This window comes from Lycium barbarum, chromosome 11 (genome assembly GCF_019175385.1).
Source record: "Lycium barbarum isolate Lr01 chromosome 11, ASM1917538v2, whole genome shotgun sequence".
NCBI classification, from domain to species: domain Eukaryota; kingdom Viridiplantae; phylum Streptophyta; class Magnoliopsida; order Solanales; family Solanaceae; genus Lycium; species Lycium barbarum.
In genome coordinates, this window is record NC_083347.1 from 8,461,363 (window position 1) to 8,605,541 (window position 144,179).

Sequence of the window (144,179 nt, forward strand, 5' to 3'; positions counted from 1 at the left end):
ACCCGACTTGTAGAGAAGCATAGCAAATGGGTCATTCAAGAGTGAATAGTGTCATGTTTGGATTGTAGTTGAATTGAATCATGAATGTTAGGGTGTTGTGAGTATGAATACGTTATAAATGACTTGTAGACCATGAGGTAAGTGTGATACGTGGGAAAATACGATAGCGAACCTATAACCATAAATGTGAAGAAATTGGAGAGAAATGGTGGATTTTGCCTAAAGTATATAAATGATGATTGTTGCTTGCGATATTGTGAGTTGTGTTGTAGATGTTAGGAGTTGATATAAAATACGGGAAAAGTAGTATAAACAACGGAAGTGCTGCCCAATTTTCTCTAGAATAGTAGTGTGTTCTTATTGCTAATTGACTAATGTTAGTATGACTCATCTTTTAAAGGCAGAGACGCGACATTGAAGGAGAATAAGCAAACTCTAGATCGATTAAACGCGAAAGGTATGTGAGGCTTAACTCTTCTTTAAAAAAGGCATGAATCCTTCAAGTTCCACAATCCTCCGATAAGATGAAGCTTATGAGTCCTTCTATGTATGAAATCACATATGAGCATGATAATGGTGTTATTATTGTTAACACTCGCCTTATGGTTTATTTCCTTCAAGGAGAGGCATGATAATCACAAATGTCCATAATACCATCGGGGGTTCACGACCTCATGTCACCCCGACATAGTGTGGTTGCCTTAAAGCTTAACGTATGCTATGATAGTAAAATGATCAATGACACTAACTTGTAATACGACTATGGAATACTAAGAAATGATAATATGATGCTATGGCAAGATATGTATAATGATAATGTGTATGATTGAGGTTGTGATGATTGTCATACCCCTTTTTAACCGGAGTTAGAGTTGAAGCGGAGTACAACATATTGGAGATTCCTAAATATGCTTTGTTTATTTTAAGGAGTCGCCACCTAATTAATTTTAACGGTGAATTAGGACACCTAGATATTAACTAAGGTAAAGTTAAAACTAAACCTCTGTTAATGGTCTGCTTAACCAATGTGATTCTAGGTAAGGGTTCTATATTATCCTAAGGGGAAGGGGTTAGGCAGGCTTTAGAATCCGTTAACTTACGGTTATCCGACCAACTTAGATTAATCAATTAATGTTGGATATAGTATTTAAATTTTAAGAAAATATCTTGTGCAAATAAGACTTATAGAAAGATATAACGATTTGTGCAAAAGAAGATTTTAAATGCCATTTATAGAAGGACTTCAAATAATGAGGCTATTTTTTTAAAGAAAAAAAAGAATGGGACTAGTAATTCGTATAAGAGGAGATTTTAGAATGCTATTTGAAACAAAGGTTTTATAAATGTTGCTAACGCTTTAAATAAGAAGGCTATTGAAATAAGACCAATACTTTTATAAAAGGAAATCTTAGAATGATATTTGAAATAAAATTTATAATAATAATCAATAATTTTAAAAGGAAGTAGCATAATAAAATGAGTCTATACGAAAATAGGATAATCTAACATATAAGTAAAGAAGACGTAAATTTATGCAATCCTTTAATAAATATTTGAACGAACTAAACAATGAGATATTAATTGACTTTGGGTTTTAGGAGTATGAAAAAATACGAAATAGCTGATAGCTTTCTTTTGTCCATTTTCTATTATCTTTATCCATCAGCTTAATCAAGAATATACATGATTGGCTCAAAATCTGTAGAGTTATTTTAAAATACGTTTGCGTGTTGATGACGTTCTGAAATTAAGACACTAAAATATGATTCCTCTAACTCAAAAGAACTTATGCTATCGATTATTCTAGGGGTAAATATTATGTATATTATAAATATAAAAGGAGAAAATGAAACTTATGGGAGATTGCTTGTGAGTTTTTCTCCTAAATTTACTACCCAATATGTTAAAGTTAACTCACTAAATTCGCTAAGTTCATCTAAATCAAGAAGAATAAAAGAAAATAAAATGTTAGTCACATAATACAGATCGAATGAAAATGAAATATATAAAAGTAAATCAAATGGGCCCAGCCCATTTTGGGATTGTTGGGCCTAAGAGCTGTTTGGGCTTCGGCCCAGCAGCTTTTCTTGTATTGCTGTGGATCTGGACTGCTATTGGGGTGGACACGAGGCCGGGCAGAGAGGGATTTCGTTGGGCTTTCGGCCCAACACCGAATGCGGGAGAAGAACGAGTCCCTCGGACTCGTATGCGATGATCCTTCTTCGGGTGCAGCGAAGTGGGTGCGAATCTTCGATCTACACTCGAAATAACACAAACTCCGAAATCTCGGTACTTATACTCGAACGAACAAAATAGAATGGATTTAGTATTTTTTTTTTGAGGTAATATCAAGGAAATTGAAATTGATATCAAAAGAGAATTTGAACGATTAAAGACTGTATTTTCGGGTATTCCAAAGAGATTGAAATAACTCTTATTTTTCACAGATTTCAAAACGGCTATGAGTAATATTTCTTGGGGGGTTTCTGCGGTAAAAAAAAAAAACAAATGGTGTTTTGGGGAAATTTTATGAATCGAAGATCTCGTTCTTGGGGGTCTTTTTGGTACCTTTCTCTTCGTTTTTTTTTTTTCAACTCCGATTCCTCCTCCTTTTATAGGTTTTTGCTTGCTTTTTCTTTGTGCTTGTGCTTGAAGACAGAGTGAAGGAGAAGCGGAGGGAGACAAGGTTAAGTGGGGAACAGGGATGAGTGGAGGAAGCGGAGAAGAAGGAGGAAAAGGGGGGGAAGTGGGAGCGGCGGCGAGGGAGCGGGAAAGGAGAAGAGGCGGCTAGGGTTTTTTGGGGGGTGAAGGGAGGCGGAGATGAAGGAGAAAGGAAAAAGGGGGCGGAAATGAAGATAAGGGAACGTTTCCCTTATTTTGCTGAGAAATGAATTGGACCCGGTCCATTTGTGGACCGAGTCAAATTTTAGACTGGGTATTTAAAAGAACGGACTATTAAATTAAACATGGACTGATCTAAAAATTGAGATAAAAAGTATGGTCTAGTCCAAAAAATATTAGGAATTAATCGGACTTTGATTTGGGGTCCGGTAAGTCAATATACGGACTAAGTGCAAGAAATAGTTTGGCCTCTAAATTTGAATAAAAGACCCATTTTGATTAACGATGTACTAAGGGTGCCAGAATATCACCTAATACGGAAATAAAAGATCCGGATAATAAAATTATATGATGTTGCAATGACCGTGCAATAATATTAAATAACAAACGCTATCATAAAAATGTGCGAAATAAATGCGATGTGTATGCGCCAGTTGGTAGAACGTTGAGAAATGCAAGTTTTAATAATACTAAATAATAGCAGCAAATAAATAGTGGTAGTAATACTGCTAATAATGATAACAATAATGATAATGGTAATAATGATAATGCTGATGATAATGGTGATAAAAAAAAATAATAGTAAATAACAAATATTTGATAATTAATAACAAATAACAGTAAGGATAATGATAATAATTAATAATAATAATAATAAATATGGTAGTGATTAATAATTAAAAAAATGACAATTATTGATAATAACAAAAATGATAATAAATTAATAATAATAACAGTAACAGTGGTAATAATAAAATAATAATGATAATAATAATAAGAAATAATAATGATGATAATAATAATAATAAATAACAGTTATTGATAAAACAATGATAATAATTAATAATGATAAATAACAATTATTGATAAAACAATGATAATAATTAATAATAAAAATAACGATGATAATGATGATCAATAACAACAAAAATAACGCCGATAATAATGATTAGTAACTAATAATAATAATAACAATAATAATAATAATAATGGAAATAACAAGAATAATAATAATTAATGATAATTAGTAATAAATGATAATTTAAGAATAATAATAATAATAATAATAATAATAATAATAATAATAATAATAACTGCAGTGGAATAATAAAACGGGGCGTTAATAAAAGACTAATAATTATAGTAAAATTAAAATGCATATTTTTTAATTTCTCAAAATACCAGAGGTATAAATAGGTATTTCGGGGGAGAGGCGGGACAAAATTGGGTGTCAACAATGATACGATTTTCACCGCGCCTATATGGCCGGGCATGTCACCGCTAATGCGGGCTGCTATGATTTCCACCGCGCCTATATGGCCGAGCATGTCACCGCGAATGCGGGCTGCTATGTTTACACCGAGCCTAGAGGGACAGGCATGATCACCACTAGTGGGCGGCATATGAGGGTTACCCGGACACGGGTGACGATACAGATGATGATGCGATAATGTATATGACGATGTGTGCGATGATGTATGGGATGTACTAACATGTGTGCTATAATTATGTAAAATGTGATATAAGTATTGTAATTGCCTATGACATTTGTGCAGGTTATATCCTTGTCTCTTGACTCATGATCTTTCCATTACGTTGTTCATTTCATTCCTGCCTTACATACTCAGTACAATGTTCGTACTGACGTCCTTTTTTCTTTGGACGCTGTGTTCATGCCCACAGGTCGACAGGGAGGAGATCTCGCTCCGGATTCTTAGAGGCTGCTAGTTGATTGAAAGCCCTCTATTGTCCCGGAGGTGCCTATGATGATCCTTTTGTGTACAATTGTAGATGTCATCTCATAGAGGCTCGTAGATACTCGATGTGGGTCATATGGTTTTATGGCAGGGTCTTTATGCATGTATATGTATATATGAATTGTTTTGCTAGCCTAAGAGCTCATGTGTATAAAAGTATTTTGTTCTAAATGAAACGGTTTCTTTTTATAAATTGAGCATGAATTGGATAATTGATTGTTAATAAGCCCAAGAAGTAATAATACGAGTGGTGCTCGGTGGTTAGCCCCGGGTACCCGTCGCGGCCCCTAGTCGGGTCGTGACAAAGTTACTCCTAATTTATATTACGTCAACAAAACTAAATTTATATAAATATACACAAATTTTGTGTAAGAAGTTCAAACTCTAATAAGAAAACATAAACTCTAGAATATTATTTGAACTTGCTAACTTACGACATCATTAGTGCATCAAATTAGGTGTTCAACATTCTTAGTGGGAAATACATCCTTCCAAATTGCAGAAAAGTAAAAGGAAATAACTATTGTGAATTTCTACACCTTTGAATTTTATTTTTCCTTTCAAACAAATGCCAAAAAACAATTCTTTTTTTCTACTTTTACTAGCATTTTTATGATATGTGTTATCGGCGGATAACTTTCTTCAAATTAAAGTGAAATTGTAGCTTTTAGTACGTAAAAATAATTTAATTCACCATGTTTCTCAGCAAAATATCATATGTTAACATTTAGAAAACTACATTTAAACGACATTTAGTTTGTTACTATTTCATCCCTATATTGTTTTAAGTTTCTATTTTAACCTATTTGAGTACTATTAAGAGTCACACATCTGTCATTTAAGGTATAAGTGGTCTCCCATCATGGTTGCTAGCTTTTGGGGTTGAATTAGGCTCAAGATTCATTTATTTACAAGTATTCTTAATACTATATGTCACGCCCCGAACCATGACCTGGACGTAACACGGCACTCGGTGCCTGACTGCATGTGACCGAGCGAACCACATGACTTGCTGAATCATCATGATGCATAACATAAGCGGAATATAACATGAATGCATGATGAGCCTTTATAAAACATGGTAAGTCATAATACTTAATAAAATACTTGTTTAAACATAAGTGAGCCAAAATGGCTATACGACTCCAAATGTCTGACATGACATAACTGACCTGTCTAGTCTATGAAACCTCTATCATGAGTCTGACTGGAAAACATACTTACTGGGACAAGGCCCCCAGCATACCTTTAGATGCATAATTAATCATAAAATAAAAGTTGACTAAACCCCGAATGAGATGGGGCTCACCAATAAGCTGATACGAATGCTGTCCTACTGAGCAGATGTATCGTCCTGTATATCAGTACCTGCATTGTGAAATGCAGGCCCCCGGGCAATAAAAAGGGGACGTCAGCACATTGAATGTACCGGTATGTAAAGCAACCGAGAGAAACAACATGGGACATGGAATAACATGATGAGAACTGAAACTGAAAACTTGGACATGAACATGAGCATGAGCATGAGTACATATATATATATATATATATATAACATGAGTAAAACATGATAAGTAGGGAGAGCAGTTCATAAACCGACACATGATATCACCACGTGGATACATGGAGTCTGGTACCTCGCCGGACCAGCAGAGCCCCTATACCTTGCCAGGGTATAAGGTAATAATGTACCTGATGGAACTATTCAGTGTGAAATTAAGGTATCGTCCTAACTGGGCGGAGCGATCCTTGTCCTATGGTGGCTACATAGTTTCAGGCTATCTGAGCCTTCTCGGTAATTCGTGCAACTCCCAAAAACATGAACATAATATAGTTGGCTAAAAAGCCCATGATTTTCGTGAATTAACTTGTAATCATGATTTCACGAAATAACTTGTAACATGGTTTCGTGAATTAACTTGTACTTGTCTTGTAATCATGATTTCACGAAATAACTTGTAAACATGGTTTCATGAAATAACTTGTAAACATGGTTTCATGAAATAATCTTGTAAACATGGTTTCATGAAATAACTTGTAAAATAGTTTCATAAGATGACTTGTCATAGTCTTGCAAACATGTTCTTGATTCATGAGTAATAAGAATATTTCGTAATCATATATATAATTGACTTGAAAACATGCTTGTAACTTGCTAGATAAAATCATAAAGTTTCATGTAAACATAATGAGAACACATGAGGAAGAATTCATGATTCATGGATTAAGCTGGGGTTCCTAATAACCGTAATGGAAGATTAGGAATACAATAACGAATAATTACGGGCTACCAATATGTTGGGTTTAATGCCCTAGGATTTGAACTTCATAGATTTTACGAAACGGATCATGGGGAAGAACGTAGAGATTCCCACATGTGGATGGAAGTTCTACATACCTTAACTTCCCGCTTTTGAGCGTATCACAATGTCCTTCAATCCCTTCAACTTCAATCTATAGCAATACAAGACATAGGGATTCTATATTAGCAACAATATCCATGTTTTGTTCATCTAAGCATTTTATCAAACACTTAGTGGGCATGAAGCTCTATAACCCTCATTAATGGTGTTTTCTTCACCCAATCCCCATTCTATTAATTCTAGCTAATTCTACAATCTCAATTTGATATAATTAACATCATTCTTCATCAACCATATGAATACAACAATCCCAAGTCAACAACTCTAGCATAGTTCATATAATTCTCTTCATCAAACCCAATTATTATTCTCCCAAGAATTCATCAATTCACAACCATAAATGATTAGGGAGTAGAAACATTACCTTTCAAGAGTAGTAATCACGAAATCAACACCCCCAAGTTCGATCCTTAGCTTAGAATGACGGCAACAACTTGTACTACACTTTATCCTTCACGAGCTTCGGGATTCGGGGCCTTAAACTTGGTTGATTTTCTACTTTCTCTCTCTACTTTCCCCTCTCTCTCACTTCCTCTCTCTAAAATCTGAAGTTATGGGAAAAAATGGGGCTGCTAGGGTTACATTTCCCTTATATACCAAGGGGAAATGGGTTTGACCCAACTTGAAAACGGGTTGGGACTTTTCTGTCTTAAAACGTCCATATCTCCCTATCCCGATGTCGCCTGTGAACCCACGACCTATGGTTGGAAAGGTATTTCAATTATCTACAACTTTCGTTCTTTGAGTTTTCCCAAATTCCCAATTTATGATAGGGTTATGGCCTCCCGAAGTCAGGTGACCCGAAACGTACATACGGACCAAGATACGCCCTATGTTATGGTCCCGTCCCGTAAGAGTGACCGTAACTCAGGTGAAATTTCCAGCGAACATGCTTAAGTAAAATGTGCATAACTCTTTGCACAGATGTTCGTTTGACCCACATAATATACCGTTCGAAAGCTATTTCAAAGGGCTACAACTTTCTTCAAGGAAGTTTTTCCAAATTACCAACGGATTTTCACTAAAATTGACTGGAAGGCAGACGTATCGAAAACTTAGCCGATTCTATAGGATTTCAAGTGCCTTACTATTAGCCATATTGAGACAATCATATCTCCTTGCTCCGATCTCTGATTGGCTTGGTATTTACATCGTTAGAAAGGTATTTCTACATACTACAACTTCATTGATAGTACCTTCCAAAATTCCAAACCGATCAAGGAGTTATCGCTGCCCGAAATAGGCTTATCAACCATTTTCGTAAAACGTTCAAACCTTCAATGTTTCCACTAGAACTCTAATGATGTGAGATTAAACTCAGTTCCAAGATGCGGGGTGTTACAATATCTCCCCCTTGGGATCATTCGTCCTCGAATGATGGGTCATGGTTAAGAATATGGCTGGACATGGCTTGACTATCTGAACGTGAAGGAAACATGACATGAAACATGGATACGGAACTAACATGACATAATTACATGGAAACGTGAATACTGAGACATGAACATGGGCACTGGATAGCTGACATGAGCGTGGAACATGAGACATAACATGACATGGGGCATGGAAACTGACATGACATAGTTTCATGAAAACATCAGTGCCCAAACGTGAGACATGAATAACGAATACATGAACTCGAACGTGAAACGTGAGGCATGAATACATAAGGGACCTTATAACTCTTCTCCAAAATGTCATTAAGCCATCATTATGTCAATACTTGTAATTCTTGCCCGACACACAACATATACCTTGCTTTCCTTAACAACTTTCATCTCCTACCTCAAATGTCTTTGAAATCTCATTTAGAATCATTAATTATTACTTCTTACTCATCAACATGTCGTATGCGTCATACCTTTCGTGGGACTATTCGCGGTACGCTAACGGGGAAATTTCCAAGGTGTAACATTTCCCCCCTCTATTGGAACATTCGTCCTCAAATGTTAACATTCGGGATTCTACAAAATTTCGCCAGAGTTTCCCCTGTAATATGGCACTACCAACCTGTCACAACAGCCCATAATATCATTGCCTCACAGGGCTACATCACAATAGCACTATAAATTGGCCACACACGACCAAAAGCATGAAAAGAAAGCTTACATACCTCAAAATCTTGGTGTTTCATCATAAATCTCTTCTACGGGCCGAAACAAGTGCGGGTACATAGATTTCATATCCTCCTCGGCTTCCCATGTAGCTTCCTCAACTTTCTGACTCCTCCACAGGACTTTCACTGAGGCTAGTTCCTTAGTCCTCAACTTGCGAACTTGACGGTCAAGAATAGCTACGGGGATCTCCTCATAAGTCAACCCATCCGTTATAGTATCAGCATGAACAACCAACGATGGGTCCCCTACACACTTTATCAACATGGATACATGAAACATCGGATGTACAGCAGCCAAATCTTGTGGCAACTCAAGTTCATAAGTTACTAGTCCGACCTTTCGTAGAATTCGGTAAGGTCCAATATATCTGGGGCTGAGTTTTCCTTTCTTGCCAAATCTCATGACACCCTTCATGGGTGAGACTTTAAGGAACACCCAATCATCTACTGAAAATTTTAAGTCCCTTCGCCTAACATCTGTGTAAGACTTCTGGTGACTCTGAGCCGTTTTCAAACGCTCCTGTATTAACTTAACTTTCTCCATAGCCTGGTAAACCAAATCTGGTCTTAACAATTCTGCTTCACCAAGTTCGAACCAGCCAATTGGTGATCTACACCTTTGCTCAAAAAGGGTTTCAAACAGTGCCATACCAATACTAACATGGTAGTTATTTTTGTAAGTAAACTCAATAAGAGGCAGGTGGTCATCCCAATTACCATTGAAATCAAGGACACATGGTTACTGAACTGAATGAATACATGACTACTAAACTGCTGAGATACTAAATTGAATGTCTATTGAACTGACTGAAGACTGGTTGACTGAATGTTGTGCTAACTGAATACTGGATTAGCTGAATATTGAGCTGGCATGAATACGTGAGTACTGGACTGATACCTGAGTACTAAGCTGACATAAATATCTGAGTATTGAACTAACATGAATATCATAATATGAGATCTGAATAGCGTATCTGTTTGACCATTTGTCTGAGGATGAAAAGTTGTGCTAAGGTTCACCTCCGTACCCAAATCCTTTCTGAAAGGATTTTCAGAAGTTCGCTGTGAACTGAGCACCAAAATCTGAAATAATGGACACTAGGGTCCCATACAATCCAGAAATTTCATTAACATATGACTTGGCATAATCTTCTTGTTCAATCTGTGGTCTTAACTGGCAAGAAGTGCGCTGAATTCGTAAGTCCGTCCACAATCACCCAATTTAAATCATGCCTCCTAGCTGAACGAGGTAGACCTAGAATGGTGAGCTTCTGACATAATTAGCTCTCTAATTTTCATCTACATCTGGAACTCATAATCTGCCTCGGTATCTCGAGGTACCATTATCTCCCCCTTGTTCAAAAGCTAAGGCTTCCTTTTCGTGAATCCCTTCTTTCATCTGCAGCAAGTAGGAGTCACCAAACTGCAGGGATAAACCATGTTCTGGGCAACAACTCCACATACTTCGGAGTCTGAAAGTCGAATTCCTAGCTTGGATAAGCGGTGAACTTCTTTCACCATAGTTCTCTTGTCTTGTCTAAATCATGAGCCATACTTCCCATACTTGTTTTTTTTTTTTTTGAGATACTTCCTAACATACTCATAGTACTGTTGTGTGCTAAGTCTTTTACTAGCACCTTAAAAATTAGAGTCTTGTGCAATGTCACACATAACTGGGCATGATCTTATAGCTTTTCTGTGATCGCCTAATCGATAGTAATTGAACTTGACACGATTCGTTCGACGATCATTCTACTCACTTCGGGTTTCCTCTAAGATGAGGCATATTCCTCATAGAGACTATCTCATTATGCCAACTTAACTGAACTGAGGTTCTTCATGTCTCATACTAACCATTCAGGTCTTCAATTATCTCGCTGGACTTACTAGCGATTTATGCATCTCCCCCTTAGACCAAGGCTAACATCTTATACTTATAAATTCTTCTATTCTGATGGGATTGCAATTAACATTCCTTATCTTCTGTAATTTCTTTGTACTCTACAACACTGACGATTTTTTTTTACTCATATCTGAGCAATTCCTCATGGGGAAAAACTAAATTTACTTACATGAACAGGTTGCTACTGTATTCGTAACTGACATACTCCATCTTAACGACTTAACTCTGCTCACACTGTAAATATTAGGACAGCCCCTTTTTGACAACTCTTAAAGGCTATTCTTCTGTAGTTTGCTCTTTTACGGCTTAGCTGATTTCTTCTTCCACTAATCACTCTACTCTGAACTTAACTTAAGCCCTTTGTTTCTAACACACATTCGGATGTATCCGAACTGTCACCCACTCAAGGTGTTCATTTGAATAGGAAATCAAATTATATTTCTCAAGGTCAGCCGTACTCGTAACTTAGTCAAATCTTATCATTACTGTTGACATGGATTTTCCAGACATATTACGAACTTATATCTTATTCTCCTTCTATTTCTAGGAAAATTTTGGCAGAGTTTCCTCTGTATCTCTTACTATCCCAAAACCTGCACGCAGGAATACCAACAATGCCTCACAAGGCCAGCATATATACATATATATCATATCCTATCATAGCCACACAGGGCTCCCAATTTCAACAACAGTATAAAAATGATGAACTTACCTCGTATGTCCAACTCAAACTGTACCTGTTACACTTTCCTATTTATTTTCCCTTTTAATCTTTAACTGCAGATGGAGTGGGTCCCGATGACCTCTGGTAGAAAACTGTCTGCCACCCCTCCCTTGAGATCTTTCATGATTTACGTTTCCTGAAGACTTAGCTCCTTTTCTAATTTCTCTAATATCCTCTCCCTGTGGTATCCCACTTTCAATAGCACTTGAAGTCTCATTCGTTACCAGTAAGTACTGCACAATTGTACCCCCTATGGGTAAACATCCTTACTTGGACCTTGAATTACCTGTTCATCTCCTGCGCATTCGAAACGTACGTAATTCGAGAGGAAGAGAAGTTACTTATTGCTCTAAGCTTCATGGCACGATCTACAGTAGAAAGAAATGAGACAATCCTGAATGTCTTGGTGGTCACTGTTTATATGTGTGGCGCGCACACACATATAAAAGTGACCCCACTGGACACGGTTTCATAGACTCCCTAAGACACTTGAACCTAGGCTCTGATACCAAGCTTTGTCACGCCCCGAACCATGGCCTGGACGTAACACGGCACTCGGTGCCTGACTGCATGTGACCGAGCGAATCACATGACTTGTTGAATCATCATGATGCATAACATAAGCGGAATATAACGTGAAGGCATGATGAGCCTTTATAAAACATGGTAAGTCATAATACTTAATAAAATACTTGTTTAAACATAAGTGAGCCAAAATGGCTATACGACTCCAAATGTCTGACATGACATAACTGACTTGTCTAGTCTATGAAACCTCTATCATGAGTCTGACTGGAAAACATACTTACTGGGACAAGGCCCCCAGCATACCTTTAGATGCATAATTAATCATAAAATAAAAGTTGACTAAACCCCGAATGAGATGGGGCTCACCAATAAGCTGATACGAATGTTGTCCTACTGAGCAGATGTATCGTCCTGTATATCAGTACCTGCATTGTGAAATGCAGGCCCCCGGGCAATAAAAAGGGGACGTCAGCACATTGAATGTACCGGTATGTAAAGCAACCGAGAGAAACAACATGGGACATGGAATAACATGATGAGAACTGAAACTGAAAACTTGGACATGAACATGAGCATGAGCATGAGTACATATATATATAACATGAGTAAAACATGATAAGTAGGGAGAGCAGTTCATAAACCGACACATGATATCACCACGTGGATACATGGAGTCTGGTACCTCGCCGGACCAGCAGAGCCCCTATACCTTGCCAGGGTATAAGGTAATAATGTACCTGATGGAACTATTCAGTGTGAAATTAAGGTATCGTCCTAACTGGGCGGAGCGATCCTTGTCCTATGGTGGCTACATAGTTTCAGGCTATCTGAGCCTTCTCGGTAATTCGTGCAACTCCCAAAAACATGAACATAATATAGTTGGCTAAAAAGCCCATGATTTTCGTGAATTAACTTGTAATCATGATTTCACGAAATAACTTGTAACATGGTTTCGTGAATTAACTTGTACTTGTCTTGTAATCATGATTTCACGAAATAACTTGTAAACATGGTTTCATGAAATAACTTGTAAACATGGTTTCATGAAATAATCTTGTAAACATGGTTTCATGAAATAATCTTGTAAACATGGTTTCATGAAATAACTTGTAAAATAGTTTCATAAGATGACTTGTCATAGTCTTGCAAACATGTTCTTGATTCATGAGTAATAAGAATATTTCGTAATCATATATATAATTGACTTGAAAACATGCTTGTAACTTGCTAGATAAAATCATAAAGTTTCATGTAAACATAATGAGAACACATGAGGAAGAATTCATGATTCATGGATTAAGCTGGGGTTCCTAATAACCATAATGGAAGATTAGGAATACAATAACGAATAATTACGGGCTACCAATATGTTGGGTTTAATGCCCTAGGATTTGAACTTCATAGATTTTACGAAACGGATCATGGGGAAGAACGTAGAGATTCCCACATGTGGATGGAAGTTCTACATACCTTAACTTCCCGCTTTTGAGCGTATCACAATGTCCTTCAATCCCTTCAACTTCAATCTATAGCAATACAAGACATAGGGATTCTATATTAGCAACAATATCCATGTTTTGTTCATCTAAGCATTTTATCAAACACTTAGTGGGCATGAAGCTCTATAACCCTCATTAATGGTGTTTTCTTCACCCAATCCCCATTCTATTAATTCTAGCTAATTCTACAATCTCAATTTGATATAATTAACATCATTCTTCATCAACCATATGAATACAACAATCCCAAGTCAACAACTCTAGCATAGTTCATATAATTCTCTTCATCAAACCCAATTATTATTCTCCCAAGAATTCATCAATTCACAACCATAAATGATTAGGGAGTAGAAACATTACCTTTCAAGATTAGTAATCACGAAATCAACACCCCCAAGTTCGATCCTTAGCTTAGAATGACGGCAACAACTTGTACTACACTTTATCCTTCACGAGCTTCGGGATTCGGGGCCTTAAACTTGGTTGATTTTCTACTTTCTCTCTCTACTTTCCCCTCTCTCTCACTTCCTCTCTCTAAAATCTGAAGTTATGGGAAAAAATGGGGCTGCTAGGGTTACATTTCCCTTATATACCAAGGGGAAATGGGTTTGACCCAACTTGAAAACGGGTTGGGACGTTTCTATCTTAAAACGTCCATATCTCCCTATCCCGATGTCGCCTGTGAACCCACGACCTTTGGTTGGAAAGGTATTTCAATTATCTACAACGTTCGTTCTTTGAGTTTTCCCAAATTCCCAAGTTATGATAGGGTTATGGCCTCCCGAAGTCAGGTGACCCGAAACGTACATACGGACCAAGATACGCCCCATGTTACGGTCCCGTAACACAAAGGACGGACCGTAACTTGGTACCGTAACTTGGTGAAAATTTCCAGTGAGGTTCTGGAAATTTTCGTTGTGTTACGGCCCACTGTTACGGCCCGTAACACGTGTTACGGTCCGTAACAGTGACCGTAACTCAGGTGAAATTTCCAGCGAACATGCTTAAGTAAAATGGGCATAACTCTTTGCACAGATGTTCGTTTGACCCCCATAATATACCGTTGGAAAGATATTGCAAAGGGATACAATTTTCATCAAGGAAGTATTTCCAAATTACCAACAGAGTTTCACTAAAATTGACTGGAAGGCAGACGTATCGAAAACTTAGCCGATTCTATAGGATTTCAAGTGCCTTACTATTAGCCATATTGAGACAATCATATCTCCTTGCTCCGATCTCTGATTGGCTTGGTCCTTACATCGTTAGAAAGGTATTTCTACATACTACAACTTCATTGATAGTACCTTCCAAAATTTCAAACCGATCAAGGAGTTATCGCTGCCCGAAATAGGCCTATCAACCATTTTCGCAAAACGTTCAAACCTTCAATGTTTCCACTAGAACTCTAATGATATGAGATTAAACTCAGTTCCAAGATGCGGGGTGTTACACTATACTATGTCTATAATCAATCTAACCGGTTCTGGTTTAACCGGTTCCGGTTAACCGGTTTTAAAGTCCAAACCGGAACGCAGCCCATGCTGAAATTTAAAAGGGCGGCGCATGGCCCATGTAATGTATGAAAGACGGTGCTCAGCCTTATGCAGAAATTTAAAAGGGCGGTGCATGGCCTTATGCAGAAATTTAAAAGGGCGGTGCATGGCCCAGGCAATATATATGAAAGTGGTGCGAAGGGCGGTGCGCAGCCCTTGCATCATATGAAAGGCGGTGCATGGCCTTATGCAGAAATTTAAAAGGGCGGTGCATGGCCCAGTAAATATATGAAAGGCGGTGCATGGCCTTATGCAGAAATTTAAAAGGGCGGTGCATGGCCCAGGCAATATATGAAAGCGATGCGAAGGGCGGTGCGCAGCCCATGCATCATATGAAAGGCGGTGCATGGCCTTATGCAGAAATTTAAAAGGGCGGTGCATGGCCCAAGCAATATATGAAAGCGATGCGAAGAGCGGTGCGCGGCTCATGCATCATATGAAAGGCGGTGCATGGCCTTATGCTGAAATTTAAAAGGGCGGTGCATGGCCCAGGCGATATAAAAGCGATGCGAAGAGCGGTGCGCGGCTCATGCATCATATGAAAGGCGGTGCATGGCCTTATGCAGAAATTTAAAAGGGCGGTGCATGGCCCAGTAAATATGAAAGCGATGCAAAGGGCGGTGCGCAGCCCATGCATCCTATGAAAGGCGGTGCATGGCCTTATGCAGAAATTTAAAAGGGCGGTGCATGGCCCAGTAAATATGAAAGCGATGCGAAAAGCGGTGCGCAGCTCATGCATCATATGAAAGGCGGTGCATGGCCTTATGCAGAAATTTAAAAGGGCGGTGCATGGCCCAGTAAATATATGAAAGGCGGTGCATGGCCTTATGCAGAAATTTAAAAGGGCGGTGCATGGCCCAGGCAATATATGAAAGCGATGTGAAGGGCGGTGCGCAGCCCATGCATCATATGAAAGGCGGTGCATGGCCTTATGCAGAAACTTAAAAGGGCGGTGCATGGCCCAAGCAATATATGAAAGCGATGCGAAGAGCGGTGCGCGGCTCATGCATCATATGAAAGGCGGTGCATGGCCTTATGCAGAAATTTAAAAGGGCGGTGCATGGCCCAAGCAATATATGAAAGCGATGCGAAGAGCGGTGCGCGGCTCATGCATCATATGAAAGGCGGTGCATGTCCTTATGCTGAAATTTAAAAGGGCGGTGCATGGCCCAGGCGATATAAAAGCGATGCGAAGAGCGGTGCGCAGCTCATGCATCATATGAAAGGCGGTGATTAATGCAGGTGCAGTGCAATGCGGCTGCAAGCACACGCAGTGGCAAAAAAATAAAAGCAATGTATTCGAAGGCAATACAAAATATTTGTGCGTTGATATATATTTGAAGAAAATAATTTGCAAGATTAGCTTATTGTGATCGCCGAAAGTTATTTATATTTGAAGACATAATTGATAGAAGAATGCTCAAACCGTTTGACGCGCCATCATTTCAAGGTCGTGCCTATTTCGCTCTTGCAACTTGGCAACCTGCATCCAAAGAAAATTTTGTAAGTTTGGGGAGGGGGTTGATTCGCGTTGACTTGGGGATCTGGCTCTTGCGCTTCGTGCCTCCAGCTTCGTGTGAACTTGTAACCTCCGCTCATTTTAAGTCTTGGCCGACTAGTAAACAGTCTGATTAGAATCACATTATTTCGAAAAAATAGACATAGTAAACTATATGTATGGTGATAAATAATTTTGCTGAACTCGGAACTGTGACACATTGTGAAACAAAGCGAATGCCCTTTTTCCGAAGTTTTCTTCTGCCCGACGACTCTGTCGAACAATATTCTCCCGAGTCTGTCGATGTTGTCTTACGGTGATCCCTTTTTAAAAAAAATTGTCCCAGTTTCTGGTGCAAGGGATGTTGATCTTTTCAAAATGGCGAGACCGAGCCTACACAGGCTGCCTATGTATCCCACTAGAGGAATCAGGTCGAGCGTAGTTCAATATTACAAGCGGCAATGCAATTGGGGAGAATAAAATGATGTGACCGAGGCCTATGCGGGCCGCCTACGTATCCCCCATGGGAATCAGGTCAAGCGTAGTTCAAATTACAAAAAGGATATTGAGATTTTGTGAGAATGTGACCGAGGCCTATGCGGGCCGCCTACGTATCCCCCTTGGGAATCAGGTCAGGTGTAGTTCATATTACAAGCGGAAATGAAATTGGAATTTTGAAGTGATGTGACCGAGGCCTATGCGGGCCGCCTACGTATCCCCCATGGGAATCAGGTCAGGCGTAGTTCATAACTTACATGCGGAAAAAATATTTGAGAGAAATTCTATCTTAAAGACCTAACCTGATATAGGTTTGTCATGCGTCCCGCTACGGGAGAGTAGTGCTATTACATGGAAAAGTGTTGAAGAATATTTCATGCAAATAAAAGAAGGTTTCTAAATATAATATCTCTTGACGGCATCTGCGTTGATAGCTTTCGGCCAAATTTCGCCATCCATTTCTGCTAGGATTAATGCTCCTCCAGTCAATACCCGATGAACCATATAAGGTCCCTGCCAGTTAGGTGCAAATTTTCCTTTGGCTTCATCTTGATATGGGAATATGCGTTTCAGTACCAATTGCCCTGTTTTGAATTGCCTCGGTCTTACCTTCTTGTTGAAAGCTTTGGCCATTCTATTCTGATAAAGCTGTCCATGACAAACGGCATTCAATCTCTTTCCGTCAATGAGCATCAATTGTTCGTATCGATTCTGCATCCACTTAGCGTCACTTAATTCAGCTTCTTGGATGATTCTCAAAGATGGTATTTCTACCTCAGCAGGTAACACCGCCTCTGTCCCATAGACCAAAAGATAAGGTGCTGCCCCCGTTGAAGTTCTCACAGTAGTGCGATAACCGAGGAGAGCTAACGGCAGTTTTTCGTGCCAATGCCTGTAATTATCGATCATCTTCCTCAGTATTCTTTTGATGTTTTTGTTGGCTGCTTCGACTGCCCCATTCATCTGAGGGCGATAAGGAGTGGAATTGCGATGAGTAATCTTAAATGTCTCGCAAATCTCCTGCATTAGATCACTGTTAAGATTAGCTCCATTATCTGTTATAATTGACTCTGGGATTCCGAATCGGCAAATAATGTTGCTCCGAACGAAATCTGCTACCACTTTCTTTGTTACCGACTTGTGCGAAGATGCTTCCACCCACTTTGTGAAATAATCAATTGCTACCAAAATGAACCTGTGTCCATTCGACGCGGCTGGCTCGATAGGACCAATGACATCCATACCCCAAGCTGCGAAAGGCCACGGAGAACTTGTCACATTTAATTCATTTGGCGGAACCCGAATCAAATCACCATGAATCTGACATCGATGACATTTCTGCACAAAACGGATACAATCTGATTCCATAGTCATCCAGAAATAGCCTGCGCGAAGGGTTTTCTTGGCCAGATTAAAGCCATTCATATGAGGCCCACATGTACCGCCATGCACTTCTTCAATCAACCGAGCCGCTTCTTTAGCATCAACACATCTTAATAATCCTAAATCCGGAGTCCTCCTATACAGGATTTCTCCACTTAGGAAGAAATGGTTTGCTAATCTCCGAAGCGTTTTCTTCTGAACACTGGTAATGCCTTCCGGATAGTCTCCTGTCTTAAGATATTTGTTAATGTCATAGTACCAAGGTTCTCCATCAGGCTCTTCGTCCACATAGAAGCAATATGCCTGTTGATCGTGCACATTTATCTTGATAGGATCTATGCGATTCTTGTCCGGGTGCTGAATCATAGAGGACAGAGTGGCCAAAGCATCAGCGAACTCGTTCTGTGTCCTTGGAACGTGTTTGAATTCCACCCTGATGAATCTCTTACATAAATCTTTCACGCAATGCAAGTATGGCAGTATTTTCCCGTTCTTAGTGGTCCATTCGCCTCGCACTTGATGAACCAGTAAGTCTGAATCTCCTATAACCAAAAGTTCCTGTATATGCATATCAGCGGCCATTCTGAGGCCAAGAATACAAGCCTCATATTCTGCCATATTATTGGTACACGGGAACTTGATTTTGGCTGAAATGGGATAGTGCTGTCCTGACTCTGAAATCAAAACTGCTCCAATGCCGACCCCTTTAGCATTTGCCGCCCCATCGAAAAACAGTCTCCACCCTGGGTACTCTTCTGCGATATCTTCCCCGATGAACAACACTTCTTCATCCGGGAAATAGGTTTTAAGGGGTATGTATTCCTCGCCCACAGGATTTTCTGCAAGATGATCAGCTATCGCCTGCCCTTTGACAGCCTTTTGAGTAACGTACACAATATCAAACTCGCTCAACAACATTTGCCACTTAGCTAGCTTCCCCGTAGGCATAGGCTTCTGGAAGATGTACTTGAGTGGGTCCATCCTTGAGATGAGGTAAGTAGTATATGCAGACAAATAATGTCTCAACTTCTGTGCAACCCAAGTCAAAGCACAACAGGTGCGTTCCAATAACGTATACCGTGCCTCGTAAGGTGTGAACTTTTTGCTCAAGTAATATATTGCTCGCTCTTTCCTTCCTGTTTTGTCATGTTGACCTAATACACATCCAAACGCGTTCTCCGATACGGACAAATACAATAGCAAAGGTCTTCCAGCTTCTGGAGGCACCAAAACAGGCGGGCTAGATAAATATTCTTTGATTTTGTCAAAGGCTCTTTGGCAATCTTCAGTCCATTTGGTAGGAGCGTCCTTCCTCAATAACTTAATTATTGGTTCGCATATCACCGTTGATTGCGCTATAAATCGATTGATGTAGTTGAGACGCCCGAGGAAACTCATCACATCTTTCCGACTCTTTGGGGCAGGCAACTCCTGAATGGCCTTTATCTTCGAGGGGTCTAACTCTATGCCCCTTCTGCTCACAATAAAACCCAACAACTTCCCTGCAGGAACACCGAATGCACATTTTGCGGGGTTCAACTTCAGATTGTATCGCCTCAACCTGTCGAAGAACTTTCTCAAATCCGTCAGATGGTCTGAGCTCTTTCGCGACTTGATGATGATATCATCCACATAGACTTCAATCTCTTTATGGATCATATCATGGAAGATGGTGGTCATGGCTCTCATGTACGTGGCCCCTGCGTTTTTGAGCCCGAAAGGCATCACCCGATAATAATACACCCCCCAAGGTGTGATGAATGCTGTTTTCTCTGCATCTTCCTCGTCCATCAGGATTTGGTGATATCCCGCGTAGCAGTCAACGAAAGACTGCAACTCATGCTTTGCACAATTATCAATGAGCATATGGATATTTGGAAGGGGAAAGTCATCTTTCGGACTGGCTCTGTTGAGATCCCGATAATCTACGCATACCCTAACCTTGCCATCCTTCTTTGGCACGGGAACGATATTGGCTAGCCAAGTGGGGTACATCGTAGTTCGAATGACCTTGGCATCAAACTGCTTGGAGATCTTTTCCTTGATTTTTAAGCTCAAGTCTGATTTAATGTTTCTTTTCTTTTGCTTTATCGGAGGACAGGATGGATCAAGAGACAACTTATGCGAAACAATGTCAGTGCTCAATCCGGGCATATCATCGTAAGACCAAGCGAACACATCTATATATTCCTTCAGGAGTTTGATCAATTCTTCTCTCTGCGACGGGGTCAAATGGACACTGATTCTCACTTCCATAATGATTTTTGAATTACTCAAATTTATAATTTCCGTTTCATCCAAATTTGGTTTCGGCTTATTTTCAAAATACTCGAAATCCTTAGTTAATCCCTCGGGTTGCATATCCCCTTCATCTTCTTCAGAATCTTGCTCGGCATTTCCTATGGGCTTGCTTGTTTCATTATGTGTCACATTCACAGTATTGGCAGATTTGTTAATTTGATTGCTGAAAAATAAAAGAAAATTAATTAAGCAAAGATGGAAGAAATATAAATAAAAGCATGGCTTGAAAATTGCATTTGAACTTCAAAGTTTAGAGGCAAAAATAACAAAAGCATAGACACGATTCAGGCCTCAATTTCAAATCGTGTCGGTTTCATCAAATGCTGAATACAATTAGTCTACCAAGACTCCCGGAGAAACGGGGGCGGGTTACAAATCCAATTGTTCAAACGACATCCTGGCTCTGCATCCCGGATAGTCGGGTCTTCAGAATACCCATCCGAAACCATACTGCATTCAGTTTCTTCTTCGGTGACGAATAAGTGTTTAAAACTTTCCAGGAGTTTGTCTTCAAGCGTTTCCTCTGGTGCTTGGGCAGCGGAAGCCTTAAGAAATGACTGATTCAGGCAAGGAACAGGCTTTGGCAAGGGAATGTCACTTCTTCTTTTGAGACTAGCCGAAGCAATCTCTTCGGGGGTGGGCTCATATCCGAGACCGAAAGTATGCTTATGACCGGGCAGTTGAATTGGTTCCACAATTCCATTCAAGTTCGGACCAAGGCCTTGACCGGGTCGGAAGCCATTCTTCAGCATCTCCCACGCCACCATCATAAGTACTTGTGGCAATTCCATTCTTTTCGCTTGAGCAGTGCACACATTCTCCTTAATATGAAAAACCGATCCGTCTAGCCTTTCCACACTTTGAATAGGAGGAATTGAACATCCCGGGTATAAAGAATTGTTGCCTTCTCCGTGGATCACTATTTCTTGGTGATTCCACACAAACTTCAGGCTCTGATGCAAAGTGGAAGGAACCGCGCCAGCCACGTGGATCCATGGTCTCCCGATCAGCAGGTTGTAACAAGTAGATATGTCCATCACTTGGAACTTCACAATGAACTCCACAGGCCCAATCTCCAAAAACAAATCGATCTCTCCAACAACATCTCTTTGGGCTCCGTCAAATCCTTTGACACTGACTTGACTGTCACGGAGTTTCCCGACGTCTATCCCTAATGCTCGTAGAGTGGCAACAGGACATATATTCACAGCAGAGCCTCCGTCGACCAATACTTTGGAGATGAACTTATCCCTGCATTTGATGGTGATGTTCAATGCTTTGTTATGCCCCAAACCTTCAGGTGGCAACTCGTCGTTATGAAAAGAGACCCGGTGGGCCTCAAGGATCTCCCCTACCATAGCCGATAATTTCTCACTGGAAGTCTCGGCCGGAACGTAGGCTTCGTTCAGTATTTTCACTAGAGCGCTCCTATGAGCTTCAGAACTCATCAATAATGCGAATAAGGAAATCTGAGCTGGCGTTTTCTTCAATTGTTCTACAACAGAATACTCCTTCGTTGGCATTTTTCTCCAGAATTCTTCGACTTCAGCTTCTGTAACGGCCTTCTTCGGACCATTTTCCTTGCTTGACGCCCCTCGTGCTATCTCTTTGGGGGCATAGCACCGTCCAGACCTAGTCATTCCGGTGGCAACGGCTTCCACGACTACTCTTCCTTTCCCTTTGTCTCTTTCACCAGATTGATAATCCCAGGGGACTGCTTTGGTGTTGCGAGAAGGTGTTGGGGCAACGAAAGTTGTGATCCTGGGCCTTGGGGTGAGCACTTCGAATGGGGACCTCTTTTGAACCGTGATTATTGGAGCAACACAAGCCGACGATTCAACCTCCTCTCTTTCTTTAATTGGCACGATAGTCCCCTCCAGATTGCAATCTTCATCAAGGGTGATCATGTGCACATTTGCATCGCCATGATTCGGCAGCGGATTGTTGTTTATGTTCGGGGGAGCTTCCTTAAGCTGTATGACCCCTTCCTTGATCAACGTCTCAACTCTATCCTTGAGAGCAAATCAGCTTCCGGTATCATGCCCTGCAATTCCTGAATGATATGCACAATGTTTAGTCCCGTCATACCATCCCGGGATGGGATCAGGAGTTCTTCCTTGAATCGGTTGGAGTATCCCTGCCATTTTCAGCCTCTCGTACAGTTGGGCTAAAGGTTCGGCTAATGGTGTATAAGTTTTGGTTGGTCTTCTTTCGACATTTGGGCGTGGTCTAGGGGTGTTTTGTGGGCGGTTTGGTGAATGGTACTGGGGTTGCGTTGCGTAGGTTGGACGGTGTTGTGGTGGGTTTTGGTAGGAAGGTGACCGGGGTGAGTAGTATGTTGGTTGAGTATGATAGACCGGAAGGGGGGTAGGTGGGGGTTGGTAATAAGGCTGAGGTATTTGGGTGTACTGGCTGTAGTGCGAGGGCTGGGGTGAAGAATATTGGCGGGTTGATTTTGGGGTGGGTCTTTGATCTTGGATGGCCATGACCGGGGATACTCCGTCTCTCTTCTTCTTAGCAGGGTCCGCCTGAATGGCCTTACTTGTGGCTTGCAAGGCCGCAAGATTTGTAACTCTTCCTGTTTTTATCCCTTCTTCTATGAAGTCCCCCATCCTGATGACTTCAGCAAACTTCTGCCCAATGACACTTAACATTCTCTCATAATATGTGGGGTCCTTTAGAGATTGTACGAAAAGCATCGTCATTTCACTCTCTGCCATTGGAGGCTGGACTTTTGCTGCTTCTGCTCTCCAGCGCATAGCGTATTCCCGGAAAGTTTCTGTTGATTTTCTCTCCAGCTTCATCAAATAAAACCGGTCCGGGATAGTCTCAGTGTTGAACCTGAATCTGTCCATGAATTCCTGGGCCATATCTCCCCAACTGTGCCACCTCTGCGGGTCTTGGTATGTGTACCAATCGAGTGCCTCTCCAGTTAAGCTCCTTATAAATAGTTTCATTCTGATAGTTTCATATGATGCATGAGCTGCGCACCGCTCTTCGCATCGCTTTCATATTACTGGGCCATGCACCGCCCTTTTAAATTTCTGCATAAGGCCATGCACCGCCTTTCATATGATGCATGAGTTGCGCACCGCTCTTCGCATCGCTTTCATATTGCCTGGGCCATGCACCGCCCTTTTAAATTTCTGCATAAGGCCATGCACCGCCTTTCATATGATGCATGAGCTGCGCACCACTCTTCGCATCGCTTTCATATTGCCTGGGCCATGCACCGCCCTTTTAAATTTCTGCATAAGGCCATGCACCGCCTTTCATATGATGCATGGGTTGCGCACCGCCCTTCGCATCGCTTTCATATTGCCTGGGCCATGCACCGCCCTTTTAAATTTCTGCATAAGGCCATGCACCGCCTTTCATATGATGCATGAGTTGCGCACCGCTCTTCGCATCGCTTTCATATTGCCTGGGCCATGCACCGCCCTTTTAAATTTCTGCATAAGGCCATGCACCGCCTTTCATATGATGCATGAGCTGCGCACCGCTCTTCGCATCGCTTTCATATTGCCTGGGCCATGCACCGCCCTTTTAAATTTCTGCATAAGGCCATGCACCGCCTTTCATATGATGCATGAGTTGCGCACCGCTCTTCGCATCGCTTTCATATTTACTGGGCCATGCACCGCCCTTTTAAATTTCTGCATAAGGCCATGCACCGCTTTTCGTATGATGCATGAGCTGCGCACCGCTCTTCGCATCGCTTTCATATATTGCCTGGGCCATGCACCGCCCTTTTAAATTTCTACATAAGCCCATGCACCGCCTTTCATATATTACATGGGCCATGCACAGCCCTTTGTAAATTTCTGCATAAGGCTGAGCACCGCCTTTCATACATTACATGGGCCATGCACCGCCCTTTTAAATTTCAGCATGGGCTGCGCACCGCCCTTTGCATCGCTTTCATCTATTACATGGGCCATGAACCGCCCTTTGTAAATTTCTGCATGGGCTGCGCACCGCCCTTAGCACCGCCTTTCATACATTATATGGGCCATGCACCGCCCTTTCAAATTAAAGCATAAGGACATTGCACCGCATTTGCGTCGCTATATTTCAATATTTATTCTTACTGACTATTTTCATCTAGTTTTTAGTTTCGCAGGAGCTTTAGCGCAACGTGGAACTATTTCTTCGGCAGCGAACTGGGGCAATACGTCGGGAAGGACAAGCAGACTTCTCGACAAGGGTCAAAGATCTACCTCGAACACTCGGCTCCAAATTCGAATTTCCCGTTCACATTCCAGCACAATCAATTTTTAGGGTTCTATCACAATACCCAGTGTCATCATAATTCGACACTGGGACAATATTTTTTGCGAAGATTCGCATCAAATCATGAGTTGCCAGTCATAGGTGTCGTAGTCTTCCCAGAACTACACACGGCCTGATTCTCGTGCAACCCGAGATATGTAGGCGATTCAGAAACCAGAGTTCGGCCGTAATTTTCTTTACCCTTAGTCCTCCACAATCCTTTAGCCGGGACAAAATAGGCTACTAAGTCAACGTCTTTGCCCGAAAATTCTTTCATCATTACCAGGCAAAGAGGGACAAGTTGTTGACACCCAATTTTGTCCCGCCTCTCCCCCGAAATACCTATTTATACCTCTGGTATTTTGAGAAATTAAAAAATATGCATTTTAATTTTACAATAATTATTAGTCTTTTATTAACGCCCCGTTTTATTATTCCACTGCAGTTATTATTATTATTATTATTATTATTATTATTATTATTATTATTATTATTATTATTATTCTTAAATTATGATTTATTACTAATTATCATTAATTATTATTATTCTTGTTATTTCCATTATTATTATTATTATTATTATTATTATTATTATTATTATTATTAATTACTAATCATTATTATCAGCGTTATTTTTGTTATTAATTATTAATCATCATTATCATCGTTATTTTTATTATTAATTATTATCATTGTTTTATCAATAATTTTTATTTATCATTATTAATTATTATCATTGTTTTATCAATAACTGTTATTTATTATTATTATTATCATCATTATTATTTCTTATTATTATTATCATTATTATTTTATTATTACCACTATTACTGTTATTATTATTAATTTATTATCATTTTTTGTTATTATCAATAATTGTCATTTTTTTTATTATTAATTACTACCATATTTATTATTATTATTATTAATTATTATCATTATTCTTATTGTTATTTGTTATTAATTATCAATATTTGTTATTTACTATTATTATTATTATTTTTATCACCATTATCATCAGCATTATCATTATTACCATTATCATTATTGTTATCATTATTAGCAGTATTACTACCACTATTTATTTGCTGCTATTATTTAGTATTATTGAAACTTGCATTTCTCAACGTTCTACCAACTGGCGCATACACATCGCATTTATTTCGCACATTTTAATGATAGCGTTTGTTATTAAATATTATTGCACGGTCATTGCAACATCATATAATTTTATTATCCGGATCTTTTATTTCCGTATTAGGTGATATTCTGGCACCTTTAGTACATCGTTAATCAAAATGGGTCTTTTATTCAAATTCAGAGGCCAAACTATTTCTTGCACTTAGTCCGTATATTGACTTACCGGACCCCAAATCAAAGTCCGATTAATTCCTAATATTTTTTGGACTAGACCATATTTTTTATCTCAATTTTTAGACCAGTCCATGTTTTTAATTCCCTGGCCCATTCTCTTAATACCCGGTCCAAAAATCAACCCAGTCCATAAATGAACCGGGTCCAACCCGCATCAGCTTCAACATAAGGGAAACCCTAGGGTTTCCCTTCATTCTTTTTACTCCCTCCGCCGCTTCCTCCTTCTCCCTTTCCCGCCTCCCTCGCCGCCGCTCCCACTTCCCCCCTTTTTCTTCCTTCTTCTCCGCTCCCCACCATGCCCTGTTCCCCACTCACCCTTGTCCCCCCGCTCCTCTCTCTCCTCACACCCTTTCTCTTTAGCAAACCCTAGTTGTTTCCTATAAATACTCGTTTCAAGTTTCATTGAAAGAAAAAAGAGAGGAACGAGCAGAAGGAGAACGACGGAGAGAAAAACGAGCACAACACGAAAAGAAACAGATCAAAAAATTCCTCTGAGCAGAACCCAAATTTCCAGTGATTGAAAATCCCCTAAAAAAAAAATCAAAGCTTCCAGTTGCAAAAATCCCTAAAAAGACGTTCTATTGGCAGTTTAATCTCGTTTGTTATCGGTAAAAAATAACGAATCAATTATTCGTTTGCCTTGGTATTTGTTACGAATCCGAGCATCGCAAGTTCGGATTCGACTGTGTTCTAGTAGATCTGAGCCTCCGCACCCCATTTCGCTGCGCTCGCAAAAGGTTAGCAATTTTCCTTTTCTTCGAAACTCATTTTATTTCTTGGGGTAATGTTTGCATGAGTTAACTTCCTATGCTGACATGAATTTGTTTCAGTTCTGGTATTAGTTAAAGAATAAGGGTCGCCAGGTTTTGATTGAGCATGCTGAAATTCGTTAGTCTAATTTTGTTGGTTCGATAGTTTTAAAAATGGGATTGCATGTGTTGAAATTGATTACATTCATTTGTTAGTCAAATATGTTGTTCGCTTGCCCACGAATGTCTTGAAAATATCCTGCCAATACATTTAACCATAATTTATTATACAAGCATGTCTTTATTTGAGATTGGAAAAAATGTCGATTTTCTGTTTAAGTATATAGGAGGTATGCCCAAATATACTGTACGTACATAATTTCAAAGTCTACCTTTTCAATATACTGGTGTTATTGATCCCTTACTGTGATTGAATGGGGGGGTAGTAATGCTATGAATGGCTTAAATGTAAGTGTTTAGCCTATTTTCATGTTGTTCTGCCCCAGTTGAGTTGATCATTGTTTAATTTTCTGTCCCATGTTTTGCAAATTGAACACTTTCAGTTAAATGAGAACTGATGTTGTACCCATATGTTTCAATTCTAGGTATCAAGAATCCTATTTAGTTTTGCCTATTACTTAAAAAATGAGTTTATATGATTCATTATTATGCTATTTGATAAGTGTTGTGCTTAGTTTTTGGTTCAGAAGTTTGTTGGACACGTTGATGCATTTAAACTCCCTGTGTTTGATTATCATGTTGACTGTTGTGTCAATCCTGTATGTATTCTCATGAAATGGTCTGTGTCAAGTTAAGTTTTAAGCCTGATAGTTGCTAATACCCCATGTTCTCTGGTAATCTCACATATGTTTGAATATGTCATCTTTGGCTGAATACCTGTTTGGGTGGTGTTCTTTACACTTGAGCATGTCTTTTTCCCTTTCTATGAACATTAGTGTTTCATCTTGATTGTCCCATGTGGATTGGAGGTGCATTGTTTTTCCCCTTTTGCCATTTTCAATTTGATTACTGTTATAATCTGTATCTAGTTAAGATATTAGCATATAGTTTGGCCTTAAAAGAGTTCAGATCTACTGCTGAGACTCCAAACTGATGACAGTTTTAAAGGGGTAGCTTTGGTTCCAATATTGGTTTGTTTATGTTTCTAGTTTGCATGATCAGGTATCATAATTTTGCTCCTGCTGTTGTATTTTTTTTCTTTTTTTCTTTGAAGTTGGAAGTCATAATTTGTGCCCCTTCCTTGACTTGGTATTTGTAATCAGTTTAAGTCATTGGTTTGTAAGTTTGAAAGTAATGCTCACCATGATATATTAGAAAGTTGGTATGTCTCCCTTTTGTTTGGTTTTCTGGTCTGAGGCTCCATTCAATGCCTTTTCTTTCCTCTTTTGTATGCTGACTAAAGAAGAGCTGTACTAAGAGACCCTTTTTTTCCAAATCTGTCATTGAGAATGTAGTTTTGACAGAGTTTATTTAAGACTGTAAGAAGTATAATCTTATCGGTTTGATCAATGAACGTAGGAGTCAGAGTTATAGAAGTCTATGCTAAAACCATGTTAACCTTATCTGTGGCAGTGAATATGAATTCAAGGGTTTGCGGTTGTGCTGTCTAATGTGTTGGAATATTAGTTGCATGTTAAGAGTGTTACTTAATCTTGTCCATCTTCATACCTGTCAACTCATTTTTTTTTGCTTGCTTGGAAGCTGTTGATATATTAATTAGAAGTAGTCCATAGCGTTTAATTAAAGTCATTAAATTGCTCGTAGACTGTTATATTTAGTAAGTATACTTTGGAATATTAGTTTGATGTTTTCTTGCCCTCAAACTGTCTCGAGAAAGGTTCAAGAGGGTAAGGATCAGATCTGTGTGAAATTTGGGTTTATTTGAATTCATATGTGTTAGTGTATTTAATACATCCCTATCCACATGACTGTGCATGTACGAAATATACCTAAATATACATAGCACATATGTAATCCATGGAATTTGCTTTGAATTTGTATCTTTACATGTTTAAGCCGTATTGATTGTATACTAATCTGTCTTTTCTTTTGTTTATGCATGACCGTCGCATATGAGTCCTAAAGACTCGTTCTTCTCCCGCATTTGGCGTTGGGCTGAAAGCCCAACATGACTCCTCTCGTGTCCACCCCACAGCAGCCATGAAAGTTTGTTATTGGGCCGAAGCCCAACAGCAGCCCTTTGAACGCCACATCAAAAAATGGGCTGAGCCCACTTAATTTTATTTATGCCTTTGTTTTATTTTATGCCTTTAACTTGTATGTATTATTTGACTAACACTTTCGTATTTTCTGCTCTTCCTTAGCTTAGTTGAACTATTGAGGATTAGTAGAGATAGTTTAGTAAAGGGGTAGTTAGATAAAAGACTAACGGTCAATCCCATAAGTCGTGTTCTTCTCTTTTATGTCGAAACTATTTATAAGCATCTAATATTTATCTTATTTAGAATAACTAATTTGCAAATGGCCTAATTTCATATTTTTGAGTCAAAGGATTCACGTTTTATTATCTCGGGAATTTTGAAACGTCATTAATGTTGACACCCAATTTTGTCCCTCCTTTATTTAATTTACTCGGTTTTCTAAATTTACTGACGAGCTAAATACTTTATTTTTACAATATTTTATTGCCACTACTACTAATATCATTACTTTTATTTTTGACATTACAAGTATCACTTTACTACAAATTTTAGATGATTTTGTCATCATTTCATTTTTTTTGAGTTTGGACTCGTTAAATTAATTACAAGACAGTATTTTATAAAATATCTATTTTTTTTTACATATTAATTATTTATTGTCTTTACATAATATATATTATACCAGTTATTAAATTAGAAGCCCGAAAATAATTAAAATAGCGGAGGAAGGACCAATATTTTTTAGCCAAATTAATGGCCCAAAATACAAATACAATATCATTTTCATACCCAAATAATTAGGCCACATCTTTAATACTTAACCCACATTTTCAACCCACATTTAAAATTAATAGGCCAGCCCAAACGGACTAGCCCATTCTTTTGACCCGGGTCCGGCCCAATTCCCTTATTCTTTACCCTAACCCTACCCCTTTCCTTTTCTTTTCTTTCCGCCTCACCTTCTTTCTCTTTCCCTTCACTCCCTCTTTTCCCTTTACCCTAATCTCTCTTTCCCCTTCCTAGCCGCCTCCTTCTTTCCCGCTTCTCGCTCCCATTTCCCACCATTTCCGCTCTCTCCACTCACCTCTGTCCCCCACTTCGTCTCTCTCCCACGCTCCTCTCTTTACCAAAGAAGCCCTATAAATATAAATGCAAGTTGAATCGGAAAAAAAAAAAAAAAACGGAGTCGACTTTAAACAAAAAAAACAAGACCGGAAAATCCCATAATAAGATCTGGACAGATCAGAAAACGCCGAAAAAATTCCCCTACAAAAACACTAGTTTCGGTGGCCTCAAATTTCCCTATAAATTCTTAGATTTCACGACTTTCATTTGCTTGATCATCATTCTAATTTTAAGACTGTTAAACATTCATTTCTGTCTTGGTGGACTTTGGCCACGACAGAGATCTTCAGATTCATTTGCGTGAGTCTCGAATCTATCAATACGAGAGAGGATTCGCGACCATCGACACCCCGTTCACTGCACCCGACAAAGGTGATTTTCCTCCCTTAGTTGTTTTTGATCAGTTTCTGTCGATTTCTTGTTGTTTGGTTCACATTTTAGTTAAAATGTGGTGTTACGATGTTTTGGTGTCGTAGTCAATAGATCAACGTATCTATTCGTGGTTTATTTGTTAATTAGCAAAGTATGCGATAAGATGTTAGTTTATATGATGCGTTGGTTAAATGATCATGTTTAGCTTAAATGTTGTTGTTAAAAGTCAAGTAAGCTAGTTAAGAATCTGTGTCGATAGCATTGTAATAAGGAAATCACATCATCGATAATGCGTAATATAAATATTTCGCTGAATCTGTTTGAATATATATGGCAACTTGTGCTTAACATGCCAGTTTTCTAGGCTAAACTGTTGGAGCTTAGAGTGAAGAACAATAGCTTTTGCTGATGTCTAAGTATCTTCTGATTTGCCTAAGTTTCCCTTGTCTAAGAGTTTGCGTTTTGAAATTTAGAACGGATTCCAATACACTGGATGTTTTTTTGTTTGTTAGGTGTCTAAACAAATTATTTCCTAATCTAAGCTTGAATGATATGTCAGTGTACTGTTCAATGCTCAGCGCCTAATTGCAATGAGCTATTTTTCTACATATGGTTTGAATTCATGTAAAACTTTAAATCCAAAAATGGTAAGGATGGCATGCATTGTTTCTAGTTCCTCCCCTGTCATGTACCGATCAACAAGAAAATAATCTGGTTTATATGGTTAGTTTAAACCTCAATCCACCAGAGGTTTCAAAGTCAATGCCAAGAGGAGTGATATGATTCTTTTGTTTCTATTACTAATATTTTGTGTTGCCTTTGTTGTCTTATATTTCAAGTAAGATGCCTGTTCATATGGTTTTTTTTATTAGAATAATCTACTCATGTCTTTACACTAGTCTAAGGATTCGACAAAAAAAAATATTTTTGTTTGTACTTTGGGAAGACTCAGACCCTCAGAAGTAGGCGTTAACATTAAGTAATTTGTCCTCAACCAAGTGTGCCTTGTTAATATTGTTGTTTTGTGCGTTAGGGATTTCCCTTTGGAATCTAAATTCTATGTGGTTCTTGACGTATGAATTAGTGTTAACTTGGTTTTCTTTGCTGTCAGTGTAACCATTTGAATGTTTCCATAGTGTTTTGAGGATTCCCTTTCTGATATTGTCTCCTACCGAAGTATGTTGAGTTTATCACATGATAATTCTATGCTACTCTTTCTCTTTTTTTTTACATGCACATTTTGGAGCGAAATTGAGTCTTCATAAAGACTCATTACCCGAACAGTCTCATTTTGAGATTATGCGGCATTCGGACCTGGCATGCGCATTCCTATTCAACTCTCGTCCTCTCGACATTCATCCGAACAGAAAACAAAGAGAGTGGTTAGCCAAACGGCGGACCACTGAAAACTTTACTCTGCTATGGTAGCCAAATGTGGCTTTAATTCGTCTCATTTTATTCCGTAATATTGCTTGTTTGCTGGTGTGACTGCAATTTTATTTGTACTGTGGTAATCTAATGATTTTACTTTGCTTGATCGAGTAGAGTCTTTTCTTTTAATTAACATTTATTTTACCAGTTATAAGTTGCCCTTTAGTCAAGAACACGATTTTACTCTAATTCTTAATTGCTTTCTCTTCTCAAAACTTTATCTGTTCCGAATGAATAGAGACAAATGTTTTTTTTCGGGTTTTCGTTCACTCATTTAATTTAAGGAAGGTTAGTGGGTTTATTCTATTAACTTTAGTCCTACATTTGAAAATGACATTTGTTTCAAATAATATAGATAATAGTGGCCTCACCTTCAATCTGAACCACGTTTTGGCTTTGGTCCCTTTTTAAAGGTTTAACTACTTTTCTTATGCAAAAAACGTATTTGGACAGCTGAGGCCTTTCTATTTTATTTTTTAGCTCTTGATCAGGAATCATTTTGTCGAAATATGGTTACAAATTATTTCTTTTCTCCGAAGTGAATTTAGCCTAATTAGTTATAAGTCCGGTCGGTTAACCATTGTTAATGGGTCTTAAAGGGTGCCTAATACCTTCCCTTTAGACTAATTGAACCCTTACCTAGAATCTTAAGTTTCGCAGACCTTAAACAGAGCTAACTTTAGAAAATAACTTTAATAAACTTTAGGTGTCCTAATTCACCATAAATAATTAGGTGGCGACTCCTTAACAACAAACACAACAAAACAGGAATCTCCAATACGTCATACTTCTACTTTAACCTCCCGGGTTAAAATGGGGTGTGACAGCTTGGCGACTCCGCTGGGGAACTTTACCTAGGTTCTAACCATAACGGACTTAGTTTTAAATAGGCTTTGTGTGCTTATTTGAAATCACTTTATTTATTTGTTAACTATTTTTTACATGTTATTAATTGTTTGTTTGATATAAACTGTTTATGTGTTACTGCTTTGATAAACTGTCATTCCGTTCATATTTCCTCCACTTCTGGAAAACTCACACATATTCACACACTTAAAACGGTTTCGCGGTTCGCGCCCGTTCACTACTAAATTACCCCTTTAGTTGGATTGATCTTGTGGATTTAGTCGATCAGCGGTGCAGTCGACGGCCACGGACTTTCCACTCCCAAGTTGTCCACTTGGGGGAACCTTGTGTCATAAGAAGCCAACTCTCAGTCAGCCTAAGATAGAGCTAAACCAACACACTTTATTAAGAGCATACATTTCATGACCTAAGAGGTTTAATACCCTTAGTGTATTAAACCCATTAGTTGACTTTACCCAAATGTCCAAGCGGGTTCACGACCCCGAGTGACACCAATCATACTTTATGTGCATGTTTGAAGGATAATTGTGCCTAAATATTGACTATTTGCTTTAACTAATTAAACTTTAGGAGGGAGGGAATAACTAACATTTCTATGACAGGTATGGACTTCACATTAGAGTACGTCCGTGATCAACAAATGACGAAGACCAATGGCATCACCAAATAGAGCTAGATGTCATATTTACTTTACTTGGATTAGGAAACATTTTATATTGTACTCATTTGACATGTAATAAATATTACATTATTTTTTGTACTTTATTTTGGGGAAATAGAATTTGTTTAATTAATCAAAAGCAATGGGATGACGCATTATGGCACACTTCACCCTTCAAATAAACGATAGGCCTACCTCTGGCACAAAGAGGTCATATGCATACTAGGACGCGTTATTGTTTGATATACCCATTTACATGACAACTTGTTTGACTTTATTTGATGAATTATTTGTTACATGACTTACTTGACTCTATGTGATCATGACTTTACCTAGATATGTTGTGAGACTGACATCATTTGCACTATTGCGTTTCTTTTATTTTTTATTCCCAAAAAGTTGATCCATGTTGACACCGAGACACCGACCATCCGGGATGCCGAACCAGGAGAGACATTGAACAATTGGATTCCTACTCCAGGAGTCTTGATAGTTTGAACATGTAGAAAACTTTAGAAATAGCACGATTTTAAAATTGAGGCTTAAATCGTGCCTCAAAACTTTTGTTTGTTTTGCTTCATCTTTTGGAAGCTTAAATTGCAAAAAACAATGAATGCATTTCTGATTTTCCTTAATCATCCATTATTGTTATTTTCTACTTTATTTATCAAAACTGTCAACTCTATGATTGTGACATAAAATGAACGAATAGACAACATACATCCTGAGAGAGAGTAACAACAAAACTAGGGGACAAGACAAGATTCCACTCGAGAAATTGAAATAGCCGATAGGTGATAACATAAGCCTGAAAGCTAGCAGTCAAGAAGAAATCAAGGACGACATTAGTTTAGACAACCTAGTTTGCAACCTTTCCTTTAACAATCAATACGAACTACGCTGACCTGATTCCCATGGGGGATACGTAGGCAGCCCACATAGGGTTCGGTTGCTTTACAACAAAAAATCCAAAAATTTCTTATGTACCCTACGAACTACGTTCTGACCTGATTCCCGTGGGGGGATACGTAGGCATCCCACATAGGGTTCGGTTGCGCTATAACAGAAAATAAAAAAAAAATCCTTATGTAAGGAGAACTACACGTGACCTGATCCCCTCAGTAAGATTCGTAGACTATCAACATACCGGTCAATCATATTTAGATAGAAATCCTACAAACCTTTAGTCATTTACATAACAGAACTACGCTGACCTGATTCCCATGGCGGGATACGTAGGCAATCCAGATCGGGTTCGGTCCCTTATTAGAAAATTTTAAACCATTCTTATATACTTTACGAACTACGTTCTGACCTGATTCCCTGGAAGGATACGTAGGCAACCTATATAAGGTTCGGTCACACCACGACATAAGTTTAGCATACCCTTTCTGAACCCAAAACTGGGGCATATTTTGAAAATATAGACGGTTGGACATCGACAATATTGAGACTACCAGACAGGAAGTATTATAGACCAATTACTTTAGAAGTGTCACAATTCGAAGTTGGCAGAATATTTTACAACTTACATATATATACATTTACATATATATATCTTTCCTTACATACATTTACATATTTCACAATTTATATACGTATAATTATATTTCCTTATACATATACTTACATACCTACCTTTCAAATGAAATACTTTCTTTCAATTATTTCACTACTGTTCATCTACCGAGGCTTGAACGGAGATCACAAGATCCAAACAAACAAGACAAATGGAGCGCCAACAACGTCAAGCTTCGAGTCAACACGAATCAACTTCCCCCTCCCAAACTAAGAATTTTTCTTTGAGTGCAGGAACTTAAAATCGCGAGATCAACAGTCAAGCCTATCAATCAGGGCCATTGTGGCCTCGCCTCAAAAACCATACGGCTTTACTTCCAACCTTATCTTTTAATTTATTTTTATCAAAATAATTTTATAACTTTATACACCTGTTTTTGTAGGTTGACGAGATTGAAGGCGAATTAAATCAGGATTACGTGTCCTAAATTTGGCCTGTCACGATACCATCAACATCATGAGCCAGACGGCTATTCCACCACTTTACTCCATACTTTATCAATTATTTTATCATATACTTTACCAGCTTTAACCATTTTACTTTGAACTTTGCAGGAATCATTGTTAAGTTTCCAAAGACAGCTGAAGGCATCTCCCAAGACCGCTGGAGGCACCAATATCACACCCCGAGGATAACTATACATTTTAGGCTCGTCCGCCTTTAATAGGACATCATTTTTTCAAAAGCATCGCATTGCATATACACTACTGATTTCAAATGCCCGACAAAGGGACAACATCATTGTTCACAAACGCACAGCATTTAGGCTAGTCCGCCTTTAATAGGACACTCTAGGCTCATCCGCCTTTAATAGGACACTTTAGGATTGTCCGCATTTAATAGGACACTTTAGGATTGTCCGCCTTTAATAGGACACTTTAGGCTCGTCCGCCTTTAATAGGACACTTTAGGCTCGTCCGCCTTTAATAGGACACTTTAGGATTGTCCGCCTTTAATAGGACACTTTGGGTTCGTCCACCCTAAAATAGGATATATTGGGTTCTTCCACCCTAAAATAGGATACTTGGGTCCGTCCACCCTAAAATAGGACATATTGGGTCATTCTAGACTAAAATAAGAATTCACATATTATTTTTTTTTTTTTTTTTTTTTTTTACAAGATTGGCGTCGAGTCTCTGAAGACAACCGGAGGCATCACATGGCTACACAGCCTCATACGCATAAGCCAGACGGCTACACTTTGACTTTACTCTCTACTTTATCATTTACTTTACCAACTTTAACAACTTTACCCTGAACTTTACAGGAATTATCATCAAGTCTCCGAAGACAACCGGAGACATCATCCACTTTACAACTTTATCCCGGACTTTACGGGAGTCATTATCAAATCTCTGAAGACAACCGGAGAGATATCATCAAGTCCCCGAAGACAACCGGAGACATTATTCGGCTATACAGCCTCATATGCATAAGCCAGACGGCTACACTACGACTTTACCCTCTACTTTATCATTTACTTTACCAACTTTAACAACTTTACCCTGAACTTTACAGGAATTATCATTGAGCCTCCGAAGACAACCGGAGACATCATACACTTTACGACTTTACCCCGGACTGTACAAGAGTCTGCATTAAATCTCCGAAAACAACCGGAGACATATCATCAAGTCCCCGAAGACAACCGGAGACATCGCATGGCTACACGGCCTCACCTGCATAAAGCCAAACGGCTATACACTTATTTTACTCCTTACTTCATTCCTTTATTTCATCATCTACTTTACCACTTTAATGAATTTACCTTAAAATTCGCAGATATCAGTTATCATCGAGTCCCGGAAGACAGCCGGAGACCTTATCACTATCATCTTCAAATGCAACTAGAGATATCATCACACCCTCAGCATACACATCACACATTCATTCAAGTCCCTGAAGACAACCAGAGACAACATTGGCCACACGGCTTCATTTTCATTCCCACACTCATATTTACTATCATTTACACTCTTTATAGTTTTACATTTTTTAACTTTATTACTAATTTTGACATGAATTTCAGTTTTGGCAGAAAATACAACCTGCAGGGACACAACACAACGTGGAACTTTATCTTACGCAGTGAACTGGGGTAAACATGCTGAAGAGGAATACCAAACTCACAAGCAAAGGTCACGGATCTACTCTCGAACTCAATTCCGCCTATGTCCACAAACACGTGATACGTAGGTTAATTTCCCTTTCATATTCCCCACTAAAACTCTATTTCAATCAACTCTTTTCACAATCTCATATTCCTTTCTACATCCCCAGCGTCTCCATAACTCAACACTGGGGCATTTTTAGAGAATTTACGTCGTGCCTAGTAGAGTCCTACTTAAAGGTGTGTTGCACGCCACATTTATAATTAGGAGGCTATAAGCATATGTTCCATTCTTGAACGTTCTCGTCACCTGTCTACAACCCCCGCAAGATTATGAATTCACAAAAAACATTCAAACTACACATGGCCCTAGTGCGAGATTATGAATTCATAATATTTTCCATCAATTTTCCTAAACCATACTTTCTTACAAACTCATTCGTCGGTCCGAACAAAATTGGTTACTACGTCAACTTCTTCGCCCGAAGACTCTTACATCATCTCCGTTCGAAGAGGGGCATCTGTTGACACCCAATTTTGTCCCTCCTTTATTTAATTTACTCGGTTTTCTAAATTTACTGACGAGCTAAATACTTTATTTTTACAATATTTTATTGCCACTACTACTAATATCATTACTTTTATTTTTGACATTACAAGTATCACTTTACTACAAATTTTAGATGATTTTGTCATCATTTCATTTTTTTTGAGTTTGGACTCGTTAAATTAATTACAAGACAGTATTTTATAAAATATCTATTTTTTTTTACATATTAATTATTTATTGTCTTTACATAATATATATTATACCAGTTATTAAATTAGAAGCCCGAAAATAATTAAAATAGCGGAGGAAGGACCAATATTTTTTAGCCAAATTAATGGCCCAAAATACAAATACAATATCATTTTCATACCCAAATAATTAGGCCACATCTTTAATACTTAACCCACATTTTCAACCCACATTTAAAATTAATAGGCCAGCCCAAACGGACTAGCCCATTCTTTTGACCCGGGTCCGGCCCAATTCCCTTATTCTTTACCCTAACCCTACCCCTTTCCTTTTCTTTTCTTTCCGCCTCACCTTCTTTCTCTTTCCCTTCACTCCCTCTTTTCCCTTTACCCTAATCTCTCTTTCCCCTTCCTAGCCGCCTCCTTCTTTCCCGCTTCTCGCTCCCATTTCCCACCATTTCCGCTCTCTCCACTCACCTCTGTCCCCCACTTCGTCTCTCTCCCACGCTCCTCTCTTTACCAAAGAAGCCCTATAAATATAAATGCAAGTTGAATCGGAAAAAAAAAAAAAAAACGGAGTCGACTTTAAACAAAAAAAACAAGACCGGAAAATCCCATAATAAGATCTGGACAGATCAGAAAACGCCGAAAAAATTCCCCTACAAAAACACTAGTTTCGGTGGCCTCAAATTTCCCTATAAATTCTTAGATTTCACGACTTTCATTTGCTTGATCATCATTCTAATTTTAAGACTGTTAAACATTCATTTCTGTCTTGGTGGACTTTGGCCACGACAGAGATCTTCAGATTCATTTGCGTGAGTCTCGAATCTATCAATACGAGAGAGGATTCGCGACCATCGACACCCCGTTCACTGCACCCGACAAAGGTGATTTTCCTCCCTTAGTTGTTTTTGATCAGTTTCTGTCGATTTCTTGTTGTTTGGTTCACATTTTAGTTAAAATGTGGTGTTACGATGTTTTGGTGTCGTAGTCAATAGATCAACGTATCTATTCGTGGTTTATTTGTTAATTAGCAAAGTATGCGATAAGATGTTAGTTTATATGATGCGTTGGTTAAATGATCATGTTTAGCTTAAATGTTGTTGTTAAAAGTCAAGTAAGCTAGTTAAGAATCTGTGTCGATAGCATTGTAATAAGGAAATCACATCATCGATAATGCGTAATATAAATATTTCGCTGAATCTGTTTGAATATATATGGCAACTTGTGCTTAACATGCCAGTTTTCTAGGCTAAACTGTTGGAGCTTAGAGTGAAGAACAATAGCTTTTGCTGATGTCTAAGTATCTTCTGATTTGCCTAAGTTTCCCTTGTCTAAGAGTTTGCGTTTTGAAATTTAGAACGGATTCCAATACACTGGATGTTTTTTTGTTTGTTAGGTGTCTAAACAAATTATTTCCTAATCTAAGCTTGAATGATATGTCAGTGTACTGTTCAATGCTCAGCGCCTAATTGCAATGAGCTATTTTTCTACATATGGTTTGAATTCATGTAAAACTTTAAATCCAAAAATGGTAAGGATGGCATGCATTGTTTCTAGTTCCTCCCCTGTCATGTACCGATCAACAAGAAAATAATCTGGTTTATATGGTTAGTTTAAACCTCAATCCACCAGAGGTTTCAAAGTCAATGCCAAGAGGAGTGATATGATTCTTTTGTTTCTATTACTAATATTTTGTGTTGCCTTTGTTGTCTTATATTTCAAGTAAGATGCCTGTTCATATGGTTTTTTTTATTAGAATAATCTACTCATGTCTTTACACTAGTCTAAGGATTCGACAAAAAAAAATATTTTTGTTTGTACTTTGGGAAGACTCAGACCCTCAGAAGTAGGCGTTAACATTAAGTAATTTGTCCTCAACCAAGTGTGCCTTGTTAATATTGTTGTTTTGTGCGTTAGGGATTTCCCTTTGGAATCTAAATTCTATGTGGTTCTTGACGTATGAATTAGTGTTAACTTGGTTTTCTTTGCTGTCAGTGTAACCATTTGAATGTTTCCATAGTGTTTTGAGGATTCCCTTTCTGATATTGTCTCCTACCGAAGTATGTTGAGTTTATCACATGATAATTCTATGCTACTCTTTCTCTTTTTTTTTACATGCACATTTTGGAGCGAAATTGAGTCTTCATAAAGACTCATTACCCGAACAGTCTCATTTTGAGATTATGCGGCATTCGGACCTGGCATGCGCATTCCTATTCAACTCTCGTCCTCTCGACATTCATCCGAACAGAAAACAAAGAGAGTGGTTAGCCAAACGGCGGACCACTGAAAACTTTACTCTGCTATGGTAGCCAAATGTGGCTTTAATTCGTCTCATTTTATTCCGTAATATTGCTTGTTTGCTGGTGTGACTGCAATTTTATTTGTACTGTGGTAATCTAATGATTTTACTTTGCTTGATCGAGTAGAGTCTTTTCTTTTAATTAACATTTATTTTACCAGTTATAAGTTGCCCTTTAGTCAAGAACACGATTTTACTCTAATTCTTAATTGCTTTCTCTTCTCAAAACTTTATCTGTTCCGAATGAATAGAGACAAATGTTTTTTTTCGGGTTTTCGTTCACTCATTTAATTTAAGGAAGGTTAGTGGGTTTATTCTATTAACTTTAGTCCTACATTTGAAAATGACATTTGTTTCAAATAATATAGATAATAGTGGCCTCACCTTCAATCTGAACCACGTTTTGGCTTTGGTCCCTTTTTAAAGGTTTAACTACTTTTCTTATGCAAAAAACGTATTTGGACAGCTGAGGCCTTTCTATTTTATTTTTTAGCTCTTGATCAGGAATCATTTTGTCGAAATATGGTTACAAATTATTTCTTTTCTCCGAAGTGAATTTAGCCTAATTAGTTATAAGTCCGGTCGGTTAACCATTGTTAATGGGTCTTAAAGGGTGCCTAATACCTTCCCTTTAGACTAATTGAACCCTTACCTAGAATCTTAAGTTTCGCAGACCTTAAACAGAGCTAACTTTAGAAAATAACTTTAATAAACTTTAGGTGTCCTAATTCACCATAAATAATTAGGTGGCGACTCCTTAACAACAAACACAACAAAACAGGAATCTCCAATACGTCATACTTCTACTTTAACCTCCCGGGTTAAAATGGGGTGTGACAATTAACACGTAAATAGGAATTGAAGAACATTTTGAACTTCCAAAACGCGAGAGTCAATCAATACATCATCGTTTAGTTTGTTTCAAATATTTGTTAAAGCATTACGCAAACCCGCGTTTTCTTTTTTTGCTTATACATTTCATGCGAGTTCTATTAGCATCATTAATCAAAATCTTTGCAACATTTATAAGCTATTTTCGTATGACATTTGCAATTTCTTTTACGCGAATTAGTACATTTTCTACAAATTTCATTTTAAACAGTATTTTTTCTTATATTTCAACATTAATAATATTTACAAATTATATGGCATTTGAAGCCTCCTTTTATACAAATTATTATATTATTTTTCATAAGTTCATTTAGTATTTTATTTTAAATCTTAACAATATTTATAAACTTCTATTTCAAATAGCATTCTAAAATTCCATCTTATGCGAATTACTAGTCCCATTTTGGCAACCTTATTACTTGAAGTCTTTTTTATAAAATGACAATTAAAATTCTCTTTTGCATAAATTGCTATATTTTACAAGTCTTATCTGCATAAACAATTTTTTTAAAAAATTTGATACTATATCCAACATTGATTAATTAACCTAAGTTTGGTCGGATAACCGTGTTTAATGGATTCTAAAGGATGCCTAACCCCTTCCCTTTAGGATGATATAGAACCCTTACCTAGAATCACACTGGTTAAGCAGACCATTAACAGAGGTTTAGTTTTAACTTTACCTTAGTTAATAATTAGGTGTCCTAATTCACCGTAAAAATCAATTAGGTGGCCACTCCTTAAAATAAACAAAGCATATTTAGGAATCTCCAATATGTCGTACTCCGCTTCAACTCCCGGGTTAAAATGGGGTATAACACTATATATACTTACTTATATACTATATATACTTATATTCCTAACTTAATAAAAGTAAAAATATGAACACAAGTAAATAGAAGAAAGCTCAATGAGCCATATATTTTATTCATTCTTGGATAACATTTATTTGCAAGTTGTATTTTTTTTTAACTTGCAAATAATACATGAGTTATACAAAAATAGTAGAATAATAAAATCACCAATTTTGAACCATTTCGTTAATTTCCCCCACATCATATTCGGTCATGGAAATATCTTCAAAGTCTTCCATTTCGTCCGGTCCACTAGCTATCAAATCTTCAATTTCTTCCTCTTCGCCTTGCTCCGCTTCTGAGTTTTGGTTGCGTCGCTCCGATCTAATCCAATCTCGAATGCACACTAGTACTTGCAAGCTAAAGCCGGATAATGAATGTCTATGGTCTCCAATTTGTTGTCTTCCTTGGCTAAATGCGCTCTCCGAAGCAACGGTTGATACTTGAACCGTAAGGATATCTCGAGCCATTCTTGAAAGTACCGGATAGCTTGCCTTGTACTTCTTCCACCATGCTAAGACGTCCAAGTCATCCTTGATATCCACATTTGGCTGCATCAAATAAAAGTTAAATTCATCAAAGTTTGCAGTAGAAGAAGAAGTTGGCTGTGAATGTAAAACTTTTAAACCCGACAAGCCCTTTTTGCTACTCTGAGAAGTAGTAGGGCGTGGAGCAACGGGTGTAGCACGTTCTTCCAAACTAGAATAATGAGTAAAAACTCTTCTAAACTCATCATCAATAGCGAGATCGGCTTCAGCTAAAGATGGTTGAACTCCCTCTTCAATTTCTAAAAATGTATAAATTTGACTAACCAAATTTTTAGTATAAGACACTTTTAAACAAGGATTTAAAAGGGAACCCAATATAAATAAAGTTGGGATGGGAAAAAAATACTTCTTAAATTTGATTATCATTTCAAAAATAGCCACTTGATAATCGGGTTTATATTTATACTCTTGTAAAACTCTAGCTATTTCCGCTAAGTAGGCTAAAATTCCGGTTACCGTGGGATAGAATTGTCTAGAAAAAGCAAGAGTTGCATTATAAAAAAATTCTAAAAGTTCAATACATTCTTTAACATCTTCCCAATGCCTAAAAGTTAACCAATCCTCACTATCAATATTATACTTGTTGTGAACTTGTTGTATGGGAATCCTATACTCATATGCTTGTTGTAGCATAATGTAAGTGTAGTTCCACCTAGTCTCAATTTCTACTTGAATTTTCCTAGGTCTAAGGTTATTTTCCACACAAGCATTCTTAAAATCTCTAATTATTCCCCTATTAGCATTACAAAAAAGAAACGCAACAGCATTTCTAACTTTTTGAACAGAATCATCAAAATGCATAAGACCATCTTTAACAATTAAATTTAAAATGTGACAACTACATCTTACATGAAAAATATTTCTTAGAGGAGGGTTTATTTCTCTTTTTAAAAGACCATTGCCTTTGTATTATTAGAAGCATTATCCAAAGCAATACAAAGTGTTTTTCTATAAATGTTAAAAAATCTCATTATAGTAGACATTGAATCGGCTAAAAATTTTCCATCGTGACGACCTTTTCCTTCGTCGTATAAAAAAGCTATAATTCTTTTTTGCATAACCCAGTTGTCATCAACCCAATGACATGTAATAGCAAAAAAATCTAAATGGTTAATACTAAGACCCAAATCAGCGGTAAGACAAACATTACAATTTAAAGAATTAAATACATGGCGCAAATAAAATCTATATTTTTTAAACAAATCTATAACATCGGCTCTACAAGTACTTCTAGGAATACCCTCAAATAACGGGTTATAACAACGTTGAATGTAAGTAACAAACCCCAAACCCGAGGGAAAGGAAAATGGTAAACAATCATAAGCTACCATTTTAGCTATTTCTACGCGTTCTTTTTTCTTGTCATACTTAAAATTTCTACCGGTTCGTGGGTCTATCGTCATTTGAATCCCCCCCACATTTGAACTCGTTTGTTCTCCCCAAATATCCATATGTTTGGTTCTCATATGAGCATTTAGTGTACCCGTTCCACCATCCTTACCAGTTCCTTGCTTAAAACTAAATACTTGTGCACATAGGGTACATGTAACTGATTGGTTTTCCCTATCCTTAGTCATAAATTTCCAAACTTTAGCTGTTGGCTTACGAGTTCTAGGCGGTTTGTCTTGTGTATGTGATTGTGCAGGACCTGTATCTCCTATGGGATTTTCGGGGGGTTGTGTTTCATCATCATCATCATCTAAGTCTTCATTAAAAGTGTCGGTAAAATGTTGTTGCATTGCCTCATGACCTAAAAGTGGATTATTTCCACCAACATCAATACTTAAATTAGGTGTTTCTTCCACAAATGTTTCCTCATTAAGCGCACCCCTAACAGTACGACTACTACTACCGGCACCACGTCTTAATCTCTTTGACATTATTAAATAGAAATAATTTAAATCACAATCAAATAAATCACAAGAAAATAAATTACAACAAATTAAATTTGCTAGAATTAAATTGCGTAAATTAAATTTCGAAAAATAAATTGCTAGAATTAAATTGCGAAAATTAAAGATAGAGTTGGAACGAAGGTACCAAATTGCCGAATTAATTTCCAACAAAGCGAAGACGGCTAGAATTGCAAATCCACCAAAGCTACTTCGGATTGTTGGAAAATCACCAACTCCACCAACAATATTATAATTGCAAAATTAATAATTGAAAGTTGAAACTATAATAAGACTTTGTGGCTAATTATTGCAAAGTAACTATAATTGAGAGATTGAGATTTGAGAGAAAGATGAAGAAGAGTGAATTGAAATGAAAATGAAGAAGGGTTTATATAGGGGTGGGGGAGGGGTTAAAGTGTTAAAAAAAAAAAATTAGGGGCCAAAAATTAAGAAAATGACCGTTTGGCAACGGCCATTTTTGCAAATGGACCGTTGCCAACGGTCCATTACCGAGGCCCAACGGCTCTTTCCTTTTTTTTTTTTTTTTTAAAATTTTAACCGGTTTAACCGGTCCGGTTCCGGTTAAAAAAAATTTGGAACCGGACCGGTAAACTAATATCCGGTTAACCGGAACCGGTTAACCGGTTATACCGGTTCCGGTTCCGGTTCCGGTTCCGGTTCCGGTTCCGGTTTAACCGGTCCGGTTACCGGTTAAAACCGGTTACAATGAACCGGTTGACACCTTTACCTTTCATTACCCCACATTATTCAAACATTTTAATCTACAATAAATTTAGGAAAATAGCATTGAGAAGAATTGTAATGGTATACTCGAGTTGTGTTTTATTAATATATTCAAATTGTGTTTTATATATTAAAAATTAGGATTTTATTATAGGGGTTTGTTCATTTTTAACATTTTGTAGATGACCACACTGTTTACGAAAAATTTTATGCACGCCCCTGCTAAGTGTTGTGTGCATATATTTCTCTAGAAGCTATTTAATAACAACCGAAAATTTTCCATCTTTCCTTGACGTAGATTGTAACAAGATAAGAATTTTAATTACTTTTGGGTTCGATGTGTCAAGTGTGCATGTGTAAGTACGCTTCAATAATGTTCGTGGTGTAAAAGCTAGTAGTATCATATATGAATTTGGATGATAGTTTCTGTAATAATCTCCATTATTATTTCTTCAGGTCACTCTTTTTGTCGTTTACTGTGCTGGATGTTTTAATCATCTAATTGCAATTAATTATCCTAATACAACCAAGACGTGGATAGGAGAATCCATGGATGACTTCCTTAATAAGGATATCTGGATTCGTTATCTCACTGCTATAATTATTGGTCTACAACTACTCTCACTAGAGTAGGCTATGATGATTTGCATCGAATGAACACACAAGAGATGATATTTAACATTTTCTACATGCTTTTTAACTTGTGCTTGACCACGTACTTGATAGGAAATATGACCAATTTTGTGATCCATGTAACAAGTAGGACTAATCTAGCTGTGAGTATATTACTTAGTGCTTCAATAGCTTACTCATTCAAAGTTTAAGTTATATACACGATTAGTGTAAAAAATAATTTTTTACACAATCAGGTAATCATATTTGTTTATCTGTTGTTGCAGGTAACTTGTTGGGATCCGCTGTCGGAGACAGAACACATGTTAACCCATGCCAAAATCTTGCTTGCTTGTCTTTATACCAGATCACAAGCATGTCATGTGCTAATTAAAAAAGTCAAACATATATAATGGGGGCAGTGTTTTGAGAGTCATAATAAATATTTCCACATGGCTTGTCAAGGTGTGGGTACTGGGGATCTAAATTTTGTTGAAGTAGTTTAACAATAAAGTTAGATATGTATGAAACCTATACGGAAAAGAATTAAGTTGCAGTTCTGGATATTTTCGCTAGCAGTATTTATAAATCAATTCCCAATTCTCAACCAACTCTAATTATTTTTAAATGAATTGTTTCTTTTGGGAGCTTCCTTATTATTTGGTCAATCCGTTCTGTTCCATCTTACAGTCTCATGAATGTAGTTTTGCATCAGCATCAGTTCCTTGATAATTTTTGAAATATTTGAGAAGGTTACTACACCTTGAGCTCCATGCACATCTACTGGCTTGATAACTTGCTATCAGTTGAACCACATCATTAGCAGATATATTGTAGCTAGTTTGCCATTATTGTATTCAACCGCAATTTTAACAATGTCTCTGACGAAAATTGTAAAACATTTTGTCACTATTATAATTGCAAACAGGTGGATGGGGTGGTTACTTCTCATATGACACAGTTCGGTATGTAGAGAACAAGAAGTAACCATTCGTAAGGGCTCCAGAGGATGACCGTAACCTTGCAGATATTCAGTTAGGTTTTATGATTAATTTGTATCAAGCATCTATAATAAATTAATGATAAGCTAGAATAATCAATATTAAATTCGTTAAATAATATTATTGACGTACTACTTGCAAGGGAAACGCTTTATGGAAAGGGAAAGTCTAAAAAAATATTATAGAAAATTTCGTCACTGAAATCTGCCTTATTAGCAAAAAATTTAAGTTAAGGAAGGTAGGAATAACTTCTCAAATAATAATGGAAATAAGTGTTTAAAAGGGAAAACTCAGAGAGAAGCTTTGGAAAATTACAACACTGCGAATAATTACATGCCATGCATTGCGTATATAATTACAACACTCTGTGCTTCAAAGTTCTCATTTTTGGACTGGGCGTTAAGTTGATCAACATTGGGAAAAAACTTTATAAGTAGCGAGATTAGAGCCTTTTTTTACAAACAGAATAGCCATATGTCTTTTTCTCGGTGTTTTAAAAGGCGAGGGATTAAGGCGGGGCGTTTTACATCTGCCTCAGTGAGGCGTAAGCCTCGAGGCACGGGGCGTAAGCCCCATGTGGTTTTAATTTTTAGTATTTTATAAAATGATATAATTATAATAAATACTCTTAAATAGGTGAAATAGCGTAAAAAATTGAAGAAAACTATAAATAAGTGATATATATATATATATATATCCACCCCCACAAAAAAACTAATTAGAACAATCTATTATACGCTACTTACAAGTGCAAGTGACTGCTCGTTACTTTTTTGAGATAGTAGAAGACAAGATAAATAATTGGAAAAGAACATATATTAGGCATTCCAACAATAAAAAAAGGTCTTCACTTTTAAATTTAATGTTTCAATTTCTTTTTAAAACATTTGAGTAATTCTATGTTGACTTTTGAGAATTTGGGCATTATACTAAGGACTTATTTAACAAATTTCGTTTTAGTTTGAACAAGTTTTCTGGGCTTACGCCCCAACAAAAAAAAACTCGCCCCAAACGCCCAGAATTGCTGGGCGTACGCCTTTTGGGACTTTCCCCCCGACCCATTGCCCCGAGGCATTTTTGGTACGCCCCGCCCCAGGGCTTGCCCCGAAAACGCCTTTTAAAACACTGCTTTTTCTAAATATAGCAATATTTTTATTTTTATTTTGGAAAAAAAAAACGTAGCATTATATACATTATATGAGGGCACATGCAGCATCAATGTATACAATTTATATATACTGATAGCATATACACAGTATGTGCGCACGCACAAGAATTATACCTACAATTTAGAGATATATCTATCAACGTATATCCGCTGTACAATGTAATATGTAGCTATGTTTTGTAATTCTTTAAAAATACCACTATAAAGTGTAACTATGGAGCATAATAAGTTACATTAAGCAATTATTTTTCCATCAACAAATTTCCATTATTATTATTTTACGTTTTTAACTACATCTTTCTTTTATTAGGAGTTTTTCAATTAATTAATAGTACAATATAATCATGGTGGAAAGGGATTAGGGGTGTGTTTGTTATGAAGGAAAACATTTTCCAATTTTTTCCATATTTGGTTGGTCAAAATATTTTGAAAAATATTTTCTCTAAGAAAACAAGTTCCTTAAAAATGAGTAAAATGACTTCCGTAATGGAAGTAGGAAAAACAAGTTTCATAAGTGACAGTCCAAGTTTATTGTCTCCTCCGCACCCATCCAACTTCCCCAACCCCCACCGCTTGACCATCCCACTGCCCGCCACCCCCGAACCCCTACTCCCCACCCGATGCCACCCCCATTCTGTTTTGTTAGATTATAATAATATTTGTTTTTTGCTTGATTACCAAACACTACCAAGAAAACATTTTCTAGGAAATCATTTTTCATGGAAACATTTTCATTCATACCAAACACAGTCTAGATTTCGATATCTTAATAATAAGGAAAGTCATTTTACGAGGATATATTATCTCTAAGTCCGAAATCACCTCCTTAATTGCTTCTTTCTTTCCTTTTGCAAAATAGACAAAGAAAGGTGACTAAGTGGAGTATTATGTGAAACCCTTAAGAACCTGAAGAAAAGATCTCTGAAGAAGAGCCAAATAACAAGAAAAATGCTCCGTAGATTCATTGTTTCCCCTTATGAACGCCTTTATAGGTATTCTATTCTACTCTTCTCGTTTTAAATTTTATTTTTCCAATGTCTGTCGTCCCTCTGAGCTAGTATTTCCAATAACAATTGAGTTTTGAAATATCTTATATTGCCAACAATATTTGTATGCAATTAATTATGAAAATTAATATGGATTAGCTAAAATCAGCTGAGGTTAAATATCCTTTTGCAGGGCATGGGAGATTTTCCTGGTGGTACTAGTGATTTATACAGCTTGGATGTCCCCTTTTGAGTTGGGATTTCTTAAGGAACAAGAAGGACCACTCTCCATAATTGACAATGTTGTCAATGCATTCTTTGCAATTGATATAATACTCACCTTCTTTGTAGCATATCTGGATAAAACCACGTACCTACTTGTTGATGATCACAAGCAGATTGCTTGGAAGTATGCAAGAACTTGGTTTGTAATTGATGCCATATCAACAATTCCTTCTGAACTTGCTCGCAAGATTACCCCAACTCTGGTACGTCAATATGGCTTATTCAATTTGCTACGTGTCTGGCGTTTACGAAGAGTTGTTGTCTTGTTTGCCAGGTAATTAAATTATCTCATCATAGTTGCACTATATGTTGTGTGTAGGTGGAGGCAGAATTTTTTGTAAGCGGTATCACCACAGAGAGATAAGAAATAAGAAGAGAAACACCAAGACAAGTGAGGGATGGCTCAGTGGTTAAGCACCTCCACCTACGACCGGTAGGTCCTGGGTTCGAGTCACACTGGAGGGGAAGTGTGAAAACACTATAAATCCTCCTAAAATGGGAGGGAAAAAAAAAAAAAAGAGAAACACCGACAATTGCAAATTACAGAAAAATAGGAGAATTTTTTCAAATTATGATTCTAAATTAATCAGTTTTCAGATATTGAATTATTTATTATCACTATAATGGTGTTAAGTGATCTTTGATAAATTAGTTTTTTATTATTCAACCTAGAGAAGGGCAGAGTTCGATTCTAGATGCCTCTTGTTTTCACAGTCAAGAGGCTTAAGAAAAAATGTACGTAAAGAGATAGTTCAAGCCAGCATAGCATTTTACCGAAAGCATTGTGTCATTTATTTTATAAATACTACTTTTCTCACATTGTTTTGTGTGCGTAATAAGTAAAACTTTCCAGCAAAGGGTATCAGATGGCACACTAATGTGCGTTCGCCTCATCGTTGTGTCGTGTGTGCACATATATTTCTCTGAAAGTTTATTCAGTAACAACCAAAAAATTTCCACATTTCCTTGACACAGATTGGAACAAGATCGGAATTTCAATTTCTTTCGGGTTCGAAGAGTGAAGTGTGTATGTGTAAGTACGTTTCAATAATGTTCTTAGCTGATACATGAATTTAGGTGATAGTTTCTCTAATCATCTCTATTATTCTTTCTTCAGGTCACTATTTTTTTCGTTCACTGCGCTGGATGTTTTAATCATCTAATTGCAATTAATTATCCTAATCCAACCAAGACATGGATCGGACATTCCATGGATGACTTCCTTAATAAGGATATCTGGATTCGTTATGTCACTGCTATTTATTGGTCTATAGCTACTCTCACTAGAGTAGGCTATGGTGATTTGCATCCAATGAACACACGAGAGATGATATTCAACATTTTCTACATGCTTTTTACCTTTTGCTTGAAAGCGTATTTGATAGGAAATATGACCAATTTTGTGATCCATGGAACAAGTAGGACTAATCAATCTGTGAGTAAATTATCTTAGTCCTTCAATACCTTACTCATTCAGAATTTAAGTTATATACACGGTTAGTTTAAAGATTAATTTTTTACACAATCAGGTGATCATATATATTTATCTATATAATAGCAGGTAACTTGTCGGGATCCACTGCCGGAGACAGAGCACATGTTAACCCATGCTAAAATCTTTCCAACAAGAGTTACAGTAAGTTGCCCTGAAAAGGGGGATATTACAGGGGACCTTATTTTAGTTACACGTAGCTTTCAAGAGCTGCTAGACATTGGTTACAAAATATATGGGATCAAGCAGGCCAAAGTGCTGATCAACGACTGGGCTGAAATTGATGACTTTGAGTTGATTAGAGATGGTGATCATTTAATTTTTGTTAGTGATCAAGTGAATGCTGAACCTAACAACTAAATATTGATAACCTAAACTAAATTAAAGTATCTATATATTAACAAGCAAAATCAAAATCAAGAAAAGAAGGAACAGATCGATGCAGATGCAGACATGAACAAATGAAATTGAAAGAACATCGGTGTTGTCAAAATAAGGATATGGACTAGTTGACTGGCCTTTTGTTATTTTGACTGAGTATAAATGGTCTGGGCTGATCCATGACATTGGGCTTTCATTTGAAAATGAAGAAGATTGGGCTTCTGTCTAAAACGACCAGCCCACTGTCCACAAATCTGATTTTCTTTTACCCTTCAACATTTTCTACATAGTATTCTTTTCTCTTTCTAGAAACAATGAGGTGTACAGATTATTTTTGTTAAAGGTACAATGAGTTGTACAGTTTGTTAGAGGTCACTATCTAGGTTTAGATAATTAATTTTTTAGTCCTAGGACTTTTGATTATTTACACAGTTTAGTAGCTTAGGATTTGAATATTTGCACAACAAGTGGCTTAAACACTTGTATAAATACTTGTGAATACTGTTCATCAGAGACATAGAAAATTTCTCTAAATTCTAAGCTTTCTAAATCCATTTATGGTATCAGAGCATTAAAGCTTTTTCTCTCAAGATTCAGATCTGTTTTCATCTCTCAAAACCTTCATATCATACTCTCTGAGCAATGGCAGGAATAGATCCAGCAACTCAAATCACACCACCTTCACAAATTGATTCTAACGATCCTCTCTACATTCACTCATCAGACTCCCCTGGTATGAGCTTGGTAAATTTCATCTTCGATGGAAGAGGTTTACAAGGTTGGAGAAGGACTATTCTCATTGCTCTTTCGGCCAAGAACAAGCTTGGGTTCATCAATGGGACCTGCAAGATGCCAGACCCAGATTCATCAGGTTTTCATGCATGGAATAGGTGCAATGATATGGTAACTTCTTGGTTGCTTAATTCTCTATCAAAAGACATAGCAGATAGTGTAATTTACTCAAAAACTGCTAAGGACTTATACACAGATTTAGAGCAAAGGTTTGGACAATCAAATGGTGCTAAGTTGTTTTATTTGCAAAAGGAACTAAGTGATATAGTTCAGGGAAACACTGATATAGCAGGGTATTTGTGACGACCCCCTCTGGGGACCCACTACTCAAGGTATTGTCTATGCCAGGGTACAGCCAGTCCGCACAGGGGCTTGCCCCATTATCCCTCTTCACGCTGCAGCGCTACGGGGTATCGAACCCGGAACCTTTGGCTCCTTTACATTCCCCAAAGGGAATCGCCTCTTACCAATTGAGCTGGTGTAATACTGTGACGACCCCCTCTAGGGACCCACTACTCAAGGTATTGTCTATGTCAGGGTACAGCCAGTCCGCGCAAGGGCTTGCCCCATTATCCCTCTTCACGCTGCAGCAGCTCAATTGGTAAGAGGCGATTCCCTTTGGGGAATGTGAAGGAGCCAGAGGTTCCGGGTTCGATACCCCGTAGCGCTGCAGCGTGAAGAGGGATAATGGGGCAAGCCCCTGCGCGGACTGGCTGTACCCTGACATAGACAATACCTTGAGTAGTGGGTCCCCAGAGGGGGTCGTCACAGTATTACACCAAGATTAAGAGGCTTTGGGATGAGCTAGACTCTTTAAATGCAGATAACAACTGCAATTGCACCTGTGGAGGTAAAGATAAGCTAAACAAATGTCTGAAAGATGAAAGGCTAATCAAGTTTCTAATGGGGTTAAATGATACTTATAGCTCAGCTAGAAGCAACATTCTCATGCTTAAACCTTTGCTTAACCTGAACCATGCTTGCTCACTACTCTTGCAAGATGAGAATCAAAGGGAATCCTATGTTAATGCAAATGGATACACTGGATCCTCATCTTTCATGGCAGGAAAACAAGCAAACATGAATGCTCATATAGATAACCAAGCTTATGTTGTTAATCAAGTCTATGCAGGACATAAGAACAGGGGAACAAATCAAGAAGGATGGGAAAACAGGTCACAGCAAAGGCTCCAAGTTAAGCAAAATAACTTGTACTGTACCTATTGCAAAAAGACAAATCAAACTAAAGAAGGTTGCTACAGGCTCATTGGCTTTCCCTCTGATTTCAAATTCACCAAGGGTAAGAAATTTCAACAACCTGCAGCAAAAAGCAATTCTGTGTCAGTTGATGAGACTGAAGGTATGAACAAAATGATGCATGCTAACACAAGCATGGCAAACAATCCTAACCATTACCTGACTGATGAAGAATACAATGAGGTTGTTCTTCACTACAGAGGAAAGAAAATGGCACAAAAGATTGGGGCATTTGCCTTTCCATGCAATGAAATACATTAGTTCTTTTAAATTTCCATCTATGTCTACATGTACTTGTGATGTTTGTCCCATGGCAAGACAATCTAGGATGTCCTTTCCTATAAGTCACATTAAATCCAAGAGAATTTTTGAATTGATTCATATAGACACTTGGGGACCTTATAAAGAACCAACACATGATGGTTTTAAGTATTTCCTTACTATTGTTGATGATTATAGTAGAGGAACTTGGACTCACTTGTTGAAAACTAAGAGTAATGTTTTTCCTGTTTTGAAAAATTTTCTATCTATGGTGGAGAGACAATTAAATGTAAAAGTGAAGATTATAAGGTCTGATAATGCTTTTGAATTAGGAAAAAGTGAAGTAGCTTCAGAATTTCTATCCTCAGAGGGTATAATTCATCAAACCTGCTGTGTTTCTACTCCACAACAAAATAGAGTTGTGGAGAGAAAACACAGGCATTTACTAGAAGTCTCTAGGGCACTGTATTTCCAATCCAAAGTTCCTATAAAATATTGGGGTGAGTGTTTGTTGACAGCCACATATCTCATTAACAGAATACTCTCCAAAGTTTTAAGAGGAAAGACTCCCTATCAGGCACTTTTTCAAAGCAATCCTGCCTATGAGAGACTGAAAGTTTTTTGCTGTCTTGTTTATGTCTCTACTTTGGCCTGTAATAAAGGAAAATTTAAGCCTAGAGCTAAGGCTTGTGTATTCCTTGGATATCCAGAAACTCAAAAGGGGTGCAAATGTTTGGACTTGAACACTAAGAAACTGCTTGTATCAAGAGATGTGCACTTTCATGAGAATATCTTTCCCTTTGCTTCTAATTCTCATTCTCAGCCCACAATCTTTCCAACCTTCCCTCTTTTTACCAAAACACATGATGTTACATCCAGTCCCCTTTACACTACACCTATTCCACCTATCCCAGATCAAGATGATCTTCTTAATAATCATTCTACTCCTAACAGTCCTAACAGTACACCTAGTCCTTCTAATCTCACATCCAGATCCCCACAACAGTTCTCACCTAACAGTTCTAGTTGTAACTCACCACATGTATCACAAAATAACCTCCTCAGTTCTACTTCTCCCAATTTGGCACAGCATAACATAAGTACTAACCCTAACTCCTCCTCTTTACCTTCACCTGTTATACCCCCTAGAAGGACTACTAGAATCACTCAAAGACCGGCTTATCTAAAGGATTATGAATGTGATGATGTTATCCTCACAAATGTAACTAGAGGTTGTTTTACCACTCCAGTACAACCATCCACTCTCTCTTTTTCAGCCTTGTCTTTTCAGAACCAAAACATACTCAACTCTATTTCCCAGATTTCAGAACCTAACAGTTTTTCAGTACAGAACAACAAGACTTGGGATGTAGTTATCCTACCACCTGGCAAGAAATCTTTGCCATGCAAATGGGTCTACAAAGTCAAGCATCTATCAGATGGAACTATCGAGAGACTAAAGGCGAGGCTGGTTGTTAGAGGTGACATTCAACAACAGGGGATTGACTATAATGAGACTTTTTCCCCTGTTGTTAAGATGACTACCATAAGATGTTTACTTGCAGTGGCAGTTAAGAAAAATTGGCCTATTTATCAACTAGATGTGAACAACGCTTTCCTACATGGGGATTTACAAGAGGAAGTTTACATGAAATTCCCCAGAGGTTTGACTGCTCCTAGTCCCCAACATGTTTGCAAACTCAGAAAATCCATTTATGGCTTAAAGCAAGCTTCACGGCAATGGTATGCTCGGCTTGCTGGTGCTTTAAGCTTTAAAGGTTTCTCATCATCGCTAAATGACTACTCTTTATTTTTTAAAGTATCAGATGACTATGTTACTCTAATTGTAGTATATGTAGATGACATTGTAATCACTGGTAATCACTCACAAGAAATTTCAGAGCTCAAGAATTTTCTTAATTCTGAGTTTTGCATCAAGGATCTGGGTATTTTACATTATTTTCTCGGTATTGAAATCATTAGGGAAAGACAGGGTTTGATTATGAGTCAAAGGAAGTTTACCATTGAGCTATTATCAGAGTACGATTGTTCACATTTGGGGAAGATCTCTTCACCTTTGGATCCATCTATCAAATTAAGGACAGATTCCAGTCCACTACTTGATGATCCCACTTTGTATCGACGACTTGTGGGTAAATTGAATTATCTCACCCACACGCGCCCGGATATTTCCTTTGCAGTCTTGATTCTCAGCCAGTATATGCAAAGCCCTCGCCTTTCTCATTATTCAGCTGCCTTTCGAGTTTTGCGATATCTTCAAGAAAATCCAGGTCAATGTCTTCTCATGTCTTCCAACCCATCTTTCACTTTGCTCGCATTTTGTGACGCCGACTGGGCTTCTTGCCCAAACTCCCGACGGTCTGTAAGTGGGTTTTACATCAGTTTAGGGGGTTCACCCATTTCCTGGAAATCGAAAAAACAAGCATCGGTGTCACTTTCATCCGCAGAAGCAGAATATCGTTCTATGAGGAGAGTTACATCAGAAATTACCTGGTTAACCCGCCTTCTAACAGATCTAACAGTCCCACCATCTTTACCGGTTCAAGTTCACTCCGACAGCCAAGCAGCTCACCATATAGCTCGCAATCCGGTGTTCCACGAGCGTACTAAGCACGTGGAACTGGATTGTCACTTTGTACGGCAACAATTTCTCTCCGGGCTCATTTCTCTCAATTTTGTTCCATCGGCGGGACAACTTGCAGATTTCTTCACCAAACCCTTATCAGGGATTTCACATCGCTCAGCCTTAGACAAGTTGGGGGTTGTTTCACTCCCCTCCAACTTGAGGAGGGGTATTAACAAGCAAAATCATAATCAAGAAAAGAAGGAACAGATCGATGCAGATGCAGACATGAACAAATGAAATTGAAAGAACATCGGTGTTGTCAAAATAAGGATATGGACTAGTTGACTGGCCTTTTGTTATTTTGACTGAGTATAAATGGTCTGGGCTGATCCATGACATTGGGCTTTCATTTGAAAATGAAGAAGATTGGGCTTCTGTGTAAAACGACCAGCCCATTGCCCACAAATCTGATTTTCTTTTACCCTTCAACATTTTCTACATAGTATTCTTTTCTCTTTCTAGAAACAATGAGGTGTACAGATTATTTTTGTTAAAGGTACAATGAGTTGTACAGTTTGTTAGAGGTCACTATCTAGGTTTAGATAATTAATTTTTTAGTCCTAGGACTTTTGATTATTTACACAGTTTAGTAGCTTAGGATTTGAATATTTGCACAACAAGTGGCTTAAACACTTGTATAAATACTTGTGAATACTGTTCATCAGAGACATAGAAAATTTCTCTAAATTCTCAGCTTTCTAAATCCCTTTACTATATATCATTTTCTCATTGTTGATATTTTGTTCTTTATCCTACTTAGATTGTTACTTTGGCTAGTTTCCTTGATCATCTTTTTTTTTACTGATGCTGTCAGTATTCCATTTTTATTTGTACACACTTTAATTTTCAAAGCCAAAAAATGGAAAAAACCAATTCGAAAACCGAACCAAATGGAAATTATTGCGTTTGATTTCGATTACCAATGTTGACAAACTGAAAGACAAAAGCCGAGAAACTGAATTGAACCCGTTTTCAATCTCTAGTTATTTTAGAATATGATGATCAGATATGAAACTTGTGACCATGTTATAAGCAAGATCTTTAAAAGTGGTCAATTATATTGTGCAACATACCCCTTGGACTTGGGCTTTTTGGATGGTCCTAAACTTGATCTCCAACGCACCGAGAACACGAAAGCTTACCTGTATCCAAACAAGTGAATAATTCATGGGATGTTGTTGCAAAATGCTATAGATATTAGTTGAATCATTTGGATTACAACATATTATGACATGGACAGTAGAGATGGACGATTTGTTCTTTCTTCTTCTAAATTTTATCTCTTTGTAACAGTATTGATTTGTTTTGATCTTTTTCTTTTAAGTTCTACTTCTATTTGGAAATATAGCTCCTTTAGCCGTCAGAGATTTATTTTCTAGTTCAAGGAGGATAAATATATGTGCTCCAAACAGTAGGTGTTTGTAAGTCACTATGGTTGAAGCATTTTACATGTCCACAATTTTCAATTCTTTGTCGTCCAACATCTTCCACATGTGGTAAAGTCATAAGCAGTTATTTTTAAGCCATAAAATTACAAAATAGCTAATGTTATAAAAATTCTTCACCATGTCCACAATTTTCAATTCTTTGTCGTCCAACAGGTAAAGTCATAAGCAGTTATTTTTAAGCCATAAAATTACAACATAGCTAATGTTATAAAATTTCTTCACCATGTCCACAATTTTCAATTCTTTGTCGTCCAACATCTTCCACATGTGGTAAAGTCATAAGCAGTTATTTTTAAGCCATAAAATTACAAAATAGCTAATGTTATAAAATTTCTTCACCAGTGAAACTTCCACACTCTAATAGAGTTTCGCACGTAAAATTTGAAAATCTGTGACATTAACCATTTTTTTAATAGCGTTAAAATGTGACAATAAGCGCTATTTTTACTCCCCCCAACTCCTAAAAGGGGAAAACAAGAAAGGAGGACAAGGCCATAATTCAAGGCCTAACACTTTTAAGATTAAATGTTATAATAATTTAAAAGGTGAACTCTCTAATTTAGGTTTTGTTACACCTTCAACAGCTTGTATTTACATGCCAAGTGTTGATATGGCTGTGATTAGTGCTTCGCTAAGAGCACTGATGAGACAATAAGAATGATTTGAGGGTTTGTCAGCTCTCTAGTAAGGATTTTAGGCTATGATGATTTGAGAGTAGCTATAAAGTTTTTCTCGCTTTGTAGTGAAGAATCTTTCGGTAAAACATTTTATTCTTTAGTGAATCTATTAATGGTAACTCAAATTAATCGAATGGTTAGTTTGTGATACCAGGCATGCAATTAGACAAAACAAAACCTATAAAGTATCGATTTAAGGGATTTGGTGGCTCTCAACTCTCTTACTTGGACAAAAGCTCATCCCATACTAGATTAAATCCAACAAAATGAAGTGATTCGCGATTCGCAAGTTCTAGACCGTGTGCTCTACCTCTCAAACACACAAAAGAGTTGGATTTCACTTTAAAAAGGGAAAAGAAGTATACATAATTATTAGTTATTGGCTCAATATCACTATCAATCTGCTAAAAAGGGGACAATTGTACGCATCAATTTCGTATGGAAGAGTTATTCTGCAAGACAAACTTGGTAGAGATTGTGACGTTCGACATCATTTAAAAGTAATAAATTAGAGCAAAATTAAAAACCATTTCAAGATAAAAGAGTGGATAGTGTGAAAAGGAAGATAGAAATTAAAGGTGAAGAAAAAGAAAAACAAAGGCCGCAAAAAGGATTCGCACTTTTTAATATTCTGGAAGGATAAGGAAAGGAGGTGTAAATTTAACACCCAATTTTGTGAGTATGGGAATAAAATCCCTTTATCACATTCTCTCACAGGGTACTTTTTCTTCTCCCAGTGGTCACAATTCATTTGTTGATGAATCTGCCAAGGAGTAAAAGACACTGCACCTCCACTGCCAAATACTACTTGCAATTAACACGTCCATTTTCATATTCTGAAAATAGAAATTCGACTAATGAGTTGATCTTCCCATATATGATTTTGATTTTTTTTATTTTATAGTGATGCCAAAACTCAACTTAAATTTGTTGAAACGTGAACCCATGTCTCATATATGCTCCCAAAATAGAGAATCTTGAATACTCGAAGAAAAATGCATACACCCAATAGTGGAATCCATTGAATACGGTAAAGCACCAAATTATTATGATGAAAAAGAGGAGGTTTTTGTTAGGCAAGGTAGCTCATGTGACATCCTAACTCTACTTAGCTGGACTTTTCGAATTGCCATATAACTTGGCGTCTGCCTTAACAAGGCGGTGCTTTGAAAGATTGAACTACAATCATAGAAAAATGAGGTTCAATCTAAAATATATTTAGATTCATGCCAAGTAATTTCGATGTGAAATATAGAGAGAACATGTTAAACTATGTAGTATTATCTAGTGCAGTTTTTTTTTTTTTTTTGAATGGTTTTCTTTGGGTGAATGATTTGGATGTAGTTCGGTGAAGTACCAACTTTCTGCACTGAAGTACCAAGTATAGCCATAAGAAACAAGGAGGTACAAAATTCTGTATTCAACCAAATATGACTATCACTGCTTACCAAACGCCATAATTCAAAAATATACTATTATCGTTGCTTCAATTCATTCAATGTAGGTACCATCTTTAACGCGCACCACCCCGTTCTCTTTCACTTGTTTTCTTTTTTCCCTTTTCACCCCAACCCTTGGATTAATCATTGCAATGATTACTACCCAAATTGTCTTTGTTTTTCTCATGTGACTAACAGTTGGCCCATATGCAGGATATTTCTATTATATATAAGTGTGAATGAAGGACTAACACAGCTTCACCAACTTATACCAAAAATTTTACAACTTGTACACACAATTAATGCTTGTACTATAAGCTATATAACTTGTACACTTTACTCAACTATTTTTTGTATTCTACGTGGACATATGTCATAGTACTTAATATTTATTCTCTTCTCATGTATAGACGTATGCACTTCAATTTTGATTATCCGACACATCTATTTCATCCATGCACTTTTACTTGTTCACTTTTGACTTTTTCCGTTTTTGCTGAATATTTATTCTCTTCTCACGTATATACGTATGCAGTTCAATTTTAATTCTCCTACACAAATTTCTATTCTATTTATTTATTTTTATTTTTATTATATATATATATATATATATATATATATATATATATATATATGTGTGTGAAGAGGGGACTAACATAGCAATAAAATCTGTACCACAAGCTATATAAATTGTACAGTTTAACTAACTAATAGAAAAATGAAGTACTTCCTCCGTCCCATATTACTTGGCCACATTACTAAATAACTTTTTTATCCCACGTGGACATATGTCATAGTACTGAATATTTATTCTCTTATCATCTATACACACATGCACTTCAGTTTCAATTCTCATACACATTTATTTCTTCCGTACACTTTTACTTGTTAACTTTTCACTTTTCAAGTTATTTAAGAATTAATAAATAAAGTACTCCCTCCATCCCATATTACTTGGCCACATTACAAAACTACTTTCTTATCCCACATGGACATATATCAGAGTACTGAATATTTATTCTCTTATCATGTATACACGTATGCACTTCAATTTTAATTCTCCGACATATATTTATTTCCTCCGTGCACTTTTACTTATTTACTTTTGACTTTTCACGTTCTTTAAGAATTAATAAATGAAGTACTCAATATTACGAAAAATATATGTCCAAATTACTTGTTCATTTACAAAACCAAGATAAAATTAATTAAATCTTTCCCATCTTACCCTCTCCGTCTCATATTACTTGGCCACATTACTAAAAACTGGACATATGTCATAATACTGAATATTTATCTCTTCTTATGTATACATGCATGGACTTCAATTTTAATTCTCCGACACATATTTATTCCCTCCGTGCACTTTTACTTGTCCACTTTTGACTTTTCACGTTCTTTAAGAATTAATAAATGAAGTATATATTTTATCATAATATTCGTATTTATTGGTGTATAGTCTCAATAGCCTCAGAAAATAATTTGAAAATGAGTAATTAATGTGAAAGGTAAAATAAGAAGAAATTTCTTTCTCTTGATATGTTAACGTGGACAAGTAAAAGTGAACGGAGGGAGTGACTTTTATCCCCGTTTTCCTTCTTTATCAATACTTTACTTATTTTACTCTCCTTTGCATTTTGTGATTATTGTTTCTTTACATTTATAAAATGTATAATTTATATTTTAATTTTGGAATTAAAATTTTGGTGATTTACGATATAATATATATATATCTTTATAATTTTGATTTTTTTTGTAAAAATTCTTTTTATCTATAATTGTTAATATAAAAAATTATAATATATTTTTTAAGTAATTTAATAAAAACAATTTATTAGTTTTGCTTTTGAAAAACTCAATATATGCATTAATTGACATGGATATCAACATGTAGGTATACATATGAGATATTAACGAATTTAAAAGAAAAAATCTAGAATCAAAATATTAATTTTCCCTCATAGTCTTACTAATTTTCTTTTTCACATCGATGAACAACTTTCATTGTCATGACAATGAGAAAAAAGTTCGATTCTTTCCGTCTCAAAGATTTAATTCCATCATATGTTTTTTATTTTTAAACTCCATTTTTTATTATAACTAAAGTAATGGTACATAAAATACATTTTTTATATATAGCGATATATAATAACAATTAGAATGTTTTTAAAAGTTATTTTCAAAATAGAAACCTTAAAGACTAACTAATTAAAGTGAGTAGACATGTTCTGCCCGTGCATTGCATGGGCATTTATTGCTAGTTTTACTACTACGTGAGAGATTTATTTTTGCACTCTTTTTTTATTATTTTATTATTTTTGGGTCTTTGCATTAAATATAGTTAATCTTTTCAGAGGTTATTACTTACTTTTTTGAGCAATTTATTGCTCGTGAGATATTAGAATACCCAACAGGTTGATTGCACGATGTGCAATTTTTTCTTAAGTGTTTGTTTTTCCTATTGTCTTTGTTTTATATTGTTGATTAAATTAATATAAGGATTATTCACGACTTGTGCAATCGCAATTCGTTGCTCGTTTAACATTAGTCTTTCAATACTTGTGAAGATGCAATTCGTTGCTCGTTTAACATTAGTTTTTCTTAAGTGTTTTTTTTTCCTATTGTCTTTGTTTTATATTGTTGATTAAATTAATATAAGGATTATTCACGACTTGTGCAATCGCAATTCGTTGCTCGTTTAACATTAGTCTTTCAATACTTGTGAAGATGCAATTAAGGTGCAAATGTTTTATGGAATAACACAAGAAATTCATCTGATAGATCCTTTAAGGACTGCTGTTTAACTTTTGGGTCTACTAATACAGTCAAACCTCTCTATAACGGCACCTGCATATAATAACACTTCTCTATGACAGCCAAGATTTTTCGGAACCGATTTTTTATGTTATATTTTACTTCTCTATAACAACATTTCACTTATAACAGCAACAACCAACCTTATAACAGTACTCTCTTTGTAAAATTATCCCCCAGATAACAGTTAGCTTCTTTTTTTGGTAACTAGTATTCGTACCCGCGCGATGCGCGGTTGATATGAAAAGAAACTAATCGTAAAAAATTAGTACACATACCTTACTTAATTTGACATCGAATCTAATTGTTTCAATTTTTAAATTGACAATTTTTCCGAGACCATTTATTTTTTCTTTATAAATCAATTTTAATATCCTACCTACACCGAAAAATTAAATTAAGAGTTGTTAATAATTTTTTAAGTATGCAAATAACGGCAACTTTAAGATTTGATTTTTATAGTGTCTTTTTTCACAAATGCTATTTCAATTATTTATCCGTCCCAAATTTATATATAATCATTTCTTTCACACTAAAAATGATTAATTTATCTTTTAATTAAATAAAAGTTAATTACACTCCATGTTATTGCATCCATTAATATTGTCCGAAACTTGACATATGATTTTATAATAATTTACACTTGGCTAAATATCTTTGCCCACTATATATTTTATTGATTGAAACCTTGTTAGATCTCTTTATAATTTATCAATATGTCGGCCACATATTACTTACTACATAGCAAAGCAACAGAACGACTTAATTACATTGTATAAGCAAAAAATATTCTTAAGCAATTGATCAAACGAATGAACTTGTAGTGGAAAACGTATCAGATATTGTATTCGTCATTAAATCAAATTTCTTGTCCCATTGTCTCAATTTTTCCTTTTATATAACACTGCGATTTTTTTTTTCTACTCATACAATATTCACCACTCATACTTGTTCTTCAAACTCTTATTCGTTGTCTCCTTCTCCTTAAATGGGTGATTTTAGTGATGAATTTACAGCGTTGAAATTGATAAACAGCCAATGCTTGAATTCCAAGGATCAACCTCAATAATATATAAAATGTTTTCTGAACTATATTTATCCAACGACTCTTGGGATAAAAAAAAGTTCAAAATATCTTTATTCTTAACTTTTATTCAATTTCCTAGTTGAAGTTTAAAGTAAATCTTCTCAATCGCATAGAAATGTTTCATTCCTATCATTACATAGTCACGTTTAAATGATTTTTATTTCTTTAACTTGAAATATTTGTCTTTGAATTTAAAGCTATCAATTGAAAACTAATATCTATAAGAATACCCCTTCCACATTTAAAATTGGCAAGTGGCTTTTTAATAGCTTAGCACTGGTCTTAATGTATTAATAATATGTCACATCAAATTTAATTTATATTTTATTTTTACTTAATTATACATCTTTTCTCAAAGGTGAGAGTCACTACCTTAAGTTCTAAAACTAAAACCAATGATATTTAACACCTTATAAAATCTTATGTCTGCTTTATTTGTGCATGACTTTTTAAAAAAAAAAAAAATTATATATCCTCGTTTATCCTTTTCTTCCTTGAAGCATTTTTGTTTTTAGAGAAGAAAATAACTGTTCTATTTTTATCAATGCCGAGATTTAATACATCACGTGATTAGCAATTAATTTTTGTTTCTCTTTTATTTTGAACATACAAAATTTGAGTTTAATTTCAAATTAAATTTACTCACATGAGAATTTATTTATATTTTTAAAATTTCTAATGTGTTTCCTGGAATTCCTTCATGATTCAATTTTTTTTTTTTTATCTACAAAGGCAATCGTATCCATAGTATGACTTTTTTAATCATAACTTTAAGACACTTTCCTATATTAAATTCAAAATAAGTTTATTAAAAGGGGTACTTGTAAAAATTACTAACACAAAATGAGCAATGTGCCATCCTAGCCCTCCTATTTCCATTTACCGTGCGAAGGCTAATGGATTAACATTTCTCAATAAAAAACATTCAATTCTTCTCCGATTGCATAATGTCCACAGGGTTCACGTATTTCCCCCTTCAAGTAAGTGTCCTATGAAAAAACCCAAAATCGATAACAATATCAAAATAAGTCTGCAACATTTTTTTCATTTTCAAAGATGAATGGTAATCCACAACAACTTAAAATAAGATTTTCCATGATACAATACAAAGCGCATACATGCTTAATTTTCCTCTGTTTTCCTGTGCGTCCTTCAATATTTAGGAGTAGATAGGCTCGCTAGAATTGCTTAATCTTCGTCGGTTGAATTTACCTGAAAGATAACATAAAAATATTTGTATACATAGTTAATAGCAGGAAGGTTAGGGACTGTTGGAATTATAAGCAGCTATAAATAATAACATCATTGAATATTGGTAGCTTCCTCAAAAGCGATATGCATATACTAACATCATTGAATATTGATTACTGATTAGTTACATAATTATATTAAAAGCTACATAATATTACATATTTTATATCAAAAGCTCTCATGCAAAAATAAACTAACATGATTGAATATTGATATTTCATACAATAATTTTTTGTATAATCAATGATTACCCTTAGACTACAATTTTTCCTATAAACTATCTTTACTAAAAGAACAACCATAGCAGTTTACTTCACATAAATGAACAACCTTTAGACTTACAAAAGGAGAAAATGTAAAACTATTAACGATACAATTATCTATTTACTTCATAATCTCTGTGTTACTCCTTAAACTTTTGATAAGAGATTTCGTTCTTAAAAGTTATTGGGAAAGGCATGATAATTTACTAAGTTGATTTGGTAAAACTCCTTCATATATTTCGTTTCTCCATCGTAGTTGTTTATTTTTCATATATTCATTTCGCATTTCTGAGATATTTATATACATCAGATCTATTGAACGAAACTTCAGATTCCTTAGTTACACCTGTGACAAAAGATGAATGTAATGTTAATTGTAACAACACAACATACCCAGTGTAATCCACAAGTGGAGTTTGGGGATAATGTTAATTGTAAACAACTACAAAATAATAGCAATAACAAAGTTAAATTAAGCTTGAAAATATACCTTGAATATTATTCAGAGAAATTTGATGTGCATAACCCATAATCCTTTTACCCATCGTAGAAATCCTGTACAAAAAAAAAAAAAAAATCACAACTAAAAGTCCTCTTACGATTTTATTTATTGCAAGCATGGTATTTTGAATAAAAAGAATAAAAGAGGCATAAATATAATATGACCTTATCAGTAGTTCAGTACCAAACAATGGGAATTAAAATCTCTTGCCGCTATATGCCACATTAAAGTATATACGAATAAGATAGTATCAAGGCGGGTAAAGAAATAAATCATCAATACCTTGTGAATGAAATGTTCACAGAAAATTTTCTTGAGGTAAAAAAAAAAAAATCTGAAAATGATTATTAGTAGGAGAGAATTAGAAAGCTTACATAGATTTACATGTTATTGAAGGGGTGTTTATAAGAGGTTAAGCTCAAAATTCAAGCCAATCAGTTAGTTAAACAATATCTATTTGAAAAGGTAGGATTTTAAAATATCATTATCTTATTATATATTTGAGTTTGGAAAATTTTGAATTGGTTATCCTTATCTTATATACTTAAGTATATGTTATTGTTAACTTCTTTTTTGAATTAGAGATAGGATAAGTACTTCATAAGTGATGGAATTGACTCATGGTCAAGTTTCTTAGCAATTTGACCGTACATGAACTTTTGATGATATTAATTATGACACCTAATTAAACATCTTCATTTTTATTATATTAAATCTCATGTTGAGTAGTTCAATATTTTTCCAGTTAAAGAAGGTTACAGTACACCATTTTTTTTTTACGTGCACCACTTTAAAATATGCTAGAGAGCTTATTTTAATTATTCAAATTTCAGACATCTTTTATTTGTTTGTTCAGTCTAATGACACAAATATTTTTTAAATTGTGCAGATTATGTTGAAAATATTATTTGAATTATTTAAAATTCAAAATAATTTTGTCACATCTTTTAAATTAACCTCAATGCAAAATACTCTTTTTATATAGGTGATTTATTTATTTATTATTATTTAAGATTATTTGGATTATTTAAAATTCGTATTTTTAATATTAGAATGCTTCATTTTTGAAGATAAAATGATAAAGAATTCCATTATGTTTAGAAACTTACCGAAACCTAATTCAATGAATTATCTTCTCATTAAATTTGAATATTTATATTTCAATTATATATCAATTCAAAAATGTTATTACAATTCTCATTAACTTTGTCTTAAAAATTTCCAAGTGGCTTGTTTTTAGCTTGCCACTTGGCTTAACCACATTTCTTGTACCTCTCCTTTTTTATATATATAGATATAATAATTAACCATCTTTATAAAAATAGAATATCCATGATTACCAATAATAAGTGTAGAGATTTGAACTAAATGTTTGATCATTTAATGCACTAATTATGAAAAAATATATCATACGAATATATGTATTTTCATCATTGAACAATTTTCCTTCATTATACAAAGTGTGATTAAGCTTAGAATTTGACGATTAAAATGAAAATTAGATTTTATGCATCTTTTTTGCCTATAATAACGAAGTTATTTAAATGTCAATGCGTTTATAGGTGTATAACAGCTATTCTCTATAATAGCTGAAAAGTTTTGGACCAAACTGTGCTGTTATAGAGAGGTTTGATTGTATATATATTCTATCCAAAAAATACAATTATCAGATCTTAGATTTCAAAGAGCAAACGAAGTATTGTATTATAGATCTCTTCAATATTTCAGATTTTGAACTGTCAATTTGGACTACATATCAACTAAATTTTATAATGTGCTTAATTGGATGAGTCAAAGCGGATCAATTATCCGCCCAAACTTAAGGCGGATTCCATGTCTAGCATAGTGGCCTTGGTATTGTTTGCTTTTTTTCTTGTTAAAGAAATAAGAATATAAAAAAGAGAAGTGCAGTTTGGATAGAAGAGATGTATAGTACTATTCATAGCCAAGTATTCACATGTAATAATTCTTAAGTTTTAGTATTGAAAGTACGATTGTACCCCTGGGCAGATTGCAACCATGAATTCAATTTTACAACGCAAAAGTGATGTGGAATATATACCATTTGACCAAAAAAGATCAACTCCATGCAAAGTGTAAGGCCGAGCCATCTCGCGAGGGCTTGTAACCCAAGTGTAGGCGGTGGCATGTTGCAAGTAATTGCACAATTTGTCCTTCAAATGGGTTTGTAAATTTTTCCCTTCAAATGGGCTGATCTTTAATTTTTTTCCCTTCAAAAGTGACTATATGCCTAGTGGGGCATAAGTTCTTTAACAACGTGGGCATAACTCGTGAATATTATGGTGCGTAAATTATATTCCTTTAGGCATAAGTTCGATTTTGAAGGGAGAATATTAAAGAGCAGTCCCTTTGATGGGAAAATTTAAAGACGATCACAGAATAGGGTCAAAAGTGCAAATGACCCAGAATGTTGGGTTGTTTCTGATGGTTGGGCGTTCATGGGCTAATGTATGGCCTCCCTTATTCAACCATGAAGTTGGGACATGTGGTCCAAACGAAAGTGTGGGCTACTCTGCAGACTGCGTGAAGCTGGTTGCACAAAGCAACGAATAGCTCCGGGTCTGTGAAGTCATAATTGCACGGATTTCCCTTCAAATGGTCCGATTTCTAATTTTTCCCTTCAAAATTGAAGAGGCATAAGTTCTTTAAGGTCGTTGGCATAACTTGTGGATATTATGATGCATAAAACTTTACATTAGTTCGATTTTAAGACAAAAATTAAAGATCAGCACAAAATAGGGACAAAAGTGCAAATGACCCTTGTACAGTGGAAGGATAACCGGCCGGTGCTATGTAAGCCCACCAAAAAACTGATGGGCTGCCTAATTATACCACCACTTTGAAAAAAGAAAGATGAAAAGAAAAAAAAAAACAAGTAAAAGCTTTCTATCTGAATTCACTTAAAAGAAAAATCGGCCACCAAGGGCCATCTGATTAAATATGAAAAGTGCCAAAATAAACTCTATCTGAATTGACGGTTGTGGAGACTTTCCATTTTACCCTGTGACATTAGTCAAATTAGTTGTTCAACAATCTTAGTGGGAAATACATCCTTCCAAATAGCAGAAAAGTAAAAGGAAATAACTATTCTGACTTTCTACACCTTTGAATTTTATTTGGCCTTTCAAACAAATGCCAAAAAACAATTCTTTTTTTCTAATTTTACTGGCATTTTTATGATATATGTTATTGGCGGATAACTTTCTTCAAATTAAAGTGAAGTTGTAGCTTTTAGTACGTAAAAATAATTTAATTCACCATGTTTCTCAGCAAAATATCATATGTTAACATTTAGAAAACTACATTTCGTTTGTTACTATTTCATCCTTATATTGTTTTAAGTTTGTAGTTTAACTTATTTGAGTACCGTTAAGAGTCCCCCATCTGTCATTTAAGATATGAGTAGCCTCCCATCAGGACTATCTTTTGGGGTTGAATAAAGTTCAAGATTCATTTATTTACAAGTACTCTTAATACTATACTATGTCTATCATCAATTTCATTCTAATTTTATCTTTTCTCCTGTCAATACTGTTCTTATGAAAACAAATTTCTTCACCATATTTATATGCAGTATCAAGTGTTCAACGTTTACAAAAGTAAATTATATATACACACACACACACATATATATATATACATACATACATTTTTCACTTGTTTTTTTCTTTTATTTTTGTTTGATATAATTACATCTGAGATGAGTTTAAACGGAGAAAAATGATAAGAATTTATATGGTTGAAAGGGGCGGAGCTAAAGGGCGGGAGAATTATATTGTATATATAATGTTAGATTTAAATTACACGTATATATACGCATAATGAACCTCCTAACACATATGGGAACCTTAGCTCTTTTTTTTTTTTACCACTAAGTAAGCTTAGTGGTTTTTTTTTTTATTAAAATAAATAAATAGATACAAAGGCAGATAAAACAAAGCATCAAAGACAAAAAGGGAAATGCTAAAAGACAAAAGCATCTACTGACAGTTGCCTTAAATTTTCTCCCCTGCAAAGCTGGATAGCATAAAGGTTGCGTCGGAGCTCCTCTTCATCGCATTTCAGAAGCAAACCATCTTCAAAGGTAAGAACTTTAGCATCTTTAGACTGATTTCACTTTATTCGCACCTAAAAAATTTCTCACCTGGTGCAGTTGAAATCAGATCCATGGAGTAACAAACTCAGAAGAAGATGAAGTTGAAGCAAATGAAGGTTGGTTCAGATCTGGGTTGTACAAGTTCGAGCTATCATGACTAGATTCGATTCATCAATGGTAAAATTCTTTGGCTTAAAAGTTAGTCCCAAAATCTTAACTGCGATTGCAAGAAAAGTTTTTGAGATTCCCTTATTGAGCTAAGAAATTGCACTGTCGTTCATGTGTTGCTTGTATTTGTTGTTGACGCTATTTGGGTGACTATGAATGTGTACTCTTGTCTTGTATTTGTTGTTGTAAGTGTTTGGGCTGCTGATTTTTTATCATACTTTGGTACTACCAGGAATTTCTGCTACTTTACCATCTCTAAAACTTTAATGGAATGAGCTAACGCTAATACCACCATTAAAGTCTTATTAATATCTAGATAACAGAAATTACTAAGTATGTACTTGAAAATTGTTGTTCCTTGTTGTTCTGATCCTGAGATTTGGTATCTGCTGCTTTTCCATGTTAATGATTTTTCTTCCTGCACTAGGCAATTCTGAAAAATTATTAAATCTAGAAGTACCTGCAAAATCAAAAGCTAGGTTAGTCATAAAATCAGCCAAGTAGTTTCCCTCTCTCAACACATGTTGTATTGTCACTTCATGGTGGTCCTTCAGATCCTTAATTATGTTCACCAGTGTGGCAATACACCAAGGGGCCTTCCATCTACCCTCCACCAAGTTCTTGAGCAGCATAGAATCAGTTTCAATTGTCACTGGTAGGTAGTTCTTAGAGACACATAAAGACAGTCCCTCCATCATTGCACTTGCCTCAGCAACTACATTAGTTGTCTCCCCTATCTCCTTACATTGAGCATACACCAGGTCTCCCCTCCAATCCCTCACACATAAACCGTAGGAGCTGGGACCAGGGTTCCCTTTTGAAGCTCCATCTGTATTACACTTATAGCACCTATCTGCAGGCAACCTCCAGTACACAATTCTAGTTGCAACACTAGACTTGTATCCTTCTAGAAATCTAACCATCTCTGGCCATAAGAATGGTATATTCTTAAGCCAAGGATATCTCAATTTTGCTAGATAGTACAAGTTGTTGTTCACTTCATGCACTACTCTATTAAAACTCACTGATCCACCATGTCTGACATTATTCCTTCTCTTCCACAATTCCCAAGTTACCATGGCGGGCACTGCTTGGAGAATTGGTTTAAGTTTGTCTCCACATTTCGTATTCCACCATGATCTGATAACCTGATGAGTTTGAATAAAACTTATATGTAAACCTGCTGCCTTCATAAATATTGTCCAGACCTCCTTTGCAAAACTTCCTGTTACAAATAGATGATGAATTGTTTCCTCTTGAGGAATAGGACAACAATAGCATCTAGAAACGATAGAAATTTTCATTCTCTTTAACTGGTCATCTGTAGGAAGTTTGAATTTCCATAGTCTCCAAAGGAAAAAAGAAATTTTGAAAGGGATTCCTTTAATCCACATATGTTTATACTCCTCCTGTTCAGCCTCTCTATGCCTGAGTAAGTCCCATGCACTATTAACAGTAAAATTACCTGATGTAGTAGCCATCCACCAGGGTTTATCCCAGTATCCATATAAATGATCAATGTGAATCTCTGATTTAATGTGATCCACAATCTCCAGAGGGAAATTCCGTTGTAATATATCTTCCTTCCAATTTCCATCATCCACCAATTCAGCCACTTCCTCCAGTTCCTCATTGATAGGATACTCTTCTGGCACCACATGATATAATGCCCCCAATTTTGTCCAATTTTCATGCCACACATTGGCTGAACCTGCTTTTATCTCCCACCATATTTCATGTTCTACAGTTTCTCTAGCTTCAATCATCTTTTTCCATACTTGTGATCCTCTTTTCCACTGTACTAAAGTTGGTATTACTTTCTTACAGTATTTATTCCACATATAGTTTGACCACAATGTACTTGTTGTTCTGAATCTCCACCATAATTTAGCAAAAAGAGCCTTGGAAACATCAAATAGAGATTTAAAACCCAAACCTCCTTCCTGTGTTGGAATGCAAATGTTCTGCCATGTGGACCAGTGTTTGCTCTTTGTCTCTTCCTTATTACTCCAGTAGTACTTAGCAAAGATCTTGTGAATTTCATGAATGACACATTTAAGAGGGGCCAATACTGACAGTAGGTGAATTGACATACTTTGCAGTACGCTTTTAATTAGAGTAGCTTTTCCTCCAAAAGATAGCAGTTTTCCTTTCCATGATAAAATTCTACTCTTCACCTTCTTTATCAGTTCTGCATAAAACATCTTCTTCTTTCTAGAATGGGTAATTGGACAACCCAAGTAAGTAAATGGGAGATTCCCTTTGGTAAAACCCGTTACAGTGGCAACTGATTGAATTAGTTCATTTCCCACCTTATCATACATGTAATAGGAGCTTTTAGCATTGTTTATGAGTTGTCCAGAAGATTGTTCATACTTCCTCAGTACCTCCATTATGCCTTTCATAGATTCTGAATCAGCAGATGCAAATATGATGGTATCATCTGCATAAGCTAAATGATTCAGTGGATTAGTCCATTTAGGCATCCCATACCCTATAAAGCTCCTATTTTCAAAAAGAGAGTTCAATGCCCTTGACAAAACCTCCGCAGATATTAAAAATAAGGCTGGTGATAGAGGGTCCCCTTGTTTCACTCCTCTAGTTGATTGAAAGAAACCAGTTGCTTGACCATTTAGAAGGATAGAGTACCAATTGTTTGCCACCAACCTCCAGATCAGTGTAATAAAATGTTCAGCAAATCCCATCTTTCTTAAAACATGCATAAGATACTTCCAAGAGACCCTATCATATGCTTTTGCCATGTCTAATTTCAAAACTACATTAGCAGGCTTCCCTCTAAGTCTGATATCTAAGACTATCTCCTGGGTTAGGAGAATATTCTAAAAAATACTCCTCCCTTTTACAAATCCTGCTTGATTGGATGATATAATACTAGGGAGTAAACCTTCCAATCTATCATGAACTAGCCTTGAAATCACTTTATTAATGAAGTTTGACAGACTTATTGGCCTCAAGTCTGTAAAACTGAGCACTGGTTGTTTCTTTGGAATTAGTACTAGGTTAGTATGAGTTATGGATTTTGGCAAAACTGCTCCATCAAAGAAAGCTAGTACCATAGCATGAACATCATCCCCTACTATATCCCAACACTGCTGATAAAACACCCCTGTGAAGCCATCAGGTCCGCTAGTACTGTCTCCATTTAGCTCATTTACTGCCCTCTTCACTTCCTCCTTAGTTGGATATGTGCACAACTTAATGTTTTGATCATATGATATCATAGAAGGGACATGATGTAGTAAAGTAGAAATATCTGGATCACCATCCTGAGTAAATTTCTTTTTGAAGTAATTGATTGCCTCCTCTGAAATTTGCTCTCTATCAACTAGCCAGTTCCCAAAGCTATCTTGAATTCTATCCAGTTGCAATTTCCTCCTTCGCCCTGTGACATAGTTATGAAAGAAATTGGTATTTCTATCACCTTCTGTGTACCATGAAAATCCAACTTTTTGTTTCCAATACTGCTCTTCTAGGGTAAGATATTTTTTCAATTCTGCTTGAGCTTTTTGAAGAACAATCCTATTAATGATGCTTGGCTCCTCTTCAAATAATTGTTCCTTCACTTTAACTACTTCCTCCCTGATTGTAAGTTGCTTGAAAATATCCCCATAGGTCTCTCTACTCCATTTAGACAGAGCCACTTTAAGATTTTTCATCTTATGTTTAAAAGCCAAATATGGAGATCCTACAAAGTCAGTATTCCAGTTCTGCCTTACTACTTCTTTGAAATAACCATGTTGTACCCAAAAGTTTAAAAACCTGAAAGGTTTTACAACATTGGTCATTTTCTCACCACAAGACAATATCATAGGAGCATGATCTGATCCAGTTTTAATGAGGTGTTCCACTTCAATCTGAGGAAAGATCTCTTGGTAAGACTGATTAGCTAAAACCCTGTCCAACCTTTTAAAAATGCAATCTTCAGCTGCTCTTCCATTCCACCAGGTAAATGGACTTCCTTTGTAACCCAGATCAAATAGTTCACAAGAGTTTATACAGAATGCAAAATCTTCACTTTCATTAAGTGTAACTGGAAGTCCACCTAATTTTTCTTCCTCTGATAGAATAGCATTAAAGTCCCCACCCACCATCCATGGTAGGTTCATTGATCCTACTAAGTAGTACAGATTCTCCCATAACTCTTGCCTCTCCCCTTCATTACATTTGGCATAGACAAAAGTAACTAAAATGTCTTGGCCAATATCTTGATGATTCAATTTAAAGGTAATTTGCTGCTCAGTATTCAAAATGAGCTCCCATTGAACAGCTTCATCCATGAATACCCATATCTTTCCATTTTGATTTGTAATAGCTGTGACCATCCCCAGTCTCCTTTTGTACTTTTGTAAATGTCTACAATGCTGAAAAGGTTCCATGAGAGCAACAATATAACACTTATACTGTTTTTGTAAAATGACAAGCCTCTGAAAAGCTTGTTGAGTATTCACTGATCTAATATTCCAAATTAGTGATTTTAACATCATTTGGATTTAGGAATGCCAGTTCTCTTTGGTATTACCCTCTTGACTTGTGGAAATTGTTGGTTCTTTGTTTTTTTGACACTATTTCCAAAAGCATTTGGGGATATATCAGCATCCCTTGTAATCTGTTTGATGATGCTATTGTCAATGTCAGCACCCTTCTCCTCTGTTTGTTCAAGTTCCCCCAAAGTCTTTTGTACTTCTGTCTTTGTGACCTTGTGAGCAAAAATATCATGTAAACTTGCCTTTGGATTGGTGTGGGGTTCATATTCTGCAGTCTGTGACATTTTTTCCATACAGTCCCTGTTTGTAGCCTTATGTTTGTCCACTTCTCCCTCATTATTCACCAACTGCCTTTGTTCTGTGCTATGGTTTTCATTTTCTGCCTGCTCCCTGCTCTTTTCCTGCATATCATTCTCTTCGTTGTGCTGTTTTGCAGTGTCTGTTTCCCTACTGTTATCTGGTGGTTCCTCTTCCTTGTTGCTTGGTATTTGACTGATTGCTTCCTGACTTGCAGATCCTCCAACATGAGATGAGCATGGTGATAAGGGTGGGATGGGAACCTTAGCTCAATTGTCAATGGGTTTCAAATTTTCATAACGTCACGGGTTCGATTTGTCAGTATCGTTTTTTTCTCTATTTTTAGCTTCAGTTTTCCTCTCAGTTTTCATGCATATTGATATTGTAAAAACTCAATGAAGGCCCACAATTTCTTTCCCAGGACTGGTATCCATTGAGGCCCACGATTTCCTTCTCAACATCCTTTTCTTGCGCAGATTGCCCTTCTTTTGGGGTAGTCTTTTAAGTTTTACTCCTCATATTTTTTGTCTTTAAATTTTACCCCTTATGTTTATGATCTTTAAATTTTGTCCTTTACTTGAAAAGGTGGGCAAATACCTCAGGTTCTGGGTTCGATGCCCCCCCCCCCCCCCCTCCCCTTTTCCCCTCAGGCATTAAAAAAAAAATCACAAGGCAGGGCTAGGAGGAGGTGTATGCCGGATCCGGCATAGTTTAGTTATACCGTATGGGGTAGACTTTTACTTAAGACATAACCAAAATTATGTCCCATAAGGCAGACATTTTCCTTAAGGCATAGACTTTGCCTTATAAGGCAACCTTTTAATTATGCCTTAAGAAAAAGTTCCGTCTTATGGGGCATGCTTTTAGTTCTGTCTTATGAGGCACACTTTTAATTAAGGCATAACTAAAAATTTGCCTTGAAAAGAAAAAAAAATTATGCCTCAAGGCAAAGTCTGCCCCCTCCGGTAGACTTTTAGTTAAACATAACTAAAAGTCTGCCGGAGGAGGCATAACTAAAAGTCTGCCGGAGGAAGCGTAACTCCTTTCGATTTTTTTTTTTTTAAATATTTGATTGAGCAGAGATTCGAACCCGAAACCCATGAATTTTAGAAAAAGGGCAAAATTTAAAGACCACAAAAATGAGGGGCAAAATTTAAAGACCACCCCAAAAGAAGGGCAATTCTGCCCTCTCAACATTGTACCGATCAAGGCCACTTTACTTTCCAGCACTGATAAAAGTAAGACCCAAGCATATAATTTTCCTATAAGACCCAAGCATATAATTTTCCTTCTTATTTTTACATTGTAATGTCCCTTATAAAATTATAGCACAGGCCCAATGTCGTGGCACCGTTCTAGCTTACAACAACAACAACATATCTAGTGGAACCCCACAACGTGGGGTCTAAAAAGGATAAAGTATACGCAGACCTTACTTTCACCTTGGAAGGTAGAGAGGTTTTTTCCGAAATACTCTTGGCTCAAAAGAAAACGAGGGAAAACAAGGCAAAAGAGTCAGATACGGATAAGCATATCAAAGCAATGCGGAGATGAGAAATAACAAGAGCGAAGAAGTCAAGATAAAACAGCCTGGAAAAACAAGACCCAACACATAAAAGCAGAAATCAAAGGATAATAAACGGTGGAGCAAAACTACGCCTACTAGTGCGAGAGAAAAAGCAAAACTACCTTCTAGACTTCTATCCTAATCTGGGTCCTCCACAACTTCCTAGCTTATGCACAATTAATATGTTACTACTAAGTATCCACAATTAATATGTTACTACGTATATTTTGTCCGTGGTAAGACATTGTACAAAGGTTGCTTAAGTGCAACAATAGTACTTTTCCATATCCAAAATGTGCAGCACTTGTCTCTACAAACATAGGTACACACTTTACAGTAATCTACACAAAAATTTGGGGCATTTTGGTGAGTAGAGCGAATATGTGAAGCTTTTATCAAGCGCCAAAGCTTCTATCAAGCATTGCTGGTAAAATGATTAGTGTGGCTTAGCAAAATGCAGCTATACATGCGACACCATCTGGGTGAGCATTGTCGCGCTCAGCTTTTGTTCTCCAATCTGTTTAAACAAAATAGTTAGTCATTAAGCTGTAAATTGGTGCACAGGAAGGGATACAATATAGTTGTGGAGCAGTTGTTACTATTTTTGTTACGTAAATAATTTTGTAGCCGTTTAATCGAAAGCATAGCTGTAGGCTTCTTGCTATTTGATCAGGAGGGAGTAAGAGCCCGTTTGGATTGACTTATGGCTTTTAAAATATGTCCAGTGGATACTTGCAATGCAACTTTTGCATGGATTGGAGGTTGATTATTGTACTATGAATTTGCAGATTCTTGTAGTAATAATTGTACATGCTACTTCAAGAAATTGTGTAATACATATATCCAATGATGCAGGGACTATTGGAGGAACACCAAAGATAAATGATTGTTAAGCTACTTGCGGAAGAATCACAGCCTGTGAAGAACTCTTTTTCTTCCTACAATGTAATGGGAGAAAGAGAAGTTGAATAAAATGATGGTTATTGCGTGTTTGGTTAACAGAATATCTTTAAACAATTGGGAAGCCACTACAAGAAGTCTAAGCATGAGCCAAGGTTTTGTGATAAGTTAGATGCAAGTGCTTTTGATTTTGAGGAGGAACACATTTTACTCTCAATGGACCAAAGCTCACACGGAAGTTCACTTAGTAAGGTTGCCAAAATGTTATATCATTGTCAACATGCTGGTCTGAAGTGAGCTTTGCCTCTTCATAGGCTGGGTAAGGGAGGTGATTTGACTGATGACACAGGTCAGGGAAAGATCATGTAGTACAATGGGTTCTTAGCTCAGCTGTTATATTCACAGTTTGATAAAGAGGAGATCGTTTGTTGATCTATGGGATCAAGAAATTAACTGTGGAGGTACTTTATTAGGAAGAAAGGGAATACCTTACAACTATTTCAAAACTTCGGGGTACTGAGCAGCAATATGTTCTCAAGGACAAAGGCTTCCTCTTCACAACATGCAACACTAAAACATTTACTGTAAAATCCATATATGATGAATTGATGATCACTGTTACTTTGACATAGATGGGGGGCCAAAGTCTGAAGGGAACCTCATGACAAATTGCAGTACACAGATGGCTTAGAGATTGTATGAGGTTCCTTCTGCTCACTATATCATCATCAGGGGTATATCATTTCAAAGAACCATCAGGATTTATGTGGTCTATTCAATTTCTGTTGCTCTTGGTTTTTAAGTAACAAAAAAGGGCTAAGATTTTCCCAATTATCAAAGCTCATGGTATTATCACATCTTCCTTTTCAAATGATTGGCGCACAAGTAATCTAATGTTGATCCCAATTTTTTTTGTATTGTGCTGGTTCTGATAAGATGTTAGCATAGATTTAGGCTTCAAATAACGATTTTATCTAGTCTTACATAAACTTAATTTTACAAACTCTAAAGAACGATTCTTCCCTGTACATCATATGAACTTTAGAGCATGAGCTAAAGTTCATATGTCATTCCTATGTTTAACATGTGCTTGTGAGGGACATCAAACACCTTATTCCTCTGCCTTATGTTCCTATTTAAAAAGTTATAACAATAATTTATTACAACTTTCTTGACCATACTAGATTCCTCTTTGGCTATTACATCGCGGACCCCTTCAAGATGAACCACCGCGTTTTGCAGGGCTCTGTCTAGCACTTCAAGTTCTCTATCTTTTACTGATTCTTCCTCCTGTTGTTCACTTATGAACTCCCTGAACCTCTCAAGTAGCGAGCTTTCAAATGGCTCTTGGCTGTTGCGAATATCATTATATCCGTATGTCACCACACAGTGGAAAACATACAAATCAGCTGGATGCGCTCGACTGAAAATGAATCTTTTTTCCGTTGGAGATTCACTCATAGGAAGTGACTTGAAGGACACAAACAGAAGTACAGAATGCACGGCGGGCACATTTGTTAGGTAGTGCTTGAAAATAGGTGGAATACTGTGGACAATATCTGAATGGAAGATAGCAAGTCCTGGTAAGCGATGACAATTTATCCTAGCCATTGTTTCTTCCACATTATTGACTGAGATACTCTGGTCTAGCTCAAAGTTGTATATCTTCCTGTACACATAATTCCATATGTACATAATTGACATAAGGAACAAGGCAAAAACAAGCTGCATATATCCCCCTTGATTAAACTTATATAGCACGGAGCTGAAGTAGATAAACTCAACCCCACCAATAACCAGACAATAGGCCATCACGATGAGGATGTGAGTTTCCCAGATCAGAACCATGACTAATACAATGAATAGTGATGTCAAGCTCATCACAAGCACAACAGCTATACCTGTAATTGAAGAACAAAACAATTAATCTAACTTACTCATCAGATTTTTCTTAAAAAGAATAGTTACAATGCAAAAAGAGGTTATACCATAAGCGTCCCCAATCCTTTCAGTAGTCCTGAATCCAAGAGTAATGGCGATGCAGGCTAACATAAGAAGATAATTGACTTCCGGGATGTAGACTTGTCCTCGGTGCTTGTTCGATGTATGAACAATTTGAACACGAGGGAAGCATCCCCACGGGAGGGACTGTTGAATTATCGAAAACGTCCCAGAAATCATAGCTTGACTCGCTATTACTGAGGCTAAAATCGCCACCACAAAAGTTGGCCAATATACAACATCTAGGAAAAGAAAGCATTACATGTTAATAACTTTTGCCACCACAAACCACCACACACAACATCAATAATCTCATTATTTACGGATGGTTACTTATAGGTGATAAGATAATTAATGTATAAATTCATTGGTATTGTCTTGTTATAAAAGTTGAATTCGTATGTCAATTATGTGCTTACGTGGTATGGACTTGAAAAATGCATCAGCGACAAACTGACTATTCTTCCTTAGAAAAGAGGCTTGTCCAGCATACGCTACAATTAGAGCTGGATATGTTACACAACACATGCTTATTTTTATAGATCGAATAGTGAAATGGCCGACATCTGCAAATAGCGCCTCAGTTCCTGCAATTGATCATTAAATATTAAAAGTTGGAGCAAAAAACAGTACTTTTTTTCCTCTCTGCTTTCATTTCCTCTTTAATTAAGAGTAGTAAATTTGAAGGGCTCCTAACAAAGAATGGTTACCTGTTATTGAGAGAACAGTACCGCCAAGAGAAATCCAAGCATTCTTCTTGTTTCTCTTGAAATAGTCTATGATATATATCGGGTTAACGGCTTTCACAACTTTTGCATCGTACTTAACCAAGTTATAGATGCCAATACTACCGATCAGTGAAAACCAAAGACAAATTATTGGTGCAAACATTATTCCTACTTTGTCTGTTCCTAGTCTTTGCACCATGAAGAGAAGCACTAAAATAGCAATTGCTATCCAAACTACCCCCTCTGCATCTCAAAAAAAAGTAAAAATTATTAATAACCAAGTGAGATAATATGCATGTTAATTCACTGATTTTGTATTTTTTAATAGAACAACTTGCAAATTACCTTCTGTCACGGCTGAACTTGCTTTTTTTAGACCTCCCACAGCAGACAATACTGCACACATCTTTTTCTAGTTTAGATAATGAAATTAAATTTAATTTGCTGCAGATCAAATATGGTAAAAGAACCATGCCTGAAATGCAGGGAGTGAGAACACTGTCCGCAATGACCATGGAAGTACCGAGCATCGCGGCAAGGAGAAGAAACAACTTCCAAGTTTTGCTGTTTTCTAGCTTATATTTGAGTCTTAGAGCCAGACGATTGGCATCATTTGGCAACTCCTGGCTGCAAGTCGACAAGTCTCCGTCTTCTGCTCCTTGAGTTAGAATTAAGCCCACATTTGCATGTCGACATATCAAAGAATACAATGCAAATGTACCTCCTATAAAACAAAAAAATTATAGTTAGTTTTGATAGGAAAATACTTCAGGGTAGTGAAGTGAGCTATTTAGCAATTTGGTTTATCTGCTTCGGTACATAGAACTATAAGTTCGATTACCTTGCACTACAAAGTAACACATATGCAGCTATGAAATTTTAACAACATACTTTAGAACCATGATTAACACCTAACAACAACTACGAAAAAAACTTCATATTTATCTATGATGTACTTCATAGCTACAGGTAAGTGGGGGATTAGTGATAAAAGATGAGATGGAAGATTAATGACCTTCTCCATTGTAAGTGGCTCGGAGAACGATGAAGATATATTTGACAAGAGCTATTAGGGTGATGGTGTAGAAAATGATGGAGAGGACCCCAATTATATCGTCCTCGTGTTTGATCCCATTAGAGAATGTGCTTGAGTAAACGTAGATGGGTGAGGTTCCCATATCTCCGTACACCACCCCCAGGCTATGGAATGCTGTTCCAAGATCTTCATATACTAGTGTAATGCTTTGAATAGCCATTTGTAAATATAACACCCACCACTTGGCTGCCTGATAAATTAAAGGGACACATATAAATATTTCACGTTAGGATGAAAATAAACATAATTTCTTGATCGAGTACTGGAAAAAGCAAATATCTAGAATGACATTATCATGCTTATTAAACTACTATTTAAAGGATGAAAACTTTAATAGAACTATTCTCTGGGCACACGCGCAACCATTAATAAGTAATTGTTTTATAAAGCCGTGTGAATAATATTTAATTATATGTTTGAGTATATAAAATGAATATTATATACAATATATCTTATGTTTAAAGTAGTCAAACTTACAAAAAGATAATTTAGAGGAAATCACAGAAATCTTGATTCAAATGAATTTGGTTAATGTAAACCTATGGTAATCAAACTTAGTAGTTGTGGTACAATTGAGAAAGTCATAGTTAGTAGTAATTTGTATCTCTATGAACCCATCTTTCTCAAAATTCTTCTCATTATGGCTAAATAAAGTGATAACGTTGAATTTATTATAGTCTTTGTTGCTCCCAAGCCACGGACCAAAGAAGTTGAAGGATCAAACACTCTTGAGCATAAAAAAAAAAATATCAAACACCTGCCTCAGCAGATATATAAAATCAAATGTCATTCAGATTAAAAAAATATAAAATTTAGTACCTGTAATTTTATAAGAGAAAGATCATACTGGCTTCAAATCAAAAGAAAAGAGTGTCATTATTAATATTAGACCAGAATAGCCACTTAAGTAAAATAGATAAACAATAATAAAAGCAGTTCAAAACACTTGTCAGATTAAAAGCATGCTAAATTAATAAACAACATTATAACAAAGAAAATTATTTTAACTCACCTAACATTTTTATAGTACTGGGTGGGATTATGTAATTGTCCCTGGAAACTTCGCATATATGCTTTAATGTCTCTTTTATCTTCATATGAATTCATGGATATATTTTCCTCAAACTATTTTTGTAGTTCGAGTAGAACAAAACAAATCATCAACAGAGATAAAATGAAAAAAACACCTCTCTTTCCTTCGTGTCCATTTGTATTGCCAAAACGTTCAGTGATTTAGTTGGGGCATCGCAGACGCTATGTATAAAATATTATTATATGACGAAAAAGGTTTGATGACATAAGCAAACCTTTTCGGATGTGCGGACATGCATGCTACCGGACTCCATTTCTACAATAGTAGCCTCCGGTAAAGTTTGCTGAGGAACTTCCTCCATGATCAATTGTTGTTGTTGTGGGACTTCCTGGATGCTGATGATATCCATAGTGCGAGACAGCTGTGACCTGATACATATAAGATATATTAGGAAATGCATGACAAACTGATGTAGTAGTAAAAATACTAGGAATTTTAGAAATAGAAAATGACCTGCATACCTTAATCAAAACTACACCTCTGTGTGATCTGAATATTTGGGGGACTAAAGTATTACTCACTGGTTGTCACAGCCAAACCAAATGGCCTATATATAAGGGGATTGGCAAAAAAAATCTTCCAATTTTTTCTTTATTTATTTCTTCCTCCTTTGGTTTAAACTTTCAATACTCTTTATTATTTATCTTTTAGACTATATCAGTACTATATATATATTGAACGTAAGTGAATCGCATAAAAAAGGGACAATGAGTAAGTAATTATTATGGTAGGAACCCGTCAATTTTAATTAAGGGCTAGATATATATATTTTAGGAGTTAATATTTTTTTGAGGGGTGTCCTAAATTAAGGGCAATATGTATTTTAGGAGTCAGTATTTTCTTAAGAGGCATGTTAAAGACTAAGAGGACACTTACTTTGAATCGGAGGGAAAATAAATTTGCATTAATTAGCCGTAATTACTCTCTCTGTTCACTTTTGACTTTGCACGCCCCTTAAGAATTACTAAATGAAGTATGTATGAATAATTAATATCAATGGTAAAACAATAAAAAAAAAAAAAGTTTGTCTTTCTTTGATATGCTAATGAGCCAGTTTTCATGCACCTGGTGGCGGATCTACTTGGGGGCCAGGGTGTTCACCCGAACACCCTCGGCAAAAAATTACAGTGTATATATAAGGTAAATTTTCTGTATTTATGTGCAAATATTAACTTTTGAACACCCTCGGCAAAAAATTACAGTGTATATTTAGCTTCTTCTTTTTTCCGAACACCCTGAATGAAAATCCTGGATCCGCCACTACACCTGGATCTATTTTACAAAGTGTAGCATCTCTTAGGTAATTAATTACTTCTCTGGAATTTTATGCCAAACAAACCAATTTATTATAGTGGTTAATAATTTAATATAGTAAGAATATGCATTATTTAATCATCTTAAGTGATAAAAGTGTATATACAAACACATGTCATGTATTTATTCCTCTTACCAGCATATACCAGATGACTTTATCCACCGAGACTTAAAGATATGGAAAAATCACCTCTTTTTGCCTTTATTTTTTATTAGTTCCATTTCAATTTCTGTAAGTTACGACTTTACCATTCTATTTTTAATACGTATATGATTACTGGTTTTGGTAATTTCAAACATAATGAATGGAGTATGTTATCTCAAACAGAATGAACCGAGTCATTTGCTTGGTCAAGAATTCAAACGCAATATTGTTTAGTAAATACTATTTTCTAAATGCTTGTTATGTATTAGAGCATTCTGAATTCTGCAGCGCATTTTAATCTCACCGTATATTTTTACTCTTCAATTAAATTTTATTTTTTCTGATGTATTAACTTGATTTGCTATCAGATAGAATATTATATTTAATGAAATATTGTAACTTCTAAAACTATGTTCATGTTTCATGAATATCAAAATATTTTTGCAAATTTTTATATCAAATTGAAACAGGAAAAAGATAATTTTTTTGATGTATATATTTATCTAGAAGGAAAGGGGAAATATATAGGCAAAGAGATATTTTTCTTCAACTTCTACTTATACTACATTCATGGAATTTTTAATTTAAGAAAATGTAAAAACTGATGTGGTTCCATTATTTGACCAAAAAAGAACACGCAGGCAGCATTCCATACAAATGAATAAAATCCACAAAAAAAAATCTTTAAAAAAAAATATGAGAAATGGCTTTTTTAGAAAAAAAAAAAGATAAGGAAAACGAAATTCATAAGTTGCATTCAACATTGATCGTTCATCCTCATCTTCCAACATATTCTATCCTAAGCTCGTCCCTACGGTCACCACACCCTTAACCCACCTCTCACTAGTAATATTTGCCTAAATTATATATAAATGCTTTCAGAATAACAAAGTATTAATATCGCTAAAATGGTTGTTTAAGAATTTCTATAAAGATGACCGGGAGGCATCACCATTTTATCTGCTTTTCGCGCTAAGTATAGTCGTCGCTGGTTACCTCTATCAACTACTACCACCCATAACCACCTTGTTGACAGTCACAACCACTTTCACATTATGTTGTCATCACCATAAGCCACCATCCCCAACCATCAATCACATAATTATCGACAATCAGCACCACTATATATCGCTAATTATTGTTATCATTCACCACCACCAGCTATTATTGTCATCCACCATAATTATCAAACACCACAACCAGCTACGTTAACGACCATCAACAATTATCGTTAATCACTACTGATAACCACCATCACCACTAGTTGTTACTATCGACAACCACCACTATCAGCCAACATCATCCCAATCGACATTCACAACAACCATCCATAGCCATCACCACACCAATCGTCATATAAGTTTCTAAAATATTTTAGGTTAATTTAGTATTTTTATCTTAATATAATATTTTAATATTTAAATGTGTATTCATATTTGGAAATCTTAATGTGCATCTTAAGATGTGTATTTAAATTTACACATTTTTATAATGATAAGAAAATGCGGCATTTGTAGTAAGTACTTAGCAGTACATCATGAAATCATTGGGTTGTTCCCAACTTATTCAGCCTTTGACATTGTCTCAATGATCACATGTGTTGCTCTGTCATAATTTTTTTTTTTTTCTGTCATAATATTTACTGCTGTTGGTTTGTGTCTTTTTTTTTTTCTAACTTTGACATGTGTCTTCAGCCTAACTTTTCAATAACATGGGATGACAGGTTCTTTTTGCAGCCAAAGTTTGGATAACAGAAGAATAACAACCTCAAAGTAAAGAGAAAAAAAAAAAATCAACCTCAAACCTAAAGGGCTTTGTCATCTGGAAAGAGAAAGCAAACAAAAATAGAAGTCTCATTATTTAGTCCAATGCACATCGAAAGCTCAACCTCAAACATTTAAGGAAAAAGAGCTTTGTCACCTGGAAAGAGAAAGCAAGCAAAAATAGAAGTATCATTATTTAGCATATGCACATAGAAAGCAATCATGCGAAATAGCGATCTATTTACATATTTCACAGTGTTGTCCACACATGAAGACCATGAAATGCAAATTAAAACAATGCTGAGTGCCTGAGTTCCATGTGCAGCTCAGAATTGTTTTTTTTAGAAGTTACCTTATTAAGTAATTTTATCCTTCATATCATACTAATTATTTCTATAGTTTTTTCAAAATGAGTTTATAAGTTTATATAAATGTATAACTGTATCAAATAATTAGAATAATTATTAAATTTTGTAAAAACAAATTGAAAACACATATGTATATAAGATATGCTTTATATATTAAATTTTAAAATAATAAAGTATTGGATCAATAAATTTTCGTGTGATGGAAACAACTACAGGTAAAGTAATTCCACCTAAACTATCAAATCCCAAATTTATTGTCTTATTATTATATTAAAACTGAAATTAGTTATATGTAGCAGGTCACGAGGTATTTCCTCAACGTTGAGTTGCAAACCACAAAATATTAAATATTCTTCCTCTCATATAATTTAAATTTCTCTTCTCGGACATTTAATCAAGAAGAAAAGGGAAACTTTAATAGCAAAAAGATATTTTCCTTCAATTTCTATTATCCTCCACGGACAGTGTATTTAGACTTAACTAAGGAGATTAGCTCCCAAGCAATAGGGCAGAGTGCAACCATGCAAATTTTTATTTTAAAATACAGAAGAACTCAAAACTAAAAATGATATGGAGTATTTTCTCCATCTCAATTTATATGACACATTTTTTTTAGTTTATCACAAAAAATATTAATTTTCTATAATAAGAAATTGCTTAACTTTTTAATTCTGTAATTTGTAGTCACACAAATATTTAAAATTTATTTTAAATCTCTAATTTAAAAAAAAAAAATTAAACTTTGTAACTAATCAAACAAATCTCGTAAAATTGAAAGGGGATACTATTTTGTCCAAAATAGAACCCCCCCCCCCCCGCAAAACAAAAACACAGACACAAGTAGTTTAACCTCGCCTATTGTACGTCTTCCATTTGAATTGACGGGAAAGGGACCCCGACAATCTTTAATAATTGTTGCAAATGAGGAAGAAAGAATAATAGTTAGGCCTGTTTGTCCGTTTCTCTTATGGATTTTCAAACACGCCCTTCATTCGAGATGATTAGGACTTTCTCTGTACGACACAGAGGCAAGGTTGCATATCTAAGGGTGTACATGGATCGAATTGGTTCAGATTTTTTAAACATTAAATTAAATTAATTGCGTCAGATTTTTAAATTTATACACCAAACCAAACCAATAAAATTCGGGTTTTTTTCGATTTTCTCGGGTTTTTCGGGTTTTTTTCTAGAATAGTGTTGATACGAAACATATAACTTTTACTTCAAATATGTCTTTAGTCCTAGTAAGACACAACTATATAATTAAGGTGTTTCATAAGAAAATAACATAAAATGTGAGAAGAGTGATGACATTGTATTAAAATATTCAACAAAAGTTAATAAAATCGGTTAAAATAAATATTGCTAATTAATAAGCCATAAAGAAAAGTGTCATAATCTAAAAATACTAAGTCATGCTAAAATAAGTACGGCTAATAAGTATTAAGTACATGACAAGAAAAAAAACTTAAGTTATGTATTTTGACTCTCTAAACCAATTATGTAAAACAAATAATAGATATCCAACATTATTGTCATTCCTTGTGGTAAATTGAATTTCTTTTGTTAGTATTGGTGTTGAGTTGGTTTTTGTTTGAACTTTATATGAGTTACTAATATATCCATAGAATATAAAACTTATTGACATTCAAAATTCTAAGTTTAATCTTAAATAATATGATAATAGATAAAAAAAAAACTACGAAAAAATTTAAGAAATATTTATAAATTACATTACAAATAAATATTCTTATGTATAAAATATTTTAAAAATTGAATACAAGTAATGTCGGGTTGGTTTGGTTCGGTTTGACTTTTTTTAGCTAAAATCAAACCAAACCAATTATGATCGGGTTTTTTTTTCCAACATCAAACCAAGTCAAACCAAACCACTAATTGGGTTTTTTTTTCGGTTTGACTCGATTTAACGTTTTGGTGCGGTTTATCAGTTTACTTTGTACACCCCTAATTGCATCTACTTATAGTATCACATCTTGTTTGGCTGACTCACCAACCGAATCGGAAAGAAAGGTACTTAAATTATTGATTAATAAAATGATATTAAGCCAAGCATCTACCATGCCAAAATCCAAATACGAGCTCACAGTCAGTAGAACAAGTTATGATACTCCTTAATTGGTCAAGTCAATTAAATAAAAGAACATCAATAAAAGTGGAATGAAGTACTACAGGGAAAGAGTTGGAGTTGAAATTAAGGAACTAAAAATGAAATGAAAAGTTCCAAGTAAGCGCTGGTGATTTGATTTAAGGATTATGAAGAGCCAAAAGATTACAACTTTAGTACATAAAAAAATAGTACTAAGCCTATTGGCTATATATGAACTTCATCATGTTGCACCTGAGAGTTAAAAAAGAATGATCAATCGTAATCGATCCGTGGCTTACTATAAATAGCTTCTAAAGTAATACTACTTAGTTGTAACTTGTAAAGCCTACCTATTCCTTTTAAACATTCTAAGTTTGACTATCATTCCAAGTGACAGACTCAATGTATCAAGTTAATAATTACTGTAAATTTTAATTAAGGGCTATATATATATATTTTAGGAGTTAATATTTTTTTGAGGAGTGTCCTAAATTAAGGGCAATATGTATTTTAGGAGTCAGTATTTTCTTAAGAGGTATGTTAAAGACTAAGAGGATACTTACTCTGAATCGGAGGGAAAATAAATTTGCATTAATTAGCTGTAATTACTTTCTCTGTTCACTTTTGATTTTGCACGTCTTTTAACAATTACTAAATGAAGTATGTATGAATAATTAATATCAATGGTAAAACAATAAAAAAAAGTTTGTCTTTCTTTGATATGCTAAAGTGGACAAATAAAAATAAAAATACATTTTTAATTTTGTGGACAAATAAAAGTGAAAGTACGAACTAAGTGATAAGAATCGTATGTCAAACATGTCATGTATTTGTCCCTATTATGTAAAATACCTGTAAATTTTCACTTATATCCGATCAACACAGATACCAAGTAATTGTATTCACCAAAACTCTCATTACACACCAACCCATTACCCCTTCAAAAGTTGATCAAAACAAACTTCTAGTGCAGATAAGAGCTCTACTAGAACAATAGTAACAGTAACTCTTGTGAAATCTCGAGTACTCTAAGCCCTCCATAAAATATTTCCGAGGAAAGACAAAACTGAATTGTTCCAAAAGTCAGACAGAATCAACAGTAAATAATGGCTCAAACAACACCAAAAGAAAAATACTAGGCCGCTTGAAGAATCCCAAAATAAGATTTTTTTTGTTTGCATAGGAACTCATTTCTTCTTTGCATCACCAGCCTTGGTCTTCTTTACACCACGGACCTTCTTGGCCCTGTTCTTCCTTTCCTTCATTTGTTTCCTAGACTTCTCTATCTCAGTGTCAAGCCCATTCCTGATGAGCCTATATTTTGGCTCGTACTTCTTGGCATTTTCAACAGAATCATAAATCAAACCAAATCCTGTTGATTTCCCACCTCCAAAGTGTGTGCGGAACTACTTGAAAACAGAAAAAAGCATTTGGGTCCTTCACCTCGTACATCCTAGCCAACTTCTCCTTCAGCTCAGCCTTTGAGACGTTGGCTCTTCCAGGATGAAGTACATCAATAATGAATTGCTTCCTGGCGAGAAGCCTGTTGGTCATGAACTTGCGGGTCCGAATACTGACTGCCTTGTCCGCCATAGCCATACTTAGCTTGGCTGCCTTGTAGCGATATTTGCAGCGAGAGAGAGAGGAGTAAGAGTGAAGTACATAGTAACTTTCAGTGTTTGAACTAGAGAGAAAAAACACAATGGACCTTTTACTTATACGTGTGGTGGTAATGCTGATAGTCTTTGCTATGGCAATCATCACAATCGCTTGTAACTGCTTGTGTAAACAGCGTCGTTCCTCGTCTACCGAGGAGGTGGGGGAGGAACCACCACGTCCAGTGGCGCCGCCCGCCAACACAATGGTGGAGATGTCTCCGGCAGTCATGGTCATCATGGCCGGCGATCAGGAACCTACGCATGCCGCAGTTCCCTTGTAGTTCTCTATATATGTGAAATAATAGATGTTGGGAAAATCTTAGATCGTCTTGCTTTAATTTATTAAAATAATCATGTGAGATAAGTAGTATTTATAAATTAAATGACACAATGCTTTCTGTAAAATGTTATGCGGGTTTAAACTATCTCTTTACATACATTTTTTCTTAAGCCTACTAGAGGCAGCAAGAATCGAACTCGATCTGCACTCCTCTAGGTTGAATAATAAAAAACTAATTTATCAAAGATCACTTAACACCATCATAGTGATTATAAATAATTCAATTTCTGAAAACTGAATATACGGAGCATTTTTCTTCTTAATTGGCTCTTCTTCAGAGATCTTTTCTTCTTGTTCTTAAGGGTTTTACATAATACTCCACTTGGTCACCTCTCTTTGTCTATTTTGCAAAAGGAAAGAAAAAAGCAATTAAGGAGGTGATTTCGGAATTAGAGATAATATATTCTCTTAAATGACTTTCCTTATTAAGATATCGAAATCTAGAGTGTGTTTGGTATGGATTGAAAACGTTTTCGATGGAAAATAATTTCCAAGAAAATTTTTCTTGAAAAATGCTTTCTAGTGTTTCGTAACCAAGCAAAAAAAAAAAAAATATATATATATATATATATCATTGTATATCTAACAAAACAAAATGGGGATGGCATGGGTGGGGAGTGGGGGTTCGGGGGTGGGCGGGTGGGTGGGATGGTCAACCGGTGGGGATTGGGGAAGTTGGGTGGGTGCGGAGGGGACAGTAAACTTGAAATGCCACTTATGGAATTTGCTTTCCGCACTTCCATTAGGGAAGTCATTTTCCTTATATTTAAGGAACTTGTTTTCCTAGAGAAAATGTTTTCCAAAATATTTTGACCAACCAAACATAGAAAATTGAAAAATGTTTTCCTCCATAACAAACACACCCCTAATCCCTTTTCACCATGATTATATCGTATATTAATTAATTGAAACTCCTAATAAAAAGAAAGATGTAGTTAAAAAAGTGTAAAATAGTAACAATGGAAATTAGTTGATGGAAAAATAATTACTTAATGTAACTTATTCTGCTCTATAATTACACTTTATAGAAGTACTTTTAAAGAATTACAAAGCATAGCTACATATTACATTTTGTAGCAGATATACATTGATAGACATATCCCTAAATTGTAGGTGCAATTCTTGTGTGCGCGCACATACTGTATATGCATTGTATACATTGATACTCTATGCGCCCTCATACAATGTATATGCATAATGCTACGTTATATATATATTGCTATGTTTAGAAAAAGACATATCGCTATTCTGTTTGTAAAAAAGGGTTCTAATCTCCTGCTTATAAAAATTTCCCAAAGTTGATCAACTTAACGCTAGTCCAAAATGGCAACTTTGAAGCACAGGGTGTTATTATACTTATATACGCAATGAATGGCATGTGCTAAATAAACGGAAATTTTCCAAAGCTTCTCTCTGGGTTTTGGAAGGAGCCGCCCGTGACTAAGGGCAACGCAGAACATAATATGTTACTCCTAATTTATATTACGTCAACAAAGCTAAATTTATATAAATATACACAAACTTTGTGTAAGAAGTTCAAACTCTAATAAGAAAACATAAAGTTTAGAACATTATTTGAACTTGCTAACTTACGACATCATTAGTACATCCTTCCAAATTGCAGAAAAGTAAAAGGAAATAACTATTGTGAATTTCTACACCTTTGAATTTTATTTTGCCTTTCAAACAAATGCCAAAAAACAATTCTTTTTTTCTACTTTTACTGACATTTTTATGATATGTGTTATCGGCGGATAACTTTCTTCAAATTAAAGTGAAGTTGTAGCTTTTAGTACGTAAAAATAATTTAACTCACCATGTTTCTCAGCAAAATATCATATGTTAACATTTAGAAAACTACATTTAGTTTGTTACTATTTCATCCCTATATTGTTTTAAGTTTCTATTTTAACCTATTTGAGTACTGTTAAGAGTCACACATCTGTCATTTAAGATATGAGTGGTCTCCCATCATGGTTGCTAGCTTTTGGGGTTGAATTAGATTCAAGATTCATTTATTTACAAGTATTCTTAATACTATACTATGTCTATAATCAATTTTATTCTATTTTTATTTTTTCTCCTGTCAATATTGTTTTTATGAAAACAAATTTCTTTCACCGTATTAATTATATGCAATATTAAGGGTTCAACGTTTAGAAAAGTATTAGTTTATTAATGGTAAAAATAATCAATTCTTTAACATATTAAAATACTACATCTAAAAAATAGGAATATAACAAAAAATTTAAATTAAATACAATAAAGCTCCATTCAAGCATGTTGTCCCTTTTCAAAAGAGAATGTTTTTCTATCCAAACAAGCACAATCTAAAAGAAAGACAAAAAGGTTGAATTTCTAGCTTTCTTCCGGACAAACTAATAAAATCCACATCCTTAGTGGAGTCGTGATTCACAAACGTGATCTCTATTTCCCAAGGACAATTATTTGGATATTGTGGGCCTATAGTTTCTGTCCTTTCATTACCCCCACATTATTCAAACATTTTAATCTACAATAAATTTAGGAAAATAGCATTGAGAAGAATTGTAATGGTATACTCGAGTTGTGTTTTATTAATATATTCAAATTGTGTTTTATATATAAAATATTAGGATTCTATTATAGGGGTTTGTTCATTTTTAACATTTTGTAGATGACCACACTGTTTACGAAAAATTTTATGTGCGCCCTTGCTAAGTGTTGTGTGCATATATTTTTCTAGAAGCTATTCAATAACAATAGAAAATTTCCGCGACTTTTGTAGGATAAAAAAAAAAATTGAACCAAACTAATACAAAAAAAATAAAATACATAAGTAGGTTTCACGCACTAATTTAATGCATAAAAAGATCAAACTGCAAAAAAAAAAAAAATTGGCCTTTCACGCACAAAATTTGTGCGTGAATGAGGCCCACAAAAAACACTTACATAGTCTACTAAATTAGGCCTACTTATGTGTTCTCTGTATCTATAAACATTAGGATGGTGACTCCTATCATTTTTTAATTACAAAAACATTGTATTTATGAAATGTAAAAAAATCAACAGCTTCCCTTTTCTCGAGTCCGGAACCAAAATGCCCCAAAAAAATCACTTTGAACTAAAATATCCAAACAATTTTTTTTTACAAAACTACCTAAAGCAGTTCACGGAGACAGATCCGTTAACTGCTTTAGCCCAGTAAAATACTGTGTTATAGAAATAGTACCAAAAAAAAATTGGCCAACTTTATTTTTTGCAACACTTGGTATTTTTTTTCATACTTTGACCAATGATTAGTAGCGTGTCAAGACTCCGAAACTTCAATATTTTATATAGAACCTGATATTTTTTTCTGCGTACAATAATGTAGGCCTAATACATCAAGGATACGTAGACGTTCGGATCGTCATTTTAGGGGTTGAAAAGGTGCCCGAAGTAAGTTTTGTTTGAAAAAACTTAGTGTTTTTTCCATACTTTGACCAACGACTAGTCGTATGTCAATACTCCGAAACGTCAATTTTTTATATAGAACCTGATATTTTTTTTGCGTACAATAATGTAGGATCAATACATCAAGGATACGTAGACGTTCGGATAGTCATTTTAGGGGTTGAAAAGGTACCCGAAGTAAGTTTTGTTTGGAAACTTTAGGGTGTTTTATTTTTTAAGATTTTGATTTAAGCGTGTTATTTTTTAATCAAGACATAACTTTATTTTGAATTTAAATATAATTCTAAAAAATAAAGGAAGAAAAGCTAGTTGTAAAGTTGTCAAACTTTAGATGGTCATAACTTTGCGCTCGGACGTCCGTTTTACGCGTTTTTTTTAACTTGCTTATTTTTTCGAGATTTATGCGGACAAACTACCGCAAGGCAAAAAATAAAGTTGGCCAATTTTTTTTTTTTGGTACTATTTCTATAACGCAGTAAAAATTTTACTGCGTTATAGATTTTTTTTTTATACTATTTCTATAACGCAGTATTTTATTACGCTAAAGCAGTTAACGGCTCCGTCTCCGTGAACTGCGCTAAAGGTAGTTTTGTAACTTTTTTTTTTATTAGGATATTTTGGTTCAAAGTGATTTTTTTGGGAGCATTTTGGTTCCGGACTCGAGAAAAGGGAAGCTGTTGATTTTTTACATTTCATAAATACAATGTTTTTGTAATTAAAAAATGATAGGAGTCACCATCGTAATGCTTATAGATACAGAGAACACATAAGTAGGCCTAATTTAGTAGACTATTTAAGTGTTTTTTGTAGGCCTCATTCACGCACAAATTTTGTGCTTGTGCGTGAAAGACCAAACTTTTTTTTTGTCCTTTCACGCACTAAATTAGTGCGTGAAACCTACTTATGTATTTTTTATTTTTTTTTGTGTGTTAGTTTGATTTACCTTTTTTTTATCTTAGAAAAGTCACGGATTCTTCCTTGACGTAGATTGTAACAAGATAAGAATTTTAATTACTTTTGGGTTCGATGTGTCAAGTGTGCATGTGTAAGTACGCTTCAATAATGTTCGTGGTGTAAAAGCTAGTAGTATCATATATGAATTTGGATGATAGTTTCTCTAATGATCTCCATTATTATTTCTTCAGGTCACTCTTTTTGCCGTTTACTGTGCTGGATGTTTTAATCATCTAATTGCAATTAATTATCCTGATACAACCAAGACGTGGATAGGAGAATCCATGGATGACTTCCTTAATAAGGATATCTGGATTCGTTATCTCACTGCTATAATTATTGGTCTACAACTACTCTCACTAGAGTAGGCTATGATGATTTGCATCGAATGAACACACAAGAGATGATATTTAACATTTTCTACATGCTTTTTAACTTGTGTTTGACCACGTACTTGATAGGAAATATGACCAATTTTGTGATCCATGTAACAAGTAGGACTAATCTAGCTGTGAGCATATTACTTGGTGCTTCAATAGCTTACTCATTCAGAGTTTAAGTTATATACACGGTTAGTGTAAAAATTAATTTTTGACACAATCAAGTGATCATATATGTTTATCTGTTGTTGCAGATAACTTGTCGGGATCCGCTGCCGGAGACAGAACACATGTTAACCCATGCCAAAATCTTTACAACAAGAGTTACAGTATGTGTATTATGATATGATGGTATAACTATCTGAGTTTTTTTTTTTTTTTTTTGGATGTTTCCCTCCCAACGTCACTGATTGCATGTATTCGTAAACGCACATGCTCAAAAAGATCTGAATAGGATTCCTTAATTATAGATGACTTTCTTTCTTGCTTGCTTGTCTTTATACCAGATCACAAGCATGTCATGTGCTAATTAAAAAAGTCAAACATATATAATGGGGGCAGTGTTTTGAGAGTCATAATAAATATTTCCACATGGCTTGTCAAGGTGTGGGTACTCGGGATCTAAATTTTATTGAAGTAGTTTAGCAATAAAGTTAGATATGTATGAAACCTATACGGAAAAGAATTAAGTTGCAGTTCTGGATATTTTCGCTAGCAGTATTTATAAATCAATTCCCAATTCTCAACCAACTCTAATTATTTTTAAATGAATTGTTTCTTTTGGGAGCTTCCTTATTATTTGGTCAATCCGTTCTGTTCCATCTTACAGTCTCATGAATGTAGTTTTGCATCAGCATCAGTTCCTTGATAATTTTTTAAATATTTGAGAAGGTTACTACACCTTGAGCTCCATGCACATCTGCTGGCTTGATAACTTGCTATCAGTTGAACCACATCATTAGCATATATATTGTAGCTAGTTTGCCATTTATTGTATTCAACCGCAATTTTAACAATGTCTCTGACGAAAATTGTAAAACATTTTGTCACTATTATAATTGCAAACAGGTGGATGGGGTGGTTACTTCTCATATGACACAGTTCGGTATGTAGAGAACAGGAAGTAACCATTCGTAAGGGCTCCAGAGGATGACCTTAACCTTGCAGATATTCAGTTAGGTTTTATGATTAATTTGTATCAAACATCTATAATAAATTAATGATAAGCTAGAATAATCAATATTAAATTCGTTAAATAATATTATTGACGTACTACTTGCAAGGGAAAAGCTTTATGGAAAGGGAAAGTCTAAAAAAATATTATAGAAAATTTCGTCACTGAAATCTGCCTTATTAGCAAAAAATTTAAGTGAGGAAGGTAGGAATAATTTCTCAAATAAAGCAAAACGAAATCCGGATTTGGCCGAAAAAGATAATGGAAATAAGTGTTTAAAAGGGAAAACTCAGAGAGAAGCTTTGGAAAATTACAACACTGCGAATAATTACATGCCATTCATTGCGTATATAATTACAACACTCTGTGCTCCAAAGTTCTCATTTTTGGACTGGGCGTTAAGTTGATCAACATTGGGAAAACTTTATAAGTAGCGAGATTAGAGTTTTTTTTTACAAACAGAATAGCCATATGTCTTTTTCTCAGTGTTTTAAAAGGCGAGGGATTAAGGCGGGGCATTTTACGTCTGCCTCAGTGAGATGTAAGCCTCGAGGCACGGGGCGTAAGCCCCATATGGTTTTAACTTTTAGGATTTTATAAAATGATATAATTATAATAAATACTCTTAAATAGGTGAAATAACGTAAAAAATTGAAGAAAACTATAAATAAGTGATATATATATATATATATATATATATATATATATATCCACCCCCACAAAAAAACTAATTAGAACAATCTATTATACACTACTTACAAGTACAAGTGACTGCTCGTTACTTTTTTGAGATATTAGATAACAAGATAAATAATTGGAAAAGAACATATATTAGGCATTCCAACAATAAAAAAAAGTCTTGACTTTTAAATTTAATGTTTCAATTTCTTTTTAAAACATTTGAGTAATTATATGTTGACTTTTGAGAATTTGGGCATTATACTAAGGACTTATTTAACAAATTTCGTTTTAGTTTGAACAAGTTTTCTGGGCTTACGCCCCAACAAAAAAAACTCGCCCCAAACGCCCGGACGTACACCCCGAATTGCTGGGCGTACGCCTTTTGGGACTTTCGCCCCGACCCATTGCCACGGGGCATTTTTGGTACGCCCCGCCTCAGGGCTCGCCCTGAAAACGCCTTTTAAAACACTGCTTTTTCTAAATATAGCAATATTTTTATTTTTATTTTGAAAAAAAAAAGTAGCATTATATACATTATATGAGGGCACATGCAGCATCAATGTATACAATTTATATATACTGATAGCATATACACAGTATGTGCGCGCGCACAAGAATTATACCTACAATTTAGGGATATATCCATCAACGTATATCCGCTGTACAATGTAATATGTAGCTATGTTTTGTAATTCTTTAAAAACACCACTATAAAGTGTAACTATGGAGCATAATAAGTTACACTAAGCAATTATTTTTCCATCAACAAATTTCCATTATTATTATTATTTTACATTTTTAACTACATCTTTCTTTTATTAGGAGCTTTTCAATTAATTAATTGTACAATATAATCATGGTGGAAAGGGATTAGGGGTGTGTTTGTTATGAAGGAAAACATTTTTCAATTTTTTTCATATTTGGTTGGTCAAAATATTTTGAAAAATATTTTCTCTAAGAAAACAAGTTCCTTAAAAATGAGTAAAATGACTTCCGTAATGGAAGTAGGAAAAAAAAGTTTCATAAGTGACAGTCCAAGTTTATTGTCTCCTCCGCACCCATCCAACTTCCCCAACCCCCACCGCTTGACCATCCCACTGCCCGCCACCCCGAACCCCTACTCCCCACCCGATGCCACCCCATTTTGTTTTCTTAGATTATAATAATATTTGTTTTTTGCTTGATTACCAAACACTACCAAGAAAACATTTTCTAGGAAATCATTTTTCATGGAAACATTTTCATTCATACCAAACACAATCTAGATTTCGATATCTTAATAATAAGGAAAGTCATTTTACGAGGATATATTATCTCTAATTCCGAAATCACCTCCTTAATTGCTTCTTTCTTTCCTTTTGCAAAATAGACAAAGAAAGATGACTAAGTGGAGTATTATGTGAAACCCTTAAGAACCAGAAGAAAAGATCTCTGAAGAAGAGCCAAGTAACAAGAAAAATGCTCCGTAGATTCATTGTTTCCCCTTATGAACGCCTTTATAGGTATTCTATTCTACTCTTCTCGTTTTAAATTTTATTTTTCCAATGCCTGTCGTCCCTCTGAGCTAGTATTTCCAATAACAAATTGAGTTTTGAAATATCTTATATTGCCAACAATATTTGTATGCAATTAATTATGAAAATTAATAGGGATTAGCTAAAATCAGCTGAGGTTAAATATCCTTTTGCAGGGCATGGGAGATTTTCCTGGTGGTACTAGTGATTTATACAGCTTGGATGTCCCCTTTTGAGTTGGGATTTCTTAAGGAACAAGAAGGACCACTCACCATAATTGACAATGTTGTCAATGCATTCTTTGCAATTGATATAATACTCACCTTCTTTGTAGCATATCTGGATAAAACCACGTACCTACTTGTTGATGATCACAAGCAGATTGCTTGGAAGTATGCAAGAACTTGGTTTGTAATTGATGCCATATCAACAATTCCTTCTGAACTTGCTCGCAAGATTACCCCAACTCTGGTACGTCAATATGGCTTATTCAATTTGCTACGTGTCTGGCGTTTACGAAGAGTTGTTGTCTTGTTTGCCAGGTAATTAAATTATCTCATCATAGTTGCACTATATGTTGTGTGTCGGTGGCGGCAGAATTTTTTGTAAGCGGTATCACCACGGAGAGATAAGAAATAAGAAGAGAAACACCAACAATTGCAAATTACAGAAAAATAGGAGAATTTTTTCAAATATGATTCTAAATTAATCAGTTTTCAGATATTGAATTATTTATTATCACTATAATGGTGTTAAGTGACCTTTGATAAATTAGTTTTTTATTATTCAACCTAGAGAAGGGCAGAGTTCGATTCTAGATGCCTCTAGTTTTCACAGACAAGAGGCTGCACGTAAAGAGATAGTTCAAGCCAGCATAGCATTTTACCGAAAGCATTGTGTCATTTATTTTATAAATACTACTTTTCTCACATTGTTTTGTGTGCGTAATAAGTAAAACTTTCCAGCAAAGGGTATCAGATGGCACACTAATGTGCGTTCGCCTCATCGTTGTGTCGTGTGTGCACATATATTTCTCTGAAAGTTTATTCAGTAACAACCAAAAAAATTCCACATTTCCTTGACACAGATTGGAACAAGATCGGAATTTCAATTTCTTTCGGGTTCGAAGAGTGAAGTGTGTATGTGTAAGTACGTTTCAATAATGTTCTTAGCTGATACATGAATTTAGATGATAGTTTCTCTAATCATCTCTATTATTCTTTCTTCAGGTCACTATTTTTTTCGTTCACTGCGCTGGATGTTTTAATCATCTAATTGCAATTAATTATCCTAATCCAACCAAGACATGGATCGGACATTCCATGGATGACTTCCTTAATAAGGATATCTGGATTCGTTATGTCACTGCTATTTATTGGTCTATAGCTACTCTCACTAGAGTAGGCTATGGTGATTTGCATCCAATGAACACACGAGAGATGATATTCAACATTTTCTACATGCTTTTTACCTTTTGCTTGACTGCGTATTTGATAGGAAATATGACCAATTTTGTGATCCATGGAACAAGTAGGACTAATCAATCTGTGAGTAAATTACCTTAGTCCTTCAATACCTTACTCATTCAGAGTTTAAGTTATATACACGGTTAGTTTAAAGATTAATTTTTTACACAATCAGGTGATCATATATGTTTATCTATATAATATCAGGTAACTTGTCGGGATCCACTGCCGGAGACAGAGCACATGTTAACCCATGCTAAAATCTTTCCAACAAGAGTTACAGTAAGTTGCCCTGAAAAGGGGGATATTACAGGGGACCTTATTTTAGTTACACGTAGCTTTCAAGAGCTGCTAGACATTGGTTACAAAATATATGGGATCAAGCAGGCCAAAGTGCTGATCAACGACTGGGCTGAAATTGATGACTTTGAGTTGATTAGAGATGGTGATCATTTAATTTTTGTTAGTGATCAAGTGAATGCTGAACCAAACAACTAAATATTGATAACCTAAACTAAATTAAAGTATCTATATATCATTTTCTCATTGTTGATATTTTGTTCTTTATCCTACTTAGATTGTTACTTTGGCTTGTTTCCTCGATCATCTTTTTTTTACTGATGCTGTCAGTATTCCATTTTTATTTGTACACACTTTAATTTTCAAAGCCAAAAAATCGAAAAAACCAATTCGAAAATGAAGAAAACCGAACCAAATGGAAATTATTGCGTTTGATTTCGATTACCAATGTTGACAAACTGAAAGACAAAAGCCGAGAAACTGAATTGAACCCGTTTTCAATCTCTAGTTATTTTAGAATACGATGATCAGATATGAAACTTGTGACCATGTTATAAGCAAGATCTTTAAAAGTAGTCAATTATATTGTGCAACATACCCCTTGGACTTGGGCTTTTTGGATGGTCCTAAACTTGATCTCCAACGCACCGAGAACACGAAAGCATACCTGTATCCAAACAAGTGAATAATTCATGGGATGTTGTTGCAAAATGCTGTAGATATTAGTTGAATCATTTGGATTACAACATATTATGACATGGACAGTAGAGATGGACGATTCGTTCTTTCTTCCTCTAAATTTTATCTCTTTGTAACAGTATTGATTTGTTTTGATCTTTTTCTTTTAAGTTCTACTTCTATTTGGAAATATAGCTCCTTTAGCCGTCAGAGATTTATTTTCTAGTTCAAGGAGGATAAATATATGTGCTCCAAACAGTAGGTGTTTGTAAGTCACTATGGTTGAAGCATTTTACATGTCCACAATTTTCAATTCTTTGTCGTTCAACATCTTCCACATGTGGTAAAGTCATAAGCAGTTATTTTTAAGCCATAAAATTACAAAATAGCTAATGTTATAAAATTTCTTCACCAGAGAAACTTCCACACTCTAATAGAGTTTCGCACGTAAAATTTGAAAATCTGTGACATTAACCATTTTTTTTAATAGCGTTAAAATGTGACAATAAGCGCTATTTTCACTCCCCCAACTTCTAAAAGGGGAAAACAAGAAAGGAGGACAAGGCCATAATTCAAGGCCTAACACTTTTAAGATTAAATGTTATAATAATTTAAAAGGTGAACTCTCTAATTTAGGTTTTGTTACACCTTCAACAGCTTGTATTTACATGCCAACTGTTGATATGGCTGTGATTAGGGCTTCGCTAAGAGCACTGATGAGACAATAAGAATGATTTGAGGGTTTGTCAGCTCTCTAGTAAGGATTTTAGGCTATGATGATTTGAGAGTAGCTATAAAGTTTTTCTCGCTTTGTAGTGAAGAATCTTTCGGTAAAACATTTTATTCTTTAGTGAATCTATTAATGGTAACTTAAATTAATCGAATGGGTAGTTTGTGATACCAGGCATGCAATTAGACAAAAAAAAAAAAACCTATAAAGTATCGATTTAAGGGATTTGGTGGCTCTCAACTCTCTTACTTGGACAAAAGCTCATCCCATACTAGATTAAATCCAAAAAAATGAAGGGATTCGCAAGTTCTAGACCGTATGCTCTACCTCTCAAATACTTGGATTTCACTTTAAAAAAGGAAAAGAAGTATACATAATTATTAGTTATTGGCTCAATATCATTATCAATTTGCTAAAAAGGGGACAATTGTACGCATCAATTTCGTATGGAAGAGTTATTCTGCAAGAGAAACTTGGTAGAGATTGTGACGTTCGACATCATTTAAAAGTAATAAATTAGAGCAAAATTAAAAACCATTTCAAGATAAAAGAGTGGATAGTGTGAAAAGGAAGATAGAAATTAAAGGTGAAGAAAAAGAAAAACAAAGGCCGCAAAAAGGATTCGCACTTTTTAATATTCTGGAAGGATAAGGAAAGGAGGTGTAAATTTAACACCCAATTTTGTGAGTATGGGAATAAAGTCCCTTTATCACATTCTCTCACAGGTTTGTGACATTATTTTGTACTTTTTCTTCTCCCAGTGGTCATAATTCATTTGTTGATGAATCTGCCAAGGAGTAAAAGACGCTGCACCTCCACTGCCAAATACTACTTGCAATTAACACGTCCATTTTCATATTCTGAAAAATAGAAATTCGACTAATGAGTTGATCTTCCCATATATGATTTTGATTTTTTTTTTATTGATAGTGATGCCAAAACTCAACTTAAATTTGTTGAAACGTGAACCCATGTCTCATATATGCTCCCAAACTAGAGAATCTTGAATACTCGAAGAAAAATGCATACACCTAATAGTGGAATCCATTGAATACGGTAAAGCACCAAATTATTATGATGAAAAAGAGGAGGTTTTTGTTAGGCAAGGTAGCTCATGTGACATCCTAACTCTACTTAGCTGGACTTTTCGAATTGCCATATAACTTGGCGTCTGCCTTAACAAGGCGGTGCTTTGAAAGATTAACTACAATCATAGAAAAATGAGGTTCAATCTAAAATATATTTGGATTCATGCCAAGTAATTTCGATGTGAAATATAGAGAGACCATGTTAAACTATGTAGTATTATCTAGTGCAGTTTTTTTTTTTTTTTTTTGAATGGTTTTCTTTGGGTGAATGATTTGGATGTAGTTCGGTGAAGTACCAACTTTCTGCACTGAAGTACCAAGTATAGCCATAAGAAACAAGGAGGTACAAAATTTTGTATTCAACCAAATATGACTATCACTGCTTACCAAACGCCATAATTCAAAAATATACTATTATCGTTGCTTCAATTCATTCAATGTAGGTACCCATCTTTAACGCGCACCACCCCTTTCTCTTTCATTTGTTTTCTTTTTTCCCTTTTCACCCCAACCCTTGGATTAATCATTGCAATGATTACTACCCAAATTGTCTTTGTTGTTTCTCATGTGACTAACAGTTGGCCCATATGCAGGATATTTCTATTATATATAAGTGTGAATGGAGGACTAAAACAGTTTCATCAACTTATATCAAAAGCTTTACAACTTGTACACGCAATTAATGCTTGTACTATAAGCTATATAGTTTGTACACTTTACTCAACTATTTTTTGTATTCTACGTGAACATATGTCATAGTACTTAATATTTATTCTCTTCTCATGTATAGACGGATGCACTTCAATTTTGATTCTCCGACACATTTATTTCATCCATGCACTTTTACTTGTTCACTTTTGACTTTTTCCGTTCTTGCTGAATATTTATTTTCTTCTCATATATAGACGTATGCAGTTCAATTTTAATTCTCCTACACAAATTTCTATTCTATTTATTTATTTTTATTATATATATATATATATATGTGTGTGTGTGTGTGTGTGTGAAGAGGGGACTAACATAGCAATAAAATATATACCACAAGCTATATAAATTGTACAGTTTAACTAACTAATAGAAAAATGAAGTACTTCCTCCGTCCCATATTACTTGGTCACATTACTAAATAACTTTTTTATCCCACGTGGACATATGTCATAGTACTGAATATTTATTCTCTTATCATCTATACACACATGCACTTCAGTTTCAATTCTCATACACATTTATTTCTTCCGTACACTTTTACTTGTTAACTTTTCACTTTTCAAGTTATTTAAGAATTAATTAATGAAGTACTCCCTCCATCCAATATTACTTGGCCACATTACTAAACTACTTTCTTATCCCACATGGACATATATCAGAGTACTTAATATTTATTCTCTTATCATGTATACACGTATGCACTTCAATTTTAATTCTCCGACATATATTTATTTCCTCCGTGCACTTTTATTTATTTACTTTTGACTTTTCACGTTCTTTAAGAATTAATAAATGAAGTACTCAATATTACTAAAAATATATGTCCAAATTACTTGTTCATTTAAAAAACCAAGATAAAATTAATTAAACCTTTCCCATCTTACCCTCTCCGTCTCATATTACTTGGCCACATTACTAAAAACTGGACATATGTCATAATACTGAATATTTATCTCTTCTTATGTATACATGTATGGACTTCAATTTTAATTCTCCGACACATATTTATTCCCTCCGTGCACTTTTACTTGTCCACTTTTGACTTTTCACGTTCTTTAAGAATTAATGAATGAAGTATATATTTTATCATAATATTCGTATTTATTGGTGTATAGTCTCAATAGCCTCAGAAAATAATTTGAAAATGAGTAATTAATGTGAAAGGTAAAATAAGAAGAAATTTATTTCTTTTGATATGTTAACGTGGACAAGTAAAAGTGAACGGAGGGAGTGACTTTTATCCCCATTTTCCTTCTTTATCAATAATTTACTTATTTTACTCTCCTTTGCATTTTGTGATTATTGTTTCTTTACATTTATAAAATGTATAATTTATATTTTAATTTTGGAATTAAAATTTTGGTGATTTACGATATAATATATATATATCTTTATAATTTTGATTTTTTTGTAAAAATTCTTTTTATCTATAATTGTTAATATAAAAAATTATAATATATTTTTTAAGTAATTTAATAAAAACAATTTATTAGTTTTGCTTTTGAAAAACTCAATAAATGCATTAATTGACATGGATACCAACATGTAGGTATACATATGAGATATTAACGAATTTAAAAGAAAAAATTTAGAATCAAAATATTAATTTTCCCTCATAGTCTTACTAATTTTCTTTTTCACATCGATGAACAACTTTCATTGTCATGACAATGAGAAAAAAGTTCGATTCTTTCCGTCTCAAAGACTTTTAATTCCATCATATGTTTTTAATTTTTAAACTCCATTTTTTATTATAACTAAAGTGATGGTACATAAAATAAATTTTTTATATATAGCTATATATAATAACAACTAGAATGTTTTTAAAAGTTATTTTCAAAATAGAAACCTTAAAGACTAACTAATTAAAGTGAGTAGACATGTTCTGCCCGTGCATTGCATGGGCATTTATTGCTAGTTTTACTACTACGTAAGAGATTTACTTTTGCACTCTTTTTTTTTCTTTTTTTTTTTTTTTTTTGGGTCTTTGCATAAATATAGTTAATCTTTTCAGAGGTTATTACTTACTTTTTTGAGCAATTTATTGCTCGTGAAATATTAGAATACCCAATAACGAAGTTTGATCATTTAATACACTAATTATGAAAAAAAAATATCATACGAATATATGTATTTTCATCATTAAACAATTTTCCTTCATTATACAAAGTGTGATTAAGCTTAGAATTTGACGATTAAAAATGAAAATTAGATTTTATGCATCTTTTTTACCTATAATACCGAAGTTATTTAAATGTCAATGCTGGTATAGGTGTATAACAGTTATTCTCTATAATAGCTGAAAATTTTTGGACCAAACCGTGCTGTTATAGAGAGGTTTGACTATATACATAATCTATCCAAAAAATACAATTATCAGATCTTAGATTTCAAAGAGCAGACGAAGTATTGTATTATCTCTTCAATATTTCAAATTTTGGACTGTCAATTGGACTACATATCAACTAACTTTTATAATGTGCTTAATTGGATGAGTCAAAATCGATCGATCCAATAATGAGTGGATCAATTATCCGCCCAAACTTAAGGCGGATTCCATGTCTAGCATAGTGGCCTTGGTATTGTTTGCTTTTTTTCTTGTTTTTTTTTTTCTTTTATTTTTGTTTGATATAATTATATCTGAGATGAGTTTAAACGGAGAAAAATGATAAGAATTTATATGGTTGAAAGGGGCGGAGCTAAAGGGCGGGAGAATTATATTGTATATGTGACGACCCCCTTTGGGGACCCACTACTCAAGGCAGCTCAATTGGTAAGAGGCGATTCCCTTTGGGGAATGTAAAGGAGCCAGAGGTTTCGCGTTCGATACCCCGTAGCGCTGCAGCGTGAAGAGGGATAATGGGGCAAGCCCCTGTGCGGACGGGCAGCACCCTGGCATAGACAATACCTTGAGTAGTGGGTCCCCAAAGGGGGTCGTCACAAAAAAAAGGTAAAAGATAAGGAATGGGCATGAGGAAAAGGACAACTATGAAATGGACCCTCCCGAAGTATTATGACATCCCATAAGATCAGTTGAACATTCGAGGACGAATGTTTTAAAGGGGGAGGATGTTATATCCCGTATTTGTGAACGTCGGATTATTTGTAAGCTGAGGTGGGACCCACAAGGGGGTCGTCACAGTATATATAATATTAGATTTAAATTACACGTATATATATACACGATTTCCTTCTCAACATCCTTTTTTTGCGCGGATTGCCCTTCTTTTGGGGTAATCTTTAAATTTTACCCCTCATATTTTTTGTTTTTAAATTTTACCCCTTATATTTATGATCTTTAAATTTTGTCCTTTACTTGAAAAAGTGGGTAAATACCTCAGGTTCTGGGTTCGATGCTCCCCCCCCCCCCCCCCCCCCCCCTTTCCCCTCAGGCATTAAAAAAAAATCACAAGGCAGGGCTAGAAGGAGGTGTATGCCGGATCCGACATAGTTTAGTTATGCCGTATGGGGCAGACTTTTAGTTAAGACATAATTAAAAGTATGCCCCATAAGACAGACTTTTTCCTTAAGGCATAGGCTTTGCCTTATAAGGCAAACTTTTAATTATGTCTTAAGAAAACGTTCCGTCTTATGGGGCAGGGCAATTTGCAATTGTCCTTCTTTTGGGGTGGCCTTTAAATTTTGTCCCTCATATTTGAAATCTTTAAATTTTGCCCTTGAAAAGAAAAAAAATTATGCCTCAAGGCAAAGTTTGCCGGAGGAGGCATAACTAAAAGTCTGCCGGAGGAAGCATAACTACTTCGCCTTAGGAATTTTTTTAAAAAAATTTTGACTGAGCAGAGATTCGAACCCGAAACCCATGAATTTTAGGAGAAGGACAAAATTTAAAGACCACAAAAATGAGGGCAAACTTTAAAGACCACCCCAAAGAAGGGCAATTCTGCCCTCTCAACATTGTACCGATCAAGGCCACTTTACTTTCCAGCGCTGATAAAAGTAAGACCCAAGCTTATAATTTTCCTATAAGACCCAAGCATATAATTTTCCTTCTTATTTTTACATTGTAATGTCCCTTATAAAATTATAGCACAGGCCCAATGTCGTGGCACTGTTCTAGCTTACAACAACAACGACAAAATACCTAGTGGAACCCCACAACGTGGGGTCTGGAAAGGGTAAAGTGTACGCAGACTTTACCTCCATCTTGGAAGGTAGAGAGATTGGTTCTGAAAGATCTTGGCTCAAAAGAAAACGAGAGAAAACAAGACAAAAGAGTCAGATACGGATAAGCATATCAAAGCAATGCGGAGATGAGGAATAACAAGAGCGAAGAAGTCAAGATAAAACAGCCTGGAAAAACAAGACCCAACACATAAAAGTAGAAATCAAAGGATAATAAACGGTGGAGCAAAACTACGCCTACTAGTGCGAAAGAAAAAGCGAAACTACCTTCTAGACTTCTATCCTAATCTGGTTCCTCCACAACCTCCTAGCTTATGCATAATTAATATGTTACTACTAAGTGTTATACCCTATTTTAACCGGGGTCAAAATAATTTACAACATCCCGGTAATTCCGGGGTTAATTAAAGTACAGGAGTCGCCACCTAATTAATTATGGTGAATTAGGACATCTAAGGTTATTTAAAATATTTATCTAAAGTTGATTTTATTTTAAAATCTACGAAACCAAAAAAAAAAATCTAGGTATGGATTCAACTAACCTAGAGGGAAGGTATTAAGCATCCTCTAAATTCCATTAATAATGGTTAACCGACCGGACTCAAATTTAATTAGGAAAAAAATGCGTGATTAAGTCAAATTTGCAATATTACTTGTTCATTTACAAAACCAAGATAAAATTAATTAAATCTTTCCCATCTTACCCTCTCCGTCTCATATTACTTGCCACATTACTAAAAAATGGACATATGTCATAATACTGAATATTTATCTCTTCTTATGTATACATGTATGGACTTCAATTTTAATTCTCCGCCACATATTTATTCCCTCCGTGCACTTTTACTTGTCCACTTTTGACTTTTCACGTTCTTTAAGAATTAATAAATGAAGTATATATTTTATCATAATATTCGTATTTATTGGTGTATAGTCTCAATAGCCTCAAAAAATAATTTGAAAATGAGTAATTAATGTGAAAGGTAAAATAAGAAGAAATTTCTTTCTCTTGATATGTTAACGTGGACAAGTAAAAGTGAACGGAAGGAGTGACTTTTATCCCCATTTTCCTTCTTTATCAATACTTTACTTATTTTACTCTCCTTTGCATTTTGTGATTATTGTTTCTTTACATTTATAAAATGTATAATTTATATTTTAATTTTGGAATTAAAATTTTGGTGATTTACGATATAATATATATATATATCTATCTAATTTTGATTTTTTTTGTAAAAATTCTTTTTATCTATAATTGTTAATATAAAAAATTATAATATATTTTTAAGTAATTTAATAAAAACAATTTATTAGTTTTGCTTTTGAAAAACTCAATATGTGCATTAATTGACATGGATATCAACATGTAGGTATACATATGAGATATTAACGAATTTAAAAGAAAAAATCTAAAATCAAAATATTAATTTTCCCTCATAGTCTTACTAATTTTCTTTTTTCACATCGATGAACAACTTTCATTGTCATGACAATGAGAAAAAAGTTCGATTCTTTCCGTCTCAAAGACTTAATTCCATCATATGTTTTTAATTTTTAAACTCCATTTTTATTATAACTAAAGTGATGGTACATAAAATACATTTTTTATATATAGTTATATATAATAACAACTAGAATGTTTTTAAAAGTTATTTTCAAAATAAAAACCTTAAAGACTAACTAATTAAAGTGAGTAGACATGTTCTGCCCGTGCATTGCATGGGCATTTATTGCTAGTTTTACTACTACGTGAGAGATTTACTTTTGCACTCTTTTTTTTATTTTAATTTTTTTAATTTTTGGGTCTTTGCATTAAATATAGTTAATCTTTTCAGAGGTTATTACTTACTTTTTTGAGCAATTTATTGCTCGTGAGATATTAGAATACCCAACAGGTTGATTGCACGATGTGCAATTTTTTCTTAAGTGTTTTTTTCTTATTGTCTTTGTTTTATATTGTTGATTAAATTAATTTAAGGATTATTCACGACTTGTGCAATCGCAATTCGTTGCTCGTTTAACATTAGTCTTTCAATACTTGTGAAGATGCAATTAAGGTGCAAATGTTTTATGGAATAACACAAGAAATTTCATTTGATAGATCCTTTAAGGACTGCTGTTTAACTTTTGGGTCTACTAATACAGTCAGACCTCTCTATAACGACACTCGCATATAATAACACTTCTCTATGACAGCCAAGATTTTTCGAAACCGATTTTTTATGTTATATTTTACTTCTCTATAACAACATTTCACTTATAACAGTACTCTCTTTGTAAAATTATCCCCCAGATAACAGCTAGCTTCTTTTTTTGGTAATATAATAATAAACCATCTTTATAAAAATAGAATATCCATGATTACCAATAATAAGTGTAGAGATTTGAACTAAATGTTTGATCATTTAATACACTAATTATGAAAAAAAATATCATACGAATATATGTATTTTCATCATTAAACAATTTTCCTTCATTATACAAAGTGTGATTAAGCTTAGAATTTGACGATTAAAAATGAAAATTAGATTTTATGCATCTTTTTTGCCTATAATACCGAAGTTATTTAAATGTCAATGCTGTTATAGGTGTATAACAACTATTCTCTATAATAGCTGAAAATTTTTGGACCAAACCGTGCTGTTATAGAGAGGTTTGACTGTATATATATTCTATCCAAAAAATACAATTATCAGATCTTAGATTTCAAAGAGCAGACGAAGTATTGTATTATCTCTTCAATATTTCAGATTTTGGACTGTCAATTTGGACTACATATCAACTAAATTTTATAATGTGCTTAATTGGATGAGTCAAAATCGATTGAGCCAATAATGAGCGGATCAATTATCCGCCCAAACTTAAGGCGGATTCCATGTCTAGCATACTGGCCTTGGTATTGTTTGCTTTTTTTCTTGTTAAAGAAATAAGAATATAAAAAAGAGAAGTGCAGTTTGGATAGAAGAGATGTATAGTACTATTTATAGCCAAGTATTCATATGCAATAATTCTTAAGTTATAGTATTGAAAGTACGGTTGTACCCCTGGGCAGATTGCAACCATGAATTCAATTTTACAACGCAAAAGTGATGTGGAATATATACCATTTAACCAAAAAAGATCAACTCCATGCAAAGTGTAAGGCCGAGCCATCTCGCGAGGGCTTGTAACCCAAGTGGAGGCGGTGGAATGTTGCAAGTAATTGCACAATTTGTCCTTCAAATGGGTTTGTAAAATTTTCCCTTCAAATGGGCTGGTCTTTAATTTTTTTTCCCTTCAAAAGTGAATATATGCCTAGTGGGGCATAAGTTCTTTAACAACGCGGGCATAACTCGTGAATATTATGGTGTGTAAATTATATCCCTTTAGGCATAAGTTCAATTTTGAAGGGAGAATATTAAAGAGCAGTCCCTTTGATGGCAAAATTTAAAGACGATCACAGAATAGGGTCAAAAGTGCAAATGACCCTGATGGGCTGCCTAATTATACCACCACTTTGAAAAAAGAAAGATGAAAAGAAAAAAAAAACCAAGTAAAAGCTTTCTATCTGAATTCACTTAAAAGGAAAATCGGCCACCAGGGGCCATCTGATTAAATATGAAAAGTGCCAAAATAAACTCTATCTGAATTGACGGTTGTGGAGACTTTCCATTTTACCCTGTGACATTAGTCAAATTAGTTGTTCAACAATCTTAGTGGGAAATACATCCTTCCAAATAGCAGAAAAGTAAAAGGAAATAACTATTCTGACTTTCTACACCTTTGAATTTTATTTGGCCTTTCAAACAAATGCCAAAAAACAATTCTTTTTTTTCTAATTTTACTGGCATTTTTATGATATATGTTATTGGCGGATAACTTTCTTCAAATTAAAGTGAAGTTGTAGCTTTTAGTACGTAAAAATAATTTAATTCAGCATGTTTCTCAGCAAAATATCATATGTTAACATTTAGAAAACTACATTTCGTTTGTTATTATTTCATCCTTATATTGTTTTAAGTTTGTATTTTAACTTATTTGAGTACCGTTAAGAGTCCCCCATCTGTCATTTAAGGTATGAGTAGTCTCCCATCAGGACTAGCTTTTGTGGTTGAATAAAGTTCAAGATTCATTTATTTACAAGTACTCTTAATACTATACTATGTCTATCATCAATTTCATTCTAATTTTATCTTTTCTCCTGTCAATACTGTTCTTATGAAAACAAATTTCTTCACCATATTTATATGCAGTGTTAAGTGTTCAACGTTCAGAAAAGTAAATTATATATATATACACACACACACACACATATATATATATATACACATACATACATACATTTTTCACTTATTTTTTTCTTTTATTTTTGTTTGATATAATTACATCTGAGATGAGTTTAAACGGAGAAAAATGATAAGAATTTATATGGTTGAAAGGGTCGGAGCTAAAGGGCGGGAGAATTATATTGTATATATAATGTTACATTTAAATTACACGTATATATACGCATAATGAACCTCCTAACACATATGGGAACCTTAGCTCAATTGTCAATGGGTTTCAAATTTTCACGAACGTCACAGGTTCGATTTGTCAGTATCCTTTTTTTTTCTCTATTTTTAGCTTCAGTTTTCCTCTCAGTTTTCATGCATATTGATATTGGAAAAACTCAATGAAGGCCCACAATTTCTTTCCCAGGACTGGTATCCATTGAGGCCCACGATTTCCTTCTCAACATCCTTTTTTTGCGCGGATTGCCCTTCTTTTGGGGTAGTCTTTAAGTTTTACCCCTCATATTTTTTGTCTTTAAATTTTACCCCTTATGTTTATGATCTTTAAATTTTGTCCTTTACTTGAAAAGGTGGACAAATACCTCAGGTTCTGGGTTCGATGCCCCCCTCCCCCCCCCCCCCCCCCCCCCCCCCCCCCTTTTCCCCTCAGGCATTAAAAAAAAAAAAATCACAAGGTAGGGCTAGGAGGAGGTGTATGCCGGATCCGGCATAGTTTAGTTATGCCGTATGGGGCAGACTTTTAGTTAAGACATAACCAAAAGTATGCCCCATAAGGCAGACCTTTTCCTTAAGGCATAGACTTTGACTTATAAGGCAAACTTTTAATTATGCCTTAAGAAAAAGTTTCATCTTATGGGGCATGCTTTTAGTTCTGTCTTATGAGGCACACTTTTAGTTAAGGCATAACTAAAAGTTTGCCTTGAAAAGAAAAAAAAAATTATGTCTCAAGGCAAAGTTTGCCCCCTCCGGCAGACTTTTAGTTAAACATAACTATAAATCTGCCGGAGGAAGCATAACTACTTCGCCTTTCGAATTTTTTTTAAAAAATTTTGACTGAGCTGAAATTCGAACCCGAAACCCATGGATTTTAGGAGAAGGGCAAAAATTTAAAGACCACAAAAATGAGGGGCAAAATTTAAAGACCACCCCAAAAGAAGGGCAATTCTGCCCTCTCAACATTGTACCGATCAAGGCCACTTTACTTTCCAGCACTGATAAAAGTAAGACCCAAGCATATAATTTTCCTATAAGACCCAAGCATATAATTTTCCTTCTTATTTTTACATTGTAATGTCCCTTATAAAATTATAGCATAGGCCCAATGTCGTGGCACCGTTCTAGCTTACAACAACAACAACATACCTAGTGGAACCCCACAACGTGGGGTCTGGAAAGGGTAAAGTGTACGCAGACCTTACCTCCACCTTGGAAGGTAGAGAGGTTGTTTCCGAAAGACTCTCGGCTCAAAAGAAAACGAGGGAAAACAAGGCAAAAGAGTCAGATACGGATAAGCATATCAAAGCAATGCGAAGATGAGGAATAACAAGAGCGAATAAGTCAAGATAAAACAGCCTGGAAAAACAAGACCCAACACATAAAAGCAGAAATCAAAGGATAATAAACGGTGGAGCAAAACTACGCCTACTAGTGCGAAAGAAAAAGCGAAACTACCTTCTAGACTTCTATCCTAATCTGGGTCCTCCACAACCTCCTAGCTTATGCACAATTAATATGTTACTACTAAGTATCCACAATTAATATGTTACTACGTATATTTTGTCCGTGGTAAGACATTGTACAAAGGTTGCTTAAGTGCAACAATAGTACTTTTCCATATCCAAAATGTGCAGCACTTGTCTCTACAAACATAGGTACACACTTTACAGTAATCTACACAAAAATTTGGGGCATTTTGGTGAGTAGAGCGAATATGTGAAGCTTTTATCAAGCGCCAAAGCTTCTATCAAGCATTGCTGGTAAAATGATTAGTGTGGCTTAGCAAAATGCAGCTATACATGCTACACCATCTGGGTGAGCATTGTCGCGCTCAGCTTTTGTTCTCCAATCTGTTTAAACAAAATAGTTAGTCATTAAGCTGTAAATTGGTGCACAGGAAGGGATACAATATAGTTGTGGAGCAGTTGTTACTATTTTTGTTATGTAAATAATTTTGTAGCAGTATAATCGTAAGTATAGCTGTAGGCTTCTTGCTATTTGATCAGGAGGGAGTAAGAGCCCGTTTGGATTGACTTATGGCTTTTAACCTATTAGCCAAAAGCCATACGTTAGAAGACTTTTGACTTATCTTTGTCATTTTGGCTTAAAAATAAACGCCTAAAAGCATTTTTTTTATTTTACCCGAACACTACAAAAGTAATTAAAAACTATTTTGCCTTAAAAGCACATAAAATAAGTCAATCCAAACAGGAAAGTCATTTATAAAATGATACATCTGACCATGAACTCTAAACGTATAAATACCATGGTTCCTTTTTGCCAATTCTTTATCGTAATTCACAGCAACCGATGTAAATGCAAACATATTATTATATGTCCTGTATGTGCGCAAATGTTCAGATTCTTCAGTGCAGCCTATATATAGATTGTGTAGTTCAGCAGTTACCAGATCAGAAACTAACTTGATTGAACCCTTGCCGCAAGAAAATCCAGGTAACTCATATTCAAACCTTTTTTGCACCGCAAAATTTACAATTAGGGACAATCTTCAGAGGCATGTAGCCCAATATACTAATATTTGGCAACCTGACAATACCAGTATGAACAAGCCATGACTAATTGTTAACTTTCCAAAACTAATTCATCATACATACAAGAACAATAATACAGTATGGCAAATTCTGAAAGAAAGAGATCTTACATGAAGATAGTAACCTTCCTGCAAAAGTCTAAATCTACTTCAAGCTCTAATAATTGCAGACTTCAAATAAAAATAACATGTCTAAAGGTGAGAAGCCATAGATGAGGATGAATAAAACAAAGGAATCAACTAAAATTTCAGTTCTTGTATATACATTCCCTCCATTGCACTGTGGGAACCATAGAACAGTCTAAATGGGAGAGAAACGAAATCACATAGGAGGCCAAGTGTATGGACATAGAGCTGACGGGTTGACTTCACTTTAACAATTTAGGATGTCAAAAGGGAATATAAACAATTAGTGATACAATCATTGGAAAGACTAAAAAGACATCAAAGAGAAATTTGATAAAACATTTCACCTTGAATGCGTCTCGTGCTAAATGATTATGTCGGTCTACTATGACATTCATGCCTCCACCATTTTGTGATCTAAACTTTTGCATAGTCCTCAGATTTTTTTAATTCCACCTGTGCTCCTCCTGCATTGCCAATTGCAAATCACAGACAACCAAAATCTTTAGACATTGACCGAGGTCACAATGAACATGGTTACAAAATCTTTTTTTGTATTATTAATTCAACAAAGGTTCAGAACCAAGATTACACTATGATCCTTTACGACAAAAAGAACAGCCATGCTAGAACCCAAAACACGTCAGCTATATTGGTAGAGAAGTTCTCAGTTTGTTCATTGCCAAAGTCCTCTTCTAGAACCCAATCATCTGTGATGGCCTGAAAATTGTGTTTACCAGCAAACAATCAACCCAACTCGGGACAACCAACCCATTGGATATAGTGAAATGAATGAGATTTCCATTGCGAAGCGCATATAAAGCGTGGGCTTTAATGAAAAAAAGCGCAATGGTGCAAAAATACAAATATATATATGTTTAGTCCAAGATTAATAATAATAAGCATGAATAACAAATATATGGACAAAGAAATTGTAAAAATATTAAGATAAAGTGAAATATCAATCATCTAGTGTCACCTCCTCAAGAGAGGCTCATTGGCAAGGAAAAGTATGTTTTAGAGCCTTGATGACGACACTGAAGCGCACATAAAGCGAGGCGAAGCGCTCAACATGTTTTCAGCCTCGCTTCAGGGCTTAAGCGAGCTTAAAGCGCGCCTTTGATAACACTGTGTCCTGTATGTGCGAAAATGTTCAGATTCTTCAGTGCAGCCTACATATAGATTGTGTAGTTCAGCAGTTACCAGATCAGAAACTATCATGATTGAACCCTTGCCGCAAGAAAATCCAGGTAACTCATATTCAAACCTTTTTTGCACCGTAAAATTTACAATTAGGGACAATCTTCAGAGGCATGTAGCCCAATTGCAGGTTAGCTATGTTTACACAGCCTGTTCTGCGTTGTCTGTGATCTGCAGGTTTTAAATATATCATTATAATGAAGTTACAAGTAGTATATAACAATATCGCAACATACAATAAAGGATTAGTGCGAACCTTTGTTTTCAATAATCCTTCAACTCATAACACATTTTGAGTTAGACGCACCTTATGTCGAGCCCAATGTCAAAAGTTAGTAAGTTAGTTTGATCTAGTAATTGTATCATAAAAGAAAAAATGCAGTATTTTAGCTGCGGTACTTATCGACATCATACACACAGAAAGGTGTTACACTCTTTTGCTTGTCAGAGGCAAGAGGCAAAGCCACAGGCTGAGATTTATTGGCTAACACGTGTGGTAGAACACACATTTAGTGTCATTTAATTATAATCATATGTAGGAATCAAGAAAAGTTTAAAGGTATGACCTGTTGCAGAAACAGAAGCAAAGTCCCCTGGATGGAAGTTTAGTTGTTGAGATGCAAGGCAGCAGGCTTGAAAGTAAGGCGCACATTGAGCTGGCACGGAAGAAGCTGCAGCCTCAAAAAAAGCATTTATTTTCACCTCTTGTCTTTTCATTCGACGTTGTAGTTGTTGCGCTTCCTTTTTTTCAACAGATATCAGTTTATACATTTCATGTCGCCTAAGCTTCATTTCAGCAGCTCTATTTGTTGAGCAGGGATGCTTGTTCTTTTCCTCATAAGCCATTAGTCCTGCAGGTTGTATATGTACGAGTATCATTATCTCATTTCTTTAATTCTATTAGTAATATCTTTCGAAATTCAAATATAATAGTTGTTTACTGTTTACTATTTCTAATTGCAAGAGGCATACAATGAGGAACAGATGGGATATGCCGCAAAAAGAAAACGGTCTGCATAAAATTTGTATTTTCTAGGTTGTATTACATTCAACATTTTACCTAATATTCAATTTCTGCATTGGAATTACTTATAACTTTCATACCGACATAAAACATTTTGTTGGTTGGATGATATTGTAAAACTTGAGAATGTGAATTACCATATCACTTTAAGGCCATGTTTAAATGATAGCAGATTTGCCAAGGGGATTGGATTACTGTGCTAACTCGTCCATCACTCATTCACTTATCTGTAGGTGTGGCACACTTCCGGCTAGAAACTGGTATCCAAATGATCAGAGATATGGTACCAAAATTGCATATACCTTCAGTTTCATACACTTCAAAAATCACATATATGGGGTTTTGCTGCATAATATACTGCCAAACTCATTTACTTAGATCTACGTGTAACAGAATGTGTAGCCATGTGAATCAGTTTTCTTGAAGGAAGATAAACTTAAAACCCCCTTCAGCAAGCTACAGAAGTAGAAAGGTACTATTTTACTTGTTAATAGGTGATAAGTTGTGTTACATTCTATAGTTTGATGATTTGTCCAACAGTTGGAAGAACCAGAGAGGGATCCGGTCTACTATGTGTTCTCTCTGTACATCGTACAGTCAACAGTAACAGCTGTAAAGCTGCACTGCTCACTGCACACAAGTACAACAGAGCTGCTGCGGCCATGCTTTAAGTCAAACGTAGGATGAGTGGTCTCTATCTCATCCCACATGCTCCCCAATATATGTACAACATGTTACAACACATTAAGCATCACTTGGAAAACCTATAATCACTTTAAAGTGCGGCCATCACGAGATTCTCCAAGTGTTCAAAACAAAACTAACCACAAACTGAAGGACCAGATCCCAACAACTGAAGATGTCAACGTCTCTTAGTTTGTTTTGAGCTTTAAGGTAATTAATATATAGAACTTAAGGTAATCAATAACCCAATAGCATGAGTTATACCGCAATTCTCTAATTCACCGAACTATGATTATGCAAAAGGCTATCCGCTGCGCAATTAATGCAGACATAATTGCGAAAGCAATCCTCAAACAACATGAGACTACTCTTGAGTGTGAGACGTAAATTGATCCAGATTTGAAGCATGAAACTTATTCCATGCAATCAAGCAGCGAAGTTGAAGACTCCTTTTTATCTAGTGATAGCTGTTTATATAAATCCTAAGCTTGGTTGTAGAGACTGTTTCTGGATGTCCTTTCTTGGGCGGCAAGTTGACGCTATTTCTTCTTATCAAGAAATTCGAAAAGCTTCACATCAAATCTCTAACAAGGATGATTTGTGCATGTAAAAGTCTATACAAATATACATAAAGTTCCACTTCAAAGTATGTATTTTGTTATTCTAATTAACAAAAATAAAGAACAGTAACTACCATAATACAAGCTATATGACTCATGTTCGATCTTGCCAATCACTGTTCTATTTCAATTACAGAGCAAAAGAAGCTTTGTAACACAGATTGAAAAACTACCGTTTATCCTCTGCAGTTGGTATTCAGAGATTGATGATATCCTTCTCGTGAAGCTCAACAATCTTCAACAGAGCTTTCAATTCCGCCATTCTCCCTTCATCTTCCCACTCGCGATACGTCACCCTCAGTTCCTTCACAATCGCCTAGGCATCCATCATCGTCATTCCTCAATCGTATGTTTCAGCTGCGAAGAGTATCAAAAAATTTCTGTCCGTAAATTGTTAAGCATGTAAAATGGCCCAAAGCTTTGCGGTACTACTCTTTCTTGTAAAAACTTCAAAGTAGAAGCACAAGTGGATGAAGGAAATAAATAATCTGAAAACAGAAAAGAAAGTCGAGCAGAAACTTGCGAAATATTGGAAGTAATGACCAATTTTCAGAAGTCATATTTCAAGCACAGAAGCGAAGAAAAACAATAAACATCTACCAAAGTGTTGGGTGAAGAACAACGAAGAACATAATTTAGCTTTCAAACTTCATTAAATATGAATACAAGTGCTATATAAATTATACTATCACATCACAATTGATAACTAATGTTTTACCTATGAGCCGAAGGTTCAGATTTAGCATAAAAGTGAGATATACTCATTCCTGTAAACATGAATTAGCCAATCAGAAAACTCAGTTGTACTCTTTGATCTCTCATATGCGTCTATTATGAAGCTATCTCCTTTCAAAATCCGAGATTGTCAAAATGGTTTTCATCACTATCCAAGAAATACCTATACAAATCAAACAAAGGTAAATGGTCAGGAAAAAGTAGAACAGAAAGCGGAAATAAAATGAAGCACACATTTAGATACTTCGTCGTTGTCATAAGGGCATTAGGACTGTGCATAAGCCTAGCCAGAATTTAAAGTGAACAGAGGGAAAACACAATAAAGCTAAAAGAGGGAGGAATTTTATCAAACACCTGCTTATCCTCTCTTAGGTAGTAGAGTATTATTCAGGCTAAGCACGGGCCAATGTTCATATAATAGACAATTACAGTTAGACCTCTATAATAATAATATTTCACTAAAATAGTAGAAAAAATAACAAGTCAACAGCTGCCGTTTCTCGAAACGTCTGACTGTTTTTTACAGGATCGCTTCCTTAAAGACAGATATACATTTATTTATCCGAATTTGTGCAAGAATCGCATTCTGCCAAAATTCATCTTCCTTCTCCATTCTTCTTCTCCTCCTTCAATATGTTGTAGAAAATTGAAGACTCGTTATTTATTTATTTATGGTTGAAATTGAGTATGTAATTGAGCTAATACTATCAATCCCCGGCGATTCATTAGAACTTGATCACAAATCCCGATGATTCGTCAGGATTTGGGATAAACATGTTTCGCACTAGTTTGAAAATTGTCAGAATTTGTTGCTGGTCAGAATTTGTCTATAAATCTTGATGTTTTTTTACGACGGCATAAATTTTATCCATCAATTTAGAATCTGACAATTTGTCATGATTTTTCTCCCTAGCTTTGGTTGCCAACCTATATTTGCAAAGTTTTTCTTAAGGGAAAAGTACCGTCTAATGACTCAAAGTAAGAGAAAATGATCCTTTAACTATTTAAAATTTTATTAAATTTGATCTCTATCTATTTTTTATACAAATAGCGTACAAATTTATAAATCTCCGTGAGATTAATGTTAAATCATTTTTCAAACCTGACTCTCTCTCTCTCCTCGCTTCTTTTTCCGCGAGTTCCTCTTGTTAAAAAGAAAAAAAAAAAAAATTTGGCACTGGTGTCGCTCTCAAGTCTCTGAAATTCGAAAAGACAAACTCAGGCACACAATTTCTGTAACCATTCTTCTCAAACACTACTAAAAAACTGGCAAAAATCGACGGACTGCGTCGGTTATTTTTTATATTATTTTCTAAAATAAACCAATGGAGTCCGTTGTTTTTTTTAAAAAAAAATTATAAAAAATCGACCGACTCCGTCGATTTTTAGAGCGAAAAAATAGTATAAATTAAATCAATGTAAGTATATGAACAAAGAATATCAGTGGTCTAGTGGTAAAGCCCTTTAATGCCAAGGAACATACCCGGGTTCTATTCCAAATTCCTACATTTCATTCTTTAATTTTTGAAAAAAAAAAAAAACAACGAGAGTCCGTCGATTTTTTATTTTTTTTTACAAAACCGATGGACTCCGTTGGTTTTAACCGACGCAGTCCGTCAGTTACGAAAAGCGAGAGAAAACTTGAGGAAAAAAAGTTGAGGTTAAAGAATGAACTTGAGGGAAAAGAAGCGGGGAGAGAGAGAGAGAGATATAAGTTTGAGGAATGGTTTAACATTAATCTCACGGAGGTTTATGAATTTGTACGTTGTTTGTTTAAAAAATAGACGGAGACCAAATTTGATAAGTTTTTGAATATTTAAAGGACTAAAACCGATAAGTGTATAGTTAAGGGACCATTTTAGACCTACTCCCATAGATAACAGACTATTTATGGCCTTTTCTCCTCAAAGTAATGCCACATTTGATGAATATTTGGGCCTAATAGCTTCAGGAGTTCGCTCGGCCCAAAATAATGTCAAAAAAAATCAGTCGGCCCAAAATAATGCCAAGCGCTGGCCGGCCCAGCAGTCCAATGACTTTTAAAAAAAAGAAAAAAGAGTCAGACTTTTTGTGGCGACATAAAGTCGTCACTAAAAGCCTGCTACAGAAAAATTATGCTTCTTAGTGGCAATTAAAAAAGTCATCATAAAGGTTAAATATCACAAAACATGTATAATGTGTGTGTATTTAGTAAGAAATATACTGAAATATGTATAATATGTGTATATTTAGTAGTATATACAAAAATGATATAGTTTATATACAGATGCTGAAATTATATATACACTTTATATACAAGAATGATACAATTTATACACATATACATTTTATATACAAAAATGGCACAGTTTATATACATATGCTGGAATTAATTATACATAAATTATATGTTAATTATACATTTATTATACAATAATGATATGATTTTTCTTTTTTACATATACAATAGTGATACATATTATATACCACAATGATACGGTTTCTATGATACATTTTTTATACTTATGATACACTTTCTATACAAGACTGATACAGTTTATATACACATGCTGGAATTATATATATATATATAATTTCTATACAAAAATGATACATATTAATAAAAAAAATGATGCAATTTTCTATTCTATAATACACATTATATACACAAATGATACATATTATATACAAAAATGATACATATCTTAGTGATTCATATTTTATACAGTTTCTATACATTACAGATAGGTCATACATATTTTTATACACAAATGATACATATTATATACAAAAATTGCCTCGGAGTTTTTTGGAATATTTCTTACTAAATATACATATATTATACATGTTTTGCGATATTTAACCTTTAGTGGCGACTTTTTTAGTTGCCACTAAAAATCCTGATTTTTCTGTAGCAGGCCTTTAGTGGCGACCTTTAGTAGCCACAAAGAGTCTGACTTTTTTTTTTCTTTTCAAAAAAGTACTTGGGCTGGGCTGTTGGGCAGGCCAGCCTTTACAGGCAACTTTATAAATCTTTTGGCCCCTGGATGGAAATTGTTTAAGGTTTACTTTTTGGGTTTGAGAAAACTTGAGCCAGGGCGTGGGTTTATTTTGGCCCTAGCGGTAGGGGTGGGCGTTTGGTTCTTCGGTTCGGTTTTTTGAAAGTGGACACCGAACAGCGTACTGAATTAATTCGGTTTGGTTAGGTTTTTTGAAGTTCGGTTCGGTTTCGATTTTTCTAATTTGCTTTTCTGCTTGTAAAATGAACTTTTTTTTTTAATTAAAAATGAGCTATTTTAATTAAATAGGCAGCACGATAAATGTGCTAGGAATGTACCAATCAACAGTTTTTTCAGCCAAAGCATAAAGGAATAGTGCTTGCAGTGCAGGATGTATATATCATAACAAGTTCAATTCAATCCAATGTTTATATATCTTAGTTTGAAATGGGCTATCCTTGTAAACTTTGGACAAAGTACTAGATTGGGTAGACGTTCAATTCTTATTCTGAACAGTAGGCAGTGGCCTTAAAAAAACGAGCAAAACAAGAAATTCATTATAAAACCAACACAGAACGCACTATTAAAAAAAATGAAAAAGGAGATAATATCATTTGAGGAAAAAGAAAGAGCTAGTCAGAAGCATAAGTTCAAGTATATCCATATCATAGGCAGAATGGTATTTGCGTTTATGACTTTGATAAGAATTAAACAAAAGTAACCTGTACCTTCGCAAAGTATGTTAGGGATGGGCTTGCATATATTAATTTGGGCCTAAGTGAGTGGAGTGGGCTGAGTGATCTGAGAGTTGTAAAAATTGTTTAGTAAATTTTTGGTTTAATAAAAAAACCGAAGAATCGGTGAACCGGAACCGAACACCGAAATTGTTATTAAAAAATAAACGAAACCGAACCGAAATATCGAAAAACCGAAATCGAAAAACTGAATTAATTCGGTTTGATCCGATTTTTTGGTTTTCAGTGTTTATACCCAATGGGGTCAAAATTTGAAATGGTGGCATCAAAGGACAATAATTTAAATTTTTTTGCCTCCACCCATGGTCAATTGAATTGCAATACTATGTTAGTTATGGAAAAAGAAAAAAAAAAACTTTTGTCATATGTGGACCACTATTTCTTAAATGATAAAATCATATTCATTCTAATTTATATTTTGGTATGCAAAACAAATATTATACTCGTTACATTTCATGGTACTCAAAGGCATAGTGCTCCAGCATAAATTAAATTATGATATATAAAATATTGTCGTTAGATGTTTCCCAAATTAAATTCTTGCAATATATAGGGAGTTGAAGAAAATTACTATTCTTATCTTATAACTTTAAGCTTTTCTTTTCTTTTCTAGAAAAGCATATGTAGAAACATCATAAAATTGTATGTTACAATATTAAATTTTTGATAATGAATAGTACTTTTTTTTTTTTGGTAACCAACATGAATAATTATCGTACCAACAAACAAAACAATTCACATAAAAAGTTACTCCCTCCGTCCAGTTTTACCCGTCCACTATGCTAAAAATAGTTGTCCAATTTTACTTGTCCACTTTAGAAAATCAAAAGATAATTTACCACTTTTTTCCTATTTTACCCTTAGTAATTAATAAATCAAATTTTCCAATTCATTTTCAGCACTACTTTTTTATGGGGAACATGTGAATTGTTGGAACCTATAACTTTTAATTAGCTGGCTACACATTTTCTTTGATAAGTTTTACGTAATTGATTTCAATCATTAGGTAATTAGCAATAATTAGGAATAATATGGTAAACTTTTTATTCTATTTTTAGCTCCTTAATAAACGTGTAAAGTTAATATGTGACAAGTAAAGCTGGACGGAGGGAGTACTTAAATAACAGTAGTTATTATAGGTAATACAAGAAATCAATAACTTTGTCAACGGAGAACGATAACTTCATTAAATTCTTAAGGCCTCACGTTTAGCAGCTGAAGGATGCTTCACTCCGTACGGTATAACTCTATTGACAAATAAACTTATTTTGACATTATCAATTTATATAGCTGGAGTTAAAAAAGTTCTTCAAAGTTGAATAAATTTACGAAAATGCATGGACAACTAAAGTAACAAAGGGCAGAATTAACTACTCTCTCCGTCCCATAATAAGTGTTCCCTTAGCCAAAAAAATTATCCCATAATAAGTGTTACCTTAGGAAACCAAGACATAAATTGATTAGTTTTTTCCAATTCTACCCTTAGACAAAACCTGACAAGTTAAAGTAACATCTAAATAATGATTGGAAAAGCCACATAGTAACTTGATATTGTTGGATTCTCAATGTCAAAAGATTTATTACTTGATCATGCTCTAATCAAGAGGAAAAAGTAATTTATTTATATTATATAGGGGTAATTTGATAAACTTCACATTGCATTATTGGTTTCTTAATATGCATGTTTTTTGTTAAGGTGATACTTATTATGAGACGGAGGGAGTATATTGCATTGATCGGCAGTGCTTCTGACGTCATGACCTTTTGCTGACATTCAAAAGCCCTCAAACTTGGAGGCATTTACTAAAAAGCACTAACGCCGATGATGAGGTAAAATGAAGAACCAGGTGCAAAAAGCTGCCTAAAAATAGGGATGCATCTAGGCATAAATCAAAAGGTTGCTGGTTTTTCTGTCAACTGAGGCAACAGCTCAACTTTCTCTGCAGCTATGTACATAATAGAAAAGCGTAATTTTCATAAAATTCCATATTTACCCTCTGGTCGGCAAGCATGTTGACCCAGAGCCAGAGGTGCTTGGTTATCCCCACTTATAGTAGTAGATAGTAGATGGTAGAAGTAGATATAGTAGAAGTAGATATTAGTAATAGTAGAAGTAGACTAATACCATTATTTTTGGATTATTTCCATAGTGGCAGATTATGTAATTAATGTAGCATATTAAAACAAAATACTATCAGTTTTATTCGTATATTCTTTACCTTTTTCAAAAAATTAGGGATTAAATTTAGATTCTAACTAAATTGTTCCTCTTTTTTTTTTCTTTTTAAAGAGAACTAAAACAATAAGAAACTGGCCCGAAACTAGGCGAAGCAATGAGACCCCAACAACATCTCCTGCAACACGCGAAGAAATACTAGAAGGCACGTGTGAATGTCATTCAAAGCGAGACTCTTAACTAAAAGCCAAATTGGCTAACTCATCAGCAACCGAATTAGCCTTCCTGTAAATATGGGGCAACAGAGACTACCCAGTTCCTAGCCAAGAGGTGACGAACAGTTGACAATATCACCATTCTGACGAGGCACAGTTCTTCCAGCCCGCAACACTTGAAATATACTAGCATTATCAATTTCCAAGGCAACTTGGCGCCAACCCCTATCCCAGGCTTCCTGAAGTCAGTGAGGACTCCCCATAGCTCAGCTCTAAATGATGTACAAACTCCAATTTTGATTGAAAATCCTTCAAGCCACCTGCTATCAGAATCATGAAATATACCGCCTGCAGTTCCCATCAAAATACTCTCGAAGAGCCCCATCTGTGTTCAAAGCTACCCACCCAAGGCTATGAGGTGACCAGCCGAACAAAACTATATGCTTGCTGTTAGACACTTCCCCAATATTCTTCAAGTTCCTCTTTCTCATTCATTCATCATATTAGTCTCTTTCCCGTTTTTCAAAGATAATATTGATTTGAAGGAGCACTAATTGAAAACAAAGAAAAATAAAAAATAAAGTAAAGCGCTACAAAGTGAAGATAAAAAAAAAGCCAAGAAATTTTAAGAAAAGTACGATGGAGCAAGGCAAAAATAGAGAGAAATGTTAATCGGGGCCTGACAAGATGAGTTAAAATTTAGTAGGTTAAGGTTAGTCTTTCCCATTGCCACTCCCCTACTCCCCCCCGATTTATCATCATGTAATCATTGCATGTTACTTCTTCATAGTTTGAATCCCTTGGTGAAAATTCAGTCTCCGCCATTAATGGTTGACCGCAAGTTGTTTTAGACTGAATCTTAGTTACAATTGCTATATATAAGCTGAGTAGCAGGGGAGATATGGGAAGCTATTCATCAAGAAGAAAATTGTCATTCACATGAAAAATAACAATTCATAGCAAGGGCATTATGGAAAGCTAATAAAACTACCAGATGCACTTGTAAAGTTATTTAAAATAGTAGGTGTTTCACCAACAAAGGTTGTGGTGTAGTGGCTTGTATTACTTCATTCTTAATCAAGAAGTCTCGGGTTCGAAATCCCTTAGGTACAGAGTCACCTTTAGTAGGGAGTGTCTTGCCCCCCAATATAGGAAAACTCGGCACGAATTCGGATTTAGTCGGGCTCCAATGCCGATATGGGACACTAGATGGGGAAAAAAAAAAAACATATGCGGTGGGATATAATTTCGATCATTCACCCATCCAATGAAACAATAGAAAATTAAATTCCTATGCTAAGTACTATTTGTTACTCCCTCCATCCTATATTACTTGTCCCCTTTCCCCTTTATACGCCCTTTAATAATTCATAAATAAAAGTGTATTTTTACTACATTTTTCTTATCTCTCTCTAATTAATTGCACTCTAATCAATATTGATTACTTTAAAAAACATTAATGTTAAGGGCAAAGTAGAAAAAACTTAATTAATTATATCTTGATTTTGTAAATTAATAAGTATTTTGGGAAAGAATATTTATAGTAATGTGGACAACAATATGGGACTGAGGGAGTAGATGTTTGGTTCTCGAATTAGAAGATATTTAACTCACACTGTTGAGCCTGTTTTATCATCAATATACTTTTAGGAATGTAGTTTTTTACCTTTTCTTTTATTTGCGTAACTAGATGGCCTATGCCCGTGCTGCGCACGGGCCCAACAGTTCGGATTATAGTGTATCTATGTATATGTAGTTGTGTTTAGATAGTGATAATATATATATATATATATATACACTATGTTCAAAATACGATTAATATAACATTGTAGTTTGTGCTTCGTATCTAAAACTTTATTATATTCGTGTTTGCTACGAAAATTTATTAATACTTTTTAAAAGAGAAGACTTGTTTAAAAGAAAACTATTTTCCTCTCTTTGAGATAAAATAATATCAATATTTAAGCACCAGTTGATACTTTCAATTTTAATTCAATTAATTTAAAGGTGTAAAATACTTATTATTTTTTTATCAATTTTTTATTTGGATAATTCTAATTAAAATTATTAAATTAATTTTACATGTTTAAAACGAAACAAAGTAGAAATTGATTTTCTATTTAAATGAAGAAATACTATTTTTTAATTTTTGGTAAATATTCTCGGTTTAGCTCATTTTACTTGTCATGTTGTCTTTTGCATGGTTTTTTAAGGAAACGTGAATTGGAATTATAATTTGACTAATTTACCTTGTTCATTATTTGATCTTCATTTGATATTAATCTCTTTTCACATTTATTAGAGTAAGAATAAAAAAAAAAGTAATTAAATTGTATCTTATTTTTTTAATATATATATATATATATATATATATATATATATATATTTTAAGTATATTTATTTTAGTAAATATAACAAATAAATGACATGGCGGAATAGCAAATACAACAATTAAATATTTTGAAGAAAAGTAATAATATGGGGTCCATGTTTTTTGCCGTGCAATAATTTCATTTGCTCCCACTAATGGGTTAATATGCATGTGGCAATGAATCCATTATTATTGACTTGATGAGAATACTTTGGGAATTATATGAATATTGTTTGATTTTTTAATATAAGGGGTGCACTTTTTTTTTTTTTACGTTGCCTTTGCTTTTTTAATATGGGGTCCACTTTTTTTTTTCATGAGTTTGGAGAGGGTGGGGTCCACCTTTTTTTTAAATATTGCTTGGCGTTTTTAGTGTTGGGTCCACTATTTTTTTTTTAAGAGTGACTGCCGACGAAGCATGGGTAAACCGATGCTTCTATGTAGTAGAAAAATAGAAATATAATAAAGTATTTCTATCTACTTTTTAGAAGAACTGGTAATATAAAGTATAAAACGTCATTTTTTTCCCTTAAATAAAAAAGTGGGTGGGACCACAAAGGATTTTTTTGCCCTTAAATAAAAAAGTGGGACCGAACACGGACGACGATTTTGCCTCTATAAACCGACTCTTCTATATAGTAGTAATAGTAAAGTAATACATATAATTTTTTTATCAAATTTTGATTTGGATAATTCTAATTCAAATTATTATATTAATTTTACATGTTTAAAATGAAACAAAGTAGAAATTTGATTTTCTATTTAAATGAAGAACTTCTATTTTTTATTTTTTAGTAAATATTTTTTGTTTAACTCATTTTACTTGTCATGTTGTTTTTTACACGGTTTTTTAAGGAAACGTCAATTAGAATTATAATTTCACTAATTTACCTTATTAATTATTTAATCTCCATTTAATATTATTTTTTCTTTTATGACATTAATTTCTTTTCACATTTATTAGAGTAAGGAAAAAATGAAAAAGTAATTAAATTCTATCTTATTTTAATATATAAGTATTTTAAGTATGTTGTTGTACAATAATTTCATTTACTCCCACTAATGGGTTGATACGCATGTGGCAATGAATCTATCATTATTGATTTAATTGTTTGATTTTTTCATATAGGATGCACTTTTTTTTTTAACATTGTTTATTTTTTTAATAAGAGATTCACTTTTTTTTTAATATTGCTTGATTTTGTTAATATGGGGTACACTTTTTTTTTTCCCGTGAGTTTGGAGGTGGTGGGTTCCACTTTTTTTTCTTTTATTTTTTTTAAATACTGGTTGATGTTTAATATGGGGCCCACATTTTCTTTTTAATATTAGTTGTTGTTTAATATATATGGGGCCCACAATTTTTTTTTTAAATTGGAACGGATGACGAAAAAGTTGAGCCAACCGACTCTTCTATATAGTAATATTGCTTGATTTTGTTAATATGGGGTCCACTTTTTTTTTCTCGTGAGTTTGGAGGTGGTGGGTTCCACTTTTTTTTTTTTTTTTTTTTTTTTTTAACACTGGTTGGTGTTTAATATGGAGCCCACATTTTTTTTAATATTAGTTGTTGTTTAATATATATGGGGCCCATATTTTTTTTTAAAATTGGAACGGACGACGAAAAAGTTGAGCCAACCGGCTCTTCTATATAGTACAAATACTTATATATATATATATATATATATATATATATACATACTATGTTCAAAACATGATTAATATAACATTATAGTTTATGCTCCGTATCTAAAACTTTATTATATTAGTGTTTGCTACGAATATAAAGTCTGCATTTTTTTTTGACATTGTTTATTTTTTTATATGAGATTCACTTTTTATTTTATTTTATATTGCTTGATTTTGTCAATATGGGATACTATGTTCAAAACACGATTAATATAACATTGTAGTTTGTGCTCCGTATTTAAAACTTTATTATATTAGTGTTTGCTACGAATACAAATTCTGCACTTTTTTTTTGACATTGTTTGTTTTTTTAATATGGGATTTTTTTTTTTTATATTGCCTGATTTTGTTAATATGTGATCCACTTTTTTTAATATTGATTGGTGTTTTTTTTAATTTTTTAATAATGATTGGTGTTTAATATGGGGACCACACTTTTTTTTTAATGCTTACGGACGACGAAGCATGGGTTGAGACCCACGCTTCTATATAGTAGTAATTTAATTATTTTTTGGAATTTGTGAGATTCATTTAATTCCATGTAGGGTATCAACCATCTTTATTCTTTATAAAAAAATATTTGGTCTATTTTCATCTTAATTTCAAAATCAATTGATATTATTTATATAAGTTATATTTTAAGGTATATGTCCTGCATTATTTTACCTTCTTTAGATTTATATTAATCATCTTGAAATTTTCGTGCAAAGCACATGCATCTTTTTATTTATGTACGTATGTGCATAAAATCTAGTATACATAAAATTGCTATGTATGAGCTGAGTTGCATATGACAAACTATTCACCAAGAAGAGAATTACCATTCACATGAAAAAGAACATTGCCTAGCAAAGCCCTGCATTATGGAAAGCTAAGACGCCAATAAAGAAGAAAGCATGAAATAGTAAAGTGGAACAAACATAAAATATATGAACCAGGTTGATAAGTACTCCTTCTGTTCATTATTACTTATCCACTATACTAAAAATAAAAAAATAAAATATTTGGTCTATTTTCCTCTAAATTTCAAAATCATTTGATATTATTTATGTAAGTTATATTTTAAGGTATATGTTCTGCATTATTTTACCTTCTTTAGTTTTATATTAATTATCTTGAAGTTTTCGTGCAAAGCACGTGCATCTTTTTATTTATGCACGTACGTACATAAAGTCTAGTATACATAAAATTGCTGTGTATAAGCTGAGTATGACACACTATTCACCAAGAAGAGAGTTACCATTCACATGAAAAAGAACATTGCCTAGCAAGGGCATGCATTATGGAAAGCTAAGAAGCCGATAAAGAAGAAAGCATGAAATAGTAAAGTGGAACAAACATCAAATATGAACCAGGTTGATAAGTACTCCTTCTGTTCATTATTACTTGTCCACTATATTAAAAAAAAAAAAATCTCTTTTACTTGTCCACTTTAGCATATCAAGAGAAAGACAATTTTATTTTTTCTTGTTTTACCCTTAACATTAATTACTTATTTCTCAAATCATTTTCCAAGTTCATTGAAACTACACACTATTAATATCGGTATTATAGTACAATATACACTTAATTTACTGTTTCTTAAGGGACGTGCAAAGTTTATTGTGGACAAGTAAAAGTGAACGGAGGGAGTACCTGTTAATCATGTAAATTCAAGTGGAAGAGCTATAAATCTTGATTCTTCTATAACTTTAACAGAGAGGTAGAGAGAGGGAATCTTTTAATGTTACATATTTACCTTATTGCTATCTTCTTAGGATCATCAACAAGAATATATGATTCTTTATCAAGATGAGCCATGAAGAAGTTAAGGAAACTATCAATAGCAAGGGGGCCATTGGCAATGTTGTCAAAGATGACCAAGGCATTTATTCTGTATATATATCAGAAATGCAAACTCAAAAGGCGTAATATAACCTGATGCACTTGTAAAGCTATTTAAAATAGCAGGTGTTTAACCTTGTTATAGATCTTATTTTTTATGTAGTGAGATCTAAGTTTGATCATTCACCCATCTAGTGAAACGATAGAAAATTAAATTCTTGTGCTAAGTACTACTTGTTAGATGTTTGGTTCTCGAATTTAGAAGATCTTCAACTAACACTTTTAAGCCTGTTTTATCAGTTAACATACTTTTAGGAATGTGCATTCTTTACCCTTCCTTAATTTACATCTCAAATTTTAGGAATGGAATTTTTATTTGTGTAATTTAATTCTTTTTTGGAATTTGAGAGGTTCATCAATATCTTCTTTTTTTATGATTTTTCTCAAGTGTTTATAATAATGATAAATAGTTAATAATAAGTCTAGACTCGTTAAATAATACTATTTCAAAGAATAAAAGAAGCACACTAATAGTAATCACAATTTTATCCAACATGAAACATATTTCGAAGAGTAGAAAAATCGATCAACATTTTACTTTAGAGTAAAAATGCACGTATGTCACACATGTATTCTGGCACTTGTACAAAGATAAAAATGCACATACGTTGCACATGTATCGTGGACTTTTACTTTTTTGAGATGGAGACCGGAATGTTTGAATTTTAGTAGCTATGTTGGTAGTTTTGTTCATGGTTCAAAAATATGAAACTGGCAAAGTGGGTCGCGCTCTTGCACCTATAATTTGTCCAAGATTTTCATTCTTCGCTAAAAATGATGTCTATCGTCTACAATTTTGTCAAATGCACTCAACAATAACAACAACCCAGTGAAATCCCACAACGTGGGGTCTGGGGAGGGTAGAGTGTACGCAGACCTTACTCCTACCAAGATAGGACGGCTGTTTCCGAGAGACCCTCGGCTCAATAAAAACATAAAAAGAGGTCAGATACGGCTAAGAGATTCAAAGCGATATGGAAATGAAGTAACGCAAGCGACACAGATAACATAGAATAATCAAAGCACATGAAATAACAGATAATAGCATAATAGCATAAATTAGAGCACAAGAAATTATACTACGATAATGCGACTACTAATAAGGTAGGGTAATGAGACTATCTACTAGCCTTCTACCCTAATGTGGGTCCTCCAAACCCTCCTATCTAAGGTCATGTCCTCGGTAAGCTGTAACTGCGCCATGTCGTGTCTAATTACCTCTCCCCAATACTTCTTTGGCCTATCCCTACCTCGTCTGAAACCATCCATGGCCAACCTCTCACACCTCCGCACTGGGGCATCCGTGTCTCTCCTCTTCACATGCCCAAACCATCTCAATCTCGCTTCTCGCATCTTGTCTTCCACCGAGGCCACTCCCACCTTGTCCCGAATATCCTCATTCCTAATCCTGTCACTCCTGGTGTGGCCACACATCCATCTCAACATTCTCATCTCAGCAACTTTCATCTTTTGAACGTGAGAATGTCAAATGCACTCAACTTTTACCAAAATTGTTAATTCAAAGTATATTGTAGATTATTGATCTATTTTAAATGTCCAAACAACTCTTTAATAAGGGATTTGGCTCCTCTCCAGTGAGAATCACATCCAGTTCCTCCAGTCCCACTTTAATATCATGACACGTGTCTACTTATCAACTCAATGAATGTGTCTCTGCAATCGTTCGGCCAAACTGCATAAGCTACGTACCACTTCCAGTTTCTGAACCTCAAAGCCGGCCGAATACGTCCATTAACTTCTCTGTTTGTTTCTTAAATTGATTAGACCTAAAAGCTTCTAGAAATAATTGCACACAAAAAACTTCAACACATGTGCAACGCCCTTGCATAGCACAGGCCCAATGAGTCTGATTTTGAAGGAATTACTACTTTTATCTTTTGTACTTTGACTATCATGAACAGATATTGTTGCTATGCAATAAGAACAACGGGATAAGTTATAATAATATCGTCAAACTATTTATGCTATAAATAGATTGAAGTTCCAAAAGAACAACTACTACAATATATATCAGAAGAAAAATCTCACTACAGGTTATATTTGTTTCTATTCACCATATTTCTCTGAAGTGTGCTAATGAACTCTATCAGATTTACACCACTATATACATACTGCCTAGCAATGGGTTTTGCCTTGTCATAAAGACAAAAGATTTCTCTCTTTGTGATGCCCAAGTTGTTCCAGCATAACAATAACTCCTTGGCTGGGGGTTTACTAAAGCTTCACCTTTTAGTATGATTTGAAAAAGCCATTGAAACTGGACTTAGTGCCTCGCCATCTTTTTTTCTACCTTAACTTTTGCTTTCATAGCAACAGGCAAAATAGGGCCTTCACATAAAATATAATTTTCCACTTTCAGCTCATTCATCAATTAATGATAAGCACATAATATTGGAGAGAGAAAACAGAACAGAAAAGATTAATGTAATTTAAACATCAGTTTTTCTCGAGGAAAATAGTCATAATGCAAGAAAAAGTTGTACCATAATTGTTGCCGATCTTTTTGGTAGTCCTGAATCCAAACTTGATCGAAACACATGCCAACATAAGAATGTAATTGATTTCTGGTATGCACACTTGTCCTCAGTGCTTGTTCGATGTATGAACAACCTTAGCACGAGGAAAGCATCCCCACGGAAGAGAATTGTTGAATTATTGAGAATGTTCCAGAGATCATTGCTTGACTAGTACTTTTGGAGGTTAAAATTGCCAACACAAATATTGGTCAATATATGGTGTTTGCTTGTACATACAGGAGAATCACAAGCAGATACGCTGTATATTGTCCAACGTTTATGGTGGAGTTTAGCATCCATCATTTTTAGTCAAACAATGATTCTTGGACTTTCTCTATAATTCAGCAATCGCTCTAATAGGGATGTTTTTCCCATGTTAAAATTGTTCATACATCGAACAAGCACCAAGGACAAGTGTACAATCCTGAAATCAATCCCCTTCTTATGTTGGCTTGTGTTGCTGTTAATCTTGGATTTTGGACTACCGAAAAGATCGGTGATGCTTATGGTACAACCATTCTTGCATAATAACTTCTTTTTCTTGAGGAAAAATGTTATACCCCATTTTAACCGGGTCAAAGTAGAGTACAACATATTGGTGATTCCTATATTATTTAGCTTAAGGAGTCGCCACCTAATTATTTTAACGGTCGATTAGGACACCTAATTATTAATTAATAAATACTAAAAAATTAACTCCAATTAATGATCTACTTAACTAACGTGATTCTAAGTTAGAGTTCTAATTATCCTAAAGGGAAGGAATTAAGCATCCTTTAAGATCTGTTAAATACGGTTAACCGACTAAACTTAGGTTAATCAAAAATATTAAAATATATTACTAAAATATTTTAAGGAAAATAATGTCTATTATAACTAGGTGCAAATTAGCTTTAAAAAATACAATAATGCTTAAAATTTATTTATTTTAACTATAAAATCCCAACCGAGGTGAACGTAAAGCCATTGCTATTAAAAAGGGGATCAAATGGGTTGAAAAACTCTGATTTTTTAACGTATCAAAAGAGCTTAAAGGTATTTGCTTCCAATTAAAAGAAAAACACCAAATTACAGTAACTTGCTTACAGGGTTTAGTTTTGAACTTGAACTAAGTTCTTAAAAAAAAAGTTACTTTCATTTGAAATGCAAAGGAATTCAGTTCCAGTTATTTAAACTTTTAAAAGAAAATGGTGGGTCTGATGGACCGAAAATGTGGCGTTAAACTGCAAGTGCAAAGCCAGAATAATTATCTCAAATTCCCCATATGAATCAAATCTTTTCTTAACTCATCATTTGCAACATACTTCAGTGAATTCACCGTGCAGTATCCGAACTTGAAAAGAGTAAGCTTGAAAGAATTAATTTTGGAAAGGTTTGTGATGCTTAGATCTGGAGCAAGAAATGTACTTAAAAAACATGCAAAGATCATTCTTTAAAAAAGTTTGAACCTCCTGTGAATAAAAAAAAGAAACATATTTCATGTTGAGGTACTTCTTTAAAATTGAACTTTAAAAAAAAAAAAAAAAAAAAGGAACTTGGAGTAGTATTCTGGGAATTATTACTTTCTATACTCACTAAAATAATATTCCCCATATCTCCTCTAATTTAAGTGTTTTAAGGTCAATAATCTTACGGGAATCAAATACTACATTCACAAATAAGAAAAAAAAAAAGTTAGTAATCTTAAGACGAGCAAAATGCAACAGTAACCCCTCTTCTCCGTGCTTTTATTCAGATGTTTTCAAGAGAGGAGAGAACTGAATGTAGAATAGACACTTATTCAAAATCTAGCGGCGATATCGAATCTCGGAATGAGAAATTTTGTGGCGGCGAGAATTTTCTTATGAAGACTCCATTTACTCCCGCAGTGTACATGAAAAGGAAAATATAATAAGGATTAGAAATGTACGTAACTGTTAAATAAGGCAAATATAAACACATATGAGTGTTAAACTTCCAAATACACACGTTAATAGTAGACATAAATAAAGTTGCAGCAGATCTTAAAAATCGTTCGGACACCTAACTAATACATGCATTCTGCTATAACTATATGTTGACAAAAGAATTTTTTGGGTAGTATTTTCTGGTATGCCAAACATTAGACAAACATCTCATACAATCTAGTCTTAAACTAAACCCAAAGCAACACACCTTATCATTAAACTGGTAACAAAAACTTATTAGACAGCGAAGGAATAATCTTACATGGATAACATACACATACAAACGAATCTGTTCAACATCTAACATTTACTCAGTTAACTGTGGAAAGGCTCTTGGTAGTACTATAGTTTTAAATACATAACACACTTCAATTTATGACTCGATATTAAGCAAAGCCCAGCAAACCGATTACGAGACTTCAATCAATTAGTTCAATTAGTACATGGTTCAAAGACATAATTGGAAACTCATGGTTGTTAAATTCAACTGTCTCAAACAAATCATGGCAAGAATAACTAAAACTCAACCTATCATATCAAAAGGCAGTTGTCTTTTATTGCGTTTTCACAAATCAGGCTAGGATTAAACAAATTCCAAGATCAGCGTTTCAAACACTTTAATACCAGCTATCGAAAACATTAAAGCTATAGATTAAATATAATGACTCTTCCATTCACCCAAATATTCGACGGCGAGTTAAAGGCACCGCATGACTTCTCAATACATGAAATATCACGACAGTTACGACGAGTTTTATATCAGTTGCTCCAAAAGAAAATGAATACACCTATGGAGTGGTTTTCTTTTTTAACAGAATAAGCAACAAAATCTTAGCCTAGTTTCAATTTGCGGCGTTTGAAGTACAACAATAACTTTAGCCTAGAAGCTTAGATGCAACACACTAAACAAACAGATTCTGATTTCATAACTTCAAGTAAAAATAAAAACGAATCTGCCAAGCATGGTGCTTTTGTAACCTTAGCAAGACTCGTTCATCTTGACATCTAAATAAATGTGCAGTGACAAGAGGCGATTAGCACCTCAGTAAAGTAATACGACACCAAAAGAAAGTACCCCCTTTTTTTTAATATCTAGAAAGAAAATACCCTTTTTTAATTAATGTAGGAAGAAAGTGTCTTTTTATTAATATAGAAGAAAATGTCACGACCCAAATCTGACACTCAGGCCGTGACCGAGCACCTGACGAGCTTCTACCCATAAGGCGAACCTTCTAAGCAAATCATGCAAAAATTAACGAATAAAATGAATAATACGTAAAGTCTCATAATATAAAGAAAAGTGCGGAAGCGAAATACAAATACTGAGTCTTGCCCATAAACCCCATAAAAATGTCTAAGTAATGGAACTGCTAGTCTGAATATAAAAGTACGAGACGTAGCTCGGAATACTACTAAGTCAACTAAAGAAGAAGAGGCCGCCATGATCTAATGGTGGCTCACCTCTACTGAACTGGACTGAACAAAGCTGGAATGAATCAAGTATCGGCTACCTGGTCACCGTTAACCACACCTGCACACATACAACATCAACAAGTGTGAGTCTAAAAGACCCAGCAAGATCATCGACACTCTCAGCTTACCCCTGCGGCCAAGTCTTTGAAATCCCTGATAATGCATAAAAGCAATTACACAGTACAAGTATATCAAATATATACAAACACTGAAGCTAAAGCTAAAATCATGAAGCAAAACATGAAATACTCTAAATTTGAATCTATGCTCATGGGACATAGTACGTATTTATCTATGTCTTACCCCGTTTTCCGGAGAGGGCATTATTTACCCCCATCTTACCCGGACGAGCAATAGACGCACTACACTGAATCTGAATCTATGCTCACGGGACATAGTACGTATTTGTCTATGTCTTACCCCGTCTTCCGGAGAGGGAACTATTTACCCCCATCTTACCCGGGTTACTTAAAATTCTAGCATATATCTCTCACCGAACATCAATGGGACCTGTGGAAGTATGCCCTTCCGAAGATATGATAAGTGAAACATACATCCAATCAATACCACTTCTAAACTTTACATTTATATAAATAGTATCTATTTAAGCAAAATTACGCTAAAGGACTCATGCGGTCATTACTTTAGAAACTTGAAAATTATCTAATTTAGATCATGCTTGCCCACTCACACGAACTAAATAGTTTAAATGCATACATACAACACAAACCATATGCTTTTTAGGAAAAAGCAAGTAAACTAAGAGTTTAAGCCTCACTTGCCTTATAACCAGAACGCAACCTCTCTTGAAGTGTCAAATTTCCTTCAAACAATCTTCAACAGCCTCAATCTATTCAATACCATAAATAAATTATCTGAATTAGTCTAGGGAAACTAATCCTATAACTTTATCTATATAAAAATATGTGTGTTCTAGTCCCAGATAATAATAATCTAAGTGTATAAAATAAGAAAGAAAAGAAACAGAGGAAGGAAAAGAACGACACACTAGGTTGCGGATTTGAGAATTTTTTTTTGCAGTAAGGAAATATCATATTTTGAACCCTATTTGTTTGACATCAACTCCTATCACTAACACAATTCTACAACTAGTCATCATTGCATAATTATTAATCTTCCCTAATCATTAGGTAATCTTTTAAACTTTTTTTTTTCCATTACTACTACACTTGAATAAATACATCTCAACAGCATTCCAATGCTTATATAATAGAGATAACAACCATATGTACTTGATGCCTTTTGTTAACTCATGGGAAACCTCCGGTGGCAGCCCTTTTAGACACAACCAACAAACCTATCTTTCCCTACGCTCTCTTCTTTCTCTAGAGTAGGAATAAAACTGATTTTTTTTGTGCCTCTCCCTTCACTTAAGAACGTGATCAGTAGAAACGGAAATAGTGGGCCTAGCCCACTTATTTACTCTTAACCAATTTATAATCTCATATATTATATAAATAATATTTTCAAATAAATTTATATATAATCAATACCGCTTCGATATGTAACCCGTTAAAATTAAATAAGCTACAAATAAAGAAGTCGTTCTAGACACTTGAAAAAATATCGGGTTGTTACATTCTCCCTCCCTTAAAATAAAGTTCGTCCTCGAACGTAGGAAAAACTCTTCACGTCGTCAAAGAGTAGTACATTAACAATCTTAACTGTCTCAACCAGTCTCTTAGGCCTACTGAAATTTGGGCAGAGTTTCCCCTGTAGTTATGACTAATATCACTTATATACCTGTCATAAACTACCAACAACAACACCCAACAATCAAAATTTATAAACTAACATATACTAGGGAGTTCCGGGCGACTCCATACCATCAATCACATGCAAATGGGGTACCAGACAACCCCATACCATTATACAAAACATACCAATAAGGAATATATGCATCTATATAATTCAAATAAGTCAACACATAAATGTGAATATGTAAACACACTGTCTATTAGTTTAATCCTCGTGAAAACACATAAAGAGTATACCTGTAACCAATGCGCCTATGCATTAGCTTCTTCTCTTTGACATGACTCAAGAGAAAAGCTCAGGATATCTGTCTCGAATGTCCTGCTCTGCCTCCCAAGTAGCTTCCTCACTCGGATGGTTCTTCCATAAGACTTTTACAGAAGGAATACTCTTGGATCTCAGCTGGCGAACTTGCCTATCCAAAATAGCTATCGGGGCCTCCTCATAGGCTAACTCCTGATCAAGCTGAACTGCCTCATGGTCAATAACCTGAACAATATGGCTCAGGTCTCTAGAGTATTTTCGAAGCATGGAAACATGAAAAACTGAATGAACTCCTGCTAAGGACGGCGGTAAAGCCAATCTATACGCAACTGCTCCTATCTGCTTTAGGATCTCGAAAGGACCAATATATCTCGAGCTTAACTTGCCCTTCTTGCCAAATCTCATGACACCCTTCATGAGCGATAATTTCAACAATACCATATCACCCTCCATGAACTCAAGATCACGGACTCTCTTGTCCGAATAGGATTTTTGCCTGCTTTGAGCTGTCTTGAGCCGATCTTGGATTACCTTTACCTTTTCTAAAGCTTGCTGAACCATCTCTGGACCCAAAAGCTTCCTCTCACGTGGTTCGAACCAACCAACTGGAGAACGACACCGCCTACTGTACAAAGCCTCATATGGAGTCATCTCAATACTGGAGTGATAGCTGTTATTATAGGCGAACTCTACCAAAGGCAACTGCTCGTCCCAATGACCTCCAAAATCGATGGCACATGCCCTCAACATGTCCTCCAAGATCTGAATAACCCGCTCTGACTGACCATCAGTCTGCGGATGGAATGCTGTACTGAGCTCAACCTTAGTACCCAAAGCCTTCTGAAAAGACTGCCAAAACTGAGCTGTGAACTGTGACCCTCTGTCAGAAATGATAGAAATGGGCACGCCATGCAATCGAACTATCTCACGAATACAGATCTGTGCTAATCGCTCTGCTGTGAATGTAGTCTGAACCGATATAAAATGTGCGGATTTGGTAAGTCTGTCCACAATCACCCAAACTGAATCATGTCTCCTCAGAGTACGTGGCAAGCCCACCACGAAGTCCATAGTGATTCTCTCCCACTTCCACTCGGGAATAACCAGATTCTGAGCTAACCCTCCAGGTTTCTGATGCTCATACTTAACCTGTTGGCAATTCAAACAACGAGCCACATAATCAGATATGTTTCTTTTCATCCTCATCCACCAGAAATGTTTCTTCAAGTCTTGATACATCTTTGTAGCTCCCGGATGTATGGAATAGCGAGAACTATGAGCTTCTTCCATAATAGTCTGCCTCAGGTTTCCTACATCTGGTACACATAACCTGCCATCATGCCATAACACTCTATCGGAGTCAATAGTCGCTCTCTTAGTTTGTCCCTGCTCCACTTGCTCTTTGAGCTTAAGCAGCCGGCGATCCTCGAACTGATGAGCTTTGCTCAATCAAAGAAGACTGTGCAACTACGCAAGCAAGTATCCCTCCACAAGGCGTGGCATCAAGTCTAACACCACTATTGGCCAACCGCTGAAATAGAAGCCAAACTACCCATTGACTTCCTACTCAAAGCATCTGCCACTACATTAGCTTTCCCCGGATGGTACAAAATTGTCATATCATAATCCTTTAGTAACTCAAGCCATCTCCGCTGCCTCAAATTCAAATCTTTTTGCTTAAAGATATACTGAAGACTCTTGTGATCCGTAAATATCTCACATGGCTCACCATACAAATAATGCCGCCACAACTTCAAGACAAAGACCACTACTGCTAGCTCTAAATCATGAGTCGGGTAGTTCTTCTCGTGATTCTTAAGCTGTCTAGAGGCATATGCAATCACCTTGCCTCTCTGCATCAGAACACAACCTAAACCCACTCTCGAGGCATCACAATACACTGAATAGCCTCCTTCCCCAGTAGGCAAAGTCAATACTGGAGCCGAAGTCAAAGCTGTCTTGAGCTTTCGAAAGCTCAACTCACACTCCTCTGTCCACTTGAACTGGACATTCTTCTGCGTCAATCTGGTCAACGGTGCAGCTATTACTGAAAATCCTGGCACGAAACGTCTGTAATAACCGGCTAAGCCAGGAAACTCCTGATCTCAGTAGGAGTAGTAGGTCTAGGCTACTGCTGCACTGCATCAATCTTCTTTGGATCGACTAGAATACCATCCTTAGAAACCACGTGACCTAAAAACGCCACTGTATCTAACCAGAACTCACACTTCGAAAATTTGGCATAAAGCTTGTGTTCTTGCAACTTCTTTAACACCGCCCTCAAATGACCCTCATGCTCCAACTGGTTACGGGAGTAGACCAATATGTCATCAATGAATACTATAACAAAAGTGTCGAGAAAAGGCTTGAACACTCGATTCATAAGATCCATAAATGCTGCCGGGGCGTTAGTAAGCCCAAAGGACATGACCGAAAACTCATAATGGCCATAACGAGTCCGAAATGCTGTCTTCGAGATGTCCTCTTTCTTGATCCTCAACTGATGGTAACCCGGTCTCAAATCAATCTTGGAAAAACAGACCGCACCTTGAAGCTGATCAAATAAGTCATTTATATGAGGTAGTGGATACTTGTTCTTGATTATGACTTTGTTTAATTGCCTGTAGTCAATGCACATTCGCATGGAACCATCCTTCTTCTTCACAAATAATACTGGAGCACCCCAAGGTGACACACTGGGCCTGATGAAGCCCATATCAAGCAAATCCTGAATCTGTTCCTTCAGCTCCCTCAACTCGGCAGGTGCCATACGGTACGGGGGAATAGAAATAGGCTGAGTCCCCGGTAAAGTATCTATGCAAAACTCAATCTCTTGGGTAGGAGGCAATCCTGGCAAATCTTCAGGAAATACATCTGGGTAGTCCCGTACAACCGGAATGCTGTCTATAGTCTCACTGTCTCAGCTCGAGTATCTCGAACCGTGGCTATGAATCCCAAACAGCCCTGGCTAATCAACTTACGGGCCCTGAAATAAGAAATGATCCGCTTCTCTAGAGCGGCTGTGGTACCTTTCCACTCTAATCTCGGCTCTCCAGGTAGATCAAATCTAACTAGCTTGTTACGACAATCAAGTGTAGCATAATAGGCTGCCAACCAATCCATACCTATGATGACATCAAAACTGACCATCTGAAGCTCGTGAAGATTCACCAAGGTCTCTGTACTCTGAATAGATACTATACAATCACGATATACTCGATCTACCACTATAGACTCCCCAACTGGGGTAGATACTAGAAAAGGCGCATCTATGTAATCGACTACTCGCTCCAAACAAGCAGCATAAAATGGGGATACATAAGAATAAGTGGATCCAATATCCATCAAGGTAAATGCCGGATGAGAACAAACTGTGAGAATACCTGTGACTACTGCATCACATGCGTCAACATCCTGTCTGGCCAAAGCAAAGAAACGGGGCTGTCCACCCACTGCCTGTGCACCCTGAGTACCCTGTCTAGCTGCTCCACGACCTGCCTGTGGTACTGCTCTAGCTGGAACTACGGCTATAGGTGGCGCCGCAATGGCACCTTGCTGCTGGGCTGCCGGTTGGACTGCGTCTACAACTCTAGGACATGCAAAAGATAAATGACCTTGCTCCCCGCAAGTATAGCATCCAGTGAAACCCCTCATACACCTACCTGAATGGTTCTTCCCACAAGAAGCACAACGATAAGCCCTACTCTAAAAAGAATTACGTCTCTGGTGTTGTTGCTGCCCCTGCCCCTACCGGGCTGACTGAGAACTAGGTGAGTCCTGAGAATGATTATGTGAAGCTAACTGAGGAGGTCTAGATGACCCCTTACCCTGAACACCCCTGCTTCCAGATGGAGCCAAACTGGATACCACTGATGTGCGGGACTTCTTCCCTTCTCGCTAAGTCTTGTCCTCTAAATAGTATCCCTCTCGACGCATGGCACTATCTAGAACCTGATCATAAGTAGACCTCCGTACCTCAGTAGCTAAGGCGGTACGGTGGGACCTTATCAACCCATTCACAAATCTTCTGACCCGATCCTCCTCAGTAGGAATAATCTCAAGGCCATAACGAGACAACCTGGTGAATTCTGCATCATACTGTGCCACAGTCATGTCGTTCTGACGAAGCTTTTCAAACTGATCGCGCAAAGCATCACGCTGACTAGGAGGTAGAAACCTGTCCATAAAAAGTGTCACAAACTGAGCCCAAGTAAGTGGGGGAGAATTTGCACGCCTATTACGACTCAAAGTAGTCCACCATGACTCTGCCAATCCAGAAAGCTGGAAAACTGTGAAGTCAACCCTGTGAGTGTGCAAGATACCCTGAGTCATCAAAATCTTTTCACACCTGTCTATGAACCTCTGGGGACCTACCGACGTAGGGGTCTCGTCGAAGCTCGGTGGTCCAAAACCCATGAAAGCTCTAAGCTCATCTGTAGCACTTACCCTCCTACCAGTAACCAAAGTTTCACCCCTTAGATGAACTGCTGGCTGTGTTACCGCCTCAACTGGTGGTGGAGCTAAACCAGGTGGTGGTGTCTGAAAATCCTGTGCAACCCGCTGCTCTGTGGTAAGAGTGGCTGGTGTCTGACCACCCACACCCTCCTGAGTCTGAGAAGTAGCTGGAGGCATAACCCTACTTAGACGAGGAACAATAGCCTCCATAACTAAAACCATCCTGACCAATAGCTCTGGTGGTACTGAAACTGTAACTCCCTCTACTGGGGCTGCTGCTGGTATGTCCATGACATCCTCCTCTGCCGGAAGCTCGGGTGGTGCCTGTCTGGCGGCTGGGGGTCTACCTCTAGGCATAGCAGCCTGTCGTGCTGGAGCTCGTCCTCGTGACCCGGCTCTCCCCTGTGCTACTGGTGTACCCCCTCGCCCCGCAGATGCAGAAGATGGAGTCCTAGCCATCTGTTCCAGAACAAGAAAAGGGTTAATTCCTTATTCAACTTTAATGGCACGATAAGAATTAGAAAGAAGGGAAATTTTTCCTAAAATACTCGAGCAGCCCCTCGAAGATAAGTACAGACGTCTCCGTACCGATCTACAAGGCTCTACCGGGCATCGTTCCATGACTCCAAGGAAATTGAAACCTAGCGCTCTGATATCAAGTTTGTCACGACCCAAATCTGACACTCAGGCCGTGACCGGGCACCTGACGAGCTTCTACCCA

General features: G+C 35.4%; 5 protein-coding genes, 2 long non-coding RNA genes and 1 pseudogene across 36 annotated transcripts; 3 read left to right on the forward strand and 5 right to left on the reverse strand.

Moving 5' to 3' along the window:
• Nucleotides 1-49,331: 49,331 nt before the first annotated feature.
• On the forward strand, nt 49,332-52,143 carry LOC132617676 (potassium channel AKT1-like). The gene is made up of 5 exons (XM_060332735.1): nt 49,332-49,501; nt 49,689-50,054; nt 50,756-50,813; nt 50,898-51,215; nt 51,342-52,143. Exons 1-5 carry the CDS (start codon nt 49,458-49,460, stop codon nt 51,630-51,632), a joined length of 1,077 nt encoding a protein of 358 aa, XP_060188718.1. The 5' UTR covers nt 49,332-49,457; the 3' UTR covers nt 51,633-52,143.
• A 152-nt stretch (nt 52,144-52,295) lies between these two features.
• Nucleotides 52,296-52,748, forward strand: LOC132619398 (uncharacterized). The gene has a single exon (XM_060334316.1). The coding sequence runs from the start codon at nt 52,296-52,298 to the stop codon at nt 52,746-52,748; it is 453 nt and encodes a 150-aa protein (XP_060190299.1).
• A 12,083-nt stretch (nt 52,749-64,831) lies between these two features.
• LOC132618947 (uncharacterized) lies at nt 64,832-66,467 on the reverse strand. Of its 2 annotated transcripts, XR_009574399.1 has the most exons (4): nt 66,374-66,467; nt 66,080-66,144; nt 65,194-65,287; nt 64,832-65,064 (listed from the first exon to the last, which is right to left on the reverse strand). It is a non-coding gene; the product is annotated as an uncharacterized LOC132618947 (long non-coding RNA). The 2 variants fall into 2 exon arrangements; XR_009574398.1 differs by having other exon boundaries at nt 64,833-65,287.
• Nucleotides 66,468-78,594: 12,127 nt separating this feature from the next.
• Nucleotides 78,595-82,925, reverse strand: LOC132618635 (potassium transporter 5-like). The gene is made up of 8 exons (XM_060333662.1): nt 82,778-82,925; nt 81,390-81,660; nt 80,850-81,098; nt 80,720-80,770; nt 80,357-80,617; nt 80,066-80,233; nt 79,634-79,888; nt 78,595-79,546 (listed from the first exon to the last, which is right to left on the reverse strand). The coding sequence occupies exons 1-8, from the start codon at nt 82,910-82,912 to the stop codon at nt 78,699-78,701; spliced, it is 2,238 nt and encodes a 745-aa protein (XP_060189645.1). The 5' UTR covers nt 82,913-82,925; the 3' UTR covers nt 78,595-78,698.
• Nucleotides 82,926-89,192: 6,267 nt separating this feature from the next.
• On the reverse strand, nt 89,193-90,299 carry LOC132617738 (small ribosomal subunit protein eS24z-like; annotated as a pseudogene).
• A 7,777-nt stretch (nt 90,300-98,076) lies between these two features.
• On the forward strand, nt 98,077-100,580 carry LOC132617221 (potassium channel AKT1-like). Its single transcript, XM_060332181.1, has 5 exons — nt 98,077-98,384; nt 98,573-98,938; nt 99,484-99,541; nt 99,626-99,943; nt 100,070-100,580. The coding sequence occupies exons 1-5, from the start codon at nt 98,341-98,343 to the stop codon at nt 100,358-100,360; spliced, it is 1,077 nt and encodes a 358-aa protein (XP_060188164.1). The 5' UTR covers nt 98,077-98,340; the 3' UTR covers nt 100,361-100,580.
• Nucleotides 100,581-113,517: 12,937 nt separating this feature from the next.
• Nucleotides 113,518-119,954, reverse strand: LOC132616725 (uncharacterized). Of its 29 annotated transcripts, none has more exons than XR_009573372.1 (6): nt 118,923-119,954; nt 118,378-118,561; nt 116,133-116,727; nt 114,662-116,047; nt 114,423-114,546; nt 113,518-113,849 (listed from the first exon to the last, which is right to left on the reverse strand). It is a non-coding gene; the product is annotated as an uncharacterized LOC132616725 (long non-coding RNA). The 29 variants fall into 29 exon arrangements; XR_009573368.1 differs by adding an exon at nt 114,265-114,338 and having other exon boundaries at nt 114,423-116,047; XR_009573366.1 differs by adding an exon at nt 114,265-114,338 and having other exon boundaries at nt 114,407-116,047.
• Nucleotides 119,955-125,124: 5,170 nt separating this feature from the next.
• LOC132619399 (uncharacterized) lies at nt 125,125-125,448 on the reverse strand. The gene has a single exon (XM_060334317.1). It carries the CDS (start codon nt 125,446-125,448, stop codon nt 125,125-125,127), a length of 324 nt encoding a protein of 107 aa, XP_060190300.1.
• Nucleotides 125,449-144,179: the final 18,731 nt, after the last annotated feature.

Bases quoted from the DNA above. Each gene is read 5' to 3' on its own strand.
- LOC132619398 (XM_060334316.1), top strand. From the start codon at position 52,296: ATGGCAGGAATAGATCCAGCAACTCAAATCACACCACCTTCACAAATT.
- LOC132617221 (XM_060332181.1), top strand. From the start codon at position 98,341: ATGCTCCGTAGATTCATTGTTTCCCCTTATGAACGCCTTTATAG. The intron at 98,385-98,572 runs GTATTCTATTCT...ATCCTTTTGCAG, and splicing joins CCTTATGAACGCCTTTATAG to GGCATGGGAGATTTTCCTGG. The intron at 98,939-99,483 runs GTAATTAAATTA...TCCTTGACACAG, and splicing joins GTTGTTGTCTTGTTTGCCAG to ATTGGAACAAGATCGGAATT.
- LOC132619399 (XM_060334317.1), bottom strand. From the start codon at position 125,448: ATGGGGCTCTTCGAGAGTATTTTGATGGGAACTGCAGGCGGTATATTT.
- LOC132618635 (XM_060333662.1), bottom strand. From the start codon at position 82,912: ATGGATATCATCAGCATCCAGGAAGTCCCACAACAACAACAATTGATC. The intron at 81,661-82,777 runs GTTTGCTTATGT...TTAATTTATCAG, and splicing joins ATGTCCGCACATCCGAAAAG to GCAGCCAAGTGGTGGGTGTT. The intron at 80,618-80,719 runs GTAATTTGCAAG...TTTGAGATGCAG, and splicing joins AAGTTCAGCCGTGACAGAAG to AGGGGGTAGTTTGGATAGCA.
- LOC132617676 (XM_060332735.1), top strand. From the start codon at position 49,458: ATGCTCCGTAGATTCATTGTTTCCCCTTATGAACGCCTTTATAG. The intron at 49,502-49,688 runs GTATTCTATTCT...ATCCTTTTGCAG, and splicing joins CCTTATGAACGCCTTTATAG to GGCATGGGAGATTTTCCTGG. The intron at 50,055-50,755 runs GTAATTAAATTA...TCCTTGACACAG, and splicing joins GTTGTTGTCTTGTTTGCCAG to ATTGGAACAAGATCGGAATT.